General features: G+C 44.8%; 1 protein-coding gene and 1 long non-coding RNA gene across 3 annotated transcripts; one reads left to right on the forward strand and one right to left on the reverse strand.

Moving 5' to 3' along the window:
• Window positions 1–1,110: 1,110 nt before the first annotated feature.
• On the reverse strand, window positions 1,111–80,671 carry Cdc14 (cell division cycle protein 14). 2 transcript variants are annotated; one of them, XM_037431793.2, is made up of 12 exons: window positions 80,382–80,671; window positions 68,703–68,875; window positions 65,784–65,876; window positions 64,898–64,977; window positions 62,096–62,162; window positions 60,551–60,701; window positions 57,551–57,780; window positions 39,838–39,977; window positions 37,166–37,442; window positions 32,404–32,531; window positions 30,863–31,078; window positions 1,111–1,291 (listed from the first exon to the last, which is right to left on the reverse strand). In XM_037431793.2, the coding sequence occupies exons 1-12, from the start codon at window positions 80,431–80,433 to the stop codon at window positions 1,252–1,254; spliced, it is 1,647 nt and encodes a 548-aa protein (XP_037287690.1). In that variant the 5' UTR covers window positions 80,434–80,671; the 3' UTR covers window positions 1,111–1,251. The 2 variants fall into 2 exon arrangements, with proteins under 2 accessions (XP_037287690.1, XP_075739112.1); XM_075882997.1 differs by lacking the exon at window positions 1,111–1,291 and adding an exon at window positions 27,364–27,591.
• Window positions 80,672–92,802: 12,131 nt separating this feature from the next.
• LOC142784440 (uncharacterized) lies at window positions 92,803–95,866 on the forward strand. The gene is made up of 3 exons (XR_012888632.1): window positions 92,803–93,051; window positions 94,371–94,456; window positions 94,821–95,866. It is a non-coding gene; the product is annotated as an uncharacterized LOC142784440 (long non-coding RNA).
• Window positions 95,867–144,179: the final 48,313 nt, after the last annotated feature.

The following is a 144,179-nucleotide window of genomic DNA, read 5'->3' on the forward strand; positions in this document are numbered from 1 at the left end:
CAATGCACTGGAGATCTTCAAACACCGGTACGTTAATGAATACGTGAGAACTATACCACAAATGCGCATTAGTTCTCTGGTTGAAAGTACGGCGCTTACACTCAGGGTGAGGAACATCTGTGCAACAGGCACGCAACTGGAAGGCTCCAAATGGCTGCATTAGGCAACACTTTCCACCAACCAATCAGCAGCATGTGCCCATAATTACATATTGTGGATCATGTTATAACCCCGCACTTTTGAACAAAATGCCAGGCCTGCCTACAGGTGAAGCTCGAAAGGATGCCTTGGCTACGATGACAAGAGATGCAGAGTTGTCCCAGGAACTAGTATAAAACACTGTGCCAGTCCCTTTTCCCTCAAGTTCAACTTGAGGTAAAGCAACATCTGCTGCATCGTGGCGATGTCGTACCCAGGAAAAAAAGAACGAAAACTCTGTTGCACAACTGCCAAAGCACCTGCCAGATTCACAGCGCCGGCACCTCAAACTCTGGGCAAGAAGATTGAACTCCATTCTGGTTGCACGCACAAAAAAACTGGCTGCCACGATCATTGCAACATCGTTTGCCCCAACCCTACCAATGCTTGCCTAGTACTGGCAGACAGGAACCCCACATCAGCCTCTGGAAGTCCAGGCAACAACACATTCTTAGACCATTAACACTTCGCCACTACGAGCAACCAACTTTCTCCCCTCTTGTAAAAGTCTACCCGCACATCGACAACACAATACCCAGTTGCACTACTGTGCGCATCTGGCGCATGCTAGCACAGCTGGTACTAGGTACAAGCCTGCAAGTAGGAGTGGGGCACTGCTGTTCGTACTCTAATGCTGGATCCCTTCTGGCGGTGATAACCGTGGATCGTCCACATACCTTCCAGTCATGGTCACGCTGGGTTGCAGGAACGACGGTTCTTGGTTGAACAGTTCGAACAGTTGTGCCTTGTTGTCACTTCCAAACTCTAGGCAGTGTCGCACACTGTACTCTGGTGGGGAGGTCCACGATAAGAAAGAGAACTTGTCGGCCACACTGCCCAGTCACGACACCGCACACAACGGAACTGGTGCTTCTATCCTGGAGGGGCATACAGGTGGGGCATGCTCTGCGAGTGGCATTGCTGGGAAGGGGTTCGTTAGTGACGGCTGGGGGTAGACGGGTTGCACCTCTTGGGCCTCTTCCGGGGGGAGCGCCTGGTAGGGGGGCCGGGGGGCGCCTCCGCCGCCACCTTCCGGAGGGCCGGCCCCCCTCGTCACCTGGGCATGCTTCCAGGTGCCTGGCGGCTGGTGACACTGAACAAAACATACACAGCATTCAACAACGCTGCTATCGTAATGAAATATTGTCATAGTTAAAGGTCAATATAAATATTAGCAGTGAAAGTAAGAAAGACATGTTATGCTAAACACTGCAATGAATCACTCTCCTTGGTGTTGCACTTGGATGCGAGGTGAAACAAAGAGAAGAGACCGAGTACGCTCAGGTATGACTAGCATTTTTCAAATACTTCATGAAACTTTCAGTGCCTTTGTCCCTAAGCACCCTTTGTGGCAGTTTTGGGCCACTGGGTATCTTACAGGTCGCGGGATCAAATTCTGGCTGTGGTGGCTCATTTTTTCATGGAGAGGGAAAATGCCGTAAGCCCATGTGCTCAGATTTGGGTGCATGTTAAAGAACCCCAGGTGGTCGAAATTTCCGGAGCCTTCCACATGGCATCTCAAAATCATAAGATGATTTTGGAATGTTGCACCCCCACATATCAATCAATCAATGGGTAGCTTACAGGCTATTAGCTAGATCATCAGGCTGATGTGCTAAGAGAACCAAGCTGAGAGCAAATACCTGAATGATTCAGGTACCGAAGTAAGTCCCCAAAAATGCACTACCTTTTAATAGGCCTCTCTCCTTGGGTGTGTGCTCAGCATGATAAACTTTTTTTTATTTATTCATCTAGAGCTCTGCAGCAAAGAATACATGCCGTATATATAAGGAAAATTTTGTCAACATATATCGAGAAATAAACCAGGCACAGACACTCCAGCAGTGCTACTAGTATGTCCAATGTGTCCTGAGGGCACATTACCCAATCCGGGCATGATTGGTGCCCAGCTGCATACACACTTTAGCCGACACAGCGGAGCAAGAAAGACGGGAGGGGAAACACTGAGCGGGCACCAGCGCTAGAGCGCGCCGCCCTAGGAGAGGAGTTTGGGAAATGTTTGTGGAGCGATCTTTTCAGCGACGCACAGAACTACTATTCATTTTCGGCCGCGGGAGGAGAGCGCAAGCGCCCACGACACTCACGGTCTTCAATGGCGCCGGAGTGTCGTCTGCTACATCTGCTTCTCACGGACTTTACTATGCTACTGGATGCAGCTATGAAAGTTTTCCACCAGCATGGTTTGCCAAAACAAAATGAAGCAAGTAGGCTGTCTTAGTGCCAGCATTTTTAATTATATATGTTGGGTCAGATGCTCTGCAAACAACCAAAAAAATGAAGTGATACCATTAAAAAAAAAGAGACGATCTGTTATCGTAGCTAGGCGCGTGGTTAAAATCACTCATAGTGTAGCTTGGGAATAGATTTTGCAGATTTTTCGATATAACAGTGTCAAAACTACTGCGCGCAAAATAAAAACAGACTTTGATGAAGAATGTTTGAGCCGACGGCAATTGATTTGAACAGAAGAGCGGAAACTGCCTCGAGATGTGAATCGATTCTGCGTAAAAGAAAAAGCTTGACCTTTTAACGCTTTGCTGACCAAGAACAGTAGCAAGAACGGGTGATGGCTATATGAAGAGGAAACAGAAAATGAAAGAGAAAAATTATTATATTAAAACTTATTATATTAGAAAAATTGTTTTCGCACCGAAACTGTCGGCAGGCGCGACACTATGCTAAATTTAAATTTACGGACATCTCTTACCAGCCAAAGATCTTGCGACTCGTTGAAGCGGCGCCAGAAGTTTTTGAGCTGAGGTTTTACTTACTCATGCCCAGAAGTGAAGCCATGAAATGGCCGAAATATCACTGAAATTATCTATAAAAGTAGCGCCAAACGAGTGAATGTAGAGGACAAAACGAGTGAATGTAGAGCCACTTTGTCCAAACTTCCAGGTAAACTACATCGCGAAAAAAGCGTGGTTCTCAGAAAGTTCCAACATAAACCAAGCTTCGAAAGAGAGCAGACAAATGAGAAAAATGTTTTTCCTGTATTTTCGTTTCTATTTTTTCAATTTTTCTTTTTAATATGAAAAGCTCCCCCTGTATGTTTTTTTATTACCGTGTTTCGTATGCCATGTTCCCACAAATAATATTTCTACTCTCGCATGCGAAGGTGGAAGAGTGAGAGCGAGCCTGTTTAGTGCTTGTGGACAGCTTCGCGAAACTCTGGTGGTATCGTCTTTCTCCCTAGGCTACCTGGCTAGCTTAGCGAAAACTCGTCGTCGTAACGATTTCCCGTCTCATTTAGCGAGTGTATCTGAGCTATGCACTAATACACTGAGCAATGAGCACAAGCCCGCAAGCAGATGAGGCTTCTCGCGTTTGCTGCTTCGGCGCAGCAGTCCAGCTGCGGTTCTGTATGTGGCGCTGTCAAGACGTTCGCCACCACTCTGGGGGGGTGACACAATTGCAGTGCTTAAAGGAGCCGAGTTTCCCCTTCTGTCTATTCTTCCTCCTTGCCTGAGACATATTTCTGTGATGGTAATATAGTGAGCCTCCAAACTGCCTCAACACTAATCCCATTCATGCCAACATTGATCACCAGCTGAGTGCAGCAGAAATCTTTCTTAACTATAGAGAATTTCCCAGAAATCTTTGGAAGTCAAAGTTTGATACAATGTCTGTGCTGGCATACTAATACTAAATTTAACCTTAACAATCCTAAGTGCATCTGAATAAAACTACAAAACTAGGTCAACTGCACATGGGACACTTTAGCTTACTAGAATATGTAGCAAATAGATTTAATGCTGGTAAATCTGCAAAGAAGTTTTCATAGAATCTCTTCAGAATGTGTACAGTCATAATCTGTCACATTGGATAAACCAATGGTGACTACTCTCATATACTTAGAGCCTATATTTTTCTCTGGAGACAGTGCACCTGGTCCAGGTCATAGTATAAATTTATCCAAGAATATGCTACTAAACTCTATCGCTACCATGGAAAAAATGGCTCTTTTCGCTAGGTGTAAAGAACATTTTTTTTTTGCGGCTAAGGCCTTGTTTACATTTAATGGTACCAAAGTGCAGCCGAAAAGATGTTCTGTCCAATAATATAAACGTTGCATATATATTTATTATGCACATTAAGAAAAATGTTTATATTGAAAATTTATACATTAATTATAAAATTAATGCTTTAAAAAGAAGAAGAACATAAAAATAATGATGTTAAAAATAATTCACACTATACAATTCGTAGCTTCTTATACTGCAAAATCAAAGGTTGTACAAGTTTCAAAAATAATTGCCAAGAACTGTTCTTTCCACAAAAAAGAAAGTTAGTGAGGGTGCAGCAGTATATAGGTTATCTTGTGCAACTTGCCATTGCGGACGAACTCTGTCTGCTCCGAGTCCATGACACTTAAAAAAGCAAGGAACAAAAAAAATTACTTCTCGGCATAATCTTCGTTGGAATGGGGCCTGTACACAACTCTGAGGTATTCCAATAGAGATGAAGGCGAGGAAATTCAAAAATTCTCATGTAGATGAAGATTCCAATGCGCTTCATGACTTGGTCGGGACTGAAGTTACTCCACGAATCGTCTCTTTCCACATATGTCTGCCACTCTAAAATCTGCATCCACGCACATTTGTTGGTGTAACTGCACGTCATGCTCATCAGCTGGCAGTGAAAGACAGCTGCAAAAAATTGATGGCCCGGACAAAGTTTCGTGCGATGTTCTGGAGCGCGCCTGCGACTTCGACTCCCGGGTTTCGTCTAGAAAGAAACTGCACACACTTCATAGATGCCTCAAGGAATCATGTCTGTAGGACGTTGAGACCCTCAAAATGAGTAAAACTGCTGTGAGCACACGCTTCGTTGCCCACAACTGCTGATTAGAAAACAAAATGGGCGCCCCACATACAATCGACACTCACTCGCTCCACGTTGGAGCTTGACGTATACTCATTATCGGTGGTGAAATTTGATGTGTTAACACCTTTTCAAGCTCACTGCTGCTTACTTCATCCTCAAAATCTACTGTTGATGCACTCAATTCACTATAAACGTGTCGTCTTTTAGGAACGTCCACACGAGAAAACGACGCTATGATCAGCACACTTGCGCAACAACCAGAGGCTTTGAGCGGCGAGGAAAGACTTCCCCCCCAAAAAAAAAACAACCAAAACATAGCAGATCTTGCGTTTCCTACTTTCATAGCGTCATAGCGTTTCCTACTTTCTCACCTAGATGGTGTTAGGCGCTCGCAAACTCCACGAGCGCACAAAAATTTAATATTGAAATTCATCGTTCCAATTGAATGATCTGAATAGGCACAGTAACAAAAGAGTTAAAGCAAAATGACAGTTCATATCTTAGTCTCTTTGACAAACAATACACGGAGGAGTACCGAGCTAACAAGAAACGCAGGAGTGTTACTTCTGCTATTGAAGTCGTCTGACCACGGCTGGTGACTGAAGTTAATTTACTAACACAAGTTAAACACGTACAAATAAAGCAAAAAAGTCATGGAGCACCGTCGTGCAAACCATGACTGTGACCAAATGAAAGTGGCCCATTGATTGGCAGATTGTACTTCCCTTGCACATAATAGCAATGTCAGCACGATTTCGTGAATCAGTGAGGCAATGGAGCTTGTATTTATACCCAAACCTCATCATAACAAAGTCACGTGCCACAAAAATACTTCAATATAACCGAAAACTTGTCATGAACTATTATTCAAAACACTGTGCATATGACAAAGCTATTGGTCACTTACTTCGTTATAACTAATAATTAGTTATATCCAAATTCCTTATATCAAGGTTTGAGTGTATCACATGTCGCCAATTCGACCTATTGGCTCTCTCCAGAGCAATTCATCTTTGGAATGATCTGCCAGATGCTCTTGCACCACACAAAGTTCCATTACAATCTTAACACCGGACAGACAAATGCCCAATCATGAAATGAGACGACTTCACTGATGGAAAGATTGTCCGTCACATTGACTCAAATCAAACCCCCCTCTTTTCGTGACAGGTGAATTTGAATTTTTATTTCTTCATTGAAAGTCGCAAAAATTAACATAAATGAATCGATGCACCCAGCCACATGACTATTGATTGCTACACATGATCGACAATGCTTTGTTGTTATTGAAATATTCTTAGTTTCTTTGTATTAAAAGACATCGCTCCATGAAAATGTACATTTAAAACTGCATTAGTATTATGCATTAAAGTGGTGCAGCCTCACGCTTAACAGCGCATCTTAAGCAACTTTTAAGCGTGCTCATGCAGGCGTGTACGAAGTTTCCAAGTTAGTAAGGTTTTGTAGCAAGAGTATTGATACCAGCACTTCATTTCGGAAAAGATACCCGATAGGGCCGCAGATATGCGTAGTGAAATTTTCGGTGACTTGGCTTGGCTTGTGTAACCAGAGAGTAAAAAAGCCAGGACAAGCCACCCAGGCTACAGGTGTCGGCAACCTTGGGAACAGCTGTGCACAACACCGTACAAGTACAGGGAAGATGTATCATGTCACACTTTATTCCAACAGCTTGTGAAATTCAAAAATAGTCTAAAAGCTCAAAATAAAGGTGCTTAAGCATAGTTAAAAGTAACTACTGTGAAAGCAGAACGAGGACAGCTTTCAGAACTTGTGAGAAGGGCTGGCAGCATTGCACTTGATTCTCAGCAATGCTGGAGGAGGAAAGGTGCATTTGCCTTTAGAGCCTTTTAGATTAAAAAATTCTGCTTATAAAGTAACTAAGTGCTTTTGGGATCAACTAGTGCCCCTATCAACACTACGAAGGGTGAGCTTTCTATCGCATCGTACAAAATGGGTCGAGATGATCAGTTGCCAGTACCTTTAAAATATATTTGTGGACCAAAAACTGATGTGTGGCATTTTCCTATTCATTTGTGCTTATAGTACTGTTACCGATGTTTTTTATTTTGTCTAGTGTACAATTATTTTGAAAAAACTCTGGTCAGCTTTCACTTTGTATTGCACAGTCGATGGTCAATAGTTACTTTTAAATTATCTTTTGCATCAAACCTACACACACTAACTTACTTTTTTAAAGTATATTTTGCATTTAGAAGTTATTAAGTACAAGTGTACCTATTGTAGCAATCAATATTTACATAAGTATATATCTCTCGCTTATATTAAATAACTAAATAAATAAATTTGGCCGCAGTCAACTTGCTTTATTTGCCGACAATGGACTCAAACTGCCTACAGCAAAGCTTTGCTGCATACTTTTGTACACGTGTCGTTGACCACGTGTCCCCACAAACGAGACGACGTGTTGCTACCTAGAGCCTCATCTCGCAGCCGATAGCTCTGTGTTTGGGTAACACAGAGATGCAGGAATGGTGACAAAACTTACTTTTTGTGAGGCACCCAATGCAGTCCCTATAGATGAATGAAACATCACCATGAAATGAAAATATGTTTCATCATCAGCATCCAGATTCGAATCATAGTAGAAATAGATATCCATATCCAGTGGTGGCCTAGCCAGTTCATGACTTACAGCAATTTTTGGAGCAGGAAAAAGTTTTCTTTGGAGCCAGTTTGGAGTAGGCTTAGAGCAGCCAAAACAAAATTTAGGATCACTTGGAGCAGGACATGCCTGCATTTTCGGTGAATATTCTTATTTTAATGTGCATAGTCGAAGGGTTCCTGCAATGTAAGCGAGGAGACAAGGCTGACGGCAGTCATTAATCAGGTTCTCAGCACAAAAGAGTGTTGCATTCTGGCTTCACTATACTGTGCAAGATGTGGGCTGAAGTGAAGCATTATTGAGAACGCAGGTGTGGCACATGCGGCTTCTGTGAGAGAGAGAGATGTCATCAGGTTCTTTTAAAAACCAAAAAAAAATCTTGACGAGAGAACCAACATCCTAACAATTAAGCAAGCAAGCCAAATAAATCTATTCCAAATGGGAACAAACTCTTTGAAATTACCTGCATAGATAGTGCCTTTAAAGAGGCACTAAAGGCAACTATTAAGTCGACTTTCATTGTTAAAAGAGCTGTACAGAAACCTCGTAGTGTTGCATTTGTGCCAAGGAAGTGCTTATTTTGAGAAAAATTCATGTTTTAGTGGTCCGCATCTGGTTTGCGCACTTCAAATTACCCGCCGGACCATCTCACGTCATTGTTTCAACAAATTCATTCGGGCAGAAACACACAACACAATCACACACATACACACACACACCCAGGCATCGAACACGCACAGTGCTCACTTCCAACGTATTTATTCATATCTCGAAGGCTTGAATATATACATGGGGCACATGCGCGCAACAACACCATAGAAGGCCAACAGCATACATTATCAATACATGCGTTTATCATCTCAGAGCATAGAACCGATAAACTAGAATTCCCTTGTTAACAATGATAGCAAAAGGGCACTTACACAGTGATCACTGTTACCAAGCAAAGTGCAACACCGGTGGTGTTGCACTTGCCCTGAGCTGAATATGATGCGTGCACTTGTCTAGGCTTGTTCACGTGGATATGAAGTCTCGTATCGTCAAAGGTCAGTTAGTTGTGATGGCTGCAATAACATGCAGCTCATTGAGGCCTTGCAGTAGATAGTCGATTTTCTGGGCGTCGGCAAGCATTATGAGGCAGTTTTCAATCTCCCATAGCTTCGCGTAAGCGTACTTTTGTAGACTCTTGCCTGGGTCCTGTCTAATCTTGATCATGCGTTTCTGCCACTCGAACAGTGTCAGCTATGACGAAAATGTTTCCTTTATTGCCGCGCTCCATGCTTCCCAAGTCAGGTGATTATGGACAAAAGGAAAATACCAATTTAAAGCTGGGCTTTTGAGTTTAATTGCGGCAATAAGGCGTGTGGTAGCGTCATCCCACGTGGCAAGCTGATGTACGTGGCGGATGCCAGCGATCCATGCAGTAACATTTTGCGTTGGCGAATCGCCGAAGTACGCTATGGACGAGGACAAGTCAGGCAGCATAATAATTGTTGGCGAGGGGCACGAAAGCTGCGGGAACAAAAGAGTCAGGTTTTCGAGCGTTGTGGTATCAAAGGGCAAATGCGTGCTGCCGGTGGCCTCAGTGCTAGCGATGCTTGGTTGCGGCATTGCTGAATGTCGGCTTCGACATGGTGAACGAGTTCTTCTTTGGTATCGGTGCTGTCTAATTCGAGAAAAGTCAGTTCTTCATGGATTGGGCCAACCCTGAAACGCAGTACGGTTGCGTAATCAAGCTCTTCCTCATTAATTGCTGGCATGATGCACCGTCAGGTGATGCTCGCCGGACCGCAGTCGCAAACACGGTCCAAAAGGCGAAGGATACTGACCAGCATTCCTGAGTTGCTGTGGCTGGCTGCTTTAGAAAAGGTCCATCGTCGACTGCGCCAAATGTGAGCCTTGTGCGGGTTCAAGGAAAACTCTAAACTGATCAAACTATTTGTTACAACACACGGCTCAGAAATACATGACTAGGCACGTGTCCACGTGTCAGCGTCTGAGGCTTCACTCACGCTCGTCGCACTGATCCCAGAGCGGGAGCCTACTGTTGCCAACTGATTGGCTGGTATCTCCTAAGCATGCTCGCATGTCACTTAAGTAGATACACAGACAAAGTGGCTTGAGGTAAAGCAAATGACTAACTACATCGGCAGCAGTCATCAACACTCTCCGGTCGTTGTTTATAACGTTCGGCCTACCACGCAAGTCTCTGACAGCGGCACTCTGTTTGTGTCCGCGTGATTCTCAAGTTTTATAGAGACAATGTTGCCTCATCTGTTACATAAGCCCCTTACCACTCAGCGATGAACTAACAAGCCGAGTGCTAAGTGGCAGAGATTAAACGTGCCCTAACAAAAGATCAGACTGGAGCGAATTAATGCCACAACGTGCGGTTTCTCGTACTGGGTTCTCAATTCTCGTCTAAACATCCATCTTCCTGGCGCTTTAAACGCCAGGAAGATTGATGTCTGGACGAGAATTGAAAACCCAGCTGAGATGTTGTCCCAGAACCCTTATAAAAGACACCATCAGGGGAAGAAAAGCTCTCGCGTAGCAGGAGAATTGAAATTGAACACCGCGTATACGCACGCCAGTTCAACTAAATACCCAGATGAATTGAAGCAACGGCACGCTAACACATAGGTTTGCGGTCATGGCTCATCCACATAGGTGGAAAGGCCACTCGCCAGCACCTTAATCAGCTATGTCGTTCAGGGAATTTCCCAAAGGAGTCTCCTTTTCAAGCAGGCAACCTGGCAGAAGTATCATCACACCTATCCTGGCATCTCGCACCAGATGAATCGGCACCGCCGCCAGCAGGTCCGGAATGCAAGGACAATGGCATGCAGCAAGCGGAGGCTTCTTCAAAAGCGCCCAGAGCATTCACACGCCCAGGACAACCCCTGGACTGCTTCCAAGCAACAAACTAAGGAGGGAGCAGCTGTTGTGTCCCAACTTCCACATGCACCGCTGTTGGCCGAGTGAGCCCGGACTGTCTAAGCGGTTCCCTGTACCTGCAAGCGCCTGGTTGTCGACTGCTCTTTCTTTCCCCCCCACTCGTTACAAACGAGTCTCCATGCTCGTTTCCCATGGCAGTTCGGCTGCCACCTCTGACTAGGATCAAACAAATTTTTACCCGTCCGGACTGTCTATGCTTTTTGGACCACCGCACCCGTGCGTCCATCTCTGGGCCAACGACAGCACCGGACATAACACTTAAAATAATATTGCTTTTACTCTTGAATTTTAGAATATCGTAATGCATATAGGAAGAGATGTATGCCAGTGCAAATATTCCAATGAATATTATTGTATTTAGATTACTATCAAAACAAAATTCAACCTCCTAAAATTTGTAAATTTAATGGTATTTAAGACTAACTACTGATTAATTTGACTGCATGTAACCGGGCTAATAAGGCGACTTCACCGCAGCAATAGACGCCCTGCGATAGAACCGCCTCTCCAGAAAATACTGGCAGAGCTTGCACTAACCACTAAGTCATACAGTGCTTGAAACCGCAGATTAGTAGAAAAATGCAAATCTTCCTGCTTTGGAAACAAGGACTGCAGCAAAAAGATTAAAATTCCTTTTCCTGGTTGCCCATAACAACCTTAAGATTAGCGGGCACGACTTTTTCAAATTATCACCAAATAGACATTTCAGGCACAGACATAGTATGTTTATTGAAGCTCCACTGATGCCAATCGACTCCTTTATATATTGCTATTTTCCACAAATTGAATGGAACATACTGCCTTATTCACTGCTTTCCTCTCCTCTTACTGCATTTTTAACGAGCTCGATAAGCTTGCCAATTCAGGTCAATCAGCGTTCTTGAACACTAATAATTAACGCCACGCTGTGAATGCGACAAGTGCATTAGTAGCATATCTCTGAAGTAAGCAGTGCCCTTAAATTCATGTTCACATTTATGTTGCATGAATGTTTCTTATTGCACGATATCTGATCATTCATTCATTCCCGTGATGACCCTTCTATGGTTAACAGTATTAACAAACAAACAAGCAGAACTGGATGATTATGAAAAGACTAATCTGCTTGCTACTTGGCCTTAGCTAGATGACACAGGCTGTTTCTAAGTTGCTTCTAGAATATTGCTAGGCATTGGCTAGGTGATGCTAGGTTGTTTCTGCATCAACTTCCAGCACAGAGAGGTTCGAGCTAAACCACACACAATCACAGACACGACAAATGTCAGAGACAGAAACTTGCATTGAAACCAAGCGTTCCAACCTCTAATATATACTTATGGGCATGTTGTCATTGGTATAGGGCATCCATTGGTTCGGGGTCTTCTCCCAGCCACTGTTGCCTTTCCCGTTCGCGTGTAATCTCTCGCTGCATATACTCGGGGTCTTTGGCTAGCCAACAACGATTCACAGCCACTTTCTGGCCTGAATGCTGCCTTCTTCTCTATTCAGTGGACCAGTGGTGTGTAATGGGACGTACCCAATTTTTGTGGCACGTACTTGTTTATGAATAGTCACAGGGCACACACAAATTACGGCAGGTTATGCAGCTGTGCTGAAAATCCACACTGTTGCAAGGCAACACATTAGTGTACAGGGTCTCTTAGGGCAAACATGGCTCAGCCGTGTTTGCACTCTGCAAGGTGCCAGTGCATCTGGTGCAGCTACACATTGAACTGAAGCAGCACAAACGCACAGGGACACACAGATTTTGCTGCGCTTCAAAGCAAAGCAAAAATTTGAAGGACACTTGGCCTGAAGTGTAGAACGCAACAGCATAATCAGGCTCCTTCTAAGAGAAACAAATGTCTGTGCGTGTAGCATTGCCCGTTTCAAACTATTATGAAATACTGGCAAGTGCCTACTATGCGTCTGTAAGGAGCTACGTGCCCCACCACGTTTCAATAGTTTCGTTGTTGTTGATGGTGAAATAAGTCTTGAGCATTTTGTAATTGGTGAGCCTTCATACAATTATCCTAACAAACGCTTGTTTTAAAGCTGGCCACCCATTGTAAATGGTACACAATTTACTGCATGTACTCCCTTAAGACCATGCATAGAGTGCATAGTAGGTGCTACGTCGGAAACATTAGGCTTGCGCAAATAGTGCATTTCAGGTTCGAAGGGAATTCGAAGCGAGTAGTGATTTTGGTCGAATAATTTCGAATCGAATTCGAATAGTCTATATGATGCATATAAAAAAGTAGGCATATTTATCATGACCTCACTACCCTGCTCAATATTTTTTTTTTTAAATTCCATTAAAGCCTCTGTGCAAATGCCTTTCTTTTTCTTTGTCCGAAAGAAGACGAAACAAGTTTAAGTAGCAGCAGGATTTGACTTTTGATGGAGTGCAAACAATAACCAGTATATTATCTAAGTTTTAAAATTCACTAAGAGCATATAAGCTAGCTAACAAGCTTTAGAAATTTAAAAAAATTAATGAATCAATGTAAGCGTAATATGTTCATTTAAAGAGACCCTGCAACACTTTTTGAAGTAGCCATGGACTGCATTCACAAAAGGAGCTTATAGCTTCACGAAATCACCACCACAAAAATTTTTTAAATCTGTCTGGTGCAAGCGGAGTTGCAAAGCAAGAATGTAATTGCGTTCTTCCTTCTCCTGTCCCGACGAAAGCGCTGGAACTTAAGCAGGGAAGGATTGGACAGGGGACGAAAATACTCCATGCGTGCCTCGTGACCTTGAGCACTCTCTTTTAATCCTTCAAATGCGTGGCTTTTCAGTGCGATCGCATACGCATGCATTAATAAGTCGCGGCCCCAGTAACGACCAATGCCCCATACTGAAATCAGCCAATAGCTCATACAATGACTGTGTTGTGCGATTTTTGAGCTTGTAGCAGGATTTGACGAGAAAAGAGAAAGCAATTTACAGCTGACTTTGAGAATTTACTGTAAATTGCAAACCGCATGCAGCGCAATAATATTTGGGTCACGTGTTCTCGGAAGCCTCGATTATCGATTGGCAGTGTTTTTCGACCAAGCTCAAAAAGTGTTGCAGGGCCCCTTAAACTTTGAAAAGAAGTTTCGCGACAATGTGAATTTCTCCTGAATAAAAACTTTCCCGGCCTAGCACCCCTGCACTGCAGTGGAACCACCTTTCTAAAATGTTGCGTACGGATTAACATACATTTATTCGTTTATTGCAAATACTTCGAAATTTTCAATTATTTAAATTCAAGTCAAAGCAAATTCCAATACGATACTACTCGTTCGAATATTTGCACAAGCCTAGAAAACGTACGTGCATAATTGCTCATGGTTTAAAGCATGCTACCAATTACACAAAATGACGCTAAACACGAAAGCTTCACTGACACAAGCCACTTTCACCTTTATCGATTACACTGTATTAATCTACAATTTGAACTTCTTGAGCAACATGGTACTATCAAAAGTACGCATTAAGCGATTGAAGTCGGACAGGATATCACTATCACGTTCAAGTCTTAAAGGAAAAGCTTATGGGTCCATATGTCCGAGCGTCTTGTAATCCGTGAGCCTTTAAAGCACACACTCAAAGCAGAATTCACATGTTTTGGCACTTGGTGCCATTCCACGCTCCTGCTGTGCAATATACATGCTAAGCTTTGTCTCACTGCATGGCATTCAAAGCGTTTTTTCCCAAAGAAGCTTCAAGCGGTGGTGTGGCTCTGAGGCAAAACACTTGCTTGCCTAAGAGCCTGTCACGGACGGCTATTTTTGGCGACACCGCGTCACGGCAATTAGCGGGCGCCGTACTTCCCGACTGACCGTGAGAAACGGCGGCGCATAGAAGGGAGCCGAGAAGTGCAAAATGGGGTGCTCTTCTTAGAACGTCGCCGCCGACGGTTAATCCTTTTGTAACTGTGGCGGCGTCTGCAAGGTCGTAGAAGGCCACGGTATACCATGACCAAGGATTAGACTACAAGACGCACCCGCTGAGAGCTAAGTGGTTGACCGTTCCCACGGGGAAAAGCGTGGGAAACACTCTGGTGGCCAAGCCGTATGATAACCCGACAGGTTGTCACTCTCGCTAGTTGCGGGCCCTCTCCCAATTAAAAAGGGGTGGGGTCAAAATATTTTTGGGGCGGAGTTTCCATCAATTAAATGCACATGATTGGACCCATGTAGAGGTCTCTTGTCCCCAAGGAAGAGAGGGAGGAGACACGAGGGGGATTTAAGCGCAGGATTTTGCCCTGCTAGGCAGACTAGTCGCTTACCAAGATGGTGTAGAAACAGATCAACAAGCATCTCTTCTAGAAGTTTTTAGTGTGGCTCTGTATCGGCTGGCCACCTAAACTTAGCCGTTCGTCTAGTTGTGACGCGATACTAACGTCTGCAACGTAGACATCGGGACTTCGCCTCGAGTTAGCTCAACCTGCTCGAAGTCACCTGCAAGCATTAGCCTCCCGGAGCCACCAGCGTTGCAACACCGCCGACATCGCAGTCGTGCCAGAACTCTCTTCGACTTCTCGCATCCGATCGTCGGGGACACAACGCTGCCGGTCATCACACGTATGCCTTCACCTGTTTATATCTTCGAACTTTCTCCTCTGTAGTCTTGTTGTGTTAGTTTGTGTAGTTTGTAATAGTTCTCTCACGTGAGCTGATTTATTGTTTTTATATGCATTTGTATCAAGTGTCGATGTAATTTGTTAGCTGTATTGAAGTGTTGTATTAGATCCCGTGTGCTGCAATATCACTAGAGTAAAGTTTGTTTTGTTTTCTCACGTCTCTGATCTCTTCACTGTCTCTGCTTGCGTACGGAACGAACCAACCTGCTGTCATTCCCGTCGCCGACTTCGCGCTGGCGACGCTAGAGTGGCAGCTTGTAACAAAACTGGCGTCCGCGAGACAGGACGTTCCGTACAAAGAGTAAGACAGTGAGGGGTGAACGAGAACCGTGCGGACAGCGTGGTGATAGAGCCGCACAGTTGAAGCGGTTGCATCCTGCATATGATTGCGCTGTTTCTATAGTGGCATTATAGTGACAGTTTGCAGTATGGAGTGTATGGATTTAGATAGGTGGATCGCGCACGGTAAACAGTTAGGCCTCGAGGGCGCCGAACTGAGACAATGGATTAAGGAGCAGCAGGAACAGGCGCAGGCGTTAGCCAGAGAAGAGCGGGCACTGGCCCGGGAGGAAAAGGAAAAAGAAAGGGAAGCGGCTAGGGAAGCCGGTGAACGGAAAGTGCAGTTACTGCAATTAAAGATTCGCCTCAATGAGAGTAGCAATGTGAGCAGATCCAGCAATGAGCATGGCGATGCCGGGGAGGAGCCGAGTTTGAGAATACACGCAGGTAGACTGCTCGTCACCTTTGACGAAGGAAGGGACGACTTAGATGCGTTTATACGCCGGTTTGAGAGCATCGCTAGAGGGCAAAAGTGGCCTGAAAGCCAATGGGTGACGGCGCTTTCGACATGTCTTACAGGAGAGGCGCTAAGTGTTTATGGCAGGCTACCGCCTGCAGATGCAGCGGACTACACCAAGGTTAAAACCGCCCTCCTGAAGCGCTTTCGCTTCACGGCGGATGGGTTCCGAGACAAGTTTAATAAGGAGAGGCCAGTAGGGGGTGAAACAGCAACGCAGTACGCGGCTCGCTTAAGACACTACTTCGATAGATGGGTTGAGCTGTCCAAAACTGAGACAGAATTCGAGTCCCTCCGAGCATTGTTGATTAGAGAGAGGTTTTTGCATGAATGTGGTTCGAACCTGGCATTATATTTGAAAGAAAGGAGGGTGGAATCTATGGAAGACATGCTTGAGCAGGCAGACCAGTTTTTGGAAGCTCAAGGTGGAGCAAGCCTAGCGAAAACAAAGAAAGATGGTCCCATAACGGACGAAAAGGGGAAATACGAAAAAGGAGGCAACAGCCACTCACCACTACCAAGGTGCTATATTTGCAATCGTGGGAATCACCCACCGCACTTGTGTCGCAACAGACCTGCCGCTAATGTAGCCATCGTCTGCTTCAAGTGTGGGAAAAAAGGACATAGGGCAAACGACGGCCGGTCAGGAGCAAATAACTTTCTCCAGGCATCCTGCCTCTACGCACCAAGGGAAACGCGTGAGGATCCCATATGCGACGGGTATGTCGAACTTAGGAATGGCGAAAAAGTCCCCGTCGTCAACGCCGTAAGGGCGACACCGCCGAAAAATCTGGCCGAGAACCTACCAGTGGCCACAGGGACCCTCCGAGGCACAGACATATCAGTGTTGCGGGATACGGGGTGCAACACAGTAATCGTGCGGAGGAAGTTGGTGAAGGAAGACGAGCTGACAGGTACAAGCAGACTCGTCTACTTGGTTGACGGAACAGCGAGGATGCTGCCCGAAGCACGGATTGAGGTTGACACCCCCTACTTTACTGGCAATCTGACAGCACTATGTCTGCAAGATCCACCGTATGACCTCATTATGGGCAATATCGATGGCGTAAGACCTCCTAATGATCCCAGAAAGGAGACTGAAAAACCTGTCGCGACAAAAGAGTCAAGGGAAGAGCCTGTGGCAGCAGCTATCACCCGTTCCCAAGCACAGGCACAGCCGGAAAAATTTGCCAAGCTTCGTACGCCTGGGACCACGGCGGGATTGCCGGGAGATAACTATGGCTGCGAGCAGAGTGGAGATGCGACACTCAAACAGTGTTTTGAGAAGATCGGCAGGAAGCAAACATGCCGAAATGAGAAGGGAATCATCGAGTACAAACAAGAACAGGGACTGCTATACCGACAGTACACAGAGGCCAACGGACGGCTTGTACGCCAATTAGTCGTTCCGCGCTGCCACCAAGAAGCTGTGCTTAAAACGGCACACGATGGTATAATGGCAGGACACTTGGGCACGCAGAAAACCAAGGACCGGATCTCGGAGGAGTTCTTTTGGCCAGGCATCACAGCTGACGTAAAAAGGTTCGTCGCCTCATGTGACATTTGTCAGCGCACCGTACCAAAGGGCCGTGTACCACATGTTCCACTGGGGAGGGCACCCATAATCGACACCCCGTTCAAGCGAGTGGCGATCGATATAGTGGGACCAATTCACCCGCCCTCAAAGCATGGAAACCGATACATTTTGACTTTAATGGATTATGCCACCCGGTATCCAGACACAGTGGCGCTCCCGAGTATCGAAACTGAGCGAGTGGCCGAAGCCCTGGTCGAGATGTTCTCCCGATTTGGCGTCCCCCGCGAGGTACTGAGCGACCGTGGCACGAACTTCACATCGGACCTGATGAAGGAAGTAGCGCGGCTCCTTTCCGTGCGCCAGCACCACACCACCCCATATCACCCCATGGCGAATGGCTTGGTGGAAAAATTCAACGGCACCTTAAAATTAATGTTGAAGCGCATGTGCGCCGAAAAACCGAGAGACTGGGACTGCTACCTGGCATCTCTCCTCTTTGCCTATAGGGAGGTTCCGCAGGCCAGTATGGGGTTTTCACCCTTCGAGCTTCTCTACGGCCGCCATGTGAGGGGACCCTTGGCGATACCGAAGGAGCTGTGGACGAACGCCGACTTGACTGAAGAAGCCAAGACGACGTACCAGCATGTCTTCGACCTTCGGAACCGTTTGGAGGAAACGTGCCGCCTGGCACACGAGGAGTTAGACAAAGCCGGAGCACGGTACACGAAGCTGTACAATCGAAAGGCGAAGGAGCGGAGTTTCATTCCTGGAGACAAGGTACTGATTTTACTTCCCACCGACACGAACAAGCTGCTGCTGCAATGGAAGGGCCCTTTTGAAGTTTGGCAAAATAAAGGTGAAGCTGACTACGTCGTAGACACGGCTGGCGGCAGAAAAATCTTCCATGCCAACTTACTAAAAAGATACGAGGAGAGGGACAGCCCCTCCACCAAGGTGTGCAACGTGACATTTGGTGTGGTGGAATCGAGCAAGGACGAGAATATTCCAACCCCTGACTGGCTGAAAGTAGAGGGGGAAGAAGACGTGAAGCTCTCCGACCAACTAGACGCTCAGCAGATCGGACAGCTGCAAAGAATTGTCAGGGAACACGCTCGTATTTTCTCGGATGTCCCGGGCAAAACTGACTGGGTCCACTGCAACCTCGAACTCACCACGAGTAACCCCGTCCACGTGAAACAATACCCTCTTCCCTTTGCAACGCGGGAAGGTGTAGAGAAAGAGGTACGGGAGATGGAGAAGCTCGGCATCATTGAGAAATCAGAGTCACCTTATAATTCGCCAGTCATTTTGGTAAAGAAACCCGACAGGACAAATCGACTGTGTATCGATTTTCGACGCCTCAACAACGTTCTGGTGGCCGACTCCGAACCTATGACAAGAACTGACGCGGTGTTTGCTACAGTGGGAAAGAAGAAGTATTTCTCGAAGCTCGACTTCGTGAAGGGCTATTGGCAGATCCCGCTGACCGAAGAGTCCAAAGCGAAGACGGCCTTCTCGACGACATTGGGACTATATCAGTTCCGCTTCATGCCATTCGGCATCAAGACAGCGCCTGCTGTATTTGCCAAGTTGATGCGGATGGTTGCAGAAGGTATACCCGGTGTGGACTACTACTACGATGATGTACTGGTAGCCACCGAGACATGGGAAGAGCACCTGAGGTTTCTGGGACTGCTTTTTGAGCGCATACAGAGGGCCGGGCTTACAGTGCGCCCCAGTAAATGCGAACTTGGTGTAGAAGAAATCGACTTCTTGGGACACCGAGTTGGCAGGGGCAGATTGCAACCACTGGGGAAAACACTCGACAAGATCGAAGCTGCACCACGTCCTTCAACCAAGCGACAAGTGCGCGCCTTCCTCGGTTTGACCGGGTACTATCAGGAATTTATCCCGAATTACGCAGAAGTCAGCGCTCCCCTTACAGATTTAACTCGGAAAGGCGAAGCTAACTCGGTGAAATGGACAGCAGCCCACGAGGAGGCTTTTCGAAGTCTCAAACAACATGTCTCGACGGAGCCGATACTACGGCTACCAGATTTGTACCAACCATTCGTACTTCGAACGGACGCATCGGACTCAAGTCTCGGAGCCGTGCTCATGCAGGCCCACGAAGGCAAGCTCCACCCCACAGCTTATGCCAGCCGAAAGCTGCTTCCACGGGAGGCTTCCTATAGTACCATCGAACGCGAATGTCTCGCGTTGGTATGGGGAATTCAGAAATTCTCCATGTACTTATATGGAGTACATTTTTGTGTCCAGACAGACCACCAGCCTCTGAGTTATATCCAACAGGCGAAACAGCTGAACGCTTGAGTACTTCGATGGAGTTTACTACTCCAAGAGTACCAGTTCACCATTACGCATATTGAGGGTAGCGAAAACGTGGGAGCCGATTACTTGAGCCGGATATAGTTCTTGAGGTCTATGAGCATGTTATTTTTTTCCCTTTCGTCGGTTGTTTTCTGTTTGTATGTGCGTATTTCATTGTATAAGAAGTGTATTTTGAGTTATTTTCTTTTTGCTTGGTGCATTGGTTCTTTTTCTTGTTGTAATGCACATTGAAAGATTGCCCTACAGTAAAGGAGCACACCTGTTCCGTTTTGTTTCGTAGTATACATTTGTGCACTGTATTCTGTATTGATGGCTGCCGTACACGGCTATTTCCTCTTCTTGTTTGTATGGCACATTGATATTGTTGCGTGTAAATGAAGCTGGCACTCTAACAATTGTTTGGTTGTCCTTTTGTTGTTACTTTGATGCACTCTGCCTATGTATGTTGTGTATGAGAGGGACAGTCCTCATGCCTCCCTTGTTGGTGGTGTTTTGTTCCTTGTTGTCGAAAAAATTCCCCTCCGTGTGAACAAATGTTATGAATAACATTCTGAAAGTGGGGGGCAATGTCACGGACGGCTATTTTTGGCGACACCGCGTCACGGCAATTAACAGGCGCCGTACTCCCCGACTGACCGTGAGAAACGGCGGCGCATGGAAGGGAGCCGAGAAGTGCAAAATGGGGTGCTCTTCTTAGAACGTCGCCGCCGACGGTTAATCCTTTTGTAACTGTGGCGGCGTCTGCAAGGTCGTAGAAGGCCACGGCATACCCTGACCAAGGATTAGACTACGAGACACACCCGCTGAGAGCTAAGTGGTTGACCGTTCCCACGGGGAAAAGCGTGGGAAACGCTCTGGTGGCCAAGACGTATGACAACAACCCGACAGGTTGTCACTCTCACTAGTTGCGGGCCCTCTCCCAATTAAAAAGGGGTGGGGTCAAAATATTTTTGGGGCGGAGTTTCCATCAATTAAACGCACATGATTGGACCCATGTAGAGGTCTCTTGTCCCCAAGGAAGAGAGCGAGGAGACACGAGGGGGATTTAAGCGCAGGATTTTGCCCTGCTAGGCAGACTAGTCGCTTACCAAGATGGTGTAGAAACAGATCAACAAGCATCTCTTCGCATCTCTTCTAGAAGTTTTTAGTGTGGCTCTGTATCGGCTGGCCACCTAAACTTAGCCGTTCGTCTAGTTGTGACGCGATACTAACGTCTGCAACGTAGACATCGGGACTTCGTCTCGAGTTAGCTCAACCTGCTCGAAGTCACCTGCAAGCATTAGCCTCCCGGAGCCACCAGCGTTGCAACACCGCCGACATTGCAGTCGTGCCAGAACTCTCTTCGACTTCTCGCATCCGATCGTCGGGGACACAACGCTGCCGGTCATCACACGTATGCCTTCACCTGTTTATATCTTCGAACTTTCTCCTCTGTAGTCCTGTTGTGTTAGTTTGTGTAGTTTGTAATAGTTCTCTCGCGTAAGCTGATTTATTGTTTTTATATGCATTTGTATCAAGTGTCGATGTAATTTGTTAGCTGTATTAAAGTGTTGTATTAGATCCCGTGTGCTGCAATATCACTAGAGTAAAGTTTGTTTTGTTTTCTCACGTCTCTGATCTCTTCACTGTCTCTGCTTGCGTACGGAACGAACCAACCTGCTGTCATTCCTGTCGCCGACTTCGCGCTGGCGACGCTAGAGTGGCAGCTTGTAACAGAGCCACACCTGGATTCAGTAACCCCCTTCCACCAAAGTTTTTTGTAATTTCAATTTAGGGTTCGTACAGATTTCCATAAGAAAAATTCAAGGATATTCAAGGACTTTTCAGGACTTGCTGCAAGTTTTCAAGGACTCAAAGCAGCATTCTAAGTTGGAATATTCCACTAAAATTTTCAAAAATGATCAATTTATTGCACTTACAATAAACAAACGAATATTGCAAGTACAACAAAAATATTCTAATCTTAACAACTTCTCACACCCTCTCTCTCCATAGGCAGAGGGCAAGATGGCATGTCAGAAAGTTATGCGCTGACGGGCTGCAACGCTTATGTGTGATCTGTATATTGCCTGCAAAATAGGCATATTGCTTACTGCATGCATTTGTCTTTATGGCAAAAAAAGAATTCTTCTAATAGTTTGAATAAAACAGAAGTTATTTTCTCTCTAACTTGGCAAACTTGCGAAAATTTCAGTTTTGAGAAAATGAGAAAAAATGTTTCAAAACACCTTTATTGAAAAAATGCGAATAAAATCTTATGAAAAAGATACACCAGGGGCATAATCTGGATGCATCCCATCCTTATGCTTCTTGTTGACCAGGTTTCTCAGACTTTGGGACATTTCTCTATATTTATTTGAGGTTGCACTCTGATGACAGTCCTTCTCCCTAGCCTCCAGGGATGTGCTGCTGAATATCGTTATGTCCAGCTGCTCTAGAATCACAGCAAATGCATTAATATTGCCCGTGTTGAAGCACCGCACAGCTTCTGCAACAGCAGCTTGCCCAGCAAAAAGAAAAGCATGCTGCTCTTTTGATACGAAACTCCAAATCACAGATTGGGGGCTTTCGAATGAATTCTGAGTCTTGCCTTGCTGGCATCTTGCCTCGCTGCCGCACCACTTGACACCGAGAAGAGCTCAATTTTTTGCGCTGTTGCTGACGCCGACGAAAGACCCTCTCAAGCGCCGTGGTTGTCTTGCGGGCGTGCGCATCTTGAATTTTACTGGCACCGATCACATGAGCGCCTACCCACACACAGCCGGAGTCGACATCTGGGCGCTGTCACAGAGCCCCGTGTCTACGCCCTCTTTACCGTTGCCGATAGCATGGGCGCTGTCATAATCCACAGAGCGTCCGCTATCCAGGAAAGCCGTCTCGCACACTCCTCCATTCATAACATATTCAGTACACGGGAGGCCAGCGTCCACACCGCGCACTCACGAGGAACCATCTTCAGTTACGAAGGCGTTATCAAACAACATCGGCGCTTGCTCCCGCGACACAGTATCAGCACCATTGGGCTTTCTGCCTCTGCCTTTTTTCTCTTAACGGCCGAAATGATGCTGCAATCGGAACTTTTTCGCGCCGCCGGGCATAGCGAGACGCACAAGCACTTTAGGAATACGAGTCACGACACCTTCACAAGGGCGATACCCTTTCAAAATGGAGGCATACACCGCCAGCGAGTTTTTCTGGCCAATCGAGAAGCGCCATTTTGGTCATGTGCATCAAGCGACCAATGAAATCACGCGCAGCGCTTTTTTCGCTTTTGCGAGGGGCACATAGTTAGTTGTCAACTGAAAAAGAACAAAAGCTAGAAACGTGATCTTTCCAACAAGACAAAAAATGGCGCTGGTGGAGGGCGTAGTTCCCGTGCTGTCAGCGGTTGAAGTACGGCTAGTTTACACTTCAATTTAAAGTTGCCCACTAGCGTGAAGTTGCTCTCTTTACGGGTTATAACTTGAGAAATAAGTGCAATTTCGGAGCCAAACTTAGCTGATAGGTGCAGAAGGGCATCGGGAACGCGAAAATGATGAGAGAGAAAATGTGATTTTTGGACCGATTTTCGACTTCCAAGTGCCGCGTCCCCCCCTTGAAGGGGTGGTTCCACAGTATTTGTGGTTTGTGCGCTATTTGCTGCAAGCGTTAATTATAGCTTCAACAAGCGCAATACATGCACCAAGATTTATTTATTCTTGCTAAGTAATTTATTGCATTACTGATACAGACAATTTTCAGTTCCTACTTGTGCGCACCAAGTTGGGCAGGGACAAGGCAGTGTCATGCACGGGTCATGCTGAATATCGTCTGCTCTTGCACAAATATGCCACACAAGCACTTGCCAAAAAAAAAGGAGCCGCTAGCTGCAGCAGCCGCAACGCTTTGCCTGTACATACGTGGCGGAAATCTGGAGGGTCACTCACCTCACTACAGATCTTGTGTGACGTCACAACTTTCGTTGCCTTTCCTATAGAGCTAAGTCACTGTTGGATGCGCTCGCGATGGGCCTCGATTAGGAGAATGAGCATTTAGGTACACCTAAAAAGTGACTTAAAATATATTCTAAGCGTTTTACGAGTCCAACCAATCGTGTGGAGTGTCCTTGCATACAGAAAGAAAATCCAGAAGGTGCTTCGATGGCACCACCCCATTAACAGCGTTGGCTTGTGCACACTCTACACTTGCAGCACATTGATCAACAACCAAGAAGTAACATCTGTGACAATGATTAATTTACACTCATCCTATGGACATGTGTGTTCTTTTCTAGCATCGTTCTTGGTGAGATGAAACTTATTCTATGTCTATCCAGACGAACCTTCATCAAACTCTTGACTACATCTTTCTAGGTGTTTAAGCAGCATGCTTCCTGTGTCGAGATGTGAGAGTTGTTCATCAGCACTAGTCCTGTGCACTTTCTCTTCGCGCATTGTTTGTGCTTGAGCGGCGCGTTGCACATATGGAATTGCTTGCCCTTCTACAAGTTACATTGTGATTTTTGCTATCGCATTCATTGCTTTAGCCTCGCCACAAAACTTTTTTTTCACATGCATTTTCACAAAATGGAATCATGTGCACCCACGCTGCATTACTGCTTTGGAAATGGGAAGTTTGGCAGGTTGACACACCAACCTACCAAATTTAGGCGGTCGCGATGTGGATATCAGTGTGCACCACTGACAAATTTCAAAGATTTTCAAGGATGTCAAAAATTTCCAGCACTTTCAAGAGCCCTGAAAACGCATTTTTCAAATTTAAGGGTTTTTAAGAATTTTAAGGACCTTTACGTACCCTGTTTTAATTAAATGTCTCAATTGTTCGATCCAGGCAAAATAATTTTTCTCTTGCATCTAACAATGCCAACACTAGAGCAGACGATGGAATTTCTTCAAAGCAAGCTTTTTAACACTGTCGTGTTAGATGTGGCAGGCTCCAGTGCTGTAGCAAACGCGAAGCGCTACCTATAGATATCTGTGCAGCTCTGCCGCTTCACTTCAATGCATGGCCACACTGGACACGCGGGCACATAGATCAATGTTCATTCTAAAATTGGACATCCCTGTACACATTTCCTGAATGTGATTTCTTTTTTATTTTGAATGCATTCACACATGGAGTTACATGCGCTAATATAGTAAACCTTGAAGTGCAATGCATTTTACTGCTAGTATCTTATGACTAGGTTTGTGTGACTAGTCAATTTTAGGTTCAAAGCAAATAGTGGTTAGGTCGGAAAATTTAGAATCCAATTAAAGTAGTATATATCACATCTTAAACTGAAAAAAATGAGCCCATTTGTAATGACCCAATTATTCGACATATTTTTTAAAATTGAAACGAGGCCTGTGCACATGTTGTTTACCTTACTTACAAAAGTGGCAGGATTGCACTTTTAAAAGAACGGTGGTTATAAGCTATAAAATAGAATAATTTTAAAATTTACTATTTTTGGAGCATGTAAGCCACTGTGACAAGCTTTTCAACCAATTAAACGATGAACCGATGAGAGGTAATGTGCATATATAACGTTGAACGGGAGTTTCAGGTCACTGAATTTTCCCTGGATAGATGCACTCACAGTACCGAACCCCTCCCCTGCGATGAGACCAACTCTACAGGGGGAATTACATGCGGGGTAATATACACATATTTGTTCATTTTGAATACTTCAAAATTTTCAATAATTTAAATTCAGATTGAAGCGAATTTGAATACTATGATATTTGAATACTTGTGCAAGCCTACGTGTCCCACTATAATTCCAACCCTGCAGCTTTACCAATTCACTTCAAACCAAAAATGCAGAATTTGCATTGACTAGTTTTATTTTTTTTTAACAATGTACCAAGCTAGGTTGTGATTATAAAAAAATGCTCATTCTTCCATTACCATGCACAACTTATGCTTTTTGAACCATATGATTGTAAACTGCTCCAAATCGTTATTTTCTTTGAACTTGGAATTTACCCTTTGACCACTTTAAGACAAACAAGACGCATGAATACACGCATGGCCCTACACACAACGGTGTCCCCATGCCTTGATTGTTTTCAGTGTACATACACAGCAGAACCTCATTGATATTTCTTCGGAAAAAACACGGAAGGTAAACGTACAATCCGGGATAACATACAATCCGAATGTAGCAAGAATTGAAGCTGACAAGTCCAAATAGAGGTGTAAAGACGAAAAAAAAAATTAATTTCTAAAAAAAAAACAGCAATTTTCTGCTGCAGCCTTTCACCCTTGTATGAGAAAAGCTCCTTGTGCCTACATTGTTGACCCTTGTCCACATTTTAACTTTTTCGTGCAAAAGAAGCTTTGTAAGCTTCCATTCCCACAAGAGCTTCCGCGAAGGTAGCCGGTCAGTGCCTGCTTTTATTCTCGCTGCTGTCTTCCGGTGCCTCGTCCTCCACCTCCGCAACAGTGTCGCAACATTTAGCTGCTCGCAAATCGAGACAAACTTGGCGAAGAGTTTATCTTTCATTTTTTATGCTGAAAGGTGCGTGGCTAACATACTTAAATGCGGAAATCTTGTAAAAGAAGAACATACTGGCAGACAGCAGCAACGCGTGAGACGGGGTCGGGAGAGGAGACAGATGTGGCGGCACGTTGTGTAGTGAAAGCAGCGCATGCGTCTCGTGCCAAAGCGATGGTTAGCTCCGTAGTGTTCTCTAGGCTGTTGTAGTGTAGAACGATCGCATTTTCACGTACCGTGCTACGGATGAAGGCTTTGCAGTTCTCAGCGAAATCACGCCAAGGTGCTAGCTGAGAAAGAAAAGCACTGTGCTACAGAAAATAAAACGCATTTTTCGAAAACAGTTTGAAGACTTTGACAGCTCAGACTGGTCCTTGAGTGGTTCACAGCCAGCTGCAGGAGTGATGGAGAGAAGGACCAGGCATTCGAAGAGAGCGCGGAGGGGACGATTGAGTATAAACGCGGGGGCCAAGGGGTGACAAATGCGCGCAGCAATTGAACCGACTCTGCCACTTGCCGCTTCACAACCATGCGAGAGCAGTTTTTTCCACCCCTGAATGAGAATTTTTGTCCGCGGAACATATCATATCACTGCAGTTTGCCGCAATGCTGAATGCTGCTGCCGAATAACCGTATTTTTGGGGAATGCATTAGGCAGAATGTATTAAGACATAGTGCTATGGAAGCATTTTTGTTTTCGTGATTTTGAGCGTAGGAGCTGGGAAATCGTATTAGGCAGAAACTTATCAACAAGGTTCTCTTTACATGTGGTTAATGTGTTTACTCAATTGTGTGTGTAATGTTATGTATGTATATATTATTATGTATGTATAATCATTGTGTGTATATAACTATTATACACTTATATATGTGGCTACAACCCCTAATGTAATACCCGCCTTCAAGGAAATAAAAGTGAAGTCTTACAATATCATTCCAAAGTAAAGGAATGTTTAGTGAGCTATAGGAAGAAGTCAGCAAATAAAAGCGCCAGAAAGAAAGTAGAGGCAAGCAGAGGTCAAGTGAGGCAGGCGACAGGACAGCTTTCTTTTGGAATATTGTCGTCATGGCGATGAAGGACACAGGATGAGGAGGAGCAATTTGGGAGAGGAGAAAGCACGGCAGGTGGTGGTGGGAAAGGCATCATCACATATGGCCATGGCTGTGCAGGAAACAGAAAAGGCAAGCAGGCACACAGTGAGACATGGACAGCAAAAGACAAGATTTTGTGAACAAAAATAAAATTACAATAAAACTGCACTTGTACAGCCCTTATATGAAGGTTCTGGCATTTACAGCTAAAAATTTAGATACCTAGGCATTAAAATTTCCTTTTTTACAGCTTTGTTTGTAATATTGTGAACTGTCACCGTGCTGAACCAAACTCGGATTCAAATAGGACATTACTCTCTCTTTTTTTGTTCCTTAATATAATGACTGCTATGAGCAACTGCTTGTGATGCTTATGTTTTCCTGTTTATATGCGGCTGCAATGACACACCTGACACACCGTTCATCAGGCAGGGCTGTTCTGGCTGCGGTGTGCTTAACAAGCCTTTCATGTCTGTGAGAATTCACAGAAAAATAGTAATGAGGAAACTTGCCGAGTCTCTTTACGGTTTGCACGCATTTCACCGCCTCAACTTGAGCGTACGAATTGAGCCGCAGACCTGACAAGTACGCAACCGCATTTCCCCAGTATGTAGTTGAAGCATTACGCAAGTGTAGTGAAGATGAGTGTAACCAACATCGTCCCTTATTGAGGCGAACTCCATTGCAAAGTGTGCGAACCTGTGAGTGAGTATGCCGCCTGTAGCCTTATCTGAAAAAAAGCTCGATATTCTTGGGTGTGGGCAGCGATGTGCTGTTATATTGTATTTACTTGCGTAATCCTCACACTCGCATGGTTCTTGCAGTCCATGCACTGCCCAACAAGAATGTGATTTTATTTTTTGCGTGAGTAATCATTGCACCCCCAAAATTGCAGCCAGAGTGTTGTCTGCTCCTTTCAACCACTCATGATAACAGCACAAAACACTCTCGCACAATTTCTTAAGCATTATCAATGTAAGGAACACCAATCCAATTCAAGCTAAGCTTAAGCGGCAAGTATGTGTTGTGGCATGTTACTGCACGTTGTGTCCGTTCTGTGGTTAGGTTACGTGCAGACACCGAAGCTACACGGCAGCTTTTAAGTAAGAAGTGATTGATTATGCATTAAACAACGACAACAGGGCTGTCGGCACTTTGAAAGCGATGAGTTTTGTGTTTGCTACTGGAAATGGCAGTACGAGCAGTTGAGAGCCACAAAGATGCGCTGGGCATTCGGTGTGACTAAGACCAGGATGTATGGTAAGACTATTTCGTCGGAGGGTAACTGTGGACGATTCCGTGTTAGATGGCCATCGTCCCAAGGTTGACATCACACGCTAACCTTTTGCGGGCTTCCGTGACGAACGCTAATGCTACACTCACAAGCTTTGCATACGGTGTTCCAAAACTCCTCTCCTTGATTGCAGCTTTTGTGTCTCAAATAAACCTTGCCTTGTGTAGAACCTGAGATTTTATTGTTCAGGTAAGTCTTGATTAGTACTTTTCAAAGCTTATAGCTAGTTGCTAGCACGAGAATCCTGATTTGCGGCCACATTATTTTTTTTTCCCTCGCTCCGCAGGTTTTCGCAAAAATTTTGCCTTCGTAATTCTCGCACACCCCAACTTTCAATTGATTTTCAATCAAAAAAGTGAGAAGATTATGCGAGTAAATTCCGTATAACTGTTGTTTTGACAATCTGCTAAAAGCTACATTTTCTGTCACCTGTGCTGCATCACATGCTAACAGGTTTTTGTCATGTGCGTGGTTCACAGGTTTAATCAAGTGAACTATATACTATTGTGCTGTACAGTCATGCAATAAACAAAAGTTGGAAGTTAAGCGCTCATCTTGTTGTCTGTATTTCCTTTCTTCACAGGGTACTTTTTCTTCATGTTCAAACAGAGCTGTGCTATAACCTTGCAAAGCCTGATGTGCTGATTTCAGAGCCCCTCTTGTAGCCACTGCACCTGCTTTTATTGTGGCCACTGCTTGTAAGCATGCAGGAGGTGTCCCAATGCGCCGTGTTTGGAGGCCGCTTTTGCCTCTGCTGCACCAGTTGTTACATGATCATAGAGGGTGGTAGCGCGCTTTTGGCTGGGACAGCTGGGCAGAGCTTACGCACTGTGACGTCGTTATAAGAAACCCACATATATTGACGGCGCCTACATCTGTTCACAAACATGAAATAAGTCTACAGATTGCCTCTGTGAAAACAGTTCAATCTTATTTCCACTCGCTTCAGCACATCTAAAGAATTCTTTTCGCATTCTTTTTTACGCCGCACTGCACGAGACATTCAGAGCTGGCAGCAAAGCAGTAAAACAAATCCAATTAGCTCCCCAAAAAATCTAAAACAACGGGTCATATTAGCCTTTGTTTGAGTCGAACATGCTGCACTATCCAAAGAAATGCTATTCTAATCTAATACAAGTTCTGGCTTTCTTTTGTGGTATGTCCCTGCAGTAAGCTACTGCATGACTGCAAAAGTGAATTGACTAGGCTCCTAGTCAAAGATATGGCTTACTTCAATCCTGAAAAGTATACCTGCATTGGCCGCAATCACCAAAAGCCACACCTCCACCCTCTATACTGGGAGCTCAAAATACCTCTTAATTATTGTTGGGGTATAAATCCCCAAAAACCACCATATAATTATGAGAAATACCATAGCTGAGGGCTCCGATAATTTCAACCACCTGGGTTTCTTTAAAAGGCAGTCAACAGGCTCAGACATTTTTTACCCCCCCCCCCCCCCCCCACGCAACCAAGCTTGGCAATTCGTAGAGTGCGGCGATCACGTCTTCTGAATATTACAGCGCTGCGCGCCCTTGAGCCTCCTTTTCAAAAAAGAATTTCCACACATTTTTCTACACCTGACCAATCCTCCTTTCACTCGCAGTGACGCAAAGTCGACAACTTCACATGCACGCAGCTCGTCGATTCGTCTAAACCAGTCATAACGATGGGCTACGCCTTCCCCTCTCTATGAGAGAGAAGGGTGGCGATGCCGCGCAAAATATTGAAACCAGCTGAAGCTGATGTTCTAACCCATGCAACTTCCTTATTATAGCACATATTCGCAAAATTCTTGCGGCGGTATATTCACAAAGCCGAAGTGCACATTTTACTCTTTATAGCAATTTTCAGATTTCCGGGTTGTTTACTGGCCCTTTAACAAACACCCAAATCTAAGTGAATGGGCCTCGAGAATTTTTGCCTTCATTGAAAATGCAGTCCGTGGCTGGGATTCGATATCGTGACTTGCAGGCCACGCATTCGAGCAAGAGCTGATCAGCTCCGTTGCTAAGTAGCTCATAGACAACAGCTGGGTGCCACCCACCTGCGCGCAGGAGGCGAGGTAGGGGAGCGGCGACGCCCTGTTGCGTTGACAGTCGCAGCGGGCGTACGGTTACCAGTTCGCAGGGACTTCACCGGGGAGGCGTAGCCAAGAGAGGGGGCAAATGGTCCCCCCGGGGGCGACATTGCGGTGCCCCCGCCACCTCCACCCTTCAGGGGCTGAGAAGAGGCTCGCCGCTGTGGGCGGCCCTCCTCACCACTGCAAAACAGAGATGAAGACACATTTCGGCATCCACACGTAACAACCAACATTACAGCAAAATCATAGAAAAGTGTAAGTGAAGGCCAGTAGGCAATTCCCGATTAGCAAAGGAACAGATCAGCAAACTCCCTCATGAGCAGACTCGCTCAGACCTTGACTGAGCCAGAAGCCAGAAAGTCCAGGTGAATTTTCAGTGAGCAAGTCAGAACGAGATGCAATAAAAAAATTTGTAAATTTGAGTACAAGCAAGCTTGGTAGGTATAATTTTTGGCTAGCCTGATTCCAAGTGAGCCCTAAGCAGAGGATATATTTCCTGACTGAGTCTAAGTGGGCTCCACAGTTTTTCTGACTGATGATCAAGGGCAACCGCAAAAGCACACAGGACAAAGACAACGCAAAGCAGTACTGAAAACTGTCCACTTAATGAAAGAACAGAAACAGGTTCCATGTAAAACAACATAAAAATAAAATGATGAAAACACAGGTCAACCGTCAAAAAAAGTGCTGTTGAAACAACAAGGCATTTATTCGGTAAGCAAGTGTCAGTATCGGTTCATGTCATCACCTCCTGTGCCCTGTTCGACTTTGCAATAATCCTTGCTAATCACAGCGAATCAGTTCTGAGGAGGTTTGGGATGTGCACAAAATATTGTGAAATGTACAAGCTGTAATGCACTGCTTTCGTGGCTCAACATTAAAAAAAAGCTTGCTTAACACTGATTGCCCACGATATGAAAACAATGGCATCTATTCAAGAGACAAGGACCGAACCATTTACACAAAACAACACAGGCCCTGAACTGCAACTGTGAATTTTGTTGCTTTGCAAGTCATATTTGCTGCCTGTGCCGAACAACATGCATGCAGAAAAGGAAGTGCAAGGATGAGATGAGCGCAAAAAAAAAAACATATAGGAAAGTTCACACTGTCAATTGATATGTGGACTTAACAGGTGCCCATACTACATTTCACACATCAGGTGCAACGCTGTGGAAACTATGCAAGCAGTTTAGTCAGCAATATGTGCAGGTACACACGTCTTGCACGAGCGTGAGAGGTCACGGCTAATTGAGAACACTATAACAGGGTTTCATTCCTAAAGCATGAAGAATCGGCCTTTATCAATCATTCAATATGAAAAAAAAAATCCTATTAGGGGCAGTGAAAGCGCTGATATATTACTTGGCATGATTTCGACTACTGCTTCTGCGTCTTCCTAGCTTCCATACCATTGCATCTGATACATGAAACGAAATATAAGAAGGAGGTGTGGCAATGTCATTACGGGTTTCAACACAAGTGGCATGGAGCAGGAAACTCACGTGAGTGCCGTGCCAGCTGTGAGGGAGCGTGGATGTCTCCTCTGTGCCTTGATGCGCATCAGCTTGTCACCCTGGGTGAGGTCTTCTTCGGAGTCACCTGCCACAGTGTTGTTGTTGGCTCGGTCCACCTGCACAGTGAAACCACGTCCTGTTTCTCAAACCATAGAACCATTATGAATCTCATTACACTCATTAAACGAAGCCTGAGGGGACCAGGAAAATATGTTCTATCGGACAGACGTTCCGTTTAAAGAGAAAGAAACAGGATTGCAGATTTCAGGTGTGAAACCAATTATATAAGATGTAGGTGCTCTTTTTAAGCGAAGTTCCACTTAAAATGCTTCCATTGATTAAGAGTCTACTCTATATTTTATTTTATGTGCAGTTGAAATAATATTTACAGTCAAATCTCACCCTCTTTCTCAAATGAACATGCACTCGTTCCATAATATTGCATTTGTTTTTTGGCATTTATTAGAGCATTCCGTGACCCCGAATGTATACCCAGGACAGGTAAGAGACCCACGTGATTAACCATGTACGATTTTTTTTTGCAAATTTTTAATATTCTCACTACAACGACGCTTCCAAATGACAAATAATTTTTTAGTGGTCCCATGAGATTCATTTTAAAGAGATTTAAATGTACCTCTATGTACAGTCGACTCTCGTTAATTCAAACTCGAAGGGACCTCTGAATTTTATTTGAATTATCAAAGAGTTTGAATCATCAGAAGTTCTCAGATAGATATCTTGGTGAGGTGACACCACACATTATGATTAGTTATTATTTTATCACATTTAAAAATTTTTCAAGTGTTTTTAAGCCCTAATTGCACGCAGTGAAAAAAAGCAGAGGTGTAAAGTCTACAAGTTTATTGGCCATTTACTGCTGATCAGAGCTTTTAAAGAAATCGTGAATGCCAACTGCTTCATTGCTATAAGTATGTGCCTGCAACACAAAACTCTCTATACCACTTGAGAAGCATGACAGTTTACCATACGTGTAATTCAATTCAAATGTTTGTTTACTTGCAAAGTCTTTTTTTTTTTTTTTTGAAGGCCTCAGGTGCTTACTATTCTTTTTTAGACTGTTAGAATTTTATAGGCGTGTGAATTTTTAAATAGTCGTGGGAAAGCATCAGGGTATTTTCTGCTATGGAACTGCAAAAAGCGGCTTTTAAATACATTTATAGAATAGAGGGCCAACCAAAAAATTTAATTTTGTTTGAATTAACAGAAAGTATGAATTGTCAGACTAAAATGCTGTAAGGCGAGGGGATACAATCTCCCCAATGCTATTTACCGTGTGCTTACAGGAGCTTTTCAGAGGCCTAGAATGGGAACAGTTAGGGATAACAGTTAATGGAGAGTACTTCAGTAACCTGCGCTTCGCCGATGACATTGCATAGCTAAGTAACTCAGGGGACGAATTGCAACTCATTATTACGGAGTTAGACAAGGAGAGCAGAAAGGTGGGTCTTAAAATTAATCCGCAGAAAAATAAAGTAATGTACAATAACCTCACAAAAGAGCAGCGCTTCGAGGTAGGTAATAGTGCACTTGAAGTTGTAAAAGACTATGTCTACTTAGGGCAGGTAATAACCACGGAGCCAAACCACGAGATTGAAGTAACTAGAAGAATAAGAATGGGATGGAGCACATTTGGCAAGCACTCTCAAATTATGACAGGTAGATTGCCACTATTCCTCAAGAGGAAGGTATAAAACTGCTGTATCTTGCCGGTACTTAGCCACGAAGCAGAAACCTGAAGATTTGCAAAGAGGGTTCAGCTTAAATTGAGGACGACGTAGCAAGCAACGGAAAGAAAAATGGTAAGTGTAACCTTTAGTGACAAGGAGAGAGCAGAGTGGATTACAGAACAAACAGAAGTTAAGGATATCATAGTTGAGATTGACAAGAGGAAATGGACATCGGCCGGGCATGTAGCACGTAGACAGGGTAACGGCTGGTCATTAAGGGTAACTAACTAGATTCCCGGAGAAGGCAAACGGGTTAGGTGGAGACAGAAGGTTAGGTGGGCAGATGAGATTAAGAAGTTTGCGGGTATAAATTGGCAGCAGCAAGCACAGGACTGAGTTAACTGGCAGAACATGGGAGAGGCCTTTCTCCTGCAGTGGACGTAGTCAGGCTGATGATGATGATAATGAATTATCAGAGTTTGAATTATCGAGAGTCTCCTGTATTTAAAACATGTTCTTGTGTGAAAGGGGTGGTACACGAGGTCCCCTTCACGTGCGAACACGTTTACGTGAGCCAAACTGGGCGATATCTTAATATTCGTCTACGCGAGCACCACAGCTCATTGAAAGGTACGCCGTCATATCACTTGGCATTACATTGCCGTCAGTGAGGCTGCAGTCCACTGTTTGAACAAACAGCTGTGCTATGTCAACACAGAGAGCAAGTAACCCATCAAATAACTGAGGCCTGCATCATACGAAAACAGGGCTCTAAATGTGCGAGTCAACCATCTGTATACATGATTGACGCAGGTATATGACTGTCGCAAACATGATAATCATGAGATGCGTGCCATGTAGGAACATGACTACATACGACGCGCATGATGCGCTCGTGACCGTTTCGCTAGCTTCACACGTACCAAACTTGGTATTATGTGACTCGAACGAACAACAAAGGTAAATAACATTCAAACAGGATAATCATGACATGCTTGTCATGTAAAACATGACTACATGCTACGCTCATAGCGTGCTCACGGTCGTTTCACTAGCTCGACATATACCAAATTCGGTATCACGTGACAAGAATATATGACGAAGGTAAATGACACACCCAAACATGACAATCATGGCATGGAAGCCATCTACGGCATAATTTACGTCCATCTCGTAACATTGTGCTGAATGCAAAGTGACATATCAACCTTCCTCCTTCGTGCTTCGTATATCACCGATTCCCACTCTAGGTGAAATCTGCCAATTTCCTTTTCTTGCAATCTTTTAACCTCAATAGTGGTATCTTCAGCGAACTTGAAGGGCACCAAACAGCATGTGCTATGACATTATGACACACTTTTCCAACTTCGTGGCAACCTTGCATTACGACAACGCTGCCATTAACATTGCAGTAAGTAGTTAACATTACAGCAATCTACCACCAAAGCATCAAAACAAACTGTCAATAAAAAGATTAACAACAAAATATGGCCGTCACCTCGTGATTCCTATGAGAATTTACTGTACAAAAGGTTGCCTACATTTTGCGTTACTTGAAGTGCGCGTGGATAGCAAGCATGAAAAGCAAATCGCAGCTGAAGCAAGAATCTGGGGTTCTACCATGTTCCGTAAATCGTCACCATCTTTTCAGGTTTTTCAGAAACCTGCGACGCGATGGCGACAAATGGCCCTTTGGGACAGCCATGGCAACAGCAAATTTTGCTGTTGTCACTCGAAAATCGCGTGCATATGGATAGGCCATAAAGTTTCGTATTCGCAGGAAGCGACCGTCTGTTGGCGCGGGCAGTTTCGTGACTCACTCGCTAAATGCTAGTCAGCTACGATGTCTCTACACTCGCACTGTTTGTGAACTCCACTGTGGCACACAGACAATTAAGACAGGGAATGTGCCATGCACAGATAGGAAAAAAAAAAACAATACAGCACGCGGCAGCGGGCAAAGGTGGCGGGAGGGAGTGAGCCGAGGTGGCCGAGAAGGTTCGACATATTAATAAAAAACTGAAGAAATCCAATGGCCAAGGAGGCGGCAGGTGTCTGTGGGCAAGACTGCAGCAGATGAATGTAAGGGGTGCGTTTATTAGGCGGGAGAAGAAAAATCAGAATTTTGATAAATGAGGTTGGGGGTGCATTTATTGTGCGTGCTCGAGTAAATACGATGAATTACTCGAGTAAATACGATGAATGTATATTTCACATGTAAAGTCTTATAAAGGTGGTTTCACTGCAGTGAAAAAGTGCTAGGCAACGAAATCAACTTGCCAGGTGTCTGTTAGTTTGCATGCAACCTACTCTTTATAAAGGTGGTTTACTGCAGTGAAATGGTGCCAAGTCATGAAAACACATTATATGAGGAGAAATCCACACTGCCGCGAAAGCCCTACATTTAGCTTAAATGAAGCAATCTATTATCACATCAATTTATTTTTCGTGTTTAAAATCTTGCTATACCGACTTATATGCTCTTTAATTAAAAACGTAACGTATCTTACAGGCATCACTTGAATTCTACCAAAACTCAAATCCCACTACAATTAAGTTGTTCTCACTTTCTTTGATGAAAAAAAAATATAAATGGCAGTTGCACAGGCCTCATTTCAATTTTTAGAAAAATTCATTTGTAGGTTAGCTATGTTGTGACAAATATGCCGATTTTTCTGTATAATATGCAATTTATGTACTATTCAAATCAGGTACGAAGTTATTCGACCGAAATTTCTGTTTGCAGCACAGTGGGAGGGACGGCAGCTTCAGGCCCACAGTTGACAGGGTTCGTCATGGTAGCGTTCAGAAGAGCTGGCAACGTTCGGTTGTGAAATTCCAGGTTGAAGCAAAAGATTCCAGCACGCACGCATGAACGCGCACACACACACACACACACACACACACACACACACACACACATGTAACTTTTTCGTGATCCCTTTAAGGTTTGATGCGTCCAGATTCAGGTGCACAAAACCAACTAGGTCGAATATTACACTTGGCTGCCAAGAAAGACACAATATAGTTATGCAGTCACTCTCAAAACATGCTCGCACCTGCTGCTGCTGCTGCGTCCTCTTGTCGGTCAAGTGGAATCGGCCCAGAATGTGGCTGACCGTACCCTCTGTGTCGGACGCCACAGCACGCCGGGGCGACCCCCGCCGGTTGTTGCTCGTCACAGCCGGTGGGGACACGCTACGATTGTGCGGCGACAGTGATCGTCGCATGCTGCCCGTGTTGGCCTGGTTGTTGTTAACGTTGTTGGCGTGCTGCTGGCTGCTGCTCAGCTGAGACCTGTACAGGTCGCCCTGTAGCCACAGGTAGTGCTGCTTCCTGCAAAGGTGGGCTAGATTAGTCCTAGCTCGATTGGGGTCTGGGAAAACTTTGGAAGCTTGTATTAGCTCGGCATAGTTGGGGTTGAAAAAAACCTTTAGGTGGGTGTGCACCACTGAAACTGGACACGCCTCAAAAACGAAAACTGCAGGCATGGGCGTTCCATGAAAACTTCTCAGCCACTGTATTTATTCGATTCAAGGCAAAAAATTTTTTCAAATTTCTTTGTATCAAACTCCCGGGTCGGCTTAGATTCGAGAACTTTCAAAGGGATCTTTCATGGAGAAAATGGTGCACAACTAGCACCACCTAGATGGTAATACAGCCGTTATTAGCTAAGTCAACACCTGGCTTAAGTACACACGCGAGGCTGCCATATTGATCTTTGTGGCGAGTGTTGAGGCAAGCCATTTGTTATTTCAAGTTGCGCTTCAAGTGGTCTGTGTGTGGCATGGTTCAATGGCACCAAACAGGCGGTGTAATTATAGTGTCGCTTTTACAAGGAAAGTTGCCCTAGCCGCAACGTTGTCATCTAACGTTAAAGCCAAGCGGGGCGACTTTGGAGTGGACAAAAAGAAATGTGCGTCTCTGGAGGGGCTGCAGCGTGGAACGACAACCCGGGAACTTTGAGGCAATGGCATCGAGCATTGCACACTGTTTAAAGACAGCGACAAAGAAGTCTGCGACGACGACTCTGCATGAGTGCGGCATCTTTACGACTTAAATGACTAGAAGGAGCGCAAAAAAATTGACGTCAGGAAAACACGCACAACAGGACTAGTGGCTGTACGTTTCTCGAATTATTTGCATCACGAACCAACTGCTTTGTTTTATCTTCATGTTCGCTAAATATTCTCTCTTCGTAAACGCTGTATTCTCTATTTCGTTTGGGCTACATTTAAGACAGCTATTTTTTTTTTTTTTTCAGGCTTCGGACTTTAGGGGGTTAGCTTAGAATCGGGGTCGGCCTAGATTTGAGTAAATACGGAGTACCACTCACCGACAATCATATCATACTGAATGTGACTTCAATCTTGCACTCATGGTTCATACAGGTACTACAAAGGTCATTTGCATATATTGTAAATGTTTTTCATCTTTCCAGTGTGCATTTTGCTGTTTATCTTTCTCCACCAACAAAACTGTAGGGTTTGCTTACATTGCTGGCTACCAGATATCGCATGCAAAATTTCCACCTTGCTACCACAGCCCACTCCACCAAAACAACACGAAGGAATAGAAAAATGAAAAATAAAGAGACAAACTTTCAGTGAACAAAGTCAACAGAAGGTGCTCACATAGTGTCACAGCGTGGTAAGAGCATATAGTAGCACGAATTCCTTTAGTTATTTCATTGTACATAAAAAAATATCACAAACTTAACACAATTAAACACCGTAACTTTAATCACATTTTCTTTTGTTGAACTTATTTTTAGCAAAGTTCCAGTCGCCAAAATTGAACAGTCCGTGCCAGCATAATTTCGGAAAACGGGCTGAATGAGTGAAGAAAGGAAGAGTAAATTTAACGGCTCGTTTTGTGTTATCCCAATATTAATGAGGACTAACAAACAACGATGCCAAGGAAAGTATAAGGGATCTTATTAGAAGTTTTTGTAATGTAAATGTAAAGAAAGAAAAGTGGACCAGACGATAACCTGTCGCCGGCAGGAAAAATGTCTGCGACCCTTCAATAGCCCATCTGCTGCTCTACCACTGAGCTACAGTGACGATCATTACCCTGTCCACATTATAGGGTGCATTTAAACGTGGGAGTGTTAATTAGTGCTGTAATAGTTATTACAGCGAGTGTGGAACACTTTTTGCCTGTTGGTGTCACATAACACGTGATCTTCCAATGAGCTGGCTGCTGACCAATAATACCTCGCATACTACCTGAGGCATTGAGTCTGGCAGAATGAGACCCTTGCTATCGCAAAAAGAAATAAGTAAATTTTCGGAAAGCAGAGTAAACTTGCCGCCGGTTTTTGTCGGCAGCAAGTTGTCTTCTCGTCCACTTTTTTTTCTTCATATTTACATTACAATTACTTTTAATTACATCCTCTATACTATCCTTGGCACCATTGTATGTTAGTCTTCATTAATGCTGTATGGCGGAACGGCATATCACATCATCACATTCGCTGCAAATGGTGTTAAAATGGTGTTACATGTGCAGTGTGGCAGGGGTGTCAAAAGAGGAAATTTGAGATACGGTAGACTCTCGGTAAAAGAAAATCCCTTGAATAATATTCCCGCTTCACTGGAACAACTGGATGTACGATGACTAGTTGACTTAAGTTCTGCACCTTATTTTGACTGGCCACGATGAACTTTTTTACTGGCCACAGTGAGCCTTCAATTTGCAAAGGACCAGGAGTGGCAGTCACGCTTACTCTTCGAGCCAGTGCTGCTGGTGTCCGATGATCGAGCCCGGTCGGCAGATGCGAATCCAGGCGATGGCCTCAGCTGCCGTGAAGCGGTAGTGTTTCATGATGTAGCACGCTATCAGGGTTCCCGTGCGGCCGAGGCCAGCCTGCAGAGAGGACAGTAACCTTCATCATAAAGTGACCAAAAAAATTATGAGACAGTGACAATGAACTTTAAATGATGGGAGAGTTTTTAGACCTAGACAGCTTGGGTTCCTGTGACTCAAGCAGTAAAGTCATGCCCGACGTCATCGCTGCGATTGCATATCACTGTCGAACCTGGCTCTGGCGGCAGCAGGGGTGGAAGTGGACTTTAGTGTTTTGGAGCAGCTCAGGGAGCAGGGATAATGCTGTTTTGGAGCAACTTTGATGCAGTAAAATGGGAGTATTGGAGCAGGCTCGAAGCACCAAAAAATGTGTTTTAGAGCAATGCAAGTTAGTTTTGGAGCAACTTTCTAAGGCCAAACATCATTGTGAATCGAAATTATTTTTGGTAAAAAAAAATTCCGATGGTTCTTACTAAACATTTAGTACTAATGAGCCGATCAGACTTAGTATCTACAGTTTGCTTGTGAGGGCGTCGGTATGCGGTGCGGCGCACGTCCATGTTCTAATAATGTTTTCACATCACAGCTGACATATAAATATTTGGGGAAAAAACAAGATAAAGAATGCTTATCTCTTGTTTTCATGACTGCTAGATAGTCACGGCGCACTTCGCTTGGTGGAAGTTTATCCTCAAGCTCATTAAACAAGCTACTCTGCTCACATGTAATCTGTCTGGAGTGAGAAGGGGACGAGCAATTCACATGGCAAATCATAGTGCACGCACAACTAGCCGCCCGACAGCGTGAACAGCATAAGCGCCACGCTGCGCGCAACTAACCAAGAGGTGATATAAGTCTACGCAGCCGCTCCATGTTTCAATGGAAGCGTCACTTGTCGCTTAGTATCAGATCTCCGTGTAGCTGCACACATATGTATCGCGAAGAGCAGGTAGTGTCTGTTCTGTCGCTATTTCAGTCGCCGCGTATCCCATGCCTGTAATGGTTTCAAAATGCTCCGCCGCGTTGCCACTGCGCGCTATCAAATAATTGTGCGAGAGTGCCAGTCTGATATCTTTTCAGCACTTCGGCAGAAAAGAAAGAGAAGACTTTTTTGGCGGGTACTTCAGGCAACATCTGCAGGGGTACAGTATTTCTTTATTGGTGGCAACAGCACACGTCAGGAGTGTGGCAAGAGATTCAAAGCACACAACGAAACTAAAAGTGAGGAACTAAAGACGAAGAAAGTGCCGTAGACAGAGGAACATGGCGCTCGTGAGCTGAAGGATATTGACGTGCTGGAGAATATGGCCAGCTAGCAAGCGAACAGATCGTTTGACCTGATGGACCAAAAGGAGCCGAGCTGGTGCTACCAGGCCAGCCTGGATGAGCTTGGCATGTCCTGAGGAGGAGTGAGTGTTCAGGACCATGCTTAGCGGTGCCGTTTATATGGTGAACGAGCGAGTAGCTGATCCTGTCTCAGTGGCGCAGATCGTGGCCTCAGTGCTACCTTGGGTGCAACGCAGCCTGCATGTTCTGGAACGTTGCACAACTTCATCACACAGGCTTATATGACTCGTCGTGCTCCTGCTTCACATCGTTGACGCTTCGTGGTTCGTGTCAGTGACGTCAGATGAACTTGCAGTTCGGGACACACCGCTGTAAGGTTTCGAACTTAACACTGCTTGCGTTGTTCAGCCATTGATAGCGTCGGTAATCTGTGTGAAGTCGATAAATGTTTCCTGTCCTTGTCTTGGTTATCTCTGTCTGAGTGCCTCGAACCACCACAGAAATGCTCCTTGACCTCACCACAGCGCGCTATCACACAAGTCCTGTATCTTTCCCAAACTTCGGCAAAAAAGGCAGAAGAAACTTTCTGGTCGAAACTTCAAGCAACATATGCAGTGGTACGGTATTTGTTTATTGGTGGCGATGGCGCACGTCAGGAAATGCACATATGTGCTTGTCAACATGTGCTGCCGTTTAGTGCATGATCATGCCGCGTTCCCAGCTGGTACGAATTAGCAAGGTTTCACTGCATTACTAGATAACCCATGGCGATAGCAGCAATAAGACGAGAACTAGCAAGACCCATGAATGAATCGAATTACAATGTGATGAGATCGAACATCTTATCGAACTATACTGAATATGGACACGGCTCCGTCTTTTGCGTAGCCAATGCTCCGTGTTGCTCGGTCGACGATAATAAATGGCTAGATTTGGCAGTTTATGCTTCTAATCAATTATCGCTGAAATTGTTGCTTATGCACAGCATGGTGCAGCACGTCAAATTGGCACAGAATGGTGCAGTCGGCACAGCACTTCCACCCCTGCAGTAGTGAATACCGACAGACAAAATTTTTTTAGGGCACTTGAGCAGAATGTGACAAGGCAACCAAAGGTGAAATCTTATAGTGCAATCAGGACCCATTCACATTCCCTCCTCGGTGGACATGTCAGCCGTGTCGAGAGGACAGGAACATCTGTGGGCGTAAGACAAGCTAGCCATCTGGAACTATTCTAGCATGCCTAGTGCAAATATACACTCATACATCATTAGAACCTAATTGCATCTTACACGAAAAGAAAATCGTTATATCCAAAAATTCATTATTAGGAACATTCCGAACACTTGGAAAGGTAGAAACCCAATGTATTGCAAGACTATTTTTCATTCACTTTGTTAAAACTGACATTCCGTTGTATCTAGGTTCGTTATATAGAGGTTTCAGTGTAGTTGCAAAATGCCCACAGCACCAAAAGTCATAATTTCGCTAATAAGGGATGTGCCCAGGTACACATGCATAAGGCAGTATGCACATTTAAGTAGATGTACATTTTGTTGATACTGGAGCCCATGATAATGTATTATGACAAAGCTCTTTGTAAGCAGTTGGCAGCTTCAAACTACCCATTACTCATTGCACAATTCACATGGTGCAACTTCTACCATGCAATACGGGACGTGTTAATGCTACCCTTCATACACAATAATGCCTGTATATTAATACAGTGAAAGCTGTTATAAAATCACAAAACGGGCCGCGTGCACACCGTATTTGTTCGCTGCCGCTGCCAGTGTCCGTAACCACTACGACACGAAATAAGAAAAAAAGGTCAGTAAATAAAAAATACCAAGAAAACAATGAGATTTGTAATGTGGTGCCCTGCGTGCCGGCCCCGTATTTTACCACTGAGCTAGCCGGTGCTTGAAACTCCTTTGCAAACTGGCCTCGGGCAGGCTTGATGTCGAGAAAGGAATTGTGTTAATATGAGTGATAAACCATTTTAAAACAACAAAGGCACGACGAAGTGCGACATAATGCCCATTGAGCAATGAGTGGGTTGTCGAATGCTTTAACCCTTTACGAAAGCTTGATCTTGTTCATCTATTAACTGTGGCAAATGCCCACATGAGGATTACAAAAGCTTCTGGCATAATTCATCATCGTGAGCCACAGCACAACAAAATTGCACAAAGTTCCTTGCAAGTGTGCAGCGGGTACAACACTTCTCCGAAGAATGACTATGTATGGGATATGCTTACTACACAGTGATTAATGGCATAGTGGGTACCCTGCAAGTGTACTTGCAGCAGCTACCCAAAGAGTGTTAAAGAAAAGCTCTAAAGCGGCACTCTAACAGCTTCTGCTGTGACAGTGCTGCGCACGTTCTGTGCAGACCTGGCAGTTTGTTTTGTTTTGCAGCAGTTTCAAGCACAGGAGTGGTTCTGCAGTAGATCACCCGACTGCCATAGAGAATGCCTGGGCTTCAATCCTGCTCAAACAACTTATATTTCAATTCTTTGCATACATCAAGATTTTTTCACTCAGACAACGCCAATTTCTCACTCACACCCAGCAATGCCGCTGACACCAGAATTTACGTGATGCTTGCATTAACAGCTCATGATGACACACTGTGAGCTCTGTACTACAATGTGCTAAGTTCTTACATAGCAACAATGTATTTTCCTTGATGACAGCATCCATCAAAACACAAAAGTGTCATATGACACTCCCAAACATGCAGTCTTAGTACCCAGTCCCTGCAATGCTCTTCAGTCTTTAGTAAGCTTGTGTGAATAGTGAAATTTAGGTTTGATGCGAATAGTGATTTCGGTTGAACACATTTGAATAAAATTTAAATAGTATATACAACATATTATGAAGAAAAAAAGAGAGTATTTACCACTAACCTGCACAGTATTATTTAAAAGTAGGAACAAGACCTGGACAAATGCCATTCTTTTTGGTTGGATGGAAGTGGAAACTACATTGAATAGTAGCCGGATTTGGCTTTCGGTAGAATGCAAGTGATAACCTGAAGAATACGTTGCAATTTTAAAATTTAATATACTCAGAGCATTTAAGCTAGTATAAGAAGCTTTTCAACTTTAAAAAATGTTGAATCAATTCGAGGGTAATATGTTGATGTAATCTTGAAAAGAAACCTCGCGGCAGCACGGATTTTACCTGAACAGAGCAGTTCATCGCTTAGCCCAACATCACTGCAGTAAAACCACCTTTACAGTGGCTTACATGCAAATTAATATATAGCTGCACAAGTGCTTTCATGACTTCGCACCCCTACACTGCAGTGAAACCCCCTTTAAAAGGGTTACGTGCAGACTAGTACCGTATTTATTCGAATATAACGTAGTCCCGGTTATAAGCTGAGGGGGGAGTTAAAGGACCAAAGAAAAGGAAAAAAAGAAGTTTGCACCCTAATATAAGGCAAGATTTTTCGCCAAAACTTTATTTGACATCCCACCTTTCAAGTGAGCGAAAATCGGGAGCTGTCGTCATCTGAAGTATCAATGCTTCCTTTGTCGCTGTTGCATTCCCAAAGTTCACTATCTTCAGTGCCATCCAGCGAGAGTTGCAACTGGAGCTCTATTTGAAAGAAGCTGCCACCATTGCGTCGGGTATGGCTGCCCAAGCGTCGGCTATTCAGGGAGCCACTACAGACAGAGATGCACGCTTCAAATGGCCCGACGGTGTCAAGGCCGTATCGTCGAAGGCCATCCACTCGTTGTAGAGGCGTCTTACATGGTCCTTAAAACACTTGTTCAGACACACATCCAGTGGCTGCAGTTGAATCGTCATGCCACCAGGGATAACAATGAGATTGGTGGCTGCTTCCTGTAGCTTTTTCTTGACCCTTCCAGTCAGATGGCCCCCAAAAGCGTCTAGGACGAGCATTGATTGATGAGCCAACCGTGCCCCAGGACGCCGACACCACACAGTTTTGATCCGTGATGAGTGCCTCAGTCATCCAGCCTTTTTTCTGGCAGCAGATGCACACACCCTTACGGAAATTTTCATTTTTATGAATGGTTTTCCTCTTCAGCACCAAGTAAGGCGGCAGCTTGTGCACGTCAGCGATTCCCACTAACATAAAAGTGATTTGCACTTTTTCGCATCCTGCGGCACATACGTGAACTTGGCGATCACCTTTCACGTGTACGACTTGCGCCAATGGCATGTAAAAAAATATCAGGGTCTCATCTGCGTTCACGATCTGGCTGAGGAGGAAGTTGCGCTCTCTTCGCAGTCTGATGACATAACGTTGAAAAGACAGCAGCTTTTCTTCGTAGTCAGGGGGAAGCTTGTGCACAATAAAAGTCCGCCTCTGAATAAATACGGTATACACCTATTCGTTTATTTTGAATACTACGATTATTTCAATTTAAATTTTAAAATGTATCGATGCAAATTTCAACGAAGTAGTGCTTGTTCAAATATGAGAAGCATTCGAATTAGCGCAAGTTTTGTCTTTAGGCATTTGATTTCTCTAAAATGTTGCTCACAGCAATACCTCAATGTACCTATCAATGCAACACTCAAGCACATTTGGGTTGGTACTGAAATCGATCAAGCAAGGACGTTAACATACGAGTTTGAAGCATGCTTGGCTATACTCCTGCTACACTTTTGTGCTTTTGTCTTAATGTGCCCTCAATCACAGACAAGCAGGATCGAGGCACGCACATATAGATAATACAGTAAAACCTCATTAATTCAGAGTCACTGAGGCCACGAGAAATCTTCAATTAAATGAGTTTTTGAATCAATTGAACACAAAAAGTGGGATGCAAGAAACTAAACTCCTCAATTGGGGCTCATCATTTTCTGTGCAAGCTAGATTGCGTCCCCAAGGGTTATGTATTCCAGCAACACAGTAGTGAGATGTGGGCAGCATGTCGCCTGCTCCTCGCTGCATCAGCTCGTCATGATGCGACCATTCGCACATTCTTTCAGGTATAACTAGAAATTTTATCATGGACAGTATGAAAAAATTCACTATGTGTTCTGACTGGGAAAATTGCTCATTGAAACTTGCGAACTTAGTTTTCGAAGTGGGCGTTGCAGGCAAGAACTCTGCCAACAGTGCAAAGGCACAAATTGCTGGAGCAGCCAGCAATCGGAGTTTCGCATACATCTTGCATTCTGCCAAACTGTCCTTTATTGTTTCCTTCACGATTCCAGAAAGAGTTGGTAAACTATGACGCGCTGACATTGCAATTAACGTGCAATATGCTGCTCATGCGCCACTGCTGCATTGCAGTGAAGCATGCCTCTTTTTCCGCGGGCGCACTTTTCAATTGACCAGGAGACCGTTTTTTATTTTCTTTTTTTTTTTTGCGCTGGAAGTAGCGAGGTTGGGGTGCTTCGACTGCCACTTATTAGCATTGCTATGTTGCGTTGCCTTGTGGCTCTTAAGGCCCGTCGTTTCTGTGGATTTGCAGTGAAATTTGGATCAGGGACTGGCACATGGCCCCCAAAGTTCTCTAATTAACCAGACTGGCACTGACTGGCGCTTCAAATTATTTGCTCAGCCTTGCATTGAAACGCTTCAGAAAATTTGTTTTACCCTCCTAGGTAGCAAAAGTTTTTTCTGGAAATCGCCAGAAAACGACGTTTTTTTTTTAAATTATAGCTCCGCGTTGGCACGGCCGGGAGCCGGCTTCTTGGGCTCATAGGAAAGAGCATTCGTCCATGTATAAATTTCCCGCCTTATCAAGCTCTTCCCTTTAGGAACAAGCACACACAAAGCAAATGTATTAAGGGGGCAGACTGGTCTTCGGGACCAAAAAGTGACAAAAAAATCATTTTTTTAAATTGACATATTTGTTTCTGCAAGTATTTTACTATCTTTCTGCAAATTTTCACACACCAGGAAGTGGTAATTTTTTTGTAATGTCATTCTAACTGTCCAGATTCTTGGTGCTGTTAATATGCAGAACCTGCAAAAAAAATGGGTAACCGACTTCGAGGCTTCTTTATAATTTGCGGGCACCTGTGTTACAAGCTCTGCTACGAATTTATGAGCATCTTTATGAGGATTGCAAAACATGCGCATCATGATTGTTGCTTTTTAAAGAAACTGTGTGTTTTCAGATTTTTCCATTTTTCTCAAAAAAGTAAATTTACGACTGTTCAATTTTGAGGCCTCAATATCTATACAGCTAAGGCATGTACAACAATAATTCTTTTTCCAATGGAAACCTGTATGTATGTATAATGCAAGTATGGGAGCAGAATTTAGAGCACAAGCCTTTTAATTATTTACTCATCAAAATTGTAACACTTTTCCAACTGCTTTTGAATATGAATAGTTCATTTTGCTGTAAAAAAAACAAGAAAGCCTTAAAAAAAACCCTTGCATACTTTCAATCTACAGTCATTAGTCTCTATTGGCATATCTTAAATATCACTTTCAAATAAGCACTTTGTTTCCTATGGTGGCCTTAAACAATAGGTGGTGAGCTGAAGTTTCTTCAGGAACGAGATAAGTTACAGGAAAACTAATTAAATATTTCAAATGAGCAGAAAAAACTACGTAATCCTGTGCAGTTTGATGAAGATCACTGAAGAAATAACTAAAAAATTTCTAAGACCAGTCTGCCACCATAAGGTCGTTTCGAGGCTCCTGATTGGCTGTGGCTGCCATGTTGCCCCAGTTCGCCTTGCCATTGGCCTGAGGCTCGCTCCAGGATATCGTTGTCTACTGCTTGTGCGTCGCGAGGACACAGCTCTCAAATATCGCTACTTCATGACATGTCCACGGATATAATTATGCTTTAGTTAAGAGCTGTAAGCAGATGCGCGATCAGATAACTACGAGCGGGTGCGCGGTCTACGAGCACGGCGTGTCATTGGTGTCCTCTTTAGGACACACTCCGTTAACAGCGAGTGTGCAGGCAAGAATGATGCGCTAGCGCACTCGTGGCGACATGCTTCTTCGCAGCCAACAAAGCAGTAACCGAATTCACGATCAGATTACTACAAGCGGGTCTATAAGCGCGGCGCGCCATCGGAGTCGTCTTTAAGCCAAACTCTGCTGATGGTGATACTGCGGGCAAGAACGACGCCCTAGCGCACTCGTAGTGATGTGCTTCTTTGCTAGCAACGAAGCTGTAAGCGAACTCACGGTCAGATTACTACAAGCGGGAGCGTGGTCTACGAGCGCGGCGCGCCATCGAAGTCGTCTTTAGTCCTAACTCTGCTGGCGGCGCGGGCAAGAAGGACGCGCAAATGCACTCGTGGCGACGTGCCTCTTTGCAAGCAACGAAACACATCTCTCGCTAGCTCCTCAGAAATGGGCATTTTACGCATTGGCAGCGGACCCCACAGTCAAGCTCGCAGACACCCCCCCCCCCTCCACTGCCTAGGATTTTTCGGAACAGCGGCTAGCAGTTTAGCGTGTCGTCACTTAAATATGCGATACCAAGCACAGTGCGCGGCGGCTGATTTTTACAGCAAAAGCTTTAAAGGAGCACAACTCGGGTCACCCACAGTTGTCTGCCGATGCTGGTGTCCGTAACCACATCGCACGAAATTAGAAAAAATGAAAACTAGCACCAATAACACAGTGGGGCTCGAACCCGGGTCCACTGGGTGCCAGCCCAGTATTCTACCACTGAGCTACACCAGTTTTTTTTTTTATTTATTGACTGAGCTACACCGGTGCTTGTGACTTATTGTCAAACTTGTCTAAGGCAGGCTTGATGTTGGGAAAGCAATCGCGTTGTTACAACTTATAAATCGTTCAAAAACAGCGAAAAAACAACCAGTTAGCGCATAATGCGAATCTCGTAAGGAATGGGCCGTCCAATGCACCTACCTATTACAAAAGCTTGTTCCCCTATTAACTGTGGCCAACGCCTCCTCTAAACAATGCCTGGGGAATGGCTCGCGCTCCCAGCGGAGTTGGCCTGCCTTCAGCTTCGAGCAAGGGCCGCGCGGTGGCGCTCGCGACCGAGGCTATTATCACGGCAGCGGGCGGTACCAGCTAAGCGTTTTTCATCTGCGGCCCATAGGGGCGCGTCAGTCGAAAATGGTTCGAGACCTGCAACTGTGCACCACTGTTTCTGAGGCTATGCAAAGTGTTGCGTTGTTGCATTGTCCGCCACAAGTGACGCTAGCGACCGAGAACATTTTCAGAAAGAAGGAGAGAAAGGGTGTGGCAGCTGTTTTTCTTCTCATGCGGCAGGCATCTTCCTAGAGGAGGCGTTGCTGTGGCACACACTAGAGCTGTGCGCCACCATGTTGCGCCGCAGCCGCCACCTGGTTTCCTCGTCTTGCTTAGCGCCGCCGCCAAAATTTTTAAGGCGGGCACACTGCCGCAGCGTTAAAATTCATCGTTTTTACAGCGAAAGCTGTTACGAGATCCCTTTTCGTGTCACGCGCAGTTGCTGTTGTCCGCCGCAGCCGCCACCGCAAGTTACCTTCTTACCAACTTTTCTTTCTTTGCATTTACATTACAATTGGCCTAGTACCTTCCCCTATATGTTCCTTGGAATTATTGTCTGTCAGATCTCATTAATATTGAGTAAAGAAACAGAAAAACAAGCCCTTAAGTATACACTTGTTTCCCTTATTCAGTAAAGAGGGTCTCATACTGGCAGACTTTGTGCCTTTGGGTTGTATACGAGAGATTATTGATTGATTGATTGATATGTGCGTTTAACGTCCCAAAACCACCATATGATTATGAGAGACGCCGTAGTGGAGGGCTCCGGAAATTTCGACCACCTGGGGTTCTTCAACGTGCACCCAAATCTGAACACACGGGCCTACAACATTTCCGCCTCCATCGAAAATGCAGCCGCCGCAGCCAGGATTCGATCCCGCGACTTGCGGGTCAGCAGCCGAGTACCTTAGCCACTAGACCACCGCGGTGGGGTGAGAGATTATTGGTAAGCTGCCCGCTTGTAATAAGTTTACGTGCTACGTGGTGCCAAACAGGCTCATAAAGAGTGTGCCATACTTGCCGCCATGGCTACTGGTGGTGCTGACTGACACTCCCACGTTTAAATTAACATATACAGTAAAAGCTCGTTAATTCAGATTTCACGGGACCGGAAAAACTGTCTGAATTAACCGAATGCCGAATTAACGAATGAACAGGGAAAACAACATTTAAAATCAAGCTGCAGAAGCATACCTTTATTTGTTGAAGTATTTTGTAATTGTTGTCTGCGTTTTCGCGCAGATTCCGGCTGACATCGCAATTTTTCATAACTGTTCCAAATGGCCAACAGCACGCAAGCTGTCGGGAGTGTTCAGGCAAGCGTCCTCCAATATTAACAGCGCCTCCGAGACTTCCCGTGGGGTGCGATGAGGTCGCGGCTGTATCTCCTCGCATGATTCTTCGTCGGAATCGTGGTCTTCATGGGCGCCCGTGACATCATTAATAATCTCTTGATCAGTCAGGAGACCACTCGTGGCGACACCATGATCAATCGCGATGTAGTCCTGAAAGGTCACATCTGTGGGAAGGACAGCATCGAAAGTCAGCTAGTCATCGTCGCTGGACTCGGTCGGCGGACTCTGCCGCTTTTCCGGCGTTGCCATCACTGTAGCGCACGATGGTGGTGGCGCACGATGGTGGGAGCAGAGGGACAAACACCTCGATATGTATATATCAGCAGTTCAAAAAGATATCATCAGAGCGTATGAAAAAACTCGGCCATCTCGAAACAACCTATCAAAGTCAGAACGAAGGGCACTCGAACTACAAAAAAATGCTGAAGTTACCATCAAACCGGCTGATTAAGGGGGCTGCATAGTAATTCTAAACACATCAGACTACTTAAGGCGAGAGGGACGTGGCAGCAACGAAGTTTGAACGTCTATGTTAGTATAACTTATCCCCTGACGAAGGAAGGACCCCTCCTGAAACTGTTGGGAAATAAATATATTTATCCTTGTTGGCAACGCTCCCTTTGTGCCATATCCCATACGTTCACGAAGACTAACTGGCGCATTGAATTATTACTCCCAGTATGTCTGTGTATATATGTATATATATATATATATATACATAAACTCTTTCTAATAATTTTGTTCATCATATCCTCTTCTATTTAGTTAGTCAACACGGTAACCATCAGTTTGGTGTTGGGGTCACTGTGGTATAAAGCAATCGGATGTGCTTGGACATGAGCCACATTCTTGCGGAAAGTGAGATAAATACACGAGAGGGGACGGGCAATGTTGCACTCATTTGAGTGCCGCCCTTCGCACCAAATCTTGCGCTATTGTTCATCTTTCACTGGGCAGCTATATCCGACATTACTGGTCCTCCGCACAAAATTTGTTCGGTTATAGCGACTTTCCATCACTTTAATATCCGGTCACATGTTGCTGCATGCAAACGCTCTTTCCTTGCACCTTATTTTTCAGTACTGACTAAGTGCGTGCTAGTCAAGGCAAAAGGTATTTTCAACTGCTCATAAGGTCGCTAGGACCATATTAATTTCATAAAAAAAATGAGACACAGACATTGGAGGGTCCAATCCACACCTTCCCGATGCGGCAGCGCATGCTCCTTTCCCTAGAGGAAAGCTCACAAGGCGCTTCTTTATATTGGAGGCTTCCATCCTGGCGATGGTGTTTTTTCCGGCTCTTATCAAATTCCTGCCAAAAAGGGCAAGGGGCAGCGCAGGAAAATAAAGGCGGCTTCCATCATCATATTCCGAAGCCACGGAACAACACAGGCATGCTGCGCAGAACCACAGCAGAATCTTGCAATACAGAGCTTTGCTCAAGGAGACAGTCCATATTTCCATGGTATCGGTAAATTTCTTTCTATGTTTCTTCATTCGAACGACTCTCTACTCTCCTCCTCACTCTGAAATATAACACCCCCCCCTTTCCGCGTCGCCGCCGACCCGATAAGCCCCGCGCTGATCACGCGCCACCGCCGGAGGAGAAAACACCGGCTATTTTGCAACCGGCGCACAGGTCTAGCGCATACCCACTTCAGCTATAATTTCTCATCGCCGTCATACACTGCATCAATAATTAGCACAAAATTCCCTACAAGTGTTTAGCGGATACCACGCTTATCAGAAAAATGACAAAAAATAACATAGCGTGTGCCTGCCTATTACCCAAATAAATTTATTAATAATTACCTAGTGGTTATCAAACAAGTGTGCTTGCAGTAGTTACCCAATGAGTGTTTAGAAAAGGCTCTGAAAGGCCGCTCTTCTAGCTTTAGTTGCGACTGTGTTGCGCCTTCTACGCAGGCCTGGCATTTTGTGTCATCGTAGCTATACACACCGAACACCCCTCCAAGCGCATCACGCGCCAGCTGCACTGTCCAAGCGACCGCGCAGTTCACGGTCATATGGAGTGCTATCAATAAGCTTTTGTAATGCGATTTAGACGTGCTTGGAGCTGTGCTTGGTATCTCCACGAGCGTCTATGAATGTTCTGAGACAATGAAAGCTTAGTAAATTAGCGTTTCTGCAACCAGCCGCATGATGATGCGTTTCACGGCTAGAGTGGCAAACGAGCATGTATGAAGCAGGGGCATGGATTTTGATAAGCCCGTCTCACGTCATTAAATAAACTGCTAAAAATTGTTGTGCCACCAATCTCCTGCACATACCTTTGTTATTTGGAAAGAAGGCATAGGCTGTCGTGGTGTGAGCCATTTATTTGATGCAATAAACCTCACTATATATAAAAAATGTTCAGTGATTATTTGTAATCAAGTACTTATTTATGTTAATAAAAAGCACACTGGTCAGAGATCTCACGCCTGAGAAGTAAAATACAGCTGACTGTATTTAGTCGGGGACCGAAAAAAAAGTAAAAAACATTCGTTTTTGTCAGAAATATGAACTTTATTGCATCAGGCAGGCTTAAAAATGTCCATGATCCTGCCTTGCCTGATAATGTGCTTGGAAGTAATTTGGTTTGCCCATATTTGTGCCAAGATGACAGCATCACCGTAAATGCTCGACAAAAGCGTCATTGCGGTGGCGATCTCCGCTGCCGACAGCTTCGGGCGATCATCGTCGTGATCATCCGAACCACTTTCCGGCTGCGGCACAACCTAGCGAACAATGTCTTCCTCTGTGGGCTCCCCGCACGAAATGCACGGAAGCTACACACAACATTTTGCGTGCCGCGATTGCCGCACACTATTTCGAATTTTCTGCAGGCAGGCCGCGAACGGCGAATCGCGTTACAATGCATGCGCAGTGGCAGCGACCGCAACGCAAGGGCTCGCGGTAAGCTATTCTAAAACTTCCTAATGTCATTGTGGCAGGCACATTCACTCCACTACTGCGCAGCTCCACCTCCTCCCTGTACGGTGCGATGACGACAGTGCTGACCACTACTGCTAACCGAAGACAAAAAAATGGTCCCGTGCAGAGTTTTCTAAAGAAGACATGGCCTCAGAAACTTGAAATATGACGTTTGCTTTCCAATCTTGAAGGCGGGACAGCCATTTTAAAATTGAGCCCCTAAGCTTAGTCAAGCTGGTAGAAAATCCAACATTGCAGCGTCCATACAGGTTCGTGGCGCGGCTCAAAACAAGCGATTTAATCCGAAAAGTTCAACTTTAGGGGGCGAATTCGTCCGTAAATCGGTCCGCGACTGTATCACACGACATATCTGAGATCACAATTTTTAGGCGTTTTAGAAAGGTTGAAATTTTAAATGCAGTTTTCTCAAGACTGTTGTTTTGGCATTATGCTCAGCCCTTTCATGAGGTTTAGTGAAGAAACGATTTGTCTCTCCTTAAGTATTTGTGGTATTGCCTCAAAATTTTCATGGAAGCACTGGGAGGCCATTCTTAGTGCAGACGTGCCAACCCCACAGTTCTTAAAGTACTACCGGAAATAAATGACAAAAAATACTAAAACCAAGTACAAAAATACTAAAATAACACTTTATTTTCCAAAAACTGGCCTAGATGAATGGAAAACAAAAGAAACATTTCACAAAAGAGGCATAAAAATTTCTCAAGCCTCGGAAGTGGAGGGATGGGCTAGCATAGAGGCCGTGGCAGCTTTGGCCTTCCTCAGAAAGTCCTTGTCAAAGACCTGTTCGTGGCACTTTCCCGAGTGTGACTGGGCACATCTTGCAACAAGCAACTGCTCCACAGTCTTTTTCGACATGGAGGCACGGAACTGGGAGTGCGACTTTTTCACTTTGCTGAAGACACCTTCGCACTTCGCATTACTATGCGGGAGTGTTAGGACCCCCAAGATAAACTTTGAAAGTCTGGCATACTTAAAGCTGCCATTCACTTCTCGTAAAGCGGACACCGCCTGCTATTGCTCATCAATCTGCTGCTCCTTGGAACTTCAGCGGGTAATTCTTCCAACTGAAGGCGCGTGAACTCTGCCTGAATGTCATCCAGAGCAGAATTCACATATTGTCCCTCTTGAAGTGGTAGCAGCACTGGGAAGCGGTTGATTAAGTACTTGACATCAGAAAACCTGGCGTTTTCAATGGACGCAAGCCTTGCTACTTTTGCACTCTTCAACAGCTCATACTTCAGTAGAAATTTCAGTATCGTGTACTCCATTGCTGCAACAAAGAACCTTCTTATATGTGTAAAAACTCTTCCCTTGCTTCTTTTTTTAGGCCTTCCAGGGTCTGTGTGGTCCACCTACCAATTACAATATCCTCATCATCTCTTTGGCTGATGGAAGATTTGTAGCCAACATCAGCCAACACATCAGCTTTTTGGATCACTGAAGGTTTTACAAAACGCAACATGATCTCCTTTAGCAAGTTACTAAGCACTTCACGCAACAAGTGCACTTGAGGGGCTCCAGACTGCAGGAACACGTCAACCTTTTCAAACTCTGGGATTACAGACAGCAAGAAGTCACAGTATGCTCTATTTGCATCTGATGAAAGAAACATGAATAGTTTTTCTTCTCTGTTCAAGACCTTTCCTGGACGGTTTTGGGTTCGCTTGGAAGCTGTATCCTACACGGGAACATTTGTGTCCAGTCTTGGTCTTTTGCTCTGATGACTGCTCTCCGCTTCCTTTGGAGGCTTCTGAAGGTCAGTGCAAAGGTTACATGGCTTGCTGGGAAACTTGGAAACCTGCCCGGAGGGCCTTACTTCACTATGGAAGAAACTAAGCAGGGGCTGTCACTGGTCCACAAGCCGTTTCAGGCTCCTTCCGAGAGAGAGCCACCTGGTGCTGACATGCTTTAAAATTTTCTTGGCCTCTACATCGTAAAGAGACTGAAAAGCTTTCAGCTTGTCCTTCCTTGTTGAGCTTTTCTCGAGGTAGTAGAAAATTTCGACTAGCACCTCATCCACATTCAGTGTAAGGCATGCTGAGCCTTTCTGTGCCGCCAGATTGATCAAATGGCAACAGCAGCCCATAATCGCAATGTTTTCATGGCTTTCTTTCAGTACAGCAGTCACTCCGTTTTTCAATACAATCATGACTGGCGCGTTATCACACACCATGCCGATGCAGTTCTGGAGCGGTATCTTTTTGCTCGTTAGCGTGTCCACAACAAGCGCACCGATGTTTTGTCCCGTGGAGTTACCTTCGAGGGCAGGCATCGCGAGCAAGGCAGTGCGAACAGTACTGTCACAGAACGTCATTATGATTGGACACAGTTTTGCATCGTTACCGGCGTCATTGCTCCTGTCTGTGGTGACAGAGAAAGGAGCATGCTTCAAGTGACTTATCACTTCGTCGATAGCTTTATTGGCCATTTCCTTCACAATGGCCGTAGTCTTCGTACGGGCACAGGCGTAGTTCGAGTCCGGAAACATTTTTTGAAAGAGGTCTCTAGCGTGATCAGCAGCAGTGAACGGCACGTTGGGTTCAATCAGGAACAGAGTAAAAAGGCACTCCATTCGAGTTGTAGTATCGAGATCCGCTTTACTGAAGTTTAACTGAAGTACCCTCCAAGCTTACAGTTAGAGCCCACAAATTTCGCAGAGTCTTTGCGTTTCTTCGTATTCACATGTAGTAGAATATCCTGGCGACCAGCGTGCGAAATGTTCACATCACAGCAGCACAAACTACAAAATGCATATCGCTCACCTTTACGCGACCTCTTAATAAATGGAAAGTCAGTCGAATAGCTGGGAATAAAAACTTGAAAGTATTTCTTCTCAGACATCTCGTAAGTTGCTAGGACTGAACCATACGCTACCGCTCCGCAAAAACATGTGCAAAGCACCTCCCACAGCGCGCATGGTAACAAAGAAAGTCGAGCACAATTCCGCTATCCGCGAAGTCAATGCCTTTTGGCTTTGGCTTTGACTCTGGATATAAGCGAATACATTGTTGCCTGCATAACTCCACAAAAAAAAAAGAAGGCCAGATTCAGCTGGTGCAGTTCACCGTTGTAGCACGTTCAGTTTGCGAACTTTTCGACCCAAAACACGAAAAATCGTAAAAATATAGTTGTCATTACGATACTCGTAAAAATGTGCTGGAAATCGGTCACTTTACGATAAAATCGTAAAACTTGGCAAGTCTGCTAGTGTCTGTGCCAATTTTCATCAATATCCAACCAGAAACAAGACAGTTATTTGAAAAAAGACTGTTGAAAACCTTGACAGACTTTTCTCACGCGTGTGTTCTACACATGGTGCATTGCTCGTGGGAAGTGTACCACGGGAATGACTGGACTGATTTTGATGTGTTTTTTTTTTTCCTGAATCTCAAAACACTTTTTGAGGGTCTGACAATCTTTGAATTCTTGTTTATGGCCCAGTGTTTTTCATAGAAGGTGCCTTCTACATGACACTGTTTCTGACAATGTGTGTAGGCAGGCACGATGATCTCTATAGAATAAAAAGGGAAGTGATCAAAAAATTGAGATTTTCATGCCCAACAGCTTTCTTTTGAGTGAAGATCAACACCATTAACAACTTCCTGGCATATTTTGTAACAGCGCTAGGCTTTCCACGGGCAGACCATATAAGTAGAACCACATAGCATGATGTAACTCGAGAACTACTCAAGGTATCATGATGAAACTACATATTTCACTATTTAAGATGAGTATGCATGCCGAACAAAAAAGCTTTCGTCCCTACCTTCCCACTTAAGCTGTTGGCTTGTGCCGAATATGTAACACTTCTGTTAATACTGTACATAAATATTGCTTTAACTCACCGTCGCCTTCTTCGCTTCATCTATCGACTGTGCACAGACGCAGTCGCGAGCTGAGACGAGAGACCAAACACCCCATGAACCTGGTGGATTAATCAAGCTACAGTAGGCCCACCACATGCTTGTAATGCCTTCCGTTTCTAAACACAGTTTCAATGCAATGTCAGCTTTAGGAGGATGAAACGTTTTTCAAGGTCAAACTCAAAATGGGGCACTACCTTGCAGTGGACTGCGATGGCACCAGGTGTGTTCTCGCTAATTTCGATGAATTCCCGCATGATGGCATCACTCGGAGTCGAGCCGTCTACAAAGAACAGGTCCTTGTGTTCAAACCCTTGGTCGGCGAAACGGCGAGCATCATATATCTTCTTGTTCAGCCGCACCACCGTGCTGACATTGTGCTTGCGGAAGTATGGGAAGTACGTCTCCGGAGAGTGGAACGGGTGGCCTGCAACAGAACGGAAGGACATGCTTACATGACAGTCCTCAAGGAAACACTCAATATAAGAGCATTCAGAGCTTCATTGAAAACCTTCTTGTAATGAATTTTATCATAACAAGATGTCTGACAAAGAAAATATAAAAATAAATGGTATTTGTAGGGCTGGCTCGCTGGAATAAACTTGCAGCAGTGAAAATTGGGGACCCAGAAAAATAGAAGTGCTGCATGCTATAGATTTCAATCACTATGGAAGACAACTCAGAAAGAAGACCGAGGGAGGCATCTCCCTCCCCACTATTGCATAGAAGCAAACTGCCATGCTCGACACGCCATGGCACAGGCAGTTGGAAATGTTATCAATACAACTTAATGATCCTTGTTGTAAATGTACAAGCACATCGTACTCTAAACGTGGATGAGAAATATTCAAAATTGGATTTCGATTCAAAATTAAATTTTATTTTCACTTACACCGATAATGCGGCCACCATGACTGGGATGCGATCCACAACCTGCGGGCCAGCAGCCGAGTATCTTAGCCACTAGACCATAGTGGTGGGTCGCTCTACCATAAATACACAAGTCCAGAGAAAATCTTCACTATTGTGAAGCCCCACTTTTACGTTAAATGAACATATGCTTAACAATTTTTTCAGTTAATCACCATATTATACCAGCTTATATGCTCTAAGTGCAGTAAATTTTAAAACAAAACATATTTTACAGGTTAACACATGAACTCTATAGAAACCCGAATTATGCTACTTTTCTAACTCGCTTCGGCTTCCCTTAGAACCAAAAAAAAAAATAAATGGCATTTAACATACCTTGTAGTACTTAAAAAAAAAAAACATGATATTGTGCGGGTTAGTAGAGTCATGACAAATATGCTCATTTTTCTATATATGTGATATATACTATTTGAATTCGATTTGAAACTATTCAGCAAATTCCTACTCTCTTTGAATTTAATATTTACTAGAGTCGACGACTCATTTCTTGAATGGCCGAAAATCCAGACATGCCCAATTTCCCGGACTCATCTCTAGTAGGGTAATGACAAGTATGCTCATTTTCCTAGACATGTGACATATATTATTCGGATTCGATTTGAAATCATTCAGCGAATTCCTACTCTGCTTGAACTTAAAACTTACTAGAGTCGACATACGATTTCTTGAATGCCAAAATTCTGGACATGCCCGATTTGCCAGAATCATCTAAGGTACCGCCGAGTTCTCCATAGAGTTAATGCATTAAAAAGTCCAAAATTTCGGACACGTATAGCCTTTGCAATCCATTTTTTCGTACTTTTTAACGCTAACCACAGGTTCGAAGTCATGGGGGAAGAAAAAGACAGGAAAGAGCATTACGTCATGCAGACAGTCTTGACAAGCCAACCTGTTTTGAAGCCAGCCGTGTCCGCCCAACATGTGACCTTTTGCAGTGAGATCACGCAAAGAAAAAGACATGCAGGGACTTTAGGGTGTGGCGCCCAGTAGCTTTTAATCGAAACTTGCTTGTTCGGCGCAGAACAGCTGGCTCACACAAATGGCACCGAGAGCAAGCTCTGACATGTGTTGGGCCGACACAGTGGGCTTCACTTGGCTTCACTCGTGTGACGTAATGCCCCATGCTCTCTTCTTCTTCCTTCATGCTCGAAGTCGCCGTCAATGCCACCATTTTGGTTGTTTTTGTACCCTCGAACCTACCATATTCGCATCGCAGGTGTGGCCAGTGTGACCAGCAGTCCTGCGCCACAGCTGCCGTACCCTCAAAATCGTAATTGCCGCAATTTAGCGCACACCAATCGTTACCAGCTGCAGCTTAGTCAAACGTGTGGTCAAACATCACTGTGTTTGTTCATGTTCTGTCAGCTCTGCAATAAACTGTGTGCTGCTGCACGATATCTTCAGCATTCATGTTTCCCGATTTTCAGCATCCACCGAGTTTCTCACTGTTTCATCAAGTTAATTCGCCATTCACAGCAATGGCGATGACTGCTCCTTTGTTGTCAGCCACACATTCAAAGCGCACAAATCCCCCTTGTAGCCTTACAATGAACAAGAAAGCCCCCATACGAACTACACACTTGACGCCGAGACAGCAGTCTCACCCTGAGTGCACTGCGTGTGTGATGAACTTGTGTCCACGAACGCTCTCTTGAATGATCTGCGCGCTGCTGGCGTTTCGATTCCAGCCGGGAAAATCCTTAAGAGCTGTGCCGCTGCTGACAAAGACCTCGAGCTGTTTGCAGAATTGACTGATAACGAAATCACTCGTCATTACAAAGAATTTCGACTACGATACCGAAGAGGCACCGCCTACACAGCCAACGAGCTCGGAGTTGACGTGACCACTGATGACACTGTCATTCGTGTAGAGCAAGAATGTGACGTTAGCTGAAATTGAGGCAGACATCATTGCAGGCAAGCGGAATGCCGTGCAAAAGAAAATAGGCGAGTTTTTTGAACCAACGTATTGCCCAATGAGGTAGCGCCAGCCACGTCAGATTTTTTCCCTTTTTAATAAACCGCTTTCTTTAGAGCCACCTAAACGATGCATTTGCTGGATTGCAGAGAGACTTGTACTCCTGTCATGACCTTCTCCATTATCAAAAAAAATACCAGTAAAAAAGGTGCATTTTCGCATGCATTCGTTTTTTCGGAGTGTGAATTTCCGGATACTTCTGTGGTACCTTGAGAGTCTGGGAAATCAGACGTCAACTGTATTCGCACAAGCCTAAAAAACACTGGCTTGCACACAAGATACATACCATTTTCAATTTTGCTCTTTGGGTGAGGACCGCAGAAGGCGATGAACTTGTTGGGCACAATCCAGTTGAGGTCGCCATTCTCGACCCGCTCGTAGTACTCGTACTCTTCCACATCAAATGTCTCGAAGTCCAGGAATTTGTGAAGGACCGCCTGCATTCAGGGATCGCATGTTGCTTTTGTGAAACTCCACGGGACAATCCAAGCGTGGCACTAAAAGGTATCGATACATATTTACGAACTTGTAGACCTGGTACCACAAGCATTATACGGGATGACGTAGCAAGTACGAAGCTACGTTCATTTCTTGTTATGGTTGCACTCGAAGCAATGCCAAACCAAACAACACAGCTGTGAGCCACACTTCGAGAACCATGCCAAAGCTAATATTTTTTTGGCCCTGCATGAGCACACATGATAACAAGTTCGCCATGTTTTTCAAGCCCGCAATCTTATCTTTCTATGTAAACATAAAACATGACCAACTTCAAATTAAACACATATTTCATTACACTGTAATCGATATTGGTTATTGGAAAATGTACACACAGTGAAATCTCAATGATACAAACATGGTTCGTACGAATTTCGAGGTGATACGAATTTTACTGTGGATACAACCTACGCCCATTAGCCTCCAATGTGATGGAGTACAGTTGTTGCGAACAGTTTTTCGCCCCGCGACGTGTAATACAAACTTATGGCAGCGTGCGAGTTTCAAGAGGTGCTGCTTGCGCTGCTACGAAAAACACGTCAACCAAGCACAATAGGAAATACCTGAGTGTGTGCGTTTGCACCACATTGTCAGTTTGTCAGCATCAGCCATAGGCGGCGCGTGGTATTCTCCGAAGTTGTGCACATGAATCTTGGAGACCCTAATGCGTGATAATGCCGCTGGCGTCACTTTATTTAACAACGCATCAAGGTGTGCAGCTGTGCTTGAGGCAGAAATGATATACTTTGTTCACATCGACCTGCAATATCCCGGCCATCAGACGCCCTATGAAAGGTGGACGAGGACTGATAGAGGAAGGAGGCAGTCTTAGAGAAGGAGCTAGGCCTCGCAACATCAACATGCACAACTTTTGGGAACCCGCACACCTTTTTTATTTAAGACATACTGCAGTCCGAAGACCAAGCAGGTGGGCAGGGATTAATAACATAGAAAGCATCAATCCGCATTGTAAATTGGTACACAATTCTGAAAACAGTCCAACAAGTGTGAAAAAAAAAAAAAAAAGATAGCAGTACACAAAGACCTGCCAGGTCTTCGACTTGCACGGAATACTCAAAATTTTGACAAACCTCCCGATAGTGTGGGCACAGTTATAAAGCTTCCAAAAACATCCTCCGTAGCCGCGTGATAAAAAGATAACAAAAAACAGTGGTTCTGAAATTTCCTGGTTTTCGTCTTTCATGTGCAAAGTGCACATGCTACAAGCAACCACACTGAAAAACATGCGGAATTAGCTTTGCACTCTGCACTACTCCCATAGCCTTTGCAGTGTAGCCCGATGCGTATCAACAATCCAGCACGTTGCACTCACCTTTTCGACGGCCCGCAGACAGTTGAGTAAGCTCAGGTTGTATGTGCACGGCCCAAAGGACGCATCTCTGCGCAAGAGACGGCAAATATCGCAGGGCTGTCACCAAGCTTCCACACAAAGTCATTCTTCCAGTCCTGCTTTTCTGAAACTACTGCCACTTACTAGCAAAAAGCTCAACTTGCATAAGCACGTGACAGAGCAAAATTTACAATGGTGCTGCAGAGTAGCAATGATGGAAAAGACATTGCCAAATATGCAAGTGAAACACTTTACCTTTTATGAATGAACATAGGATCAGAAAGACAACATTGTATATTAGCACAAAGAGCAGTAGGCATAGCATGGGTCATCAGATCTAATCCCGAGCATGAAGCATTTTTTCCGTTTTACACAAACCTGACCAAAAGATTTCAGAGTACCAGTCTCAGCAGCTTCACACGTCTCTGCAACTGCAACACCATTCAAGGCATTCCCACTTTGATCACACAACTGTATCCTGGTGTAAATCTGGTGAAAATATCCAAAAACTTCAGCAACAGAATGCACGAAGTGATAACATATTATGACATTGTGCTAAAAAATGGCTATCAGCAAAAGGTAAAAAAAAGTGATGCAATAAGCGAGCTGCATGTCCACTAGAGATAAACAAGAACTGGTGAGCGAACACGTTTAAAAGTTTGATGAACTGCAGCTTGGCTTTAGCTTCTTTGGGAAACGAAAAAAACACTGGAGGCAGTCGAGCTTTATCAACCACGTGATCGAATTTGGCTTGCCATTTTTCATTTTCTCAAGGCTGCTCAATGTGAACCTCGCAGCTAGACAGCTGCCCTCCTCCTTTTTCCAAACCTGATTTTGGGGAAGCAACTGCCATACCTACAGGGTTCATGCTTGCTTACATGACAAAAACTGAGAAGTTTTCAAGGACTTCCAAGGCCATGTGTGTGAATTTTCAAGGACAACATTGTCTGTAAGAAATCCACTTAACACATTTTTTGGGAGGATTGAGGCTTGAAATAACTAGAAATAGCATTAAAAATGGGTTGCAACGCCAGAGCAGACATGGAAAACATAGCACCAATAACATTTTCTTTCTAGACTTTCAATCATAGTTTCTTTAGGTTGCGTAGCTAATAGCTTCAAGTATCACAAACGATGCAAACTTTTATTCAGATAGAAAAAACTAAGGAACAGTTGTTATGCCATGCCTTGTTGCTTTTCCTGAATTTTCATATCAATGTCCACTATCTCCCGCTGCTTGATCTTGGCAGCCTTCCTAAGGCTGTTTGACTTGACGATGCACGTCAAGTCGCTAGTAGCCTATGCCTTTTATGCATAAAAGTCTGCTGTAGTCGTCAATTCGTTAATGGTGACTTCTACTTTTTTTTTCTCTTACTATAAGCATTTCAACCTCCCCCTCATCACAACATTTTTTTTTTTTCAGTTTCTCATCCTCCTGCATTTCTAAAGTTTTAAAAGAATGCAGTGTTGCCTGCCGCAGCGGAGCAGTGGTCATGGTACTCAACTACAGACCGAACAGTTGCAGGTTTGACCCCAGCTGCAGCGGTCGCATCCTGATGGAGGCGACGGAAATAGTAGAGGCCCATGTTGTGTGCAATGCCAGTGGGCATTGAAGAACACCAGATAGTCGAAATTTCCGGAGCCTTCCACTATGGCATCTGCCATAATCGTATCTTGGTTTTGGGACATGAAACATCAGATACAGCTATTAAAAATGCACATGTTGGTTTCTTGCAAAAGCTACTAATGTTCTCAATTAGGCCCTTGAGGTATTGTAAAAAGGGACCCTTGAGGTATTGATTGATTGATTGATATATGGGGTTTAACGTCCCAAAACCACCATATGATTATGAGAGACGCCGTAGTGGAGGGCTTCGGAAATTTAGACCACCTGGGGTTCTTTAACGTGCACCCAAATCTGAGCACACGGGCCTACAACATTTCCGCCTCCATCGGAAATGCAGCCGCCGCAGCCGGGATTCGAACCCGCGCCCAGCGGGTCAGCAGCCGAGTACCTTAGCCACTAGACCACCGCGGCGGGGCCCTTGAGGTATTATAAATAAATAAATAAAAAATTCTATGATGGGCAGATTACATATGCCACCTGCTACAGTTACGGCATCACAAATAATGCACTTTGAAATACGTGAAAACTAATAAAAATTTGAAGAAAATAAATTCTGGGATTCTTAAAAATTTGCGAAAATTCCAACACTTTCAAAGTCTTGAAAAGAAACTTTTCAAATTCAATGGGTTCTCGATGGTTTCAAGGACCTGCATGAGCCCTGCATCTATGAATGCGCCGCAAGATAACAAAAACACTCATTGATAGCAGCAGTCCTCCTCTACGAAGTTTACATGAGGAATGCAGAACGAAGGAAGTGATCAAGGTGCTCATATGCTGAAGAAACGTGTGTTCACTCGTCGGCAACAACCTCGCACCATCTGCAACATCGCGTAAACCATTTTCTGCGCTGCTGACACAGCTCAGCCACTAGCATGACCTAGGCTTGGTTTTAAATGGTTGCTAAAGAGAAAAACTTTCTTATCAGTTAATTACTCTGACAATATTGAAATTCGCACGCTTGCTCAAAGAAGGCTTTTGGCGAGAGAGAAAAAAACCCACAAAAAAAAACTACAGGTGGCCATGGCATCTGAAGTTCTTGTACCAGTCGCCACGACATCATACATTCAGACAGAGTCTACTAGGGCTAACCAGTTATTTTCTACGTTTTCATGTGGAGAAGCACACAGCAGTTGCTCAAAGAAATTTAATGGGCTCACCTGAAGGAAATGTACGGCGTAATGATGCCTGCACAGAGGGACTTGTAAGCCTGCTCGGCAGAGCGCTTCAGGAAGATTATCTGCACACGAGAACGAAGGCCTCCCAGTTGTCATAGCAGACACTTCCAGCCTTCATTAACGTGTGTTTTAGATGATTGCAGTCAGGATGTACACAAGCAATTAATAAACTGCACAGCATGCTGTAGGACTGTGCACACTTTTGAAAACTGACATACACAATAACAAAGAAAGATGATGATGGTCATCGTAGATTTTTTTCTTAAAGGCACAAGGAGAACTCAGGCGATAGAGCAACACACAAAGGGCTGCTTGTTGACTAAGTTATAGAGCAGTACTTAAGGTGAGAAAAGAACATGAGGCAAAGAGCCTAAAATATAATTGTGACAACTACGTGCGACAAGCTTAAAAAGAACACTACTTTTGGGCTTTACGAAGTAGCACGGCCTTAGAAACAGTCCTTGTCAAATAAGGAGTGGATGGCGCAGGACACTTGAGCCAGAGATCTCAGCGATTCCCTCAAGATTGCGAGAAGGGCGAGATTAGTGAGCATATGCAACGGAACGCAGGAAACCTACACTAGCACAAGAACTTTGGAGAGAATGAGGGCTGGCAAATACAGAAAGGTGTTGTACTACTAGGCTAGAGGATGCGCGTTCAATACCCGACTGAGGCTGCTGCATTTTGATAGGAGTGAAATGCAAAAACACTGTGTTTAGATTTAGGCTACCATTAGAGGATCCCTGAAGGTCGCATTCAATCTAAAACCCTTACCCCTTCTTGTGGGTGAGTGTCACCATCATACTGCGGTTGGGATACGTAAAACTACACAAGTTGTCAACTGACAAGAAAGAGTGGCCACACTCACCGAATACGAGCCCATCAAAAAGGCCGCGTTGACCCGTTTCTTGGCATCACTGGTTGTGTAGTGAATGATCTTCTTCTGGGCCAGTGCGTATGACTGTAGAAAGGGGCGCATTGTGAAATGAAGATGATTTAGTTATGAGCAACGGGACATCACTCGAGGCATCCACTTCTTAAGGCCTGTAATTCACTTGTGTTCAATCACCGACCAGAACTCTGTTAATGACAAGTTCTAGGAACTTGCATTGGTGTGCCTCAATTTAAGAAACATTCACAATAAAATTTTATTGTTTCGTTATTACACGCACTGGATCATATTGCGTGGCATTCTACTACAGTCAAGTGGCTTAAAATCATCTTCATTTTTTAGTAATGATAAGAACACGCAACTTTGTTTCAAGAGTTAAGCTAAGTGCCCAAGTCTTTTAACCTGAAAAAAAAAAAAAAAAAAGACAATCAATTAGCACTTTGGGATATTTTTCCCTGTATAAACTTCTAAGAGACTGGCTTGAATTCGAAAGTCGTCTTAGATTGAAACTAATGCAAGATCCGCTTGAAGTCCCTGTGACAAATTATGAAGTCCAGTCATACGACTGCAGCTGCAATAGGGTGACCACCAGAGCCACAGCCCCCGAAACTGTCTCGTATCAAGGGCTATATTTATTTTATTTTATTTTACCCTGAGGTGACACAGTGAACTAAAGAGGGGAGGGGCTAATATACATGAATATATCACTCTAATAATATCCAATAAAAAAACAGAATGAGAACTTAACATGGGTTACACAACATAGCACCCATACATAAGCAAACAAGCACGTAGTATGTAGAGTAATAAGTGCAGTAAATATACAAGGCAGCTTACAGTAGATCAACAAAAAGTAAGATTACACGATCACTAAAGTCTACATGAGGAGTCTCAAACATCCAGCTTGTGGGCCACATGCAGTCCTCGCTGCCCCCCCCCTCCTTCCCCACACACACATATATTATAAATTTTTTTTTCATGGGCAACACAGACTTGGATGGTCTCAAGCATAATTTTTTTTCTTAGGCACCTATGCGACTGATCACACTAGATTTGTGGACATTACAGAAAAAAGTAATCTACTGCAATTACTTTTCTTTTTATGTAAATATTTAAAATGCTCAAATAAATCCCTGAAAAAGTAACTGCGCATGGCGGTTTGGGCTAGTTGGTATGTCATGACTATTGTTATAGCGTGAGAACAATACGGCGACAAAGGGACTAGAAGACGAGAGCTACGCAATTACAGAAATGTAATCCATTACTTTTGCATTGCTTTCCTACAAAAGGTTATTGCAAAACACAATAACACAGCTTTACTGAACCTACAAAGAACTATGGCTTGTGTGAAGGCGAATAGGCTTATTGCGGTTTTTCACACTGTTAACTTTCAAGAGGAGTTTTTTTTTTTTCAAATCTGTCATTGCTTCTTTCATATTTCTCCAACATCAGAAATTCTAAAACAATCTGAAATGTTCCCAGACATTGGACATAGTTTGCACAAAGTAGTGGTTACACATGCAAAGGATAACTTGTATGAAAAATATTAGGGGACCCTTAATATCTGCCTTTAAAGGGGCCCTGAAACACTTTTTCGAGTAGCCATTTACGGATGCACTAAAGAAGCTTATTGCCTCACAAACTTACTGCCGCAAAAAGTTTTGGGAATTCATCGAAAACAAGGGGAGTAAAAAGGTTTGTACCACACCGCAATTGCATTCTCTCTTCCCTCGTCCTAATGAAAGCACTAGAAGCTAAGCAGGGAGAAATGGCGTGGGAAAATAAAAACATCACGCATGTCTTGAGACTTTGAGCACTTTCTCTCCTTTTTTCTTCGAATATGCAGCGTTTCAGTGCAATGACGCATGCCCGAGTGCACAAGTCGCAACTTCCCGCGGGGATCCTTGTAACGAAGGGGCGCGCGATGCTCAAATCATTCATTGGCTGATACAATAGCTTTTACGCAATCATTTTGAATATCCTACGTCGTGTCACGAGAGAAGAGAGAGCGATTTTCAGCCGAGTTTCAAAATTTATTGCCAATTACAGGTCGCAAGTTGTGCTATAATATCTGGCCCGCGTCTTCTGGCAGCTTCGCCTACCAATCGACAGCATTTTCTGAGCCTGCTCGAAAAGTGTTGCAGGGCCCCTTTAAGAGTTGAATGCGATAGCAATATTCTGTCCCCAGTGCGTACTTAAACCATTAAGTGCATACTTTTTATTTTATGATGCCACTCCAGAAGTTTAAATTGTGGATCACAACAATGTAATCGAAGAGTAAAGTGGCCTGTGTCAGTGAAGCTTACGCATATTGTTGCCTTCAGTGTAATGAGCAGCATGGTTTGAACCACAAGCCATTATGAGCGTGCAATGTTTTCGAACTTATTACGCATCCACTGCGCGGCCTTAAGAGAATACACTCAATGATGTAAGGCCAGCTTCAAACCACAAAGTCATAATGATAATCACATATGCCGATGCCCGATCTCAACGTACGCGTTTAGGACGCAGCATTATTGCAATATATCCTATTGTCCTTCACCTGTTTCATTGTGAAGCCTGTATACAAGACATGTATGTTAGTAAAGCATAAACTTTACTTTCACTGCATTTTCATTTTCAAGGATATGCATGGCTGTGCGGTGAAACACCTACTGGCCATGCAAATTGCCTAGGTTCGATCCCCCCTCAGATCTGAAAATTTCTATAATTAACTTTATTTGCATCTTTCTCAATTTTTCGGTTGCATACAAAATGACTAGTTTTTGTCCACAGCTAACGACACCAACGCTGACACCAAAGCCAACATTTCTGCTGAACAAGCTCGGTAACGCTGTCCCACTAAAGTAGAAAGCTCGCAAAGCAGTATCAGGTGAAAATGAAAACTGTGCTCACATTCAGTTTCTTCTGCAATTTGATGTAGTAGCGGTACAGCATGGCCAGATTGAGTGGTCCGAAGTCGGCGTAGAAGCTCTCGTAGACCAGTTCATCGTCAATGGTGAAGAAGTGGTTCTGGCCACTCGAGACTGGCTTCACCGTGCTACGAACCGCGGCAAAGTACAGCCGGTCTGCAAACAAAACGGGTGAGAACAATCGTTACACTAAGCAGTGGGCGGGCCACTCATTTCATATAAAATGAACCTCATTCATTGTATGAACATATCTGACACCGAGTTTTTTACAGGTAACCTTGATAGAAATTGCAACAAAATTTAAACCAGTTGCCTGTGGACCAATTTGCAGAAAAGTTAAATGAGAGGCTTAACCTACACAACAGCGAAGCTAAATAATATTGAATTATGCAAACAAAAGAATGATGATAAAACATCAGTGAATGCAAAGGCATAAAAAAAGTTACACAATTTGAAATCCAGAATTCACAGAACTTCTATAATAGAAATATAAAGTGCTATTGGCAATGAGTCTGGTTGAGTTATAAATTACCACCAGTACAAATATTTATGATAACTCGGCAATAATTATAGCAAGGAAAGTATCAGGAATTTTAGTGGTAGTAATCGCAATGTGAATGTGAAGAAAGAAGCATGGACAAGAAGATAAGTTGCCGCTGGCAGAGACCGAACCTGCGACCTTTGAATAGCGTGTCTATTGCTATACCAAAAGTGGCGGTCATCTTTTTGTCCACTTTATAGGGTCTTATTGTGAATTGAAACATGGCAGTGCCTTTATTAGCCATGAGGGCAGGTGTGTAGTCACATAGCTTCTTCTGCCTATTGGCGTCATGTAGCACATGATGCTCTTATTGCTTTTGCTCTTCCCTGTTGCTCCCTACACCACCGTAAAGAATTTCCGCCTGCCTTGACGTTCTAGTTAAGCGGGCACTTAGTTCAATATATACCACAATTCGAGAGAGCCCTAGTTCCCATAAGACTACAACCTGGTACAAGCACACAAGCCAGACCATTTCACAACCACATGATGAACATTACTCAGCTGTCTGCTATCAGAAATTTCCACAAATGCGGATGTTATTTTTACGTAGCCACATGATGAAACATATTAGGAAAGGAATAAAATTATAAAATGGTGCACATCTTTGTAGTGTGCAATCAATGTGTTTGGACATCTTAAAGACGTACTGACAAAGGGTACATTTCGTAGAAATCTCTAGCATGATGTCTTCCTAGGTAATGTAGATACAAGGTTTTATTTCCACAAACTTTGTTAAATTTATTCGTAGGCATGTTGGTTGAAGAGTGACGCAAGGTAGAGTGACAAGAAAAAACAAGTAATAGATCTGGCCCTACACGGATCTGATGCTTTCTACTCGCCCTTAATTAGGCCTGCATTGTCTTGCTGTGCAACTATGAATACTTGAGCACACACACAGTGCACAACTTAAGAGAAAATCATTTGTAAGAAAATATTTCTAAATCATAAACAAAAAATAAAGAACTGTCAGCCTGAACAAATGACACATCAGTGAAACAGCTTAAACAATATTTGTATAATCTTTCTGCAGTATAGTAATGAGCTAAGCGCAAAGAGAGAGCTCACATATTGCACCTGCTGGCAGTTCCAAGCAATCTTTAACAACATCTTCATATTATCACAGACAACCTAGCGCACAGGCTGCAAGTTTAGAGCTTGGAACACTAACAAAAACAACAGTAGAGCAAATTCCTTCTCTTCAACTCAGCATAAAGGTGATGCTGGGAGAAACAGGGGGCAATTTCCAGCGCATGCCGTCTTGTTCAAGCGCACCTGTGGTGAGAACAGCTGTGTGAATCATAAATGCCCCAGAATACACTTGAGCAGTTCAGAGTGTTCTACTCCAAGGTGAACACTTTATAAGGAATACATATGCTGGCTCAACATAATTCATTACTGGGCTGGTGAAGTGTTAGGGTCGACAACGCCTGTTTTAAGCCTTCACTAATCTTGACGAAACTTGCATTCAGGTTGACATATATTCAAAAGCTTGTTTCACACATGCAATCATCTTTCATTACAAGATGCAGATAATAAAGGATGAAGCACTCCATATACCCTTTTGGCAGCAGCCAAACCATACTATGATTACTCAGAAAAACGCTGGAAAACCTTTTTGTTTAATGTAAAACGCTGCTTGCAGGCTTCGCTGCACAAGCAGGATCAAAACCAGGAAAAGAAGAAGTTGCTAGGGGAGTTTTAACCTGTAGCAAAATACCTGCCTCTCCCTCACGCTTCTGCGTTCCCTGGAGTGAGACTGATAGTTGGGCTAGTTGTGAATACATTTTGGGTGGTAACAGTGCACAAACTCATGGGACGAAGAAAAGGGACACAAACAAGCGCTGTTTTTTCTCTCTCAACTGAAGATTTATTCAAATGTACAAATTATCTGAACACATAAGATACACATACAGAACATGCACAGAGGAGCCAGCGAGGGACCGTGTCAATGTCATTAATAATTTTTGCGTTGCAGGTCACTGCGCAGGCGCGACAAAAATCAATTCAAACAAACATGCTACTGATTAGGATTTCTTCTTTTTCATGTAAAGATATCGATGTTTGACTAACGCAGGACTCCCCTTCTTTTGTCATATAGAATGCTTCAAAATCTCTTGTCACCTGATCACCATGTTTGAAGAGTACTGTCGTGTTATTGAAAAAAGGTGTACACCCACACGTGTGGCAGTGCAAAGGCGAAGTTGCGTACGTGCAGGTATTGAAGCTTCCGGAGTGTTCTTTAAACCATACATAGTGTCTGTTTGCCCAAGCGCTTGTTTGTGTCCCTTCTCTTCGTACCGTGAGTTCATGTGCTGTTACCGCCCATAACTTCCTAGAGTGCCAGAAAGCGTATCCTGTACAGTAAATGCTCGTTAATTCGGATTTCATAGGACCGGAAAAAAATGTCCAAATTAACCGAATGCCAAATTATCAAAAGTATCAAGAAAAGCAATAAACAAGTGTTCATTACAGGCTTCTGGGTTCAATCATGGTTTATCTAGTGTTAAGTATACTTCTGGCACATTAAGCAAGATGTACTGATGTGCTCTGCATCCCTCCATTATTACTGCTACCAAGATGACCACACACTCGTGACAATATCTCTTTCACATGTAGAATGCCAGCATGCAGAATGCAGCTAAAAGTTCATTTTCGAAAATTCTTGCCACGATTCGATTCGTGACACTGCGTGTGTGCGTTGCATCAAGCCAAATGCAGCACCCCACGAGTGACAGATCTGCATGTGGACAGAACTGTGATCACTAGTTCATGAAGAAAGCCCCCCGAACAGCGCCGCTTCGCTTGGGCAATCAACAACTGCAGTTTTCGCATTTTTGCGTCATACATTTTCAGTTCTTTGCACCTGGTGTGCAACGTTACTAGAACCAGGTCAGTTTCGGAGCTCCCCGTAGGCGCGCGCTCTCTGAAGTGGCCGTGGTGGCCGACGCGAGAACTAGTGGCGCTGCTGTGCCATTTTGCTTCAAGCCGCGCGCGTCGTCTGCTGCAGCGCGAGTGATTCGCGTTCTCGTCGCAGCTCTCGTCAGTCGTGATAACCGAGATTCGACATTGACACTGAGCGGTAAACTCAACGACTTCAAAAATGAAAATTTGTAAAACATCTGTTTCATAATCACCACTAATCGGGAAACTAATTATTATTTACTTCTTTAATTATTTATTTACAAACAGTGCCCGGAACGGTGTTTTCGGGTGGAATCGGCTGTGCCCGAGAAGCTTGTGTTGGGCGCTAGTTCGCAATACATTATAAAAATAGAGTGCGCAAAACACAAGACGCCAGAATAGAAGTACACCGGGCGAGTTGTTAGTATGCGATCGTCCTTCTATATTGGTGGCTCATCTTAAGCATAGTTTATTTTGTAATCAGCTGTGCATCTTCCACGTTCATTCCAGTGTTCGTCGGCCTGCAAAATTTCCCAGCCAAATGTCCACTGCCCTATAATGAAAACACTTTTTAGAAATACAGTTTGCTCAAGGTGGCATTATTTTATATTGTGTAGTTATCAGCCATCTTTCTCGCGAGAGAATTCTCTCATGAGGGCATTAAAAAATTGTAGTTATCATGCCAACCGTCGTGCGAAAGATGGCTAAAGTATTAGCCATCTTTCTCGAAAAATTTTGCTGGGTTATTGCCGAACACTCGTTACATTAGTGATGTCATAAATGAAAGCCTTAGCAAACGAGGAAGCTCAGCAAGGGTATTTTCGATTCTCTCATTCGAAACTGCGGAAAGCCTTCGCTCAAGAGCCAGGATCTCCTTATGTTTCTACCTTTTTGAGGCAGCCGCACGGGCAAACCTCTTCGAGAGGTTGCGGACCTTTTGCTTTCTGGTTTTCACAACCTTTGAAGGCTTTCTGGCTAGAAGTGGACTCCGTAAGACAGGCAGAGAAAGCTAGTAGGCCGCTTTGTAAATACTGTACAGTGTTAACGATGAACACTAATAGTTGTGGGCACAATCTAGAGCTACCACCTCGTTCCACACTAACAGTTTTTTGTAGTAGCAGCTCTTGGTGCAAGATTTCTGCAGTAGAAAAACACCGCACGTCATCCCTGACACGGCATCATCGATTAATTTTTGGCTCCTGCACGCGGAAGGCAACGAGAAGTTCATCGCTTCATTGAGCGCGAACGGTGTAGCTGACGAGACGTCTGATCTGCCCGGAGATGCGTCGTCGCTAAAATCACTCGACCGACTCCATGACCATGACTCCCCTATTTCGTTTTCTGGCATGAGCTCATCCCTAGCACGTGTGTGTGTGCGTGTATGCGTGTGCGTGTGACCTCCTTGTTCTTGTAGTCACATGTGCCTTCGATATGCACTCTGGCAGACCGGGAAAAAAGCGAGGTAATGTCTTTGGCACTAGCGCCCATTTTCCTCGAGGTGGAAGTATTTCATTTCCCATTTATAATGTACTAATGGTATTTGACATTATCGTCCGCCTCAAAATGTCACTCACATATAGCGGTCTTGTGAGTCAGCCGCCCATCCTTGCGGCACAGCATCTGTCCCCATTTTTAACGCGACAGCCTTAAAGAGTTCATTTCAGAAATTCTCGCGTCGACGTCGGTTTCGTTGGTTGCGAGCGAAAAATAATCATTTTGGGCGCGACTGCAAAATTGAGCAAGATGCAAATATAAAAAGTTCTGGGTCTGAGTGGGGGTCGAACCCGGGCAGTTTGCGGGGAGAGCGGGAGTTCTACTACACAGACACGCGTGCGCTTTTTAAAAGCTTTTTATTGAGAAATAAATAAATACATATTCATAAAACCATATTTGTCTACTCGCACCACTTTGACTGTTTAGGAACGGTTCATTTTCACCAATTCATCAAACACCTGCATACGGTTTTGAGGTCATATAAACATTCGATCTATCTTGCACACATATTACGCATTCAATGAAGTTTCCCGTGCCGATTTTGCTTTAGTATCCATGTGGCTCACAGCCATGCGTTTTATCCAGAGACTGTAAAGGCCCAGTAATTGATATATAACGTATGACATGAGGTGTTATCGGCAGATATTTCTTCAGGGTCTTTTGTACCACATCCCAAAAGAATATCGGATCCCAGCACCCACTCACAGCATGTCCAACCGTTCCCGGTTCATTACGCAGAGTGCAGTTTGTGTCCATGCCAGACATAGCCAGAAGATAACACACCGGGCCCATGCCCCCCCCCCCCCCCCCCGGAATTTTTTTTCGCGATAGCATAGAGAATAACAAATGACCATTTCAAGGGGGTGCCTTGCCCGAAATGAAGCAGGTGCCCCCCGCCCAATTCCCTCCCGAAAACAATTTCTGGCTACGCTTTGCTTGACTCGAGTAGATGCGCTAGAAGCAACAGTACCTTCAACCAGTAGTGGGGCACAACCCAACATCAGCCTCCAAACACTCCTTGAAGGACGCGCTTCTTCATCATTCCATAAATAAGAAGAATAACAATACCCAATTACGCAACATACACGCGATACCCCCCCCCCCCCCCTTCTCACTCTGCGATGCATTTACTCGACTTCTTTCCGCGGGAACATGCGGGTGGCTTTTTTTAAACTCATCGCGGTCCCAGGGTGGCTCAAAGAAATGATGATCAATGTTATTTCCGTAGCCGTTGCGGCCCGGGGCACAACAATAAGGCACTGTTTATTGGCGCTCTTGTCACATGTTAGAACTCTTTCGTAAGGAACGACAGTTCACTAAATAATGGCGCGAAGAAGCAGCCGAGCACCCAAAACGTGTTGTCGTGTCTAAGCGGCAACACGCGCGTCGCGACGCACGGCGTGGTATGTGAAGCAAGACGGAACAGCAGCGCCATTAGTTCACGCGTCAGCCGCTCGTGCCGGCGCGTGCGGGGAGCTGGGAAACTGACCTGGTTCAAGTAACGTTGCTGGTGTGCTCAGACGATCGTCCGAAATAACGAGTTAAAGGCCACTCATGACTGAATTATCGAGAGTCTGATGCCATTAAACAATGTAGATGTTGGTTGCAACCAAAGAACATGTCAAAATGCTCCAACTCTGTGAATTAACTATGGTCGAATTGCCGAGCTTTTACTATAGTTCTTTTAGGGGTGCCGTTGCCACACCCTAGAAATATTTTTTTGAAGGTGTCGATAATTAGCTTACTAAACATGTAAACGAAACCCTATATGCACCCAAAAAATGAAAGTTTATCAATATATGAGATGAGAAAATTTCTGACAAATGGAGGAAGTGAACATGCACCCTCCTAAAATGCTTTCTTAAAAGAGTGCAAACGATCACCGGTGAATTCCTCTGAAACCTACAACACGCAGGTGACTCTGGCGTTTCAACTACACAATAGGTGAATCGCAATGAATAAGGAACCCACCTCAGATAGCATAATAGTAACACTGCTTAATTTCAAAAGACAAAAGGTTATGTCCCATAGCTCGGTAAGAAAACAAACGCATCAACAAAGCCACTGTAATCTGTGCAAAAGTATGTTCAGGTCAATTAGACATCACAAGAAAGCTTGCAGAAGAAAAATGGGAAAAGTGCATGCAGTAGGCATTAAGAAATAATGACCAGCAGTTTAATGTGATCCTAGAAAAAAATATCTACACTATTGCATCTCGCTGGTGCTGTTGATAAACTTTGATTTACAAAGGTGATTGTTAAGTTAACATGCATGCTATGAGCGATAGTGGAAAATATAACCTAAACAGGAGGACAGCCATGTAATTCAGAAAGCAAGGAGGGGTCACTGATATTCCAGGACAAGTTGAACAAGGCAGGCGATTTAATGTTCGGGCCAGATAAAAAGAATAAGTGCCAAAGAACAGCAAATGCTGTCAAGGTCAGAAAGTTTGTTTTAAACATGGTTCATTCTTGTAGCAAATGCCTGGAATGATGTGAATCCAGTAATTAGGGCTCCTAAAACGCAAGCAGCACAACGGGGCAGTGTTACAGAATACTCTTACCCTCTTAACAGACACCTCTCATGATGAACTGTATGCAGATTGTAGTTACACTTCTCAGGTGCATTCATTTTTTATTCAATGGTAGTGTTTTTCTTTTTTGAGAATGTGCAGCACCTAGTAAGTAGCAACTCAAATGTTCAGCTTCTCTTGCTCAAACTGTGCATATTTGCACCATCAGAATAGATTCACTGAATCAAAGTATCCCTTTCTGAATTCTTCTTGTTAATTCAATATATTTCCCCCAGTCTTTGTTCTGTATTTACTCTACTGTACCAAGACCACGAGTGTAATGTAAGGGTAAACATTTTCGTGAGTTCAGCAAGAAAAAAAATGAAAAAAAAAATCTGTAGGCATCATTGCACTTTATAGACAACCTGAATTTCAGTATTTGATTTTAAGGCAAAGATAGACTTCAAAGAGCGAAAATCCGAAAAAAAAATTGCTACATTCAGGTAAATATGGTACTTTTTGTGGTCATTTACATCTGCCTAGAACTTCCAAAATTTGGTTTCATGAAAAGCGTATAATTTCCTTTTCTTTTTTTAATGTACATGCAATTTTCGTTTCACTATTTACTTTTTCTTTATATACCTATGCATTTCTTCGTCAGCATTTACCAACAAGCTGCTGAAAAATACCACGGTGAGGAATCCCAAAAAGATCTTTTTAAAGCACCTCTTAATTCCCATCGTTACGTTTGCTTCCCTGTTAAATTTCTCACTTTTGTGAAACCACTATGACTATACACGAGTATTGAATCATTTTACTTTAACAAAACTGTCTAAAGAATAATGTTCATTCAGCTGAAACTGGTTTAGCACACATGTACCAAACAGCAGTTCACTATCAGCAAGTGAACCTCAGAATATTTCCTCAAGTGAATTCACAGTAAATAGTGGCGTTAACAGTAGAGCACTTGTAAACAGCACCCATTGTTTTGGCCAACAGGAAGTGCTACCAGTTTACAAGTAGTTTTCCTTCTCAGAGGGCCTACATTCTTTGCCAGCATAGCTAACGCAGCGAGAGTCATTTCACTTTTATGTAGCCTGACTGCTTTGTGGGCATGTAGTGGAACGTTCCGGCAGGTTAATAAGCATGCACAGCTGCCGTGCTGAAGAAGCAGAGAAAAAAAATAATGCCTCGTGATGAAAACGGCTTGAACAAAACAGATATGGCTGCTGGGCTTCACATAAAGAATGAATCTTTCTCACGTACCCGGTGTACATGTGTAGTGAATCAAAGTTTCCTAAAATTAACTAAAGGGGACTCTCGTTCAGCGACCCTGGCAATGATGGGTAGTACACAAATTTGCCTAGTCTTTGTGCCTGTGGGCCTCGAACACACTTGCGGTTTAAGTTATTGCTATGTTTGGGCGTTGTTTCGAATGAAAGAATGGACCGTTATAAACTTCCTGAGACGATTTGAAATGGTAAGCCAAAGGTTGAAATAGTGAAGTGCAACTGCTGAACATTTGCCGATTGTCGTTTCGTGACAAAGCAACTTCAAGCCACAGAAAGCCAAATGGAGCCAAAAGTACGAAAATTAGGCAAATTTGTGTACTGCCCATTATTCCTCTGCTCGGTAATTTAAAGCACCCTGCATCGCAGCTTTCATAGACACTGGTGCAAGAGTTCCCTCTAGTGTATTGACAAGAAACTATGTAGTGACTGAATGCCTCTACTCGTTTATCAGTTTTGGAATGGAATTGGCGCCCAAACAAATTCCATAAATATAGTGAGGACATCCAGGTTCCAGAAAACAGACAGACTGTGACACAGCACATGGTAGAATCTATCTTCATCGGCGACCAGCAGCCATATAATGCTGAAACCATCAATGACAGTAGATGCAAGATACATTGGGGCATGAAGTACGTATAACAAAAGTTCATGTAGTAATCTAAAAAAGTAAGATTAAATGAAAATATTGAGTATTACTGAGATATTGTCGCTGAATTCAGGTGAACGACAAGTTAGCAGCAAAAGTAGACTTAGTAAACATGCCTATATTTAGTAAGCAATAGAAACTCCAAGCTCTGCACCAATTAGCCCTTGTGCATGGATGTAACGATACTAGGCACATTCCTATTTACACTGGTGGTTGCATAATGCATTATACAAATCTTAGATGAATAAGTCAGCACGTGTTCATTAAGTCAACACAAACAATGCTATGTGAAGTAAAAAGATTGTGTGAATGATCTTTCTAGCACACTGCACCTCTACGTTTGATTAGAAGTCTTTTTTTCAGACACAAAAGAGAAAAATAGGTGAATGCACACAGTGGCATTTGAAGAAAGGCACACCGGAACTTCATTCCACTAACCAGAAGCTTTGGCCATCTGGTATACAGACAAGAAGAATTTCCACAGATCTGAATTCCATTCCACTAAAGCATTCAGGCACATTATTGTGAGTAATACACATTCACGTGTTTCCCTTTTTTGATGAAACAAAAAGCGCCAAAAGTTGAAAGGGAGCCTCAAGCTAGTCGACCAGATTCACCACGAAACATGTCTGCTAAACGCTCTCTTCTTGTCACAGTGGCAAGTGCATAATAAAAGAAAATAAAGCCTAACAACAACAGCGCGTGTGGAACTTTGCAGTGCAAGGGCCGGAACAGGCCAAAGAGCACCATAATATTCAGTGAAGAACTAAAGGTCGGTGAAGTAAGGCTGGACTCCTTACCCGGTTAGTTGGTTATAGTACACGATAGAAATGTTAACCACGACTAAATCAGTGGGCAGAAGAAACAGCCCTGCATAGCAAGGCATCAAGATAAGGATGCGATGGCATTGAGCACATTAATGTCAAGCAAACGACCTGCACGACATGTCGGAAATAAACTTATTGTGCCAAGTCAGTCAGCAAACCTGTATAGTGTTGTGAACCAGTTTGCAAGCTAATACGAATTCTTATTTCTCTAACATGGTATGTTAAACCCCATAAGCCTTCTTTTCCAGTTAGACACAGTGGCCTCAAAACTGCAGGTGATCACAGAAGTGGAACATACGTAATCTTTTACAGCTGTCAATGCAACCGTCTAGTGCATGGCTCTCCCTACCTGTGTTTTGGCAGCACGTCAGTTGTAATACGGTGGTTTGACAGAAATATTGTACACATTGCAGTAAAGATCACGTTGTGTAATAAAGCCTCCAGCTGTGTTTAATTGGCGATTATGAAACATGTCAAGGTTGTCACTTGGCCCTTCCATGTCAAAGCTTGATAACCGAAACTGCCACATGCATAACCTGATGGCTGTATATATAATGTAGTAAACGCAAACGCACCGCACTGTTTGACACATTATGTAAATGCCGACGTTATAGAAGAAAAATGATGACGGTGATTATGACACGCCGACGTGTAAGCATAAAAACATGCCAACTAAACAGACCTTACATAAATGTTCACTACTAAGGTTTGCGTCATTTTGCCGAACCTTTTTTACCAGCCTACGTGTGAGTTGACTCACTATTCCCCACCTCCGCTCAGCGGCGGACTCCTCCGATCGAGTGACTGCGCGATTCAGCATAACGCGATGCAAAAATTAGCATCTCTAAGCAAAAGGCAACCGCGAAGTCTTCCCGTTCAGACTTCCAAGCGAGGCGGCCTTCAGCGCGAACCCACGGCCACGCTCCCTGATCGCGTTGTCATTTGGCATTGCTACGGCCACGTACCGACTGGCCTCGATGCTGCTGCGTCCCAATCGCGCCCGTTTAAGTGCCTTCGTTTCTCTATATTTAGTACACTCGACGAAACGGTATTACCAGCATTATAACATCGGTTACATCATGTTACAAAACTAAACTTCGGACGATGTGCGTGCGAAGGGACGCCAACTAGCCGAGAAAACACGACACGCCTCCAAGGAGGAAGAGAGAGCCAGCTCTGTGAATGAGCCTGTCACTCACACGTCGCGGTTGTCGTGATCGGCCCGGCAACCGTAACAGACGCGCTGAGCGCACGCGTCGCATCCCGCGGAGCGACCCCGTGTCCGTATGCGCGCGGCCATCGGGCCAATGCGGGCAGCGCGAAACCCAGCACCCGTCCCAAAACGGTCCGAATGGGCGTGCGCGGAGTCCCCTATCTCGTCGTCCCAGCGTCACAAGCGCCGCCAAGTTTGACGCGCCCGAGAGGGCCCCCAGCTGCTCGTCTACTCACCCGTGATGATCTCGGCGATGTGGAGAACCGCGTCGCTTTTGATGTCGTCCATGGCGCTTCGGCGGCTAGCCGTCGTCCCAGTGACGGCGACGGGGTCGTACCGTGGCAAGTGGCTGGCGCTCAGCTGACGACGACCCGGGAGCACATCACTCCCGGTCCCAAACTCCGAGGCGCGGCGGCGGCCCGTTTGTACCTTCTTTCCTTCCTACGACAGGGCGCCCGCAGCCCACGTGAAGCCAGAATTTGGGGCGGCCTGTCACCCCGCCGAAGGTGGTGGTGGTCGCTGGCTCAGCTGGCTAGGCCCCTCAGCGTACGGCCATCTTCCTACCACCCGTCAAGGGAGAATTTTTTTCAAAAGAACCCGTGAGCGGGTTCGAACGAATGTCATGTGACCGGGCGCGGCCAATCGGGAGGCGGGCGCGCGCCTTTCCTTCTCCGGCCGCCATTACCCAGTCCGTGTACGGCAGAAGGAGGAAGAAGAAAAACCAACACGCAGGTGTGTTAGGTGGCCGAGTATGTAGTGGCCGCCGTAGGTACACGCAGCGGAGGTTATGCAGCGTCGAAGGAAAGGGGTAGCCGCGGGTGTAGAGGTCCCGCAACCGTGGCCACGCTCCTCCCCCCCCCCCCAGGTCTTGCGCAAAAGGGCACCACGTAAGAGAGCGCAAACCGGTAGCGGGCCGGCAGTTTCGGTTTCGGCGTTACGCCCAACGTCGCAGCCGCTCACTGCGCATCGCAGCCCTTTGACGCGCTTCTTTCGTCGCCGCCGGAAGGCCCGCAATGTACGCACACGCTATCGACGACGAAAGTCACGTGTACTAATAGGCTCCGTATCATTTCTATGCGGTGACACTAAATGAGAGCGTTTCTCCGTACTGGAGTGCCCGAGATTGCTCTAAACAAGACATGAAAGTACGTGCATACTCAATGTTTTCCTATTTGGCAGATTTGTTTTGTTTTGTTTTTTGCTAGTACCTATTGCTTGGCTACTACACGCAGAGAGACAAAGAAAACTCTCTCTAAAAGACAGAACGCACAAACACGGACAGTAGAGAAAATTCAGGACTCCTCTGGTGTCCTTTGATTTCCTTCTTGTGTCCGTGTTTGCATGTCCTGTCTGTTAGAGTGAATGCGTATCAAATAGCTCACCTCTCTATTATTGTACGCCCTATATTTATTTACTGCCAGATGAACCGTCGTATGTCGTATGCATCATGGCTTAGTGCTTCTAGATTGCAAAATGGTGCAATTCGAAACGGCCCATTACTAAACAAGTGTGTGACATTACTTTTAACTCGGCACTGTTTTTTTTTTTTTTTTGAGGGGAGGGGGGCTTGTAGTCACGGGAAGTTTTGGGTGTAACGAATCGCTTTTACATTAAGCCCACCTAGCGTGGCTTTTTTCTTTCTTTACCTTCTACATCAGTAGGCTAAATGAATTTGAACTTGTTTCAGGAAGAAAAATATTAGACGGTTCCATACGGGTGGCTCTAAATGGGTTATACGTTGTATATAGCGGCTAGAGTGAACTAAAACTTCTAGTACACTCTACAGTGACGTAGCCAAGGGTTGGAGTGCTGAACCCCCCAAAACAAAATTTTTTACACCGCGAGACTTGTGGCGGACAAAAAAAAAAAAAGGTCAAAGAAAGTGAGGATGGGACGGCAAATTCTTTGTTCGCGTCATTTTTGTGCGCCCCGAATTTCGCGATGCATCACCACCAACAATCACATTTTTACATCCTGTCGTTAGTTTTTTTCTGGTTTTGTATATGTACGTACCCACGTGCACACTTGCAAATACACGCACCAAGATTCATTCGGGGCTGGTTTAGCTCTCTCGCGATTCCGCAGCATTCATCTCCCAACCACGTGAGACCACTCTCCGCCTCGTATTTAATCGGCATTAGCAAGAGCCCTCTCTAGGCGAAACCCCCCGACTCAGCCGAAGCCTCGCCTGTCCGACAGATATGACGACACATGCCGCGTGGGCGGCGAGGCGCGCGGGGCTTCTCCGATCGTGGGTGGCGGGATGACGATACGCGCACAGCTGGCGGACGTGAAAGCGCGCGCCGAAGCACGCGATCTGTGCGAGGGAACTGGCGACGGCGAGCGGTTTCCTCTTCATTTCTTCGGAACAGTCGACACAGTCGTGCAACGGGCATTAATGCTGAGGGCCTCAAATACGCACCTGCCCGTTGGATATGGCCTCCGAACGGCCTTGGAGGTCGGCCGCTGCGAGCAAGTGAGGCGTATATGCTGTAATCCGTCAACTGCTTTGTCATTTACGGTGATAATACACGTTTACTATACGCGGGAGCATGTAAATAGTAAAATAAATAAATCTGGAATGTGTGGATAAATGAATCGCGTAGCATGAGCGCTCGTAACTATAAATAATACTGTTCGAGCAAAAAATAAAAAAAAATTGCGAGCATGTAATAAATTGATACCCATGCATGTGAGTAAACAAGGTGGATCCTAGGGTGTCGTATGGCTACTGCAGGGACCTCTCGAAAGTGAGCTTCCCAGTTGACTAAAATTGCGTGTAGGACAAATTTTGTTTCTTTTTGTTATCTGTTACAAACCCGAGATTTCGACTACTGTCATGCACCCGCATACATTTACGTACTAAACACACTCGCGTACTAAAGACGCTCTGAAGTTTCTGTCAAATATTACTCCAAAGTGGCTGAAAACCTCCCACAATAAAGCGTAAAATCAAGTGCGTGCCTCGTGACATCATCCCCCTCAATCTGGAGCGGTCATTATGACCGGTGCACTATAACCGCTCTTCCCAGCCATGCGTTCCACCAGTTTTTGTAGCCCTTTGCATTCTTTATGGACTCGTGCATGCTCCAGAACGAGCCTCCGCAGATTCGAGCTCCTGTCATTTTAGTCCTGCCAACCATCCACTACACTCCTGTTTCATTTTTAAATTTCGCGCTGACATCTCCGCATGCGACCTCACGACTTTTCTTATTTTTCGCCGACCTTGTCTGGATGAAAATTTTTGAAACTTCGTAGGTTGCGTCTACGGCACGCATAGGTGAAAATGTACTTGTTTACCCATAGGACCCAGTAGACGCCGTCCAAATCGTGCTGTTCGCAGGGGGAATCTCAAGATCATTGTGGCCGCCCACATATTTCACGCGTTTTCCCTCTCACCAAGCCTCGTCTCTCGGTATGAGTGGTGTTTTCGGGACTGTCAAAACAACGCTTTCCTTTCTAGTGTGCCGTTAATTAGACGCTTTATATCTCTCCTCTCCTACCACCGACAGCGCTGAGATGCTATACGCAGAAAGGGGGATGGAAAGGAGGCAAGAAGCGCATGTCGTGACCTTGAGCACTTCACCCTTTAATGCCTGAATTATGAAACTGCAGAACAAAATACGAATTGTTTACAATTTCCAGATCTAAATAGCATTCCGCAGCTAAATGATCTGAAATGCAACTTTATAAAGTATATCGCGAATTCTCCATATGGCATAGAAGCGAGGCACACATGACTGGTGCTTTCGAGAGAAGTGGGGCGAAGCTGTTCTTTCTGTACAGGAAATTCAATCCCGGAAACCTAAAATAAATACACAAGGAACAATGACCGAAATTTCACATAGAGTGCAACATACAGTATGCACCCTGCATAACTAACTGCTTTCTTATGTGTAAGTATAAATTGAGTGCATAGCAAGCATATTCAGTGGCATCGGGCTCCACTGCAGTGAGAAATGCTACAAAAGGTATGCTGAGTAATAAACGTCATAAAAAGCGCGCTGTGGCGGAATGTATATACCTTTTGTGCCGTAGATATGAACATTACTTTACCTTTTCAGCTTGCTCGCGCAGGCAAATAAAAAGGTGCTGCTACAAGTTGATAATGTTCCATTAGCTGCATGCTTCGGCCAATCTAAGTGAATGTCAAGTTCTATGCTTAAGTATGCATCAACACTGCTGCATGTGTATTTCTGGAGATATACCATGGTACTCATTCGATTAGTTTATTAAAAGGAATACAGTACGACGCGCAATAACATATACATATTTTATCTGTATTGCACAAAAGCACAATGCCACTGAGCATAGATGACGGTACGCGCATTGAGAAAGTATTCAGTGCAGGTAACTTGTAAAATTAAGCACTGTACAGTTATGTATTGAAATGCGAATGATACTAGTGTTCTTGAACTGGCTCACATTTACACGAATATGTAATGGAAGAATTGGCTATTGGGTCATTCCACGTCAGACGTCCCAGCCATTTTGGCGACCTCAAATGTATTCGAAAAAAATCGCACTGATTTTACTGCACTGAAAAAGGTAACTGCTAGAATATTTCGCCGACAAATAATTTTTGGTCACGTGGCTGCCTCCTGAACTTCCCGGAATCTCGTCTGGATGTTTGTGAAAAAAAATATTTCATTAGGTATCTCTTCTTCCGTGCCAAATTTGGTCGACCTCTCAAGCTGTCAAACTTTAAGAGAAAAAATCGCGAATTTCACGAAATAGTTGTTTTGTCTATAATGAAACGCAACTTGCACCATATGATGGTTGAAATAAAATAGACTTTGTAACTAAATCGAAAGCAAATAAACAGTTCTTTTCATGTGCCAAACATTGTCATAGCAATTTATGTTTTGAGAAAAAGATCACAGCATACCCACGGAGTGACTGATGATGAGTGGGGCGTAGCGTTCGTCCGTACGGACGCACAAACGGATGGACAGACAGTCTGACGCCAGTATGGCCGGACAGAAAGACGGACGGACTCACGGACAGACCGACACACGGAAGCCCGGACGGATGGATGCACAGACGAACGGACGAAAGTACAAATGTACGGACGAACGATTCGCCCCACGAATCATCATTTTTTCCGTGTATATGCTGTGAAAACCACTAACGCTATCTATTGTGCAACTGATCAAGTGACTACATAATACTAGTACGACTACAGAGGAGGGAACGACCCACGGCCTTAAGTGCTTTGCCCCTAAATGATTTTTGAAGTTCCAAGTTCCCCATTCGCCATTTGGTCATACAGCAGCCAACGCCTCGAAGCTCCTGATGGCCATTGATAAGAAAATTAAAAAAAAAAATTACATTTCTTGAAATAGAAATTGTAATGATGAAACTTGTCACATACAAAGAACTGTTTATTTGCTTTTAATTTAGGTAAAAGGTGATTTTTAATTGGATCACCACATGGTGCATATTGCGACTCAATACGGACAAAAATGACAATTCTGAGAAATGAGTGATCTTTTCTCGTAGAGGTTAACAGCTTAATATGTCTAAAAATAATTTTTCATCAAAATATCTTTTCTGTGAAGTAAGTAGTCACAGCTCAGATATTCATACAAAGAGCAGTATATCGCAATGAGAAAATGCAAACATAACACACTTTGGCTAAATTCGTGCAGACGTATGTGGCCGAAATATTGTATTAATAATGCCGAGTTTCAAACACCTTACATAAGCCCCGTTACTTAACATGTACTAAACTTGGTATAAAAAAAAGAAGCGGTACTTGTAAAATATTCTTTTTCACAAACAAGACTCAAACAACATTCTGAAGAGTTTGAAAGGCAACCACGTGACCAAAAACTTTTTTCTCCGTAATATTCAAACAGTTCACTGTTTCCAGTGCACTAAATGAGCACGATTTTTTTTTTTCAAACACATTTGCCATAGCCGCAAAATCGGCTGGGAAATTTTGAATAAAGTGACTCAGTTACCTTCACTCAATGACCACTGCATACTGCTAAATTAGGACGATTTGTTTCAATCATGCTGGCAGGCTGAGAAAGCATAACTTCTTCCCGATGCAGCGTAGGCTGTCCAGTGGCTGTGCGTGTTGTGCTCCCAGATAGAGATGCTGCCCAGTCTTACATTTTGGCTGCAGCACATGCTTCGATACTGAGCAGTATGTATAACATTAAAGTGTTTTTTTTTTTTGTGGCCCCGCCACGGTGGTCTAGTGGCTAAGGTACTCGGCTGCTGACCCGCAGGTCGCGGGATCAAATCCCGGCTCTGGCGGCTGCATTTCCGATGGAGGCGGAAATGTTGTAGGCCCGTGTACTCAGATTTGGGTGCACGTTAAAGAACCCCAGGTGGTCAAAATTTCCGGTGCCCTCCACTACGGCGTCTCTCATAATCATATGGTGGTTTTGGGACGTTAAACCCCACAAATCAATCAAAGTGTTTTGTGCAACAAAAAACTAATACTACGCTTTACGTAGTGAAAATACCTTTAACATCTGAAGTACTTAGCGAAGTTAAACGCCAAAGCGAGCCGACGGCAATAAAACTCTGAATAACAAGAATATTTTGAAAGTTACACATGATGGAAACAATTTGAATAAAATGTGCTCAAACGTTAGCAGTTATGTTCAAACAAGCGTTTGCGCTGTTCAAGTAGGCAATGATGAATTTGTTAATCGAGCGAGTGAATGTGTGCTGACTTTCATTTAGACGTGATTTCCTGAATCGATGATGTCGCAAGTTTCAACTCTGTCTGTACAATTTTGTTGTGTATTTGTTTTTTTTGGTAGCCCCAGCATTTCATCTGATGTTTATATTCATAAAGGCTCTTTGCCTATCACTAAGGCGAATTTCGCACTATGTTTGAGATATTTGCTTCAAATTTCAAGTGCTCGCAACATGTATTCTTAGTCTTTGTGTTGCTTGTTTTAACTGTGTACAATGTGACACCACTCCTGTAATAATCCCATCACGGGATTGACAGTATTCTGAATAAAATAAATTCAACCACACACACAGACGAAAGTTCTGTTCAAACAAAAGTCCAGCTTCAGTGCTTGATCCGCTACGCAGGCACGGCTGTCGGCAGTGTCACGCTACGTTGCGGGTGAACGAAAATACCGGTGAAGACAAATTTAACAAAATTGAATGTATTAGCAAGTAGGCAAACTTCGCGAGGCAAACCTAACGCGAAGCAATATGCTGTGTTGTCACCCGATGCATCAACTCGAGTTATCACGGCAGTGTTACCACACAAAACAAAAAAAGAACCGAAAAGAACGACATGGACTCCACGCCCTTGTTTTCCATTTACGGTCTTTTTGTGCAATAAGAAAAAAAAAAAGTAAGCGAACTACCAACATGCCCAAGCATATGCGTCTTAGATACAGTTGATGCTTAGAGCTAAGAGGCGCCGTCCCCACACATGTATTAATTAGTAAACTAAAATTGATGTGCATAACGAGCGGGCCCCGTTAGAAAAGGCTGCCAACAAAGGGCACCGCAAAAATCTGTTCAATTTCTTCGCTGAACCTCAGCGGCGCACGCTCACTCTGTTTTGTACTCCAAACGATCTTGCCCACATTCACACTTCACCATCATCCCCGTGAAACAGTTCGAACAAATATTCTTGCTAAGTAAACAAATGCTGATTTGTCATCAACTAGTTGAAAACAAAATTGTTTGAAGACGTTATTCTCGTGCTCACGCAGTTAACAAAGCGCTGAACGGAACAACGTGAGAGCGGTACTCACTATTTCACTTTGAGTGCTCCACAATATGAATCCACAGGTCCAGTCTTCAGGATGGTGCACCTTCGCAATAATCAGCACTGACAGAACACACTGGTGGAGCACAGAGCGCAGGCACATTTCAAACTAAACACCGACTAATAAACCCTACCGATCAAGAAGCCACGCGCACCACACGCACACACACGGGAGGGTTTTTCGCCAGCGCACGCAGTGACATGTAAGACGATGTCGACCCCTTTCCCGCGCTGTGCGCCCGGCGCGCAGCAATACCGGGCAGCCAAGGTTGTCTAGGCGACGACACTTAATGGCGCCTTGTGGCGCTCTCAGACCGGCTAGATGCGGTTTAACGCTAGCTCCGGCCCTCTGCTGATAGCGTGGGCACTGTTTATTTTTCTACTTTTTTTTGCGGCAGTGATTTGTTACGTCATACAAGTTCTTTAACAGTGCATCTGAATCGCAGTGAACATTGTGACGGTGCAGTGCGGCCAGCACGAGCTACTAGTCAGAAGGCGCATTTGTAACATTCAGCAGCAATATTTAGCGCACCTTCACCGACCTAATGTAGTGAATTTCAGTAAAAAAAGCCAAGCTGATGCTTTTTGCTTAGCTCTATGGGTCTTTAGGGACTGCACATTCAAGGTCACCTAGGCGATATTTTATCAGCACTTTCATTTCGGTAAAGACATTGCAACATTGCATGCATCCGCCGTCACACTATTCGATGAGAACATATTGCCACGTGCGTACTGCTAGGAAGACGAAGATGACAGCGCATGTGCGCATCTGCACGTTTTTATGCAGCAAGCAATAACAAGAAAGAAGAGGAACGCTCTGGCGCGCAGTAAATAAAAATACTGACCTGCTGCTACTTTCTCAACCTGTTAATTACTACTTCTGTCTTCACGTTGCGGCAGTACATTTGTACTTACCTTGCAGTCCTTGGAACAAGACCACGGCTGAAAATATTTCATCAATGTTGTTTTCTCCTTACCTACAAAGTCAAGGCTTTGACCGAAGCACGTCTGTTGAGGAAGTTATATAAAAAAGGGGGATCCACAGCAAAAAAAAAAAAACGGAGAGAGAGAGAGAAAACTAGAGAATGCGTTTCGGCTCCCCTGAGGAGAGCTTTGTTCGTAATTTAGTCAACAAAGCTCCCGTCATTGTGAGCAAGGCTGCGTCAAGGTCACCCAAAATGTAATTATTCTGCATTTTTCTTATGGTCGGTGTCCTCTTCCTAATTTCCATGAGGCACTTTTATGGACACATGAAGAAGAACATTCGCTACAGTAATTAACTAAAACGTGCCTGCTAAAAAGACATGACGTCAATGTTCGTTTTTAAGGGACCTGATGGCCTGCTGACATGGTGGTTATGGCTAAACAGCTGTGCTGTTGTTGTTTTTTTTTTGTTTTTTTTGCAGGTGACGAACATTTTATCTCCAGCTTTAAAAGCTTCGATCTTATGGGGGAGGGGGGGAGTGTTCTATGCATGGCTTCGCCAATGTGCGCAACATTACCTTGTTCAGGCAAATCAGTGCACTTTGTGAGTGTTGACTTATCACGCAAATGACAGAGATGAAAGAAACAGGTACAGGAGAATTGGCCCTTATTGTATTGAACAAGTGGCGCTCCTATTGTATCTTCCATCTTTTAGTAGTTTGCGTGCTTTATCGATGAAAGCTGCGTTTCGGTCAGATTACTTCCTGCTTCGATTCATTACTAAACTCGCAAGCAGATAGTAGGAGCCTTGCTGGTATCAAGATGGTTAATGTATACTAACAGTATAAGCAAAACGGCCCTAAAATGTCGTGCATTTGTAGCCTTGTATAGGCACGTGTGCTCAGATTTGGGTGCACGTTAAAGAACCCCAGGTGGTCGAAATTTCCGGCGCCCTCCACTACAGCGTCTCTCATGATCGTATGGTGGTTTTGGGACGTTAAACCCTGCATATCAATCATTTGTAGCCTTGTTCATTACACCCCAAATATAAGTGTGTAAATGGGGTGTTTTGAGGGTTTTTCATTAATGTACACCTCAAGTTTTAAATATTGGGTGTAAAAAGGGTGTTAATATGGGTGCTTTTTATGCGTACACCCGTTTTAAACCTTTTGGAGTGTAAAAGTTTTTAGAGTGTATACACCGAAAGTTGGAAAAGAGAACTTGATACGGAATGCGACGGCTTCGATTACCCGTTTACACGCGTTCGTGCCCACTCGCGCCTATGAACTCCACGACCCTTGGTCCGCTTCCTTTGTTTTCGAGTTGGCACCCACGTGGCGGGAAGAGTAAATAGAGTAAACAATCTGTACGATTGGGACACCCACTTGTTGAATGAGTGTTCATGCAACTCTACAGTTATTCGCCCATTGCGCACCATTGTGAGTGTCACATATATATACAGTTAGCGAACTGGCTCATCACTCTCGGGAAAGTAAGCAGACGACTACCCTTGTTATTTACGTTATTGTACGTGTGATACCACGTTGCTCGCGTTACCATTTTCGTTAAAAAGTTAGCAACGTTTCTCGTATATGTGGTGGCAGAAACTTCTAAGGATGTCTAATAATTGCTCTGGTGTGGGGTGCTCAACATCTACAAAAAACTCGCCCGCAACATGGTTTTACTCACTTACTGCAAGGTCTTATGAGAATTAAAGAGTGACGGGAACAATCAATCGCCGCCATGCGTCGGGGCGGATGAGCCACTCCGACATTGCGCGAGTTTGTGCTCAAGTTTTCGTTTTGCCGTTTCGGTGCTCGTGTGATGCGCTCGATAATGTTGGCACTATAATAAACAACGAAAGTTATCGTATAGCCTACGCATGTGTTGGTTCGGTTCGACCTCCATGCAAGGGCACTTCGCTCAAACGTTCTGCATGTATTGCCTACAGAAACAGCAATGCGGCAACAATTATTGAAGATAAAATTCGGGTGCAGTACTTAACACGGAATGAGGAGAGAAGAACAACACAGGCGCACACTCGCTACCTTCAATAAACTTTCAGTTGCGAATGTGCGCTGTGTTGTTGTTCTCTCTTCCAGTACGTGTTGTTCCCCAATGAACCGCTACCAACTAGCCCAAATACACAGTAAAAATTTTTGCACCCAAAAGAGTGTAAAAAGGGTGCTTTTACGAGAAAGTACCCTTTGCAACACCCTTTAACACCCATAAATGGTCGATTGAAAAAAAAGCACCCCTTTGTTTGGGTGCTTGCCTCGATAGCACCCTAAAATAGGCTCTAAGGGTGCTTTTGTGCCTTAGAAGGGTGTAGGTGCCGATTCATCAGATGGAATATGCAGCATAAGAAGAACACATAATTATAATATTTGGGATTTTACGTCTCAAAAACCTCGATATGATTATGAGGGCCGTCGTAGTGGAAAGCTGCAGAGATTTTCACCATTTGGTGTTCTTTAATGAGCGCTCATATCGCACAGTGCAAAGGCTTCTACCTTTTCGCCTCCACCTTAATTCGACTGCCACGGCCGGCATCGAACCTGCGACCTTCGGATTGGCGGCCGAGCAGCGCAGCTACTGCACGAATATGTGGACCTTGCGTTAAATGACGGCCTAATTGACTTAGAATGTGTGAAGGTGCTCTGCGAATACAGCAGAATGTCAGCAGAAGCAAATCGCGTTTCATCTATAATGGCAATTAACTGAAATCCGTATTACGAAAGCTTTCCTTAGCGTTGGTTATAAGCTGCATGTTTGCTATGGATTATATACACACAAATAATGTTCGCCCGAGTATGGGTGTGTGTGCGTGTAAGCGCGATTGTGTGTACACCCGTGCATGTGTGCGTGCGCGTGTATGTGCGAGTCCGTGCTTGTGTTAAGCGTGCCTGCGCACATGTGTACGCCCATACATGCGTGCGTTTACGGTCGCGTGTGTGTGTGTGGCCGCTTGTGTGTATACGTGTATGTGTGTGCGCCTGTGAATAAGTATGCGTGTGTATCAGCCCGTGCGCCCTCGAATTTCGTGTGTGTGTGTGTGTGTGCGGGGGGGGGGGGAGGCACTGCTTCTTATTGTTTAAGGTCCCACACCTGTTGAGACTGGGAGTCTATATGGGAGGTGGCTTAAGGAATGGCGGTGGTCAACGCACTGTACACTGTACACGTTCAGTACATGGAAAACAGCTGCACATTTTCGTACCTGATCGTTGCTTACGAACTTGCTGTGGTAGCTGATTAGGTCCGCTGAGGTGCTTCTACGCCCGAAAACGTGGGTTATGACCAATTCCCACGGAAAGCTGTCACTGCACTTATGCACAACCATCGTTTATATTAACAACGTTTAACAAGAACGTGCCGTGCCTTTGCTACAGGTGCTTAGCTAGCTCATTGGGTAACCATATGGAATTATGTGCTGATCATGTGGTCAGCAAAAAGTTTGTTATAACAACCTCGGCACGTTTCGTGGTGCGTGACAAGCCTTCTAAACATCCGCGACTGTGGATTAATTTGTTCCAGCTTCGACTACGCATTCAGTGTTTGCGGCACCATACGCGGAAGTGCTAGACACAGACAATGCAAAAAGAAATTCCTCTGGAAAAAGGTGTAGCGATGCTCTCCCGCTAATGCCACCGAGGACGAAATAATTATTGTTTCTGGCCATTCCATGGTGCACTTTGTTTTCCGCAAGTTTTGCTTCACTATTTTTCGCCCACTGCAATCGCATTCCGTCAAAATACTCAAAGAACCCGAGGCTGGTAAATAACCTACGTCGCTGTGAGACTGGCTGGAAGGAGAGTTGCCATTTACAAGGAGTCATTCGGTGTCGAACGGCCGTCCGCCGTACGCGCCATACCGTTTGCCTTTCGGCGCCGTCCTGGCGGGTTTCCCGCTCCGCCCCCCCCCCCCCCGCTCACCCCGGCCAGCGTTGTTCCCACAACGGCAGCGTAGATAAGCGAATAGTTGCATCACCGAACACCTGCGTCGACAGCTGCGGCGCCGCCGCTCCTTCTCTCTCTCAACGTCGCTCCCTCTGTCTCATCGTCTTTCAAATGCGTTGCGTTGGTCTGGGGTCTTGGTCGCTGTGTGTGTTCTAGCGAACAGGCGCATATTCAATGGTGGTCACGCAAGACACCGTGTTCGAAGTGACGCTCGGATTAAGGAATATTCATGGAGTGGCGGACACGGACAACGTGGGCCTGTTAACGGTGAGTGTACTGTTTTCGTAGGTAGTAATCATACAGCGCTAGCTGGGCGCCTGCAGCAGCTCTGCCGAAGTAGGCTGCCAGCCATTTACAACAGCATGCGTTCGCGGGCCTGTTGCAGATGCCCGATTAAACGTGTGACTTAACAAGTTCACACTGCTATGCGCGATGTTGTGTAAGTGCCTGCATCCCTCATACAGTGAGTAATGTGATCACTTAACAAGAGCGGGATTAGTTGCTGATCGCACATTGTCTCTACACTGCACAAAGTGATTGATATTGTTTTAAGATGTGCTTTGGGCTACATCGTAATAACATTTCTATTAATACTCAAATGTGCAACGTGCTTCTGTAGGTGTAAGCGTAAAAAAGAAAGAAAAAGCAAAAATTATGTACTGAGGCGCACTGTACGAAATGGCCTTTTTTTTTTTGCCTAAAGACGGTATAGTTTGAGGTGCTGATATGCCGCGATGCTCCCAGCACGTGCGCCTCGGTCTTTTAAGCTATTTAGGACAAGTGCCACCAGCAACAGGGAAAGATCTAGCAGACTTGCAAAGGCGCGTTGTTGTGGCCATCGCCGTGCGTTGTTTTCCCTCGTTTCTGTTTGCTGTTTTCGCGCTTCGCTTTCATCTGCGATAATGTTCGGCGTTATAACAGAATCGAGAGAGTATACGTGACTGTTGGACCTATGTGTGGTTGTTCTAGCATAAGCCATGGCTGCTGCAACGTAGTCGGCGTCCGCGCGCGTTGGTGTCGTTCGAGCGCTCTTACTTGCGTGATTGTGTTTAACTGAGTATTTAGGCACGGGTTGCGTTTGTAAATCCCGTAGTCAATAATCGCTAATAGCGTGCCTCTGATTGCCATCAGAGGATGGGCTTGGTTGTCGAAATATGCCAGACGCTTTTTCTGAAAGTAAGCTTTGAAATTTTTTTTTTTAAAGAAGTACTTTCATACTTGCATGGCAGTGCCTATTGCAGACCCGCAACTCTTTAAAAACTGGACGAGCTATCACATCTTTTATCAAATTACAATGAATTAAGATGATTGAATTATAGATGACGAATTTCTGTGCTAGATTAGGTGCACAAAAAACACATGTTCGCAGCCCTACGTCTAGAAAGCAGGCAAATAGGAAGCACAGCGTCAAATTTGGATTAGATTCCATTGACGGAGCGTCTTGTGAGAGTAGAAAGAACGAGAAAATTGTTCATTTTTGATGCCCTTATAGGGGCAGTCAGAATTGCACTGATTGGTGACTTGTAACAATTCCTCAGATTGTTAGAGGCGTGATTAAAGTAAATCTTTTACTTTTTTTTTTGCAGACCTCTTCGCTAGTGCCACGCCGAAGATCATTTGTTCTCATGTAAAAGAGAAAGCAGAGATGTCTTCACTGTTTGTACATGAAGAGGTAAGTTTCTTGTGCATTTTGATTAATGTTACATGTTCTGAACGTTGTACTTTAGGAATTGTTTTTCACACTGGCTCACTACCCTAGAAGGAATTTGATTCTTAGGTGAGTTCAGGCTTTCGTAAGTGCCATTTTTGAGCTGTAGTCTTACACTTCACCTCATTTCGGGAATTTGCTGTATGCTGGAAAACTCTTATCTTTATCATACGAAATTATTGGAATGTATGGGTTGTATACTTCGAGTTCAGTGTAATGTCAATTACACGCCATTTCGAAGGATACACACTACACATTCTTTATATATGGTGCTGCCAGAACAGCACGAACATCCTTTTATGAGAAGTCATATTTGCTCTTATTACAGGATGAGAGGGTGCCGCTGACATCCTGAGTAGTCTACCCCCCGGCCCCAGCCTAGAGCAAGCCTACTTCCTGAACCTCCACATGGATAACCGAAAAATCTTTCGTGTCAGTAATGACGAAGAAGGAGTGACAGCACTGATGAGTTGATTTTTTTTATTTTCAACATTGTCTACGGCCGCAAGGCCTTTAACAACCACCGTGATTGAGCGGCTTTTTCTCGGCGTGAGTTGGGAGTTTATCAAAGAAGTTGTTCAGACAGTACGACGCTGAAAATTTTAGTGTCACAATGCCTCAACAACTTTTTCTAGTGTGGTCATGGTAGATGAACAAACATTGTTATTTGTGTAAGTTATTTCGCTTAGATATAGCTGGACCATTCCATGCCAAACGTCCCAGCCACTTTGGCGACCATCTGAATTGTATTTGAAAAAAAAAAGTGCTGACTTACTGCGTTGAAAACAGTGAACTGCTAGAATATTTCAGCGAGAAAAAAAGTTTTGTTCATGTGGCTGGCTTATAACTTCCTGGCATAATGCCGTCTGTGTGCTGTTTGTGGAAATTTTTGTTTTAAAACTACCGCTTATTTTTTCTAAAGCAAATTCGGTCTACCTGTTAAGTAAATGTACTTCTGTAAGGTATTTGAAGCTCAATAATAATAGTGCAATTTTTTCGCCACATTTGCTTCCAAAAATAAAGCCAAAATGTGTTATGTTTGCATTTTTTTTGTAATATTGCGCTTTGTATGAATATCTGAGCAGTGAATACTTACTCCACAGAAGGTATATTTTGAGGAAAAAATATCTTTAGACCTCTCAAGCTGCTGAAATATACGAGAAAATATCACGAATTTCACAAAATTGTGATTTTTGTCCGTATTGAGATGCAATTTGCTCCATGTTGTGATATAATGAAAACTCATCATTATACCTAAATTGTAAGAAAATGAAATTCTTTCTGTAATAAAAATCTTATCGCAAAAATCGCAAAAAGGACAGGAAAGAGCGCTGTCAACTGACTTTTATTGAAGGTGCTACGAGCGTTTTTATACTGAGCACAACACCAGGGCTCATCTGCAACAACACATGTGTGACTATGACAAAATAATTTTAACCGAGAAAAGAATACTCTTTTTCGGAAAAGATAAGTGAAGGTGTACTGATGCATTGATCCTTGGCCTTCCTGATAAAGAGTTCTAAAATCTCTCATTTTTCTGCTTGCTTTTTTTTCAAAAACCGTGTTTTATGAAACCTAGGACTACACTTACATTCTTTACGGTGTCTGGCCATGAGACTACTATAGCCCTTCTTAACATTTAAAGCATGCTGTCTTGCTTGATCATTGAAGCATTGCCCAGTTTGTCCTATGTTTACTTTTCCACATGTTAGCGGTATCTTATACACATTAGATTGGCATTCAGTAAACCTATTCTAGTGACGAATGGTGCAAGATTGACTATTCCTGTTGCTGTAAGTAACAGCTTTTGAAAGCTTGCAAGGGGTGGAAAACAACAATGTCATATCTGCTGGCTCCTTTCCTAAAGTTGTGAGACACCTTATGTACATAGTACCGTGTGACATGCAAAGGTGATTGGTCATTCTCTTTTTCTTTTGGTCCTGTTTGCTTTAACTTTACTTTCTGCAGGAGGGTTTCGCAAACAAGTGTGATGATGCTGTTGGGGTATTGGCTGGTGCTATCAGCCCAGGAGTGCTAAGAATGTTCTGCCTTTTGATAGTGGGCATTGAAAATTAGTAGAAAAAGAGGAATTGATACCACATGTACTCAGGCCACCCTTCAGAAGTCATGTTAGCACAAGGGTGAGGTCAGGTTTAAAAACCAGATTAAAAGACTAAAAGATGCTGGGTATCCCAACAAAATCATCACACCCGTTTGCAAAACCCTCCTGCAGAAAGTAAAGTTAGACAGGACCAACAAAAAACAATGACCAAAACCTTTGTATGTTATACCACATCATGTATCTCACAATGAAAAAAATAGCCAGCAGGTATGATATTAGCGTGTTGTTTTCCACCCCTTGCAAGCTTTCAAAAGTGTGTGTACTAAACAGCAACAGGAATAGTCAATCTTGCCCTATTCGTCACGAGAATAGGTTTACTTAATGCCGATTTAACGTTTGTAGAAGTATTTTTTATCAGGTAAACCAATGATCAGTGCATCACTACACGTTCACTTATCCTTTCCGAGAGGGAGTATTCTTTTCACAGTTAAAGATTATTTTGTAGTGCTCACACGTGTCGTCGCGCATGAACACGGTTCTTGTACTCCGTATAAAAGCGCTCGTAGCACATTCATTAAATTAAGTTGACAGTCGGTGCTCTTTCCTGTCCTTTCTGTCTCTTCCTAAAGTTGTCACGCTGTGACTAGCACACAACCACGATGAACCAACTCTCCCAAATTAAGCTCTTGTTACGTAACACGTAGACCGAGTTTCGTATGAAAAGAAGGAGCGGTGCTTTTAAAATAAAATTTTTCACATACAACACCTAGACGGCATTCCAGGAAGTTCAGAAGGCAGCCACGTGACCAAATATTTTTCCTCTCCTAAATATTCCAGAAGTTCACTATTTTCAATGCAGCACGAGTTTTTCGAATACATTTGAGATGGTTGCCAAAATGGCTGGGACATTTGGCATAAAGTGACTCAGCTGTGTCATTAGCCATAATTATGCATTACCTCTTTTGTTTTTTGTGTGTTTTGACTCAGTTTTGTGTTCGTTTTTAGCTTATTGTGTTTCTGATCATTGTATTGGTTTCTTAAGTATTCACTAAAGTTATATGTGCGAAAACCCGTATATGTTTGCATGTACATCATTTCTCATAACCAATTGTTATACATCCAGGAATACAAAGCTTAATCCACTGTGATTGTATACATTTGAAAACACTATCCATATATATTTTTGTGTGCATCACTTCTTGGGAATGATTGTGTACATGAAGGCATATATAGTGAAATTATGGTGATTGTATATATTTGAAAGAATCATAAGTATATATTTGCCTGTATTTCATTCCTATTAACCGATTATGTACATGAAGGAGTATTAAACTGGAAACCACTGGGATTGTAGATACTTGAAAGAATTATAGGGATATATTAGCCTATATTTCATTTGTAGTCTCTATGTACTTGAAGCAGTATACTAAACTGAAACCATTGTAATTGTATGTTGCAAAGAATTGTCAATGAAGTGAAACTGAATAAATATAATAAACATTTGAGGTGTTGCATGTGTAGTGTACGTATACGTGAACGTATATCTGGTGAAAAAGTTGTGTGGCAGAAGAAAAGTTTGTTTTATTTGCCTATTAAATAAACGCAATATGCAAGGGCAGCAAGGCTTCATTTTCTGTAACGCGCATTATGCATATACTGTGAAGTATATATAGATCCAGCACAAGTTCATACACGATAGTACGCATTTATATTTTTGCCCAGACGCAATGAATGGAGCTCGACAGGTGGCGCACCATTGATAATGAGGACCACTTTCTTCAAGTAGTGTGTAATCAGTGCATGCTGATATCTATTAGTGCAGTCTAAAAGAATACTGGCACCCCTGCCATGGGCACTCAACACCCTTGGGCACCCTTCTCGCACCCTCCTCAGAGGGTGCTAAAAAAGTGATGGACATCGAAGGCACCCTTCCTTAAGGGTGTTTTTTTAACACCCTACAGTTTTTTACATGTACACCCTATTCTAAGGGTGCATGAAAAAGCACCCTTTTTGGAAGGTGCTGAATTAACATCCTTAGGGTGTCGTTCACGGGACAAGCTCATTTACACCCTTCTGGGTGTAAAATTTTTTACTGTGTAGCTGTTAAAATGCGGCAATCGTTGACTTCAGAAGAAACAAGCAGTGATTTAGATGCCGCATTTGTAACGAAAAAAAAAATCGAATGCTCACCACAAGCACCACCTCATATTTGGGCCTTGTTACGCTGGTTTGCGCGAAGACCCTATCATATTTTCCGACTTGACTATTCACTCCCCCTAGACAGCAGCATCGACTGTTCGTTCTCCTTAGCAGTAAAAGGTGGTCCCATGTCTCCTCGGCGACCCTCTTCAAGACTTCTCATTGTTTTCACGGCGTCATCTATTGATACTTTTCAACAGTTCGACTGAACACACATAATCGAACATGTATCATGTCTTCTCTGGTCAAGCAAACCACGCTATCCTTTGAGCAACAGATGTTGCGACTCGGGTCCGGTGGGTCTCGTCGTTGGTAGCTGGCCAACCCATCGGACTCGTCTCTTACAACGAGGAGCATTGCTTGTACGGGAAAACAAAGAACAGACATTTATTTACATTAGAGAGAGGTCAATAGGAATGTTTAGTTACATAGGGGCATTCTTCATACATGGTGAGCTCTCCACTCGAAAAAGCGCACTGAATGAGCCGGGGGGGGGGGGCTCAATATATAGGGTATGTTCTCCCCAGATCCCTAGATCGGGGATTGCGTACAGATGACACTATCCAATCACGGATCGCAACATAACCGGCGAGTGTGACGGGCATGCATGGCCCACGTGAACGTCCGATATTGAAGCGTGGTCTCTGCACGGCCATGTGACACAAACGTGGCTCTTCCTCGTCGATATGTGCCGCTGGGCAAGAGGTCTGAAGCTCATGACGGCATCAACCAAAAGGGCTGCCACAAACAAGCTTAAAATGGTCTGCCGAACTGCCCGCTTAATTAGCGGGGTGATTTGCGGCCGCCACCGCCGTCATCTTCTAAAGAAGATGCTGCACTTTTTCTTGTCTCCCGAACGGCTTACGGCGTCAGGGCGGCGAGACGCCTCACCCTCCGGCAAGGGGGAAACAATACCTGGCGGACGTAGGCCGCCAACCAGTCGACGACTTGTTTGAACATCAAAAGGAACGCCGATCCCTTGTCAGTCCCGACGCCGGTCATAACACAGACTTCACTAACTGACACCCCACTGACTAGCCCTCCGTGCCTCCGTCACCGCGTGCTTGGGCCCGGGCCGGTAAGCTAGGAAAGCTTCTGCATGATTAGTGTATGCTTAGTACAGCGACAGCTGCGGGGAAAGGGCCGAATCCTTCTTGCGGATTCATCTGTGGAATCAAACGGTGCCACTTCGAATCCGCGAGTTCTCCCGTTCTTGCACAGTGTTAGGGCTTGGGAGAGAGGAGGATCCCATCACTGCCTTCAGTTTGTTTGGACTGGGTCCGGCTTATGTCCACTGCTGACCCTCGTCACCGGACCCACTTTTTGTAGTGAGGTAATGTACTCTTGTTGGACAGACGGATGTATATTTTTTTTTACATTTCATGTGGATAGAACAAAACAAGGAGAGAAATAAGAGGAAAGAGTGATGTACAGCAGTCTTCGGCTTATATAGCCAGCCGTTGGACAACCTTGAGGTACCAGTGTCCCCCACTCCCGCCAATCGAAAGGCTCGATGACCCGGTGGCGAGGATGAGAGTCCGACAGGATGAAAGGCACATGAGTGCTTGCACCTCCAGGGGTGCAAGCACTCATCCGGAACGACTTCCAAATGGCTTTGTAAACGCATTACTCATCTCACTACCTGAACTTTTGTTTAAGTGATGCCTAAGCTGTCCAACACATTCGACGGGCCTTTGGCACACATTAAGTGTGCGCTTCTTTCGCGTGTCATCCGAGAGGACAGCCGTCTGAAAAAAAAGAACATCTAGAAGCGTCTACAATGCTATTGCACTAGCTGTGCCAATATTGTGAAACAGGGTGGGTGGAACATCTTGATTCAGTTGCATTGTTTGGACAAGCACCTTCCGAGATAGTTCACTCACTTGAAAAGTTGACACCTTCCGTGACAAAGCAGCAGCCTCTACCACTTATTGCCTCTATCAGCGAATCTGTTCGCCCGAATTCCTCATATGCCTCACTGTTAGTGAGACAATCCTGGGACTCACACACCACTTGTCTGTGTATCTGCATATCCCAAATATTTACATGAGCGTCGTCTTGGAACTGGTTGACTTCGTGCTGAATAAGTTGGAAAAGATGAGAACTAACATGGAGGCAGGAGTCCACAAACTATTTCTCTATATTTCGAGCAGAGTGGTAGAGTTCGGAATGAAGGGCGAGATTCAGTGGGTAGTAGGGACACGCAGATACCGCGGAAATTACAACTGTAGTTCTGTGGAAGAGTACTACAGGCAAGCGTTGTTCATTCTGTGCATAGATGACCTGAAAGCTCCATCGAAAAGCGCTCTGCAAACCATCAGAAAACACTGCAAAGTTTGCCATTTGTATTGCCAAAGTACGCCTCCAAAGGCAAATTTGAATTTGTGGAGCTGGTTTTCAATTTTTACCTGAGAAAGATAACAACAGCCCAATTCCGTACTTGAAAAAGTGAATGGGAGCACTCTAAAAAAATATCGAGTAAAAAGGGTGTCTTTTTGTCTCACAACAATAGTCGTCATCAGGCTTGTGTGCGCTTCCTTTCTTGAAAACTCGGCACTGGCCACTTTCCTATCGAGAATGCAATGTAACCCTGATAGTGGGCATGCCGATCGTGACCGGAATGTACCGGGCGCGGGGAGATATCGCAAGGATAGGACGCAATATAGATAGCGATTATTGTTGTGGGACAAAAAGACACCCTTTTTACTCGCTCTTTTTTTTAGAGCGAAGTCTAGAAATCTAAACGGAAAGCAAGAAAAAGGACGCTTTGCGACGGACGATTTAGCTGAATGCGACAAAGCCCTCTTCCCGAACATTCACGCACTCCTCAAGGTGTATTTGATGGTCCCAATATATAGTTGCTGCAGTACGCAGCTTCTCAACACTGAAAAGAGTAAAAATGTTTTTGTAGAACCGGTTGACTGACGAGTGGCTTGATGGTCTGGCCCTAATGTCCAATCACTGGATACAAGTCAGCGTCGACGACGTTATCGCTGTGTTTCTGGAGAAACCACGACGCATGAAAATTTTAGCGTGAACCACTGTCTTGAGCCAGGCTACTGTTCGTTCGCTTTTTTTTTTTTGCATTGAGCTTTACATTATGAAGTGCAACAGAACCCTCTACTTAGTGATAGCGCTACGGCTTAGCATACAATGATGAAATTCGGTTCGAATGCAGATGCCTGACCACTCCCGATCGTATATTTACTTAAAATGCTTGATGAAGCAATCGTTAAACAGAAAAAAAGAGAGAATAGGTCTCGGGTGCGGCTTCGCTGGTGACCACCTGCAGGTTATCCACTTCAGCATCAGAGTAGGATCGGTCACCCTGGTGCAGTACTTGGCCACTATTTCCCATGACTGCAGCAATTAACCCTTGGCCCTCAGTCCTCATCGGATCTGAAGCAACTGTTCAAGGTGGCGGTTAGACCTGCGACGCCGCAGAGGGTGCTAAGAATCTCTGGGTCTGGACCTGAGGCCGCCATTGGAACGTGAACTTGGCTACCTCCAAGGATAGAACGCTATCTAGTGAGGCTAGTCTAGATGTGCTATTCGAGGAATGAGAGGGTGGTAAATGGGGTATAATAAGGCTCAGCGAATTGAGGAGAACACGTGAGGCTTATACCGTGCTGATGAACGAACACGTCTTATGCTACCGTGGAATAGTTGACAGAAAAGAACTATGGGTGGGTTTTTTGTACACAAGGATATCGATGGCAACGTAGAGGATTACTCAAGAATCAGAGAGAATGTGGCAAGTATATCATAGTTAGGTTTAACAGAATGTACAAGATGAAGGTAGTACAAGCTTACGCGTCTAAACCGAGCCATGATGATCATTTAGTGGAATACTTCTATGAAGACGTATAGTCAGCCATTAATAAAATAAATTCACAGTACGCTATTCTCATGGGCGACTTTAATGCCAAAGTAGGCTAGAAACAGGCATGCAGAAGACTATGCAGTGGGGGAATATGACATTGGCTCTAGAAATGCCATAGGGTAGTTATTAGTAAAATTCACAGAATATAATAATTCACAGATCTTTAATACCTTCTTCAGAAAACGGGCTAACCGTAAGTGGACGTGGCGAAGTCCTAATGGCAAAACTAAAAATAAAATAGACTTCATTTTGCGTGCACCCACAGTCATTGCACAGGATGTAGAAGAAGTAAGCAAGATCTGATGCAGTGACCATAGAATGGTATGAGCACGTCATCATCATCATCATCAGCAGCAGCCCGACTACGTCCGCTGCAGGACAAAGGCCTCTCGCATGTTCCGCCAGTTAACTCGGTTCTGTGCTTGCTGCTGCCAATTTATACCCACAAACTTCTTAATCACATCAGCCCACCTAACCTTCTGTCTCCCCCTAACCCACTTGCCTTCTCTGGGAATCCAGTTAGTTCCCCTAATGACCAGCGGTTATCCTGTCTACGCGCTACATGCCTGCGCCTGCCCCATGTCCATTTCTTCTTCTTGATTTAAACTATGATATCCTAAACCCGCGTTTGTTCACTAATCCATTCTGCTCTCATCTTGTCTCTTAAGGTTACACCTACCATTTTTCTTTCTATTGCTCGCTGCGTCGTCCCCAATTTAAGCTGCACCCTCTTTGTAAGTCTCCAGGTTTCTGCTCTGTAGCTATGTACCGGCAAGATACAGCTGTTATATACCTTCCTCTTGAGGTATAGTGGCAATCTACCTGTCATAATTTGAGAGTGCTTGCCAAATGTGCTCCACCCCATTCTTATTCTTCTATAGTTACTTCAATCTCGTGGTTAGCTCCGCAGTTATTACCTGCCCTAAGTAGACATAGTCTTTTACAACTTGAAGTGCACTACTACCTATCTCGAATCGCTGCTTTCTTCCGAGGTTTTTGTACATTACTTTCGTTTTGTGTAGATTCATTTTAATACCTACATTTCTACTTTTCTTGTATAAATCTGTGATCATGAGTTGCAATTCGTCTGTATTCACTATACGTATCCAACTATATTTAAAAAAAAAAGCGAAGACAAACTCATAAGAAGCCAATTATTGATCTAGCGGTGAGAGGGAAAGTGCAATAATTGAAAGTTTCGCTTCATATCAGATTGAAAAATCTAAATGCGGTAACCAACATTAGCGTTAACACAACGAATAACAATCTTACTAGTATCATCAAAGATTGTGCCACGGAAGTCGGAGGACCAAAAAAGACAACTGGCAAACTATCTCAGGACACAAAAAATCTCAATAAGAGATGAGAAACCATGGAAGCCTCAAATGCCACCGAGAATACAGAACTAGTGGAGCTTTCCAAGTTAAAAAATAGGCGCAAGGTACAGCCGACATTCGAAGGTATAACATGGAGAGCTGTGCAGGCTGTGAAAAGAGGCAGACGTCTAAAATCTGAGAAGGCAAACTTGCGCATAGGCAGAAATCTGATGTATGCATTGAGAAACAAGGAAGGCAACGTCTTAAACAATATGAATAGGATAGTTCAGGTGGCGGAGAAGTTCTAAAGAGAGCTTTACAGCAGCCGAAGCAACCTGGATGATATCTCAAGAAGCCATAATAGCCCAGAAAAAATAGACATCCTATCAGGAACGGCAGGCGAAGTAAGAAAAGCCCTAAAAGCAATGCAAAAGGGGAAAGTCGCTGGTGAGGATAAGGTAACAAGAGACTTGCTGAAAGATAGCGGAGAAATTGTGTTAGAAAAAAAAAACTGGCCACCTTATATACGAAGTGTTTCTTGCGGGAAAGGTACCAAGAAGCTAGGTGTTTTACTAAGTCGATATATCAGCCGTAATGCAGGCACTACTGAATCAGGCCATCGAAGGAGCCTACATAAACATACTGGGAGAAATCTAGTCGGTCCACAGGCACCATAGTTATTCATAAAAAAAGTGGCAGAATCGCAATAAAGAAAGGTGTAAGGCAGGGTGACATGACCTCTCCAATGCTGCTCACCGTGTGTGTGCAGAAGGTTTTCAGGAGCCTATATTTGGAAGAGTTAGGGATAAGAGCTAATGGAGAGTATCTTAGTAACCTGCGGTTCAATGATGCCAATGCCTTAATGAGTAACTCAGGGGACTAATCACATACAACTCATGATTACTGAACTGGACACTGAAAGCAGAAAAGTAGGTCTGAAAATATTATGCAGAAAACTAAAGTAAAGCGCAACAGTCTCGCCAGAACACCGCCCTTTGCGATATGTGGAGAGACGCTGCAGGTTGTAAAGGAATATATCCACTTAGGACAGGTAGTAACCGTGGAGCCGAACCATGAGTTTGAAATAAATATAGAAGTATAAGTATGGGGTAGATCACAATCGCCAAACATTCTCAAATCACGAATGGTAACCTGCCACTAACCCTCAAGAGGAAAGCATATAACAGCTGCACCTTTCCAGTACTTACTTATGGAGCAGAAATTTGGAGGCTTACAAAGAGGGTTCAGCCTAAATAGAGGACAACGCAAGGAGCGATGGAAAAGAAAATATAGGTGTACCCTTAAGAGACAAGAAGAGAGCAGGATGGGTCAGAGAAAAAACCAAGTTTAAGGATATCATATATAGTTGAAATCAAGAAGAGGAAATGGGCATGGGCCAAGTACGTAGCTCGTAGGCAGGATAACCGCTGGTCATCAAGGGTAACTGACTGGATTCCCAGAAAAGGCAAACGCACGAAGGGGAGACAGAAAGTTAGGTGGGCCAATAAGATTGAGAAGTTCGCAGTTATAACGTGGTAGCAGAAAGCACAAAAGCGGGTTGATGGCGCATCATGGGAGAGGCAATTTTCGCCCTTCAGTGGGCATGGTCAGGCTGATGATTATGATGTGGTGAAACTATTGGCAATGCCATTCTTCAAAATTGCTTTTTAAAATGAATCTTAACGTTCTGCTTATTTTGCGTCAGGGAAGCATCCGTGTTCTAGTTCTTTGTTTTCCACTAAAATTGTTTTCCTGGATATGTGTGCTCTTTGTTTAAATATTTCTGTCACAATATGGCTTCGCTTCTCAGAGTGTGGGAAGTTCAGCAAAGAAAGTGCCCAATATTTTTTTTTTCGCCGCACATGCGTTAGTGGATGACCGATTTCCTTGCATTCCCCCTTTTGCTTTCTTTTGTCACTCTTTTTTCAGTTACGGACTCTTTATGGGCCTCCTTGGTGGAGATCATTCTTTCTGGTGCACACGCACTATAGCTTTACTGCACTGTGGAAGTTTGCTTTTCATCGGTGATCAACTTGCCTCTTGTGCTGCATTTAAATTTGTTAAGCACTTTCTATATTGTCGGGCAACTTTCTTCCTATTTGCCATGAAAAGGCTTTCTTTCGAAAGATGAGGCCTCGCCCCCCAGCCTCAAAAAATCCTCGCTGCGTGCCTGCCCTGCATTATCAGCCAAAGCCAACGTGGTGTTGCACAAGACAGTGCACAGCTCTTTTGAAACATTGAGGCTGTGGAGATATTACAACATTATGTGTTTAGTAAGCCGCTAAAGCGATGCAAAAGTAGTCCAATATCATAGCCTTGTTGAAGCAGTTGTTACGATGCTCTGCTCCCGAGCCGCAAGCCGATCCCTGCCCGCGGCGGTCACCTTTCGATGAAGGCGAAATGGTAGAAGCTTGTGTACTGTGCAATGTCAGTGCACGCTAGTGAACAGTAGATGCAAATTTGCCGAGACATCCAATACAGCGTCTCTCATAATCATATCGTGGTTTTTGGAACGAAACACCCCGTCTTATTATTATAGGTAGCTCCTCCTGAGCAAGAAAACAAACGGAGACGTACGTTCTCCATTTGATGGGTTTGTGCGAAGTGAGGCTAGGATGATCCCGCATTGACGGTGGCATTCATAGAATACATATAAAAATATAGAGACAAATGTTGGCGTTTTCAGTTCCAAAACCACAATATGGCATGACAGACGCCACCAATTTTGAACAGTTGGGCTTTTATTAGAGTAGAAGTTGGGGTCAGTTGGTGATGCTTACGGGGTAAAATAAAACGAAATAAAACGAAATAAAACGGGACAAAATGGACAAAAAAATGGGACCATCGAGACGAAGTGGTATACTAAAAAACTATACAACATTTCTTGAAAAGCATCGCCCGAGCTATAGGTAATCTGCACATAGGCAAAGGGTTGATGACTAGCTGTGGCTGCTAACGAGCACCTAAATCTAAGCACAGGGAGCATTTAGGAGCCACCTAAATGCGGCTGCCACTGCAGAGATTTGAACTCGCGACGTGCGGGTCAGCAGGCGAGCACCATATCGTCTAGACCACCACGGCAGTCATACAACCGACACTGTTGTGATAAAAATTTCGAAGGTGTCTTGTGCAATTGACGATTTTAATAAAGCATGTTCCTACGTGTTTATAACAAAGAGTCGCTGATCAGAGCTTGTAATGTACGTGGACACTGCGGAGGGTTGGGAGGGGGGGGGGGGGTAAACGGGTTTTCTCCCTCCTTCTTAAATGACGCCTTCGAAGGGAACTTGAGGAACTGCTCGCATAATTACCATGGGCTTCGCCTTCGCTGGCTGTATTTCCCGCATCAGGCTGCGCTCATGTGGGGAAGCCTGCTTAGAAGGCGCAGAGCTGATTTCGCAAGGCCACGCGAGTACGCACTTGAAAACAACTTTGGGCGGGGTCGCTCACGCTTCCTTGAAAATGTGAGCAAGCGCGCTCGGTGGCGTGGCACGACAAGTGATAAAACCTGCCAACGCAAGAATCAAAGGACAAAAACTAATTCGTGGAGAAACTACCGAAGATGAGTTTCAACGCATTTGAATAGTCGTAGGTCTCGAGAAGCCTATTCGCTACATTTAAGTACGCGGGCCGAATTTTTGCAAAAAAGGCGACGTCGGTTGTGTTCAGTGTTTTTCTTGCGTAATATTGCATGGAGAAAACAAGCTGTCGAGCACATTTATAGCATTTTAATTGTTTTGGCCGGTAGCCAGGTGAGTATCAAACAAGCGAAACATTCTGCGTTCGGCGACGAACAAGCTTATGAAACATGCGTCAGTTTGGACCCGGCCATGTCTTGCGCAAATAGTGAATAAATGGCATGAGGTATAGTTATGAGTTCAACAAGTGCGAACGTTAGTTTTCATGAATACTTCGAAGACTGTTCTCTCTATATGTACCTGCATGCAAAAAATCTCATGATTATGTTGAGCAGATTGTAGTAGACCTATTTATTCACAATACTTAGGAGGCTCCTTATCGTAGCTTTTTGCAAGGAGGGCGATACACGGTTACATATGGCCTGTGATAAATACAGAAAGAGATTAAATTTAAACTATACATGCTGAAAGGTGCACTACGACGTAAACGAGTGCCACAAAAAGAAGAGTAACACCCGAGTAAAAAAAAAATGAAATAAGCGAGGAGCATTGGCGCAAAGCGGGAAAGAAATGCGAACTTAATTAACATCGACAGTCTGTGATTAAAAAGCGAAGCGAAATTTGGCAACGTTTACAATACCACAAATATGTGATGTAATACAGTGTTACACAATATTAAAAGAAGTACGAAGTAACACGTCTGGAAATAATTAAATGAGAAATCCCTATATAAGCACAAAATCTTCGAGTAGGCAATCGAGGAAGACTTTGCGATCATTGATCGAAGTGATATCACCTAGAAAGTCGTTACTTTAACGGCATATGTGGCAGCGCAAAACAACTAAACGCCTTTGTCTTGCCCAAGATGCACTCGAACCGATTATGGAGCCGCCTAGACATGCGCAAGGTAGTTTTCAAAGGGAGGGAATGTGGCCTGGTGTTTTAAATATATCCGTGAAGCAGACACAAAAGGGAAACGCACTGGCGAAACTGAAGAAGGTGTAGCGAACGTCCGAGTTTTACTTTCCTGATACTGGACATGCGCTCGTAATTTCCAGTAAGAAAACGGGGCTGCAGCATGCTTTTGTAGAAGCTTTCAGTTATGAAATAAATATTCTTGATGAGGGGGCCAACTAGTTTATGCGAATAGTAAGTGCGGGCAAATGAACGTTAGGTACTTTAACTTGCAAATGTTAGATGGTGATTTACACAGACTTTGGCAAGTTTATACCCACGCTCTAATAAATAGCAGTAATGCGGGTACGCCATGAAGGTGGCAAGTTAGGTGTATCTCCACATACTTGAATGACTGAACACCAAATATGGCAGAGCTGTTAACAACACCGGGAAACTCTGACTTTGTTTGCGAGTGAGAGCAATGAGTTTACATTTTTCAGAGTTCCATACCATCAGACATTTATTATACTACACGACAGAAGAAATCATGACAAAAGAAAGCGAATCGGTCCCCAACGTCAAGCCGTAGTTCGTCTTGAAAGAAAAGAAAAAGCCGTTCTCCAACAAGTCGTTATAAACCAGTCGTTATAAACCAGTCACGGGCAACGATTCTGCCTATACTCTCACATTATTGGGCTCCCGCGACAGGAATGGGCTCAAAAATCTAATAAGCGGGAGCATGCGATTAGGTCAGAGGTGGTTAACACTCTACAAGAAGCCCTCGATAACATGCAGACTCGGTTTCGAAATATGTTCGATGAATTGTTACGCAACGTCTTCGCTGATGACAATAAGCGCCGCAAACCAGGACCATTCTCATGAGTTCTTTCGCTCAGGGGGTGCAGTGGAATTGTCATAATTTTTACCATACGTGCTCCACCATCAGTGATTGTGTTCAAAGGCATAGTACTTTATTCCTTCTCCATATACGCGCGGTATGTTCTCGCTTATTGGTTACCACGCTTTTCAGACGGCAACCCCCAAACATAAGTGGCAGCTTCCCAAAGGCCAGGCAGCGTTTCTTGTCCGTAATGGATGCCCGGCCACCCAATTGGACATTCCTGGTGTCAGTTCCAACGTCCTCGATATAGTAGCTGCTAAAGTTTGTCGTGCTCACCAAAAGCCCTTTGTGGCCGTGTCTGCGTATTTTCGCCCAAGAAATATTTAGGTTGATGGATGGAAAAACTTTATTTCGTCAGAAAACAACTGAGGATGATTCCGTGTTAGATGGCCGTCAACCCAAGGTTGGCGGCGACCTGTGTGGCCCACTGCACGACCCTTAACTGGACGACTGGGTCTGAGCTGGTCAACACGGCCTCCCAGTGCTCAAGAGAGGGATCACGCATAATATCCACCGCCGGCAGCACTATGTTACATTCCCAAATGTGATCATATGTTGCCACAGCCTGACACCATTTGCATTGCGGCTTAATCTCCTCCGGGTACATTTTGTTCAACACGTAAGGGTTGGGAAAAGATCGCGTCTGCAGTTTTCTCCAGACGCGGTTGAAACATACAAATGACTGGAAACGCTTGAACCAAGCATCTCAGGGCGTCCCTCTGCTTATTGAGGGTGGTTTAAATGCTCATCACCCTGTCGGGGGTGACTCAAGCCCAGTAAAAGCGGCAAACAAATCTCTTTACAAATTTGTAACCCCCCCCCCCCCCTCCCCTCCCATCTCTACGAGAATAGGACTATATAAAGCACAAATAGAGACGACTCCAGACCTTACCTTCGTAAGCCTCTTATTTGTGCGTCACTGGACAGTCGCCAGGCAGTGATGGGGCAGTGATCATCTCCTGATATTCGTGGCACTTCATCGAAAACGCCTCCTGGTCAAAACAACAACAATGATGACTAACTGGAATACTTCGCATAATAATGTTACTGGATTCTTTTCGACAGTCGAGAGTCTTCTGGACATTGTTTGACAAGCCCTTGCGCTGGCACGCGACACTGTGCCATGTGAAGACCATACTCAACCGATAAATAACCATTCAGGTAATTTATGGAGAACAGACTCAGCTCACATGGGCGGTGACGGCGGTGGTGGAAGGACGCCCCCTAGCATCTTTATTCTACCCTTTGCGAAACGCAACACGAAAGAACGCAACACGAAACAAATGAACCGAAAAACGCAAAGCTCTACGTAACATTAGTTGTAATGTTTCAACTTGTCAAAACATGACCCTGCAAAACCAGAACTTGCTGCATGACGTGAAAAAATGGACAGCTGCAAATAATTACCGCTTCGCGTGGCATGCGAACGGGAAAATTCTTGTTTCAGAGAATGAGAAAGCACCTGTGGTTGTCATTCGATCCACGACTGACCTTGATAAACGGTCCAGCACTTGGAATTTAATAGCAACTTTTCTTCTTACCTGTGTTGTTTTTATGGATCGAGTAAATTTCTCGCACTTGGATACCATCATGCAAAGTCATGGTTCTAATTGCTACAGTTGTATACAATTTAACCTAAGATCTGGTAGAAATAAGAGAGATGAACTTGACTGCTTTTTCGGCAGAACGGAATGTCGATTGGGTGTTTTCATGTTTTCAGAAACATGGTTTGCTTCAGAAGATGATGTGTATAGCTTTCCTGGTTAAAAACCTTTTTACATGAAGCGTCGAGAGACGCGGGGGAGGTGTTTCAATTATGATACCAGATTCATTCAACTCTGAGCTGCTTTCGGAATTCTGTTTTACTAATTAGCACTATGATACTGTCGAAATTAATTGTAGCGATATTATATTTTGTATTTGCTATACCGGCCCCTTTCTGGAAATTATCTGCTATTTTTATTATATTTAGATTCTTTGTTAGAATTTGTTAACAGTAACAATTATTAAATGGTTCTTGGAGGTGATCTGAACATCAATATGCTTGCCCAGTATACGCTGAAATCAGAACTAAAATCTCTCTTAAATATTCATCCCTGTCAGAATATCATAACATCGCCTACGCGAGTTACGACAACGTGTGAAACTGCATTATACTTGTTCATAACTAATTTTGATGTGTCTTCTGTAAAACATAGTGTTTTGGTTTATGCCATTAGTGACCACTAACCTGTGTTTACATTCAGTGCTACCGCAGTTTAAAAGCATAAACAGGTGCATCAAGCGCTCTCTGATCAACTAATAAATGCTAACACGTTGTCTGCATTCCGATAACGTATTGCCAGGTTCACATAGGATGGCATGTATAAAGTGCAAATGCAGCTTTTGACAAGTTTATGCAATTTTTTAAAGAATTATATTGTGCACGTTTTTCGATCAAAACTTTAAAACAGACAAAAAGATGTCACATACTGAAGATAGATAAGCGCTTGTTAAAGCTTATAAAGAAGAGGGACCCCGCAGAGGTGTCAGGCGTTTGGTGTGTAGCGATACCATGGACCCCAGCTAACGGATGGTTTCGATCTCCTCCCACGCCTAGCCGTGCGTGGTTGAGTCGTGTCCGGGGAAAAGGGGAACCTGGGGGTTGAGCCGACGCCGGGTGATTGGTCCTTTAAGGCCCCACGGTAGAGGCAACCCACCCATTGGCTCTGGCTTCACGTAAACGGCACCACTGAGCTTACCCACCCAGGGGAAATCGGCAGCCGCCTTTTCCTAACTCTCTCTCCTACATATTCGTCTTTATCTCTCACTTTTTATCTGTCCTGTCTTCTACTCTCTTCTGTTTACTTCCAAACCTCCTGCCGGCTAGGGTTAACCCTGTGCAAATAGCCTACCTTGGTCTAGGCGCATTGGGTTCTAGTAGCGTTCTGGCGTCTGCAGGTTTTAGCATCCGCAAATGTGTAGCGTCCCCTACTTGTGCTCCGTGGTGGGTGGTCGCCAACGCTTCTGAAGAATAATAAACAGACATGCATAGAGCTTTTCCCCTGTTATGTGATCGTACTGCCTTAAAGCGCGTACGCATCGAAGACTTTGGATGTTCAACCGATCAAATGAAAACTTCCCCATTTTCATGTGATACACAGTGAGAAAAGTGGCAAAAAAGCCAGAACTGTATCCCCTTTTGTAGTAGCCAGGTGTCTTACAGAAACTTTTGGTGCTGGGTACAAAGTTACCAAAATGACCAGTGGAGACCTCCTCCCCGAAGTTCGAGAAAAATAACAGTTTAAGAAGCTACACAATGTTTCAACTTTTGGTGACACTTCGATCACTGTAACACCACACAGATCAACGAACACAACTCGTGGAGTGGTATCTGATGCTGATTAGCTTGTACTAACTAAAGCGGAACTTCTGGAGGAGTGGAAGAGTCAGAATGTGACCAATGTACAAATAATTATCATCAGAAGAGACAACACGCAAACACCAACAAAACACTTAATACTCACGTTCACTTCCAGTAATCTGCCAGAAAGCATTCAAACTGAATACATGAAGACTTCGATCAGGCCATACATACCTAACCCACGTCGTGGTGTTAAATGCCAGAGGTATGGCTACAGCCCACAAAGGTATCGTGGTCACAAAACCTGTGCACAGTGTTAAGTGTCAGGCCACAATTCTGACAACTCCAAAGAACAGTCACACTGTATGAACTGTGGCGCAAATCATGCCGCAAACTCACGGTCCTGTTCATTTTGAAAAAAAAAAGAAAGAGATCATCACATTGAAGATAAAACGTCACATTCAAAGATAAACATAACATTCAAAGAAGCAAAAAGAAGAGTCTCGTCCTTTTATGGCCCCATATATGCTGATGTGGCGCGTCAGGGGGCACTGCCGTACCAGCCTTCGCCACTTCTTCGGCGAGTGCAGAATGAGCCGTCAGCTGTGGCTCCTGCCCCCAAGGTGCAGTAGCTAAGTCTACTCCGCCTCCTAGCTAATCGAGACCGGAGACTCCAGGGTCCTCAGCTCTCAATGCCTTACCTCACCAGGCGAGGCCTAAAATCGGAGCCACCAGCTCGCACGTGCGGGCATCCAGTGCCTCAGAGGGGGCAAGGATACAACGGTACCCTTGGTGCCGAAAGACCAGCGTGGCTCCTTGGAGTGTGCCAAGAGAAATGAAGAGCCAATAACGGGGCCAGATGACCGTCCTGCAACCTAAATCAACAAGTTCACTTCCACACAGGATACTATCTGTACACACAGCAGCATATTTTTTTAAATATGCAGACAGAAATATTACAATAGAACATCCGAGGCCTTCTTCGAAACCTCGATGACCTACAAGAACTACTCCATGAACACAATCCAAGAGTGCTGTGTGTACATAAGACATACTTAAAACGAACACAAACTTTCTACGTAGCTACGTAATCTTCCGAAAGGATAGAGATGATGCCATGCTACCATCCAGTGGTGTAGCTGTTATAGTAAGTCAAGGGATAACATGTACACAATCACCCCTTCAAACTTCGATCGAGGCAGTGGCTGTCCGAGCAGTTATTTGAAGACAAACTCATCACCATCTGCTCTATGTACATACCTTCACGCCACCGTCTTGAAAAACGTGTATTCAAGTCTTTAATAGACGAACTACTTCTCCTTAAGTGGGCTCGGCAGCACCCCAGTGATGGCTCGCATTCACTAGCAACGCCTGCTTTTTGTGCAGATATTCTTCGCGGCCACTCTTCAATCCTTCTCCGGTGGTCTGCAGTACGCTGCACATCGGAGCCCGGTTTCTGCAGGCTGAGCACCCGCTGCATGCTTTGGAGCTATAAGCCAGGATTCACCGTTTGCCTTGCGCCGTGGATACCCTGCCACCCGCACCGCACGAATGCCCTTCAATGTTCCCGCCTGTGCCTCCGTCACTGCTGCTGCCCTTCCCCTCATGGTCACGAGGCACGGAAACAGTACTGACGTCACGCCGATACGATAAAAGCATCACCAAAGGCCGCGCACTCTTCAGTGGGCTCGACAGCACCTCAGCGATGGCCCGCACTCACTTGCAACGCCTGCTTTTTGTGCAAGTAGAAAATTCCTGTTCCCTGTTTTTCAAGCGTTCCAAATACGCTGCTTTGCTAGTGCTGCTGAGCCCCAACTGTAGCTTAGAGATTGTTTGTAGTTGTATTCATGCCCTGCGAGTGTTGTTGCTATTAAGTGGTGACATCGAAACAAACCCAGGCCCTGCAACTCGGTCCGCTAAAGCTGAAACCTCTAGCGACATTATGTCTGTCCTCAGCGAAATCCAGTCCGAACAGGCAGCCATTCTTAACGAAATGAAATCTATTCGTTCTACGCTGCTGCAACACGAGAAGAAATTTCAAGAAATTACTAAAAGACTCTCTAAAATTGAAGACAACTGCTCTGTAATAGCCACAGTAAAAGAAAAGGTCGATGGCTTGCAGACACTAAATGAGCAAAACTGCGGCGATATCGCTAGCCTTGTCGCCTGGATGGACAAATCTGAGGACAGACAGCGACAATCCAACCTTGTCTTTTACGGTTTGAAGATGTCAGTGACGAGACTTGGGCACAGTCTGAGAAGCGCGTCATCGATCTATATCTTGCCAATCTTGAAGTTTCAGTCCAACCTAGAGACATCGAACGTGCTTACCGCATAGGGCGTGTTCAACCAAGCAAAAACAGGCCCATCATTGTCCGGTTCTGCCATTTCAAGGAACAACGCTAAAAAACTAAGGTCCAACGCTAAAAAACTAAAAGACTCCAATTACAGCATTAGTGACGATTCCCCCCCCCCCCCCCTACACGCGCAAGGCCCGTAAGCACCTCATTGAATTCGGTAAAGCATCTCGCAAGATGTATAAAATTCGGCAAAACAAGCTAACCATTGATGGCACTACTTACGTTTTCGATCGCTCTTCTGAGAAAGTAATCCCCCTCAGCCCATAGCTACCACTTCCTAGCCCAGCGAATCCTAAATTAAACCGCGAACTTTTGTAAGTTGTACATACTAATATTAGAAGCCTTTTGCCGAAACGCGACTCGCTTTTTTATCAGCACGACTGAATGCAACTTTGTTCTCTTAACTGAAACGTGGCCAAACCCCTTCAATGTGCGATTCCGAATTAACGCCATGCTTTCTAGGCTTTACAATCTTTCGACGAGATCGTGATGGTAAGCGTGGTGGTGGGATTCTTATAGCTGCTCAAAGTCGATTAAATTGCTCCCCAGTGGTCGTACCTTCCATCCTTGAATTATTGTTTATCTGCTGTAGAAACTCATATCCTCCGGTTATCCCTGGAGTCTGTTACCGCCACCCTGACACAGATGCTTCATTTATCACGAATTTCCACACTGATCTTAACTTCCTGAATGCCTCTTATCCCAACATACCAGTTATTTTAATGGGTGACTAACTTCCCAGGTATAATCTGGTCTAACCCCACGCTCACGATATCTAAACACACTGTGAAAAGCGATTTTGTTAACACGTGCCTAACATTTGGTTTACTTCAACTTGTTTTCTTCCCAACGCGAGTTACTGAGCAATCTTCAAATATTCTTGCCCTCATTCTCACGTCACACCCTGTCAATCTTGCATCGCTAGTTTCTCTCCCGAGATAAGTGATCACGCTGTACTTCACGCTTCATTTTCTAATCAACTACCAGGCCCAAGACATTTCAAGAAAACCATCACGCTCTACGATAAGGGTAACTAAGCCGCCTTTAACAACGAACTACCCATATTTTGCGACTGTTATTTAAACGGCTTCTTCCAAGGCCCTCTTGAAACTAACTGGTCTTTGTTCAAGTGCAAAATTCATTATTTGATCAGTAGGTTTATACCCACAATTACAATTATGAAACAGGCGTCTTCTCCTTGGTGTAACACATCTCTTAAGCGTCTTAACATTAAGAAAAAGCGAATATATCACTCGGCTAAACGGTCCAACACAACGAGCGCTTAGAATAGGTACCGCAGAACAGCAAAGGAATTTGAATCGCTTGCTGCGAAGGCTAAGCGTTGTTTATTCTCTTCTACATTGCCTAATATGCTACGCAATAATCCTAAATAATTTCGGAGAGCCATTAACCCGAATCATACAAAACCATTATCATTACTCGATAAACACGGTGATCCGATTCCAGACCATATTACCCCTCAAGTATTAAATTCTGTCTTCTTTTCCGTATTTACCTCTGAATCTTGCAGCCCGTTTCCAGATTCCCCACTCCTTGATTATCCTGTCATGCCAGTCATTACATTCCATTCGTGCGGAATTGCAAAACTATTCGACGAATTGAAACTGACGTCATCCGCAGGAATTGATGGCATTATTTCCAAAATACCGAAAAACACTAAGCTTATCGCAAGCATTATCCTTTCGTACATATTTCAGCTGCCCATTTCATGCGGAGTGGTGCCGGAGGACTGGAAACTTGGTACGATCGGTCCCGTCCCGAAAAAAGGTCCTTCCTCTTCACCAAGAAATGATCGCCCCATTTCAGTCACAAGTGTATGCTCCAAGTTAATGGAACACATAATTTATTCCCACATAGTACATTTCTTACGTTCAGTACATTTCTTTCACCCTAACCTACACGGTTTTCAATAAGGACTTTCATGTGACACTCAACTCGCCCTGTTCGTTAACGACCGAAGTTCTAACCTGGATATTAACATACCTGTAGGCGCCATTTTCATTGATTTCGAAAAAGCCTTTGACAAAGTTCTCCATATTAGATTATTTTTGAAGCTTTCACGTCTTAACCTTCATTGTCTTGTTTTTAATTCGATACGTGACTTCTTGACTAACCATAAGCAGTTCGTTTGTGCTAACAACCATCGCTCCTCCCTATCCGCTGTAACCTACGGTGTACCTCAAGGCACCATCCTTGGTCCTCTGCTATTCCTAATCTATATCAACGACCTTCCCAATAACTTAGCTTCTAACATTCGTCTATTCGCAGACGACTGTGTCATTTATCGTCCTGTTTACAATGAAAGCGACGCTGTCATCCTACAACATGATCTTTTTTTTATTCAATCATGGTGCGAAAACTGGCTTATGCCCCTTAACACAAAGAAAACCTGTGCCATTTTTTTCCATCGCCGACAATCTTATTCCCCCAAAAATACTTCCTGTCTGATTCTGAAATTACAGAAGCTAATTCATGTAAATACCTCGGTATCACTCTAACTTCAGATCTCACCTGGTCATCCCACATAATAAACATCACTAATGACTCAAACCACGTTCTTGGCTATCTCCGAAGAACCTTACGTCTAGCCCCGCCTTCTGTTAAACTTTTAACCTATCTAACACTAGTTCGCCCGAAGCTAGAATACGCATGTGCCATCTGGGATCCCCATAAAATCACCCTTATTAAAACACTTGAATCCATCCAAAGTCACGCAGCCAGATTCATTTATTTGGACTACTCCTATCACAGTACAGTCACCGAGCTAAAATTTTGTGCTAACATGATTAATTTAGCTTCGCGCCGCAAAGTTTCAAGACTGTGTTTGTATTATAAATTTAATCTTGCATTGCACCTACACCATGTAATCATTTCAGCTCATCGTCTTTCATGCCGTATCAGCCATTCGAAAGTGGTTTATCCACCTCGAGTGCATACCACTGCCTATCGCTCTTCATTTTTTGTGCAAACATCAATAGAATGGAACGATCTTCCTGCTGACGTCGTGCTCCACTCCAGCATCGCCCATTTCAAAGAAGCCATCGAACAAGTCATCTCTTTGTGAACTGTTTACCCCCTCACGTAACACCCCTTGAATGGGGCCCTTGAGGTATAATAAATAAACAAATTAATTAATTAATTAATTAATTTATTAATAATTAAATAAACTACCTGTACCTTATCTGGTCCTTGGGGAACGGTACACACATATAGTTGTCTGTGGGGTGATTTTCGCAGTAATGCACGAGGTCGTCTCATTGAACAGTTTCTCTTCTATTCCGCTGCCTGTCTGTTAAATAGGAAGGAACCAACGTGCTATAACATCGGCAACAAAACATACTCGTCTATAGACCTCAGTATCGTATCTCCTTCTCTTCTTCCGCAACTGAAATGAAAAGTCATAAATAGTTCATTTGGAATGTTCCATTTTCCTTTAGTTTTGAGTACATCAACATCATGAGAATATCCTCCAAGTGTTCCCAAATGGCTGATAAACAAAGCCGACTGGGAACAGTTTCAAAACATTACTCTCTTAAGTTGGACTGGCATATCTGGGTTAGGCAAAGATGAATATGTGCAGTACTTCACAGCTTTTCTTACTGATGCAGCAGCCAAGTGCATCCCACAAACATCCGGACTGCCCGGCGAGCGACGTGTCCCATGGTGGAACAATGAATGCCGAAATGCGCGAAAGGAGCAGAACAGGGCATAGAAGTTGCTGCGGAACTCACCAACAGCGGAAAACCTTGACAGCTTTAAGAAAATGAAATCTTGAGGCAGGAGAACGCGTCGGCAGGCCAGAAGAGAAAGTTGTCACAAGTTTTCAACGGGGATCAACTCGTAGAGACAGGAGGCTAAAGTATGGAACATGGTTAGTAGGGTAGCAGGAAGACAAGTACACTCACTCCCACTCGTAAACACACATGGTAACAGCTTGGAAGATCAGGCGAACTTCCTCGGCGCACACATCGAACGGGTGGCCAGCTCGCCAAACTATACCAACGCTTTCCAAGAATACAAAAAAGAACTGAGAAACAGAAACCAGAACACAAATAAATGTACAAAACACGAAGCATACAACGAAGCTTTCAGCTTAGCTGTGCTCCAAACATCTCTAAATACCTGCAGTAATTCTGCTCCAGATTCTGATCGGGTGATGTACGATAGGTTGAAAAATCTGCCAGTCGAAATGCAAAAAAACCTTTCTTTGCTTGTACAATGCTATCTGGTTTTCTGGTGCTGTCCCTACTTCCTGCAAAGAGGCTGTTATTACTCCGATTTTGAAAAAAAGGCAAAAACTCTTCTTCAGTTTCGTGTTGTAGGCCTATTGCACTTACAAGCTGCTTATGCAAACGTTTAAAAAAAATAATAAACAGCCGTCTTGTACATTACCTTGAAACAAACAATTTGGTTTACCCACTTCTGTGCGGGTTTCGAGAGGGTAGATCCACCACCGATCACCTTGTTCGTATCGAGGTAAAGATCAAAGATGCTTTTGTCCACAAACAATATTTGCTCTCGGTGTTTCTCGATATCAAAAAGACTTACGATACATGGCACTTTGGAATATTAAGAGACCTGTCCCACCTTGGCGTGGTGGCAGAATGTTTACCATAATCGAAAGTTACTTGTCAAATAAGACTTTACGCGTCCGAGTGGGTAGCGTTTTTTCCCAAACATTTGTCCAAGAAACAGGAGTGCCGCAAGGTGGTGTACTTAGCTGCACACTTTTTATTATCAAAATGAATTCTTTACGCTTGTCCATTCCTTGAACTATGTTTTACTGCATATATGTCGACGCTGTCCAGCTTGGTTTTCAGTCTTGTAATCTGGCTACGTGTGCCCATTCTCGGTCAGGTTGCGCTTGGTTTGAACGACGTTTCTGATTGGGCAGAAGAAAACGGGTTTCGACTCAATGTACGGAAAAGCAAGTGCGTTTTGTTCTCCAGGAAGAGAGGTATTCATTCTGAATCCGATATTCAACTGCATGGGCACCGTCTTCCTGCTAATACTGAGTATAAATTCTTAGGCTTAATCTTGAACCCCAAGCTAACCTTCATATCACAGATCAAGTATCTAAGAAACAACTGCACAAAAACCATGAATGCTCTAAAAGCGTTGTCATGCACTACGTGGGGAACTGACAAGAAGTGTCTGATCATTTTTTATACAAGCCTCATACGTATACTCGCCTAGACTATGGGGCAATAGCATATCAGTCTGCGACACCTACTGTCCTTAAAATGCTTGACCCTGTTCATCATCTAGGCATCTGCCTCTCTACTAGGGCTTTTCACACTATCCACGTGGGAAGCTTGTACATGGAATCGAACGAATTGTCCTTCCACCCACAGAAGTGTTATAAGTCTTTTAAATATCCTCTTAAAGTGAACGCAGACAAGGCATATTCTTCACATTCCACAATAATTACAAGTCAAGCCTTGCTGTGTTTGATAAACGGCCTTCTATGGGACAGCCCTACTCACTCTGAGTCAGGGACCTAGCGAAGGAATCCGGTGTGCCACTTGAACACCATTTGATGGCTCTCTCAGTATTCCTGCCACCATGGCAGTGGCAGTCGATAGATTGTGACGTGTCTTTCTTGGAGATTACGAAGCATGCACGGATTGCACTTATTCAGACATACTTTCAAGATTTACAACAGAAATACACGTCCTTAGTTCTTTACAGATGCCTCAAAGTCGAACAATTCTGTCTCGTGCGCAGCCATCGGCGCATCCTTTTAAGCCGACATTTTGCACTCTGATACAAGCAATTTCACCGGCAAAGCTTATGCGATACTTGCGGCTGCTGAACACATTAAACTAATAAAACTACAGAAGGCAATAACATTCACAAATTTCCTAAGCGTAATAAGAGCTCTGAAAACTCTTAAAAACACAAAAGCCCTTCTCCTTGTCTCGCTTTATCCGTTCTTATGCACAGTCTTCTCATTCAAGCATCATATTGCAGTCTGCTGGGTGCCAGGACACTGCGAAAGACAACGCAACTTTCTGGTGGACCAACTAGCTGGATCCACCAACCAATACATCGATACCGATTCCTGCACTCAATTTGAAACCTTTTCTAAAACGAAAGCTCAGGGGTTATTCGCTGAGCACATAGGACACACAGGTCATAAATTGCGTGTCATGAAGCCACAACTTGGTCATTGGCCGCGAGTATCGAAAGCACGCCACGCAGAAGTAATACTTACAATGTTAAGAACAGGACATACTCACACAACACATTCATTTCTTTGGTGTGGGGATGATTCACCTTTGTGTGACAGATGTGGAGAAACACTCGCCGTCCTTCACATTCTAATCCAGCGTAATAAAATTTAGACACGCTGAGAAGACAAGCCTTTCCATTACCCTACCGACAACAGATACCACTTCGTCCTATAATGTTCGTCGGTAGGAAAGCACTTTTGACACATAAATCGTTTTTGGCTTTTTTTGAGAGAACTCCGTACCTTTCATGTGATTTACCCGGGTATTTCGTTGCACGACCACTGCGTGGCTAGACGGAACAAAACACTTGCCTCACGGCCCTTGGACGTAAAGGTGTGCACGATCGAGGCACTTGTGCTAATGCCATACATGTCCACCATGGTTTTTATTATCACAAACTTTCATCATTCATTAGCACCACACACTATCGACGACATGGTAATTATTTTATTACTTCCATGTTTTTACCCACCTTATCGCGAGGAATTTTAGGACCTTTATACAGCCGCTAATCACAATCATTGTCCATATCTCTTGTCCCATGAACTGGTGCTCTCTTGCCATCAAATGAACCTTGCGCCACAAAGCAATAAACTCATCATCATAAAAAAACAGGGACAGGTTATACAGCTCATTTATGCAAACTAAATCTCAGCTAGCTGAGATTTAGTTTGCATAAATGGGAAAAATTGCCATGGTGGATACTGGAAAACATGGTGGGCGTAGTGGAAATAATAGTGGGCATGGTGGAAATTATGATGGCTATGGTGGGACGTAGTGAAAAATATGGTGGTTATGCCGGGACATACTGGGTGGTATGGTGTACAGATGATGGGTAAAGTGGAAATGATGGTGGAAAGCTGAGGCTAGATAGTGGGCAATAATGGGACACTCTGCCCACCATTGTGATAATGCTGGGAAGCCCTAAGCATATGGTGGGTGGTGCTTATTATGGTGGGCTACATGGTGTACAGAGCTGAGAAACTCTTCCCACCATTGTGATAATGCTGGGAAGCCCTAAGCATATGGTGGGTGGTGCTTATTATGGTGGGCTACATGGTGTACAGAGCTGAGAAACTCTTCCCACCATTGCGATATTGCTGGGAAGCACTAAGCAGATGATGGGTGCTGCTTGTTATGGTGGGCCACATGGTGTACCAAGCTGAGAAGCTCTGCCCACCATCGCGATAATGCTAAGAAGCAGTAAGCAGATGATGGGTGGGCTTATAATGGCGGGCAATTTATATAGTGTACCAAGCTGGGATCTGTACACTACATGTTCTTCCACCATGATTTCCACCAAAGGTGAGGCCTACTGACCGAACCCGTACAATTGTGTTATCCGTGCTGCCGGGTTTCAGAATACACGATTACGACGATTAAGTATGACAATACAGTGCAGCCATATGGCATCAATTAACCTAAATGAAGCATTTTTCATTGTGTATGGTGTCTGCTCAAGAAGCAACAAACATCGATGCGACGCGATTAAAGCACTCCCAGAGAACGTAATTAAGTGTCTTCTCACCGACAGCCGCCGGTCGCACTCGCCGGCACTTCTCTAGCTCTTGTACGAGAACTCATACGTGGCAATTCGTGTGCTTGGTGTACCAATATGATAGCGTAATGTTTCCGGCACACTGCATTCGTTTTGGCCAAGCCGTTATGTAGTTGTTGCTTTAGCGAAAGAGCTACAGCATTGCGCTGGCGCGACCGCCCTCTACATTGCGCGAAAAGCATCCCAATACTCAATCAAATAAATTAGGCGGGCGTATCTATGGAATGAGCCTAGAAGCGTCATAAAGCGTGAGCAGATGTCGCCCTTTAGAACGAGCGCGAAACGGATATTAAACTTGGCAGGCCCCGCCGGTAAACTGTTGCCGCTCCCCAGACCACTTGGTTTTTTTTTCTTGAAGTTGTGAATTGTAAAAAAAAATAGCACTAGTGCCATTAACATAGTGGCAATCGTTACAGGCCGCAGTTGCTTGTGTTTAATAAATGTGCAATTTTTAGTAGCAGGTGTAGATCTTGTCTATGTTGTGTACACGACAGACATAACTTAAGTTGAGCCTTAAGTTTGTATGCCAACTAAGTATTTAACACACAATCAACGACATGTTGGTGTAGTGCAGTGGTTAGCGTCTTCGAAGGGGAATCCGCAGGTTGCACGTTTGATCCTCCGTGGCGCCTTGTTTTTTTTTTTTACGGGACGGGTGTTTTTTAAACCGTTTTTATAGAATTCTTTTTTATTTTTTGTGGCAGCTCGTAACGGTTATTCTGACGTCATTTCGCGCTCAAGTGTTGCAGGCACTGCAGCACCCACCATACCCACCATGCGCCATGGTGGGCGTTTCCCAGCATTCACCCACTACATTAATCCACTATAATGATGGGTGGTGGTTTCCACCATGCCCACCATTAGTTTTTTTCCGATAGGGCTAGGAAGCATGAAAAATTTAAAGATTAGAGGAATACGTCACAAAACAACAAAATGATGCTAAGAAGCAGTAAAATATTAATCTATTCAACTCGACTGCTGGATGTCCTGATAAAATTTGGAGGACACTCACTTCAATAACGGGGACTGCGTTCGAAAGAACTACGACAGTGCTAAAAGAAGAAATTGCGTTGAATCACTTGTTTTTTTTTTGTTCCTTGGTCAGGCATATGATGGCATCGGCCTCTCATGCATGAGCCCATCTGCTTTTTTGTCATTATTTTTAAGGAGGTTAAACTCAAGAAGTTATTGCCTCATTGTTATCATTAAGTAACAGCAGAGCCGCTGATGCATGTGGTATTCAAATAGCACCGGCGAATTTCGTCATAGACATAATTGCATGTTGCCTAGAGTACATTTATCATCTTTGTTTGACAACAGGCGTTTTCTCTCGAAGCACGCAGACTGCAAAGGTCTCAGTAATATTTAAAAAAAGGCGACGAGAATAGTGTTTAAAATTACCACCCTTTGTCAGTGCAACCCATTTTTTTAAAGGTTTAGAGAAAGTTATATTGCAGCAGTCTTGTTCGTTCAGTGACGACTTGATTATCACATGTCCTGCACAATTCGGTTTTCGAAAAACAGGTCAACTGAATTAGCCTTTATGACCCAGTCAGCCAGTTAAGAATTTTATTAAATGCTCCTGAAGAGTGTAAGTCACCAGGATGTCCACGAAGCACACTCTAGCAGCCGCTACTGTAGGTGACGCTCGAGTTGAGGCGGAAACGTTGTGGCGTTCCGCCAGTTCTTGGGCCCTCTTGACTGTGTTTTGCTGGTTTCTGTGACTGGGGCTCCTGAGTGCCTCCTTCCAGTCGGACTCACTGGTGAGAGGCCCTCGAGATAACGCGGGACATTGCCAGAGCATCTGTTCGGGTGAACAGTACACTTCTGAGCAGTCTGGGCATTGGGAATGTATGTCTGAGTTGTAATGGATCATGAGCCATTTCGTTGAGGTTGGGTTGCCGTGGGTGGACCTCTTTGCCCATGTCGCCAGGAAACCAAGAGAGATAGTGCAAGCCCATGCATTTGCGTGTTTGTAGAATGTGGGCTGCTTCACGAGTGATGTTGCCGCTTTCGTAAGCCCGAATGGTGGCGCAAGAGTCTGTGAAGACATGTGTGTGTGAGGGGTCGACCATCACTAAGGCTGTATCAACCTGCTCGGCTAAGGCGCTCGTTGCTAGCCTAACCGAGGCGGCTGAGCGTGGGGCTCCATCGCCATCTACTACCGCTAGTGCGAAGGTGGAGAAGTTATTGTATTGCATCGCATCGACGAAGATGGTAGAGTTGCGATTCGCAACGGTAAGGTTGAAGATCGTGTGGGCGGGGGCCAGGCGTCTGCCTTTGTTGTATTGCGGGTGAACATTTCGCGGAAATGGGTTTACCATGTAGGTAGCGCGGACAGCTATGGGGAGGGTTATTGCGCGTTCAAGGTAAGAATGTGGGGACATGCCAGCCTCGCCTAGAAGATTGCGGCCTGGCTAAGAGGAGGAGAGGTGGATCACTTAGGCCGTAGTCTGGGCCTCGATCACTTCATCGATGTTGTTGTGTATGCCTAGTTGGTCGAGACGGGAAGTACTCGTGTTTTGAGGTAAACCAAGGACTTGTTTAATGCTTTTGCGCATGAGCGTGTTTAGTTTTATCTTTTCCACTTTCGTCCAGTTGTGGGCAGAGACGACGTAATTGATGTGGTTCGTCAGGAACGCGTGGTATATGCGCAGAAGGTTAACCTCTCCAAGGCTTCGTCTGTACCTCGACACTCGCTGAATAAGTCGGAGCATGTTTTCCATTTTTGCTGTGATGTGTGTTTTTGTTCGTGCATCACAGTCAGTGGCCTCGGTCAGGAGGCCGAGAATGCGTATGAAGTCCACGCGGGGTATTCATTGCCCGTCTTTGGCGTCTAGTGCTATGGGTAATTCATACAAGGGTGTTCAATTACGAACGCCTTGGCGAGATGGCCGGTATAGCAGCAACTCTGATTTCGTGGGCGACAGTCGCAGTCCACTGTTTTTGACGTAGGCTTCTGTGGTATTGAGAGCGGTTTGAAGGGCCTGCTCTAACTCCACCAAGGAGCCTCCCGGGCACCAAATTGTGATGTGATCTGCGTGTAAAGCATGGTTTATGCTAGGGATGTCGCGGAGTTTGTCAAACAGTCCATTGATTACTATGTTAAAAAGGAGTGGAGAAATGACTGCCCCTTGTGGTGTTCCGTTCGAAACTAATATATAATATAAGTGTCAGATGTAAGTTGCGACATTTGAATCTTGGCCTTTCGGTCTTGTAGCAAAGAACAAATGTATGCCTGTAATATTTTTCCGAGGCCGAGGCTGGCAATGGATTCCCGTATAAAGAGGTGAGAGACGCTGTCGAATGCTTAAGTAACCCGATAGTGTAACCCGATAGTGTTACGATAGTGTAACCCTATCGTAACCCGATAGTGTGAGCGTCTCACAAAGAGTTTCCTGTAGTAATATTACGTGAAGCTTCTCGGGTTGCGCTTCTATGTACTGCAGCAGTGGGATTTTGCGGTTTGCGAAGCTAGCGCAATTCCACTGCCACATTTCTAACGTGTTTTGGGTTGTGGGAGCCATGATGATTACACTGGATTGGTTGGTACAGGCAGCTGTGCCATTGGATCCATTGGAAGTACTTGTCTGGGTTTGGTTTTAGCTTTTATGGTCGCTTTCAAGTGCGAATGCACTTTATAAGCGACCCTGAATCCGCCGTCGGCGGTGCGCCTCGTCCTCTACCCTAGCAACGGCGTGATGAGTGGAGAGGAGCGCCTGTAGCAACGGCGCAGCGACGTCACACACCACGTGATTGCACACGCTCCGCCCTCCGCTCCGTGGTTGCGCGCACTCGCGCAGCCACGGCTTGTTCGAGATCGGCAAGTCCTCATAGGTATGGATCCATCGCAGGCATCAACATCGACTGCGATACCTCCAACAACGAGCACAACGCAATCGAATGCGAGCATTGCACGCGTCGTTGAAAATGTCGCGCCAGTTGAAGACAAGGCAGCGCGGCGAAGGGCCCGTGATGCCGAGCGCAAGCGGGCGAAGGGGGCCGCGGACATAAACATCATTATAGTGCGAATTTACTCTCACATATACGCGTAAACTCACTAAGATTTCCCGAGAGGGTCTAATAGTTCATGGGAATAGCAATGTGATCACACGGGGGAGTTTACATTAACTCACTGACGTATGCCAACGGATTTTAACTTTACTCCCCTTCATAGCATCACCCCGTGCATTCGCACTTAACCATGTTCACCCTCGGGGAAATGCTTGGGAGTTTTTTCGCTTTAGTACTTCTACCCGGCGTGACAGGGTGTCGATATTATTGCGGTTTTCTCGCCGTGAGACGTAAGATTTTGTTTAGAGTGCCTTCTGGTGAGTCACTCTCACCAATGTCTGTTTCGCAGAGTGGTGGGGCTCTGCGTTTAGGTTCGCTAACATCGACAGAGGGTGAGGGGAGAGCTGTAGGGGCTGTGAGAGTTTGAATTTGTTGTCTTGCTTCATTTAGTTGCGTGGTGAGCGTGTATAGTGACACGAAGGCCTGCTAGTTCTTCTCGTAGCGTTGTGACTATCTCGCTTTCCAGCTCTGGCAGTGAGGCCCGCGTTACCTGTCTGATTGATGGCGTGCTCTGTTGCGGTTGTTGCTTCCCTTGGACTCGATCCACCCATCTTAGCTGAGCCTGGCGAGATGGGGAGCGTCTCCCGGAGTGGGAGTAGCTGCTTTGGGCGCTGTGTCGTTTCACTGGCAGTGTAAGGGAGCGGCTTCGCGTCGATGTCTCGGAGGTGCTAGAGATAACGCTGGAGTCATGGGAGCTGGCTCCACTCGGTCCTCGGGAGCGGCTGCGACGGCTTTGACGGTGTCGGCGTCTTTGTTGGCGTACAAATTACGGAACTGGATATTTACGTTTGCAGTCCTGCTCAAGAGCTCGCAGTCACCGTCGCTTTCATCAGTGTCATCTTCACCGAGCTGGTTGATGATGGGTTGAATGTGCTCACTCCCAGACGTGTCAAGTCTGAACTTTGCCTCCACGTCCATCACGTGTTGAATGCTCTCCCTCCAGTCTTCCGCCGTTACCTGCTTGATTTTATATCTCAAGATGGCGTCGACCATGGACAGCTTGAAGTCTCTGTTGTCCGTAGCGAAACCATTTTTGAGCTTAGCCCACACAAGCTCAATGGCATTACATTCGCAGTGGTACGGCGGGAGCCTGAGTACAATGCAACCGGCCCTTACAGCTGTGTTGCGCCTACGATGTAGCTCAGAAAGCGTGATTCTACAGATGCCACCAGCTCAAGCAGCTGCTTCTTTATCATCCTTTTACTATAGGTGATATCCTTGCTTGTGAGCCACTCCGGTATCTCTTTCTTCTTCGAGGCCGTCGTGGGCAATTTCTCTTCTCGCTGGCTATGGTAAAGCGCATTGTCTGAAACAATGATGTTACCAGTTGGCAAGTTCTTAAGAACGTCATTGAACAAGCCGTAAAAGTGATTTCCATCCATTTCATCTTGGTAGTCGCCCGTCTTTTGGCGTCAGAATACATACTAGCTAGCCGCCAACAAAACCATCCTCGCTGCCTATGTTCGTCATGATTAGGCGCTGACCTTTCCCAGAGGGTTGTTTTAGACACAATGTCAGACCATTTACTCGAGCAAACAGGCGTCCGCGCTTCTGCACTACGCTGTCTGTCCACACGATCGACCGAGTTTGTCCCGCCATGACCCATGTCTCGTCCAGGAGTAAGATCTTTCGGCCTTCCGCCCGGTAACGCTCCACGTCACGGAGATAGCGATTCCGCCAATCGGTGATGACATCCCGGTCGATAAGCAGCGAGTTGTGGCTTCTCTTTGCACGCTTGAAGGCGATATCGACAAGCAGGCGACGCACAGTACACCGCCTTAGTGATGGGAGTTCCATACGCTCCGAGAACTCGGCAGTTATCTTCTCGACCATCGGTATCTCGTTGCGGCGAACGAAATCGTGCACACATAGTGCGCACAACGTGAAGCTGTCAAACTTCGCGCTGCGTCTTCTCTCTTCCAGATTGCAAGCGCTTTCGCGAAGGCGTCGTCAGTTTGCCATCCGAAAAATGCGAAGCTTCAATTTACTCCACCTCCCTAAACACACTCCTTTCGCCGACATCGAGCACGTCGACCACAAACTTGCTCGTGTCCTCTACGCCATGTTTAGGCTCCCTGTCTCGCTAGTACGTGTAGCAGTGGAATATTCAGTGGCGTAACTCGCTGTTCAGGATGTGGCCACTCCTGTTCTTGCTGAAGCTTCTTGATGGTGTGGTCATCGAAGCGACACAAGGCTCGAGCGGCAACAGAGGATCGCGTTCCGGTGTAACTTCACTGGACTCGATGGCGGAAAACTTGCACGGAACAGAGTTATTCGATCACATGAGTTGCGAAACTCTCCATAGGCTCCATGTATCAAAATGCAAACACGTCCTTGGCCTCCTTGTCGGGAGTGAGCAGATTGTTGCTAGACCTGTTAATCCTCACGTCCACTAATAAACGCATTATTTGTGTTTTGTGTTGCTGCTCTTAGGTGGCGCGAACGTCAGCTAACTTAAAAAAAATTGGGCCAACTGCGTGTTTCACAACTCGTATAATTGAATAACTCTAGCACAGAATGTCATGCGCCAGCGTGCGCAAACTCACGAGATTGCAGGTCTACAACCGAAAACAAAAAACTTGTGCAAACACGCGAAAAACACATACGAATCTTGTGCAATGAAACCAGCGACTGATTTACCATTACACGCCCGGTGCCGTCGATTTTGCTCCATAGCAGACGACACACAGCATTGTAGAAGGCACGTAGTTATTTTTCTTCCGTGATCCAGCATGTGTTGTAGAATTCACATCCTTACTGTTTTACCAAAGCACTCGGCACGATACACAAATTTTATTTATACCGACAAATACGCGTTTTAGAAGCATTCACAATTTTTGAGCGGTACTATTTCTTTAGTCGCTGAACAAAATGACTGCTGCGCATCGGCTATTTGGGCGGGGTCTCTCCTGCTTTCTTAAGTTGTCCCCGCCAAAAAAAAAGAGAAAAATTTGATGTGCTGTCACTTTCTGCACCCTCAAGTCAAAACCCTTCCACGTGTCGAAGCGGGTCCAAGCAGGTCCAAAACACGGGGGCCGATCACAACATTTCCAAGGCAGAGAGACACCCCCCTCTTCTATAAATACTTTGACCTGCAAATTACCGGCGTGAAGCCTTAAAAAGAAGGCAGGAACCACTTGCATCTCTTTACCGCATCCTGCCCTTAGCTTGTATTGTACGTGGCCCTGTACACTGGAACAGGTAAAATTGCATCACACACATCTCGTAAAGCTCTTTACGTGTAACTGATAACCAGCACTCGTTAGAAAATCGAACATAAAAAAGCCGATACTTAAAATTATCTCTAAGAGAAATCCGCTGGCATCGCCATTTATGTGGTCTGTTCCAACTACATATCCACGTAGAGCTCTCATCAGCCTCAGTTGGCACACTGTTCGCAGGGAAGGATTTTCTACGTTACGAAGAAAGAACCTGTTTATGATTTACCTTATGAATAAGTGTGGTAGTCTCTAACCACCTTTCTTTGCTCGTACAAATAAATTAGTTCGACTGCATTGTTTCCAAGTTTAGGCCCAAATGAACGCTGCGAAGAAACGATGAAATTTCTGTTTTTTAGCTCATGAGCAATAATATACCTGCATCAGGTGCCACAGTTTTGAGACGAAGAAATTGCAAACCGTAGTACTCGAGAACATTATCAGATGATCACCCTGCTACCTACTCGCCTTTAACAGAATCGCTTTTTCCTGCTCTTGCCAATAGTTATAATTGTCCTTGTAGTGTCCTAGTGGTACCCCTACACACTTGACAGGGGTCACCCTAATTTGATATGGGCAAAAAGTTGCAGTCTGGATGACCATTCTCCGTGCCAAAAACCCAAGCTCCCGACTGCCAGTTGAATGATTGATTTATATGTGTAGTTTAACGTCCCAAAACCACCATTAGATTATGAGAAACGCCGTATTTGAGGGCTCCGGAAATTTCAATCACTGGGGTTCTTTAACGTGCACCCAAATCCGAGCACACAGGCCTACAACATTTCCGCTTCCATTGAAAATGCAGCCGCCGCAGCCGGAATTCGATCCCGCGCCCTGCGGGTCAGCAGCCGAGTACCTTAGCCACTAGACCACCGCGGCGGGGACCTGACTGCCAGTTGCATTGTCGAAACTATTCACTACAGTGATAGCTTCTGCGACACTTTATTTGTCTGTGCAACAAACTGCGACATCATCCGCATATGCTAGAATTTCAACTTCTGATGTATGCAAGCTAATTATGTGAATGTTGATGTTTTCATTTATTGTTAAGCATAGCGTTTCTGTGTAGATGTTGAACAATAGAGGGCTCAGTGGGCATCCTTGATATACAGAATGCCTGATGTTAATGGGGGCACCTTTACTAGCTTATTACAGAACAAAATTGGCACGCGAGGGCACGAGAGTATGACGAACATGCATGTCTGGCCAGGACACAAATAACCTGATATACATGTTAAGTAGCCATAAAACTCTTTCTCTAAGTCTTGTGTGTCACATAATTGTATACCATGGTCTGCGGTATGTATGAGCATCAAAGTTTGTATCTACTAAATAAACGTGACTGCAGACGTTGATAATTCAAATACGAGAACCTCACAATATTATTGGATTGGTAGCGTTGACCCGACTGCAAAAAATAAAAATCAGTATCCTAGCAGGAGTAAAACCTTTCTATTTTATGTGGCAGTCATATATTCTGCCACAGAACCACGCAAGCTGTTTAATATGCTTTGGAAGAAAGACTATGCGGGCATCAAGACTGTGTAACGTTGAATGTGGTTACCGTGCTAGCTATGAAAATTTGTACCAAGGTGTGTGTCGCACTGCAGATCTACTATACACACGCGCCACGTCGGGTTAACATAAGTTGTGGTTTCAGTGTCTGCTTCGCTTTAAAAACAGTCTCATAAAAATTATATATGCACACACATGATTCAGCTGCCTTTATTAAAACGTTGTTCGGCAACAGAGGAATGCGCTAACGAATAATATTCACATCATCGCACCGTAGCGTTAATTTAGTTTCGATAAAATTTACGTGCTTGTCTCACCGTGAGTGCTGGCGATGCGTCCCGTCATATAATTTCGCTTTCAACACCAGCGTAGTCGACGTGTCTAGTGAGCACACGACTAGCACACTACTACTTTATTTTACAAAACACATTGATGTACCCTAAAACGCCTGTCAGAAAACAAATAAGAAATGCGGCATATAAAGATTCTCGCTGAGTGCTTTGCATGAACTCGATCCCCACAGTTCATGGAATCTGCCTATTCTTAACATGAAATTGTTGTATTCAAAGGTTCACTAAGACATTATTGACGTATTTCCGTCGCGGAAACGACGTGATGAAAATTTACGCAATCACATGTCACAGAAAAAAAGTCTCGTGTATTGACCTCGAACCAATGACCCCTCGGTTAGCCGCTACAAGTGCCAAGCATGCTATCCACTGCGTGAGAGCCACAGACTCTAACTGCTGAACAAAAGCGCCTTTTATATCTCACACTTCCCTCTTGCGGATGTTCGGTCAGCGGAGTAGTGTCACCCTCACGAAGCAGTAAGGTAATTTATCCTTGCTGTGGCCTCCACGACTGGCAGCTGCAATGTCCACTGCTACGCATGTGACTTATTCGGCGTGGTTTCAATACAAGTGTGATTTTGTAAACGCCTTAACACACTGCGAGTTGACGGCTTTAGCCCAATTGTCACAATAGAAAACTATCTCCGTCACAATGGCAAATCTGACCATGGAGTACATAGAAGAGAAAACACTCATCTTCTTGCTGCGACCCAGCTTTCTTCGTTTTATAGACGATTGCCTTTCCATCATGAATACATCTGAAATTGAAAACTTCAGACAGGAACTAAATACCATGCGCCCAGCTATACACTTTACGGCCGAGTGTAAAGTGACCGCAGCCTCCTTTTTTTGACGTCCATGTGGCACGAAAGCTCAACAGCCTGGAGTTCTCCGTTCACTGGAAGCCAACGCACACCGGCCGCTATTTACAAGTGGATGTCCCCCCCCCCCCCCACTGATGGGCAAGGAGGTAGCCTGGCTTCTGGCGACATTGTCCCCGAGGCACAAGGCCTGGGATTGTCGGGAGGGTCAGCTTTAATCCACCAATCAGCCAACGCACACCGACCGCTACTTTCAGTGTGATTCATGCCAACCCGCCTGCCACAAGGCCTCTGTTGTGACCAGTTACTCAAGAGAGCCAAGAACATGTGCTTCAATGACTCGGAGAGAAAGAAAGGAGGGGCCGTCTCGGACCTCAAAAAAAAAAAAAAACGGATACCCAGAAAACTTGATACGAGCCGTCACCCACCGCGCAGAGCAACAGAGGATACGAAAACCTCAATCAGCATTAATTGACAGCCCTCCAAAACGTGTAACAATCCTATACGTTCAAGGAACTAGAGACATGCTGGCGCGGGTCTTCAAGAAAAGGGGATCGCATCGCGCCCGTCTCTTCATGTACGCTGGGCCACCTCCTCCCCTGCCCGAAAGACAGGCCAAGAATAGTCATGACCCCCGGGGTCGTTTACAAAATCCCATGCGCTGAGTGCCCTTCTTCATATATTGGCGAGACAAAAACCTACCTGAACGACTCAAACAACACGCCAACAACGTCTCGAAGCTCTACAAAAAGCTCAGCGCTCCCACTGAGCATTCTGAGATGTTTGAGCACTGAATAAATTTCGACGCAACGACCATCCTTAAAAGCGAGTCTAACTGGAGGAGAAGGTTACTACTCGAGTCGTGGCATATACAGCGATAGGCCCAAAACATCAACCATTCTCTCGAAACTCCTCCCCCGCGCCACGACAAAACTGAAGTGAGATAGAGAGAGAGGAGGGGTCTCGTTAACCGCCCCACAAATGCTTTGAAGACGCCACTGCAACGTAGCCTCAGTCCCCCTTGAGGAAGCAACCAAGTTGGTTTTGAAACGTCGGGTTTACGCATATTCACGTACTTTTGGGCTGGAGTTCAAATCATTTCCCAGTTTACATACTCAACTAGACAAACACTGTTCAATGTTTACATTCAAGTCAATCGAAGTTTACGATGACGTGGGATGGCGACCTTAGCCCAATGTCAAGGCCGAATATCACTGCTCGCCTCTCTATAAAGCCTCTTCCTAAGATTATGTTGTGACCATTAACATCTACAGATACCACGATGGTTTGAATAATATATTATTCATGGACATTAGTCGTCCGGATGGAGATGTACCACCAATCGTCCACGAGGGTGAACTCACGTTGAATGGCATTATAGTTACCAATCATGAGGACGTACATCGGGAAATCTCTCTTATATCAATGTACAGTAAGCATTCTATTACCTTCTAAATGCACGTTTTACTTTCGTGCTATTCCGATTCCTATGACGGGGTGATCAACCATGTTTTTTCCAATGAATGACCGCTGTTATACTTTTACGTATACTATTACACTTTCTTGCGTGTATTCAGACTCACATGCGTTATATTTTGCCGTCTATGCTAATATGTTCTCTTTAGGACCTATAAGGGGCGCTTTCATAGCCGCGCGCAGCACCGCATTGCTTTCACAGCTGTAGTAGCAAAAGCGCCCGTGGCTGGCGCATTGGTTTTTTGAGCAGGATCTTGAGATGTCGTAGGAAAACATTCTTCTGCAATGCCACTATGAATAAATAGTAAAACCTGCACGAAAGCGGCCACGTTTACCTTGTTAGTGAGCGCGGTGCTGCCCGTTTTCAGCAATTACTACAAACTCATGCGTCAGGAGTGTGTAAAGCAAGATGCTTGCTTCGCAACTGTCGCCGTAAGCTGGCAATTTTTCACACTTGGAATAATATTTGTGGGTACCTACTTCCCACGTCTCTGCAAAATACTCAGAGCATTCAGAAACATCGATAGCTTCACGGTCATTCGCTGTGGAAATCATGGTGAGTGGCCAATGGCGTGCTCGTTTGTTGCGGCTTCGTGCCATGGCCTTTTTTCAGCCACCGAGTCTCGTAACTTGTTTTGCTTGAAATTGTCGCGGCATCACTCTCGCTGATTAAGATCATGGTCTTTACCTCACCGCTCGCACAGCAATGCTAACAGCTTGAGGCGTGGGCGAGAAAGAAAACGTGCTACAATTTCACCCAGAGAGGACGCCGCAGCACCGGGTCATCCTCGCCTTAGATCTGAAGGGGGCCTTTGACAATGTTAAACACAGCGTCATACTCGAACACCTAAGCCTCACTAACTGTGGTCAGAACACATTTAATTACGTCAAGGACTTTTTATCGGACAGAGCCGCCCTGCTCCGCATTGAAGACTCCGAATTCGGGCCGTATCAAATGGGTACCAGAGGGACACCGCAAGGGGCTGTTCTCTCCCCCATTCTATTTAACGTCGCAATGATGCACCTGCCACGTCAGCTGGCGGCCATAGAGGGCATTCATCATGCCCTCTATGCCGATGACATTACGGTATGGGCAACTCAAGGGAACTTAGGTGCCATTGAGACCAGTCTGCAACAGGCTGCCGAAATTGTACACACCTACGCGGCGCGTTGCGGACTCGAATGCGCACCCAACAAATCCGAATTCCTTCACATTAGAGGCATGCCTAAAGACAACACAGATATCTCCATCACTCTTCCTGCGGGCCCAATCAGACGAGCGGAGGAGATCAGGGTCCTGGGCCTATACATTCACCAGCAGCTCCGGATTGACACAACATTGACGAAATTAAGGAAGATAGGAGACCAGGTGGGTCGCATGATCCGCAGGGTCTCCAACAAGAGGGGGGGACTTCGGTGCACAGATGCGTTGCGGCTAGCGCACGCTTTTGTCACCAGCAGGGTCATGTACTCCGTCCCTTACCTCTCCCTCCGCAAACATGAGGAAGAACGAATCGAGGCAATCATTAAAAAGACAATAAAGCGGGCTCTTGATCTTCCGATCTCTACATCCAACAGCCGTCTCAAGGCATTGGGTGTGATTAATTCATACCAAGAGCTGAAGGAAGCCCATCTTTTAAACCAGTACACACGGCTAGCCCAAACCAACTCTGGCCAACGCCTGCTTGCACGTCTGCACATAAGACATGATTTCGAACAACAGGAACGGGTCAAAGTGCCAGAACTGTGGCGCACAGCCCTTCTGGTCCGACCTCTACCCACTAAAATGGACAGAGATGAACACACAGCGCGACGTGACGCACGCGCTCGGGCGCTGGAACGACAATTTGGACAGAAGCCAGGTGTGTACTACGTGGACGTTGCTGGCCCCACCTCCAAGGGGTGGTACACGGCGGCTGCTATTCACGAGGGCACACAGGTGGATGGGCTAACCTTTAGGGCGTATTCTGTAACACAGGCTGAGGAGGTCGCCATTGCCCTTGCGGCCTCTCACAGTAATTCCCGGTATATTATCACGGATTCGCGCCGAGCGTGTCGTAATTATACAGCCGGGTACATATCACCGTTAGCCGAGACAATACTGCGCAACTGCATAAGAGACACGGACCCTCATCCGAAACGCATTATATGGACACCGGGCCATCAGGGATTGCGGGGAAATGAGGCTGCAGATGCGGCTGCCCGAGCGCTCATTTCCGGGCTACCTTCGTCAATGCCGATGGAGACCGATGAGGAGGGTTACCCTCTCCTCCGATATAAGGAAATTCTTTATTATTATCGGGAAAGTCATCGCCGCTACCCTCCCCCCGCACGGGGGTTGAAGAAAGCAGAGGAGCGCATTTTGCTTCGCCTCCAGACGAATACATTGCTATGTCCTGCCATAGTCAAACATTTCGACCCTACGGTCACAGGACAGTGCCAGCACTGTGGGGAGGTGGCAGACACCTACCACATGGTGTGGGCCTGCCAAGCTAACGCAGCCATTACTCCTAACCCAAACCCTAGGCGAGAGGACTGGGAGGCGGCCCTGCTCGGCTGCTCAGACCTTCAGGCCCAGCAGGCCTTGGTCCAGAGAGCCAAGACGGCGGCTTTAACCAATGGGGTCCCGGAATAGAGACTCCACCTAGTCTGTAGGGGCCTCTACAGAGGTCCTACACCTCTCTTTTGTAAATAAATGTTTTTCACCACCACCACCGTTTCGTTTTACGCTTCACCTTGTAAAGTGGCGATCACTTCGGCCACATTCTTGGCCAATCCCACAGAGTGGGTTGTGCCAAAATGTTGAAGAATCAACCAACTTCGGCCATGGTCACTTCGGCCACTGCACCATCTTTCTCATTCACTTCAACCTCTTGCTTTATTTATGTTGCTTTCCGAAACACACATCCATCGCTACAGCATTGCCAAAGTTTCGTTTTCCACCCCTAAGTTCTGCTATTATTCGCCCTGCGTAATTTCTTCCTAACATGCAGAATGTTTGCCAATCAAATAAAAAGATTTACTGATGAACCACTCTGAAGAATTGGATTCAATTTATCACTTTATGTTTTTTTGAGCTACAGTGCTCCGTTTCACCGAATAGAGCGTTCGCCATGACGAATTGAATGTGCAACGCAAGGTTAAACGAAGCGAATGCTAACGTTATCTAAATCAAGCATATTCTTCAACAACAATAGTGTTTTTATTTTCGGGAATGAAGCTGAATAGTTGTTTCAAGAACTATCTATTGCGAAGAATTTTGAGATTACTAACAAATTCCTCTATATTACAAGGCACCGCCAATAACTTTACTAATGGTCTACTAACCCAACAAAGTCTTAGGTTGACCATACCGAGTGTGCATCGCACTGCTGGGCGGCTATAGTTGTGTTTACGGTAATATGCTAAGTAACTCAGTTCGCCCCAAACATATGGTTTTGTCTGCTCAGCAAAGCACTGATGGACCTCTCATTTAATTTTACAAAACTGGAAAAGGTAGAGGACGAGTTGATAATTTTTAAGATTTTTTTCTTTGTTCTAGTTTGCATTGTGCTGTTGGTGTTATTCTGTTTGTATCTTCTTATGCTGTTTGCATTTTTTTTTCAGTGTCGTAAACTGTTCCATCCTGTAACAGTTTGATATGGCTTTCAGAATTAAAAATAAGTAAATAAATAAAAAAATAAAAATGTGAATCAAAGCGTTACATCAGCCTTGAGCTTAACTAAAATACCTTGCACAGGTTTTTTTTTCTCACTAGCACTATGGCAGCAGGAATATCACGGAAGAACATTGCACCTGCAAAATTGGTGTCTGAGACCAATTAAAGCATGCAGCGGAACGATAGACGGCAGAGGGAGCGGGAACCAAACACTTCTCATGTCTCACATCCATGATTCACTTAATCCGCTGCCCAATAAAACAGGAATAAGTTGAGAAACTGTAAAACGTCGTTCCCGCAGGACACAATGGGTATGTTTTGGAGCAATCGCCTACGCATCAGTTTATAATTACGATGAACGGCAGGGAACCAGGAGTCTGCTCGGGCTCTCAACGGCTGTGTGCTCTGACGGCTGCGGGACGAATTCTGTTTAAACCATACACTTTGCGCGCGGCGACGGCTGCGCCAGTCGCCGCGCGCAAAGTGTATGGTTTAAACAGAATTTCTCGCACGTGCCTAATAACATCATTGCTGTTATTATGTAACTCCTATCAATTTTTCAACCCTTTTCTTAAAATATGTGTAACTTGTGGTGCTAGGACGTACAAAACGTTTTACACTCGTCGTATTTGCATTAACAACATTTATTAAGGGGCCTTCTGGCACCTCCATAAACATGCCAATACAAATAGTATAACAAAAAAATTCTTTTGAAAGAAAAAGAGGTGGGCAATTATAACGTTAAGGTATCCCTTGTTGCTTCCTTCCGAAACAGTCGTTAGCTGTATATGCTTGGTCGAAACATTCTGGGTGATGTACACTGCTCCAGCTCGTTACGCGAGGCAACAAATGACTAGGAAATGATCCATCGCGTAATGACCACTAATGGACGCCTATGTACAAAATAGGAAAATGATCTATATTCTGTGAGGCGTATTGTTGGTTGTTGCTTTTCCGGCATATAAATTTTTCAGTGAGCCATGAAATCACCTGCTTGTTACATGACGTCACGCACTTGTGAATTATCGTGGTGTTTATTACTAGTCATATATTATAAACAGCGAATTCACGTGCTGATCAATAGTTAGCGAGATGGATTAATATGAGTATAATAGGGTATTTTCACTTGCAGCATAAAGGTGTTGTAAAGCCGCTATCCCCTCGTAATCTTAGGAGCATGCTATCGTCCACCAGATTCCAACAGCACATTCATTCCCATGTTCCATGACGTGCTAGAATCCCTGAAAACTCAATTTCCTAGTTCCACAGCTGTGTTATTCAACGAATTGAATTTTCCGAACGTAGATTGGTCTGATCTCGTCTTCGTCACATCGAAACAGGACATTGAAAGCAACTCTGTCGATACGTGTTTAACGTTTTTTCTAACTCAAATTGATAATACAACAAGGCAATCTGAGCATTCAGCTAATCTATTTGATCTCAAATTCACCACCAACCCTGACAGAATTACTTCACTTTCATACCTTGATTGAATCAGCGATCATAAGGTCATTCATGGTTTCTTCCAATGTAGACTGAACCGGCCCACGAAAACAAGCAAAAAGCTCACCTTATACAATGAGAGCAACTACATTAGCTTCAATAAAGAATTAGAAATATTCTGGTCATTATTAGTTAAAGATTTTAATCAAAGATCTCTTACAACAAATTGGTTAATGTTTGAATCTAAGAGAGAGAGAATAAAACATTTATTTGCGACCGAAGAAGGAATGTCGGTGAGTGGGTTCCTAATACATGAGCTGATCAGTATCTCCACCTGGTGTTCGTTGCCAGTGAACGAAGAAGATGAGGACGAGCAACCTGTGCCAGCGGAGACAGCGCTAAGGTTCCGAAATACTTGTTTGCAATGGGGAATAGGTAACTTAGATAAATTTAAAGATTTCGAGTGCTTAAGGTAATGGTGGATGAAACAGTGGTGTGTATCTCGCTACTTAGAGGTCACTTATACCAGATTGCGCTGTACAGTTCCACAACTAAATTATTACCTTAACAAAGCTCGACTCAATACGTCACCAATGTGCATTTTTCGCAACAAAATTGAAACAATTGAACATTTCTTTTTATTCTGTCGTCGTTACTGCTATCAGAAGAAATATCTTTAGTAGCCCCATTACAAAAAGCTGGGAATTTAAGTGAATGTACCAGTACTTTTGTCATTTGGCGGCACTTCATTTGGCTAATGCCACAGGGATATATGCTCCACTGTGTTTGACTACATCTGTGCATCTAAAAGATTACCGTGCTAGTGAACCCTAACATTTTCAGATCTTTAGTTTATAATTCGTAGCTATATCTGTCAGGAACAAGAGATGGTTTGACCGCTTGCTCTGCAAAAGTTTTGTTTATTGGTAGTATTATCTCTTAACTTATTTTTCAGATTGGCTTTAGTTCAATTTTAGTTTCATTTAGGTATCCTGCTGCCCTGTTCTTGGCCTATCCCTCTCTGTGGGTGAGCATGATACGTCTGAGGTCATCAGCATCAGCATCAGTATCAGTGGAGACGTCCCTTTTCGTCTCTGAGATTTTGGCTGTCGTATCTCCCTGTATGGTTCTTCGAGCTCCTAGCGCGTGACAACAGGCGGAGGTGCGGGGTACCCTATGCACCGAACCCCTCCCAGTACAAGAAGCTCGAGCCCCATAGCGGTGGTTACGCCTGTTCACCGTGCAATCTGAAAAATCCGTGCTGGACCCTGAGTTCGGACTTCTCTCAGAGAGGATGACGGCCCCAACTATACCAGGCAGCGCTGTTCCAAACGGCTCCAACCAAGACGGTATGGAAGGCGCTACGCCAATGCAGTTTTACGCTGTTCAAACCACGAACGCCGAATCCCTTTCATAGTGCTGTCCATGAGGATGTTGAGGATTGGTTAGTTCGCTATGACTTCGTTTCCGCTCATAACTTGTGGGATGACACAGACAAGCTCTGACATGTCTACTTTAGTTTGAATGATGGGGCGCCTGTTTGGCACAAAAAACGGGTAGGTGTGTTCACGTCATAGGGGGGCTTCAAATGGCGGCTTCTCGAAACGTATGCAAGTCTCAATCGCCGAGAGCGAGCTGAACGTGAACTCCAGTGCCGTATGCAAATGCCAAATGAAGGCGTAGCAATGTATGTGAGGACATGACGCGTCTTTTTCGACGAGCCGACCCTCACATGCCGGAAGAGAAGAAGGTGAGATAACTGATGCGTGGAGTGAATTCGGAGCAGTTGTTCGGTGGTCTTGTACGCAGCTCACCCAAGACTACGTCAGAGTTTCTTGCTGAAGCCGCCCTAATTGAAAGCACGCTTCGGCAACGGACCCAGAGGTACGAGGGACAAGTGAACTTTGCCTCCGCTATGGACTGACTACATGGGCGATCTTGGGGGCCACGTCGACTTTTTTCGAGAGCTCATACGCTCTGTATTCCGCGAAGAACTGCAGAAGTTATCAGTACCCTTGGTGCCCATTGTCAGTTCTTAGTCTGGCATTGTCTGAGATGAAGTTCAGCAGGCTCTACGAGAACCGTCCTGTCAGACAGAGCCGCGGCCCCTAAATGACTTCCCTCGCATGTCGTATGCACAAACTATGCTCCAGCCAGCACCACCTTTGGCTCCGCTTCCCACTGCGGTCCCTGCCATGCTTCCGGCAGACCAAACTCTGCGCCAACCTGCACCACATTTCTCTCCACTTCATACCACGGCCCCAGCCATGCTTCAGGCAGTCCAAGCGGGCCCGTACTTCAGCGACCGCTGTTATGCCAGCGAGTCCTCGTCAAACGTCCGTGCCTCTGAAACAGGCAATCTGGGTCAAGGCCAGCCCGCACTCCGCCGGGCGCGAACAACTCCACGGCGTGAACACGCGCGGCGCATCTGTGGCCCACGTGCATTGAGTCAGTTGCGCACGTGACAGCGAGCCGGCGTCCTCATGTCTGGTGGCCTGACGCATCGCGCGGCGAACCCCATTGGAGGAGCCTGCTCGGAAGACCAGCGGCGCTTCTGATTGGACATTTTAGTTGGGCCCGGTGTAAATAAAAGAAGCCCTGCGGCGCGTCGCGATCGGAGGTCCTATGTGAGAGGCGTCCCCGTGTCGGAGTGCCGACATGTGTGTGAGTCAGCGGTCTTAGGCGAAAGGCTGAACTATGTGTTAGAGAGAAGAGCTCGGCTCTTCGAGTCTCTGTCGGCCCCAGTGCCGAAATTGTAACGCCTCTGTATATATGCTGTACATAAACCTTGTTTAACTCACCGTCGTCTCGTCCGCTCGTCTTATCAGCTCTGCGCAGAAGCAGTCGCGAGCTGATAAACATACGCTACCAAACGGCTGGTGACCTTCCCGGCGGAGTTGAAAGCAGTGGCGCCTCCGGGGCCGTGTTGGCGTCGCCGTCTTTCGCAACAGTGGTGGCTTCGGCGGGATCGGTCCGCCGTTTCGCAACAGTGGTGGCAGCGGTGGGATCGGTCCGTCGTTCGCAACAGTGGTTGGCAGCTGCGGGATCGGCCGGCGTCAGCGACATCGATGCGGTGAGTGCCTGACGTTTTCCCCTCAGTTCACCAGACTACTCTAGCTCAGGTTGTAGTAGTTTAGAGAAGGGCTGTGTGAAGCATTCGAGTGAGCTTTGATCGTTTCAAGACAAGTTGAAGTGCTTTGAAACCAAAGTTAATGCGGAGGTGGTAAACACGGCAGTGTTAAAATTGCTTGCGCGTCTTGCTAGTAGGCTTATAGTGGGTACGGCAAGTAGATTCTTAACAGGGGCAAACAGCAAGAGGCTAGTGTGAACGATGGAGAACCTTAAAGTGAAGGAACTCATCGAAATTTGTGAGGAACTCGGCATTACTTTGGGCCGTGCGAAACGAAAGCAAGCGATCCTTGAGATCATGAAGGATGAGGGAGTGTCGGCTGAGGAAGTCGATGAGGCCTGGGTGGATATTAAAGCACGCCGTGAGGAGGCTGAAAGGCGAGAAGTAGAAGCTCGCGAACGTGAGGAGGCTGAAAGGCGAGAAGCTCGTGAAGAGGCTGAAAGGCGCGAAGCTCGCGAACGTGAAGAAAGGCGCGAAGCTCGCGAACGTGAAGAAAGGCGCGAAGCTCGCGAACGTGAAGAAAGGCGAGAAGCTCGCGAACGCGAAGAAGCTGAAAGGCGCGAACGTCGCGAGGAGGCCGAGAGACAGGAGCGCCTCGAGATGAAACGAATAGAATTGGAAATCCTACAGTGTTCGCAGGCGCCTAGCGCAGCTTCTCCGACGATTCAGGTCAGCGGTATTAGAATTCGGGATCAACTGCCACCGTTCGTAGTGGGCGAGGACATGGCGAAGTATCTCGTCAAGTTTGAACACGTCTGTGAGCGAAATGCTTTGGAGCAGTCTCTTTGGGCGCGGAACCTGCTAGCTCTTCTTCCCGGCGAAGTGTCCGACGCGATAACTTGCTTGTCGAGGGAAGCGTTTGAGAGCTATGACGAGGTTAAGGAAGTGCTCTTGAGACGTTATAAGTTGTCACCCGAGGCTTTCAGGCAAAGGTTCCGGTATGCTGAAAAGGGGAATGAGTCACACGTTGACTTCGCGTTTCGTCTTAAAGCCGATTTGATTGAATGGCTCAAGGGCGAAGGTGTTTATGACGACCGCGATAAAGTGGTGGAATGCGTTGCATTGGAGCAATTCTACCGCTGCATCGAGGATAATGTCAGGCTTTGGCTGCAGGACAGACTTGGTGAAGTACAGCTAAACAAGGCAGCAGAGTTAGCTGAGGAGTATTATACTCGTCGAAAGTTGCACAGCAGGGCAGTGCGCGTTGAAAAGAATGAGAGAAAAGAGGGCTTTTCAAAGAAACCTGATCAACGGAGACCCGCTCCGCACCGTAATTTCAAGAAGGACCCGTCTCTTACGAAGGACAGTGTAGGGGAAGGGCAAACAGAAGCGGAGAAATCGAGTGAGGTTTCTACCACACAGGCATTTGAATCGGAAAACAAACGGAAGCCGCTAATCTGCTACAACTGTAAAAAGGAAGGGCACATCGCGAGAAACTGTCAGGAAAAGTTTGCCTTCGCAACGATCCGAGAATCAGAGAAAAACATTCGGTTGTTGGAGCCGTATCTCCAAGAAATTAGGGTGAATAAGAAAACGTGCCGAGCACTTAGAGACTCAGCGGCAACCATGGACGTTGTCCATCCTTCAT

Source organism: Rhipicephalus microplus, unplaced genomic scaffold (assembly GCF_043290135.1).
Source record: "Rhipicephalus microplus isolate Deutch F79 unplaced genomic scaffold, USDA_Rmic scaffold_14, whole genome shotgun sequence".
NCBI classification, from domain to species: Eukaryota; Metazoa; Arthropoda; class Arachnida; order Ixodida; family Ixodidae; genus Rhipicephalus; species Rhipicephalus microplus.

What these genes read in the sequence shown, in the direction of transcription:
- Cdc14 (XM_037431793.2), bottom strand. Translation starts at nt 80,433, where the DNA reads ATGGACGACATCAAAAGCGACGCGGTTCTCCACATCGCCGAGATCATC. An exon ending in GTCTGCGGGCCGTCGAAAAG is followed by an intron (nt 60,702 to 62,095) that starts GTGAGTGCAACG and finishes CCCTGAATGCAG; the next exon opens with GCGGTCCTTCACAAATTCCT. An exon ending in ACCTCGCCTCCTGCGCGCAG is followed by an intron (nt 1,292 to 30,862) that starts GTGGGTGGCACC and finishes TGTTTTGTTCAG; the next exon opens with TGTCACCAGCCGCCAGGCAC.